This window comes from Pomacea canaliculata, linkage group LG7 (genome assembly GCF_003073045.1).
Source record: "Pomacea canaliculata isolate SZHN2017 linkage group LG7, ASM307304v1, whole genome shotgun sequence".
NCBI lineage: Eukaryota > Metazoa > Mollusca > Gastropoda > Architaenioglossa > Ampullariidae > Pomacea > Pomacea canaliculata.
Window position 1 is genome coordinate 920,695 of NC_037596.1, and position 144,179 is coordinate 1,064,873.

The following is a 144,179-nucleotide window of genomic DNA, read 5'->3' on the forward strand; positions in this document are numbered from 1 at the left end:
CTGGCACTGCTTCAGGTTTCCTTTCTTAGGGAGTGGGATGATGAGAGACTGTGTCCATTCTTCTGGCCATTTCTTTTCTTCCCATATCTTTTGACACAGTGTGGTGAAGGCCTTGGTTGTTGCTTCTCCTCTATGCTTCAGCAGCTCAGCAGGTACGTTGTCCACACCAGGTGACTTTCCTCCCTTCAGACTGTGCACAGCTTCTTTCACCTCCTCAATTAATACTGGCAGGTCTTCAGCCTCTCTTGTCCCAGTCTGGTGGTTGTGGAGAATGCTGGTCTCTGGCTCGATCTTGTAGTTGTACGTCTTGGCAGTATTCAGTCCAACGGCGTAGTACAGCAGCGTTTTCCGTAAGGAGCTGTCCGGAGCTGTCTTCGATGACTGTGGCTGTTTGCTGCTGAGTCTTTGTGAGGGCCTTCAGTGTTTCATATGCCTTCTTGCTGTCTCCGCTTGCCATGCCTTCTTCCACGCTGCGACACTGGTCTTCGATCAAATCTTCTTTTGCCTCCTTCATCCTTTTTCTGATCTTCTGGTTGACAAGTCTTTATTTGTCTGCTGACTTCGGGTCTCGACCTCTCCCTTTCTTCAAGGCTCTCCTTTCGTCACAAAGATCAAGGATGTCGTCTGTCCCCCAGGGTTGTTTGCGCTTCCTCTGCTTCCCCAGCACGTCGTCTGCAGTAGAGAGTAGCACCTCTTTGATATATCCAGCAAGGGTGTCTACGTCGCAGTCTAAAGTAGCCAGGGCTACAAATTTACCTCCCACCTGGGCCTGGAAGACCCTCTCTATTTTCGGGTCTATGAAGCTTCTCCAGGTTGAATCTTATGCGAGGGCTCTTGTTATCACGTTTCAACTTCAGTTTCAACTTGAGACTAGTGAGGACAAGGTGTGGTCGCTGCCTATGTCAGCGCAGGAAAGGACTCGTTTGTGCTTTGTTTGATGCTTGATTTCAAAGGCTGAGGCAGCAAGATGAAGTCAATTTGGTTATGGACCAGGCCTCCTGTCGATTACCACGTTACAGTTCTTGTTTTTTTGTGCGGGTGGAGGGTGTTCGCGATGGTAAGACGGTGACTCTGTGCGATTTCTAGTAGCCGGAGGCCTCTTGCGTTGATGTTGCCTAGGCCAAACTTGCCGACTGTTCCTGCCCATAGTTGGTAAGCGTCAGGGCCGATCTTAGCATTCCAGTCGCCAAGGACAATCAAGATGTCCTTCTTCGGAGTTTTCTTGATGATGTTGTCCAGCTCCTCGTAGAATTCCTCGACCTCTTCATCTTCGTGTTCTGATGTTAGGGCGTACACTTGTATGATGGTGAGTGTTGTGTGGTCGAACAGAGATTCGGATGGAGATAAGTCTGCTAGAGATTGGGTGCAGCTGATGACAGTTCCAGCCACTCTCTTTCCTGACTATGAAAGCTTCACCACCGTTCATGGATTGGTTTCTTCTCCGCTGAACCAGATCTTGTGGCCTTCATCTAAAGTTGACTTCCCCGAAAACCAGTCCATCGGACTTCCGCAAGTCCCACTATGTCCCATTGGTAGCGCTGTAACTCGTGTATGTGTTCTTTCAACTTGCAAGCATTGAAGGAGTGTTGCGGATCATTCCAAGTTCCGTATAAGTGGTTCCTTGTGTAGTCAGCTTGATTGAGTAGACTAGGGTGTAGAACTTGGGTGTAGTCTTGGTTCCAGTAGCACACTGTCGCCCCCACCCTGAGAGGACACCACAGTGGGGGTGCGGTGGTCGTTGGTGATCCGGGCCTCGTCCGATCCGGCATAATGCTTCTTTTCTTTTGTGCGTCCATGAGTCCTTTCAGTGGGCTTTGGCGAACTTGGTGGCGCCCATCTCCTCTCCAAGTATTTGTACTGTCGTGGAGAACACGTCAGCCCCTCACAGCGTTTAACCCGCCAGCAGAAGCGGACAAAATTGAAGCTCAGAAAACACTTCTAAGTTCTAATTAAGCAAATTATTGAACCCATGTCCGACAATAATAACAAGCAGTTTATTAAGTTATCGTCACCATATTGTTTTCGCTTTAAGAAAAAGCGCTACTGTCACAAACGGTGGGAAAGGTTACGAACAATTAAAACACTAAATTCGTTGCGTTTATTTCTCGAAATTGATCACCAGCCTATCAAACTGTATATAAATAAGTGCTTCCCGGCGTCATATATCCATAGGGATGTTGATACACGTCCTCCTTAAAACCGGCCCCGCGCGGATGGTCGGCCCCAGCCCCGCGTGTTCCTAACGCCGCCTCTGGTTCATATATATATATATAGTCACGTGACCACCCCCCTACGTCACCGGCTGCACGCTCGCAACAGCTGGTAACGAACGCACACCTTTTCGCTCGAACGGAGACGTCAAGAAGAATAAGTGGATTCCAATTTGTGTTTTCTATATTTGTCTTTCTTTTCGCACTCAGTCTTGTTGTTTAACCTTCTGTTTCTTTGTATGTTGTCAAGTTGTCATATACCATCCTCCTTAAAAAGTGTGAAAATGCATTGTGTACATTTGTATTATTATTATTATTATTATTATTATTATTATTATTATTATTATTATTATTATTTGCACAGTGGTTGTAAATGAGAAAAAATCTAAAGCTAAAAGAAAAGGAAATAATATTTTGACACCAAGAGCCGATATGTGCATGTCACGGACCGTCCGCGGACACGCGCATTCTTTCCACAAACCAAAATATTCTGACCGCTTGAGGGTGGGCGTACCTTCTTAGAGGCACGAATAATTATTCAATTCAAACACAATTTTAAATGAAACAAAGGCAAAGTATCAACACTTATAGATTCACTCCTTCATTCGCCACACAAGATATATTACCAATATATTATCATTCATCCAACGTACTATTAAAGTTAACAATAAAATTGATTCCCATAAATATTGTCACTGATGAAGTATTCCGCTGTCTCCGGAGCTGTCCTTTCTTGATGAATTACCAATGTTAATATCCACTGTATTATCGTATAAAAAAATGTTCGTTCTTGGTGAAACATTAACTCTTTTATATTAAAGTCTTTGAGACCCTCCCAAGTCCTCTATTCTAATTAGTCCCACTAATCTTCTTTCCTAGAAGTCTATTTATTATTAAAAATAAAAACAAATGGCTTTTACGATACCAACAGTTTACAAGCAGAACGTATCGGTCTTGCACATGCGGTTGCCTCCTAGGTGTTTGGCAGGATGGTGATAGGTTAGCTGAAGGCCGGGAGGAAACCTTTCCTCCACCGGCGCTTACTCTCAGGCTGTTTGGAACTGTCCCTTTCCAGCCGACAGATGGAGGTCGGTGCACCAGTTTTGCACCAAGTTTTCTGTTCTGGGACCGTTGTTTTCTCGCTCACACAAGTGTGTGGTTTCTTGGCCCCACCAAGAAACTGTACTGCGGGATGCCCAAGCCACAGAGCTCCCCACGGTGCGGACACGGACTACAGTGACTCACGACCTGTGAAGTACATCCACCTGTAGTATAAACGCAGTATTACTTCCACTGTAATACTTATTCCGCTGTCCCAGCAGTAGCGAGAAAGTCCAGAGAAAAACCACCAACTTCTGTTCCGCCGTTAGCTCTCTGCTCACCGTTTTCTTTCTCTAACGTTCTTTTCCTCTATCTTTTACTTCACCTTATTTTGACATCACAATTTACGTCATTTGCTCAAGGGCAAACAACTTCCAGCCCACTACGCTAGATCAGATCAACCACGGTTGTCGATCTTCCCGCCTAACCCCCTCTACTAAGGACTTATCCGTTACAGTGCAGTATGTTTGGCATTATCTACTCTAACCACGTCATGTCCTTTACTTAATTGCGATACTCTCTTGTTGCACTACTAAACAATAGAAATGAAATTGAAATTGATCATATTTGACCCACCAGGTGTGCCACCCGGGCCTTGTCCTACAGATATGTACATGTACAACCTAGGGGTACAATGTTACAACACATCGCGATGTATATACTGTATAAATGAATACATAAGGGAGGCAAGCACTGGACCCTTTAGGACTTGTTCCTTACGAATTACTTCCTTTGACAACTGAAAAATAAAAACTCAACCAATCAGCTATTTCGTTATGTTTAAAAGTAGGCAAACATTCTGTGACAAACCGCCATGTTAATGTCGGTGACCGGTTACTCAATTCAACCTGGATTTGAACTCAAACTTCAGACAATAAAAAGAAAAAGATAAATATTTCTATTCTAATGTATATTCTAACATTTCTGTTTCGTTGGTACTTAAATTTTTTTTATATCGTGCAAATAATTTAACTTTGTAAATTTTTAACTATTGACCGTCGTTCCGATTAGTGAATTCCATGTGGCATACAGTTACAATCATTCGTTTGTTTTTACTGCCGGTAAATAAAACTTGTAGTTTTAAAAATGTACACCACGTTAATTTTTGATGCTCTTTAAGATGGAGTATACAGATCAGTGTATGTTGTAAGTTTATAGATATGAACATTAAAAACCTGTTAAAATTTTATTCGCGGGCAATTAGCGCTTTGTCTACTGCAGGGATGCCCAGCCTTCGGCCAGCGGGCCATATGTGGCACGCGACGTGGTGCCATCCGGCCCGCGAAACTTCTGCCCACAATGCAGGAAATCGGCATGTTAGTAATAAAAAAAAAAAGACCTAAAAGAACGAAAAAAGGGAAGAAGAAGTATTTATCCCCACTTAGGGGCGTCTCTCAATCTTTTTTTCGATGGACGAACATTTCGATTCAGTGCTCCGACTTGCTGTCTCTACGAGGCAGCCGGACATTCAGAAGTTGGTTTCGGGTAAACTACTTCAAATATCCCACTAATACTACATAATACTACATCACTGGTCTACTGGTAACAACCACACTTCTCCCTATGTACTGATTGAGCATTAGAAAACGTGGAAAAAGAGGCTTGAAGATTTATTTTAATTGTTTATGCGGTGTGTCATCGAGCTCTGTGTGTGTACGCGTGTATGTTTGTGAATGAAATAGAGATATTTCGAGCATATGCAACATAAGTCTACGTTTGTCTTATTACAACACATAAACAGGTGAACAGAAATGTAGTGACAACATATGTGTGTATATGTTTGTAGATAAGTTGTTTGTCTATAGCAGCAACCAAAAAAACATTTTTGTCAAATCACAAAAGACGAATGATTGTGATTCAACTTTTTTATTTTCACCTTGCATTTTCGATGCCATTTACAACGATAAAGTTCAAAATCTTAGAACACGTTTTCTTTTCGAGAAATTGGACATTACTTTCCACTCTTTTTTTTTGTGGTAGAATTGGTCGCATTAGAATTGCTTGTGGGGTAGAACACCTTGGGTTATAAGGTAGACTTTTGCAGAAGCTTTTACAGTTCACTACTCTTTAGGGTTGGCTAGTGTATATGTTACCAGTATATTTCATACCTTTTCATATCATCTTGTGATTGAATGAAAAAATAAAATAACTATCTGAGAAATATTTTTTTCAAGTAGCTTAAATGAGAATTCTGACTGTAATCGATAATACTTAGAAAATGTTTTTTTTTTCAAAATAACTTTCAAGCAGTATTAAAATTGTAGATCATTGAATATAGTGTCTTTCTATAGAACACATTTTTGTTTCCATTTTCAAGAATGTTCATTTTTATATCTTTTAATGTCTACCAGTTAGCGGATGAGCAAGGTGTTCCATCAGGTTAATAAACTCTGCACACACAATGTAAGTTCCATGAAAACAAAAAAGGAAGAACATCAAATAAAAAGATAAACATTAAAGAAATAAGCAGCTTTAAGTCCTTTGTAAATAACAAAATCTGCAAGTTCGAAAATGCTTTTGCAATGAATCCCTTAAAGTAACAATTTAGTCATCTTTATTAACTTTGATGAAAAAATAGTTGTAAAGTACAATTGCTAAGTTTCTAGAGTGTTTACATTACTTTAAAAAGTTATGGACGTAAACACGCAAACGACAATTACAGATTCATGTGAATATGTCTGCCCAATGAAATTATTATCGTGTATGTTGCATATTTTGATATATTGTACACTATATTATAAATTGTATACAATATTATATATTAAAATTATATTATGTATCATATTATGTATAAATATATTTTACTAATATAGTTTTAGCTAGAGGTTTTGCAATGCAAAAACTGTAAGTAAATAAGTACATATATTTAAATTTTCAGCGAGAATTACACATTACATTTCTAATATAGATACGTGTCTATATTATCTAAATGATGCTTTCATACCTTTATGCTGGATGGTCAGTGCCGGATTCAAAGTGCCGACACCCACGTCGGTTTACCTGATAACAGTCATTGCCAGACGGTATATAAATGTAAATGTAGACTGATATTAATTTTAAAAAATTGTCTTAAAAACGTTATCACATTACTTTCATTCAGCAAAATCAGTGTTAGTCACGTTGGAAATTTGCAAAAGGATAGTTGAATGTTGTAGAAACATCTACATTCTTCTACAAGATGTACAATATACCGGGTTTGAAACACACATAGCAAAAAATTTTGTCGTTTCAACAAAGAGTGTAAACATAATATATTTCTGATATACTCGGATAGGTAACTAGGATATACTTTTTACTGCAGCCTGGAGCATGGGACATCGGGATAGATTTCCTTCTGATATCCAGTTTTCCTTGATAACAAGCAGTCGCACCAAAACCTCTGCATTATTCTTCCCTGAACCCAAATCTGTGAGCAACAGAAAAGAAGAAAAACGTGTATATGTATGAGAGATACGAGCTTAGCGACAAATGTGTAATCATCCTCAGAAATCATAGGCAATAAGACATTTAATGTCTTAAGAAACGTTGAGAATTCTCTTTTCTGTATCACTGAGATTTACATTTGCATAAAGGACAAACATGACAACATTGCATGAAATACGCATTTTGCGAATGAATACTAAGAAATTTTCTCGTAAAGGCTAATACAAAGCATTGAACTTGCTTGTCTTTATCCTAAAGGATGTAGTATTACTAAAGTGATAACCAGGTAAAATAATAGTCGGTGTGCCAGGTGCCATTGGAAATATTGTCTGCCTGCTGCCATTAGGTTTAAGCAAAGTAGTCTTTAACTGCAACTTCCTTGGGGGACTTCCTGCATGTGTAATGCTTTGTTCAGAATATATTTAACTTAACAAATGAACTATAAATGTTAATAAATTTGCAAAATTTATGTTAATCTGAACAGTAAACAACGTTGTCCGTGGTAATCAGTTGTGATATCTACCGTAGATGCTGCGATCTAATTCAAGAAATGTGTTCACTTAAATGAAATAAATCTTAGAGAAATATTGTTGTAATATTGAGCCATGCCGACTACAACTATGACTTCTATCATGGTACAATCGTGTCAAAATATTTTGGCCTAGTATGGAAAAATATAGGACTGACTAAGCTTGGCTACCATTAAAGCTCTAGGGCGCAGTCTTAGACATATATATTTATATGTATATATTATCATCGTGCTGGAAGCTCAGATTAGTCGTGTAGTGTGCCGACATATATATATATGTCAATTACAATTCTTTATTTACGAGGGGTAAAATAAGCAACTGAGCGCTTTTTTTCCATCTAGCCCTCGCCCATTACAGGGAAGGAAATTATATAAATTTAAACTATATAAATAAAGTAATTGAGCATTAAGTATAAAAAATAGTAAGCATAGAGAAGGGTGGATATGTACAAGGCGATGGTTAAAGAGGAGATTTGCACATATTCACAAGGTCACCTGGAGTTGGTAGGAATCTAGAGGCCTCATCTATATATCTTGGAAGTGTTTAGATCAGACCTGGGCAAAGGCCGGCCCGCGGGCCGGATGCGGACCGCCTCCTGTCCCTGACCGGCCCGCCCGCTGGCCTGCCCACCAGTATATATATACTATATATACAGTATTGGGTAAAACTGAGTTAACTATATTAGTCCGGCCCTCTAAAACCATCCCAATTTCTCATGCGGCCCCTTGGGAAAATTAATTGCCCACCCCTGGTTTAGATAGATGGCGTCGAAAGCAGTTCACGGAGTGCAATTGCTTGAGATGGAGAAAGAGGCTGTTCCATAGCGCGCTCCCTGAGAATTGCAGGCTTGATTTGAAGAGGTCCAGTCTAGGAAAGGGGATATTCAGTTTTGGGAAGGTTCTAGAGTTATTGGAGGAAAATAAGACAGAGAGTCTTGGCGATAGTTTGCCCATCAGTATTTTATAGATGAAGATGCATTTGTTAAATTTGAGGCTGTTTTTAAGAGGAAGGACGCCTAGAGAGGTGAAGTCACGTGGGTCTAATTTCGGTTTTAGCAGAACAGCTTTGATTGCTCGCCTCTGAACACTAGCTAGAGGTTTCATGGAGGATCCACTAGCGGAGTCCCAGAGGGTGGAGGCATAGTCAATGACTGACTGGATGTGGGTGGTATAGAAGAGTTTTCTTGTGTGAGTGTCAAGGAAATGTTTGATTCTGGACAGCTGGTAGACTTTCTTGGAGATGTTCTTACTTGTGGTGGAAATGTGTTGGGACCACGATAAGTTGTTGTCAATGGTAACACCCATGAGTTTATGGAACTGTACTTCAGTTATTGACTGAGCGCCGATTTGGATAGTAGGAAATGGGTTGGCTAGGTTTTGTCTTTTCTGTCTGGTCGTTAGAAGCATGACTTCAGTTTTCAGGGGGTTGAGGGACATGTGGTTTGAATCAGTCAAAGCCTGAAGCTCATCAGCGCTCAGTTGCAGGATGGAAGCAAGTGACTCAGTCTGTTGGTGGTGTGCGTGTCATTGTGGTGTCGTCCGCAAACATTTCACAGATTGGGATATGTGGAGAGGAAGATCGTTATGTAGATAGGAGAAAAGCAGGGGTCCCTACTGACCCTTGAGGGACACCGAATTTAACTTTAAGGGGATCAGACAGTTGGTTGTTTACAGCAACTCTCTGAGTTCGATTGCGAGAAAGGAGATAAGGAGTTCGGTGCTACTGGTACTTAGTTTGTAGAGAGTTAGTTTTCTGATAAGCAGATGTGATTTATAACATCAAAGGCTTTGGCAAGGTCAACAAATAATGCGGCAGAGAAAAGATTATCATTAGTATTACTTAGCCATTGTTCCACCATAAGATGTAAGTGCATGTGGCAAGAGTGACGAGGCCTAAAGCCCGGATTGGTTTGTATGGAGGAGTTCATACCTTAGGATGTGCTCTTGTAGGTGCTTGTGGATGTGTTTTTAAGGGTTTTGAGAGAGGTGATAGAATTGAGATTGGACGATAATTTGTAGGGTCACTTGGATCACCCTGATTTGTGAATTGGGATTACTTTGCTTGTTTAAGGTGTGTTGGAAAGTAAGATTTATCAATGCAGAGGTTATACAGATAGGTCAGGCTTTCCGTAATGGCCGGTGCTGAGAGCTTTAGGATTTTGTTGTTGATGCTGTCTGGACCTTTGGTGTTAGTATCTTTAAGTTTGGTAAGTGCTTGATATACATCCAATATAGTCATTGGGGAATGGAGAGAGCCATTTCAATGTGCTTTGAGTTACAGAAGCTTTGTAATTTGTGTAGTTTGTTTTCGTGTGACTTGTCATTTAAGACTACCCTAGTACCAATTCCTGCAAAATGTGCTTTCAGTGTGTTAGGGGCTATTGTAGCTGCAGGACTGGTTTTTCTTGACTTGTTGGTTAGCTGACTGATGGCTTTCCAGATCAGTTTAGTGTTCTGTTTGCATTCTATGAGTTTGCTAAAGTAGTTTTTCATCTTGCTTCATTTCATAGCGGTGACAATATTTCTTTGCTTTTTGAATTCCGCTTCTTGGCCCCTCCTTTTAAGTTTGTCTCTTACATTAATTGCGGCTTGGAGCTTAAGGTCGAACCAAGCAGGTTTGATGTGGTGTTTAACACGTTTGGTTTGCAGCGGTACATGTTTATTGTATATTGCTAGATATTGGTTGTGCCAGTAGGTGATGGCTTCATCTGCGTCTGTGATATCATATATTTTGTTTAGGGGAGCGTTGTACAGATCAGCTAGAAATTTAGTTTCCTCAAAGGTTTTAAAGGAGCGGTAGGTGATTGTTTTGTGTGAGTTTCTGGGAAATTTGGTCCCATTTTTGTGCCACGTCAGGCAAACGGGGAAGTGGTCGCTGCAGCCTGTCGTGGGTACAAAGACTTCAAGTATGTTATGTTGGTTGCTGACATAGATATGGTCAATGAGTGTCTGGGATGTGCTAGTGACCCTTGTTGGGGTGGTAACTAGTTGGGTGAGGTTCGCTAGGCTGATCCTCTCTATCCATTGCTTATTCGGTTTTAGGAGATCGATGTTGGTCCCCTAGCAGCATATGTTCTTTGGATTCAAGGAGCACGGCATCTAGCATGGAGCTGAAGTGGTCCGTCCACTCGGCTCGTTCGTAAGGATTTCTATAAAGGAATCCTATAAGAAGTGGAGCCGTATTTTTCAGCTTTACTTCTAGCCAGATTGACTCTACGTTGTATTTTTCTAGGTGGTGCAGCCACTTTGTGTTGAATGCTGTGCTGATGTAGGTGACTAAACCAGTTTCATGTTTGCGTTCTGGGTGCCGACGTTCCAGTGTGTACCCAGGAATAGCGATGTCGTTAAGGGAGACAAGTTCCGTAACCCGGGCTTCCGACAGGGCAAAGATGTGGAAGGGGGTTCCAAAGTTGTATATGAATGTTTCTACCTCAGGTATTTTGTTGAGGGCAGTGTTAATGTTTATGTGGCCTATACGAAGTCAATCTTTAGTAGGCCACTATTTGTGTGGTCTATGTGGTGAAATTTCCTGAGGAATTAAGAAGTCTAATTATAGAGTACTTGAGTTCCAAGTTTTTAGTAGGGAAAGAATTTGGCAGGCAAAAGTAATCTAGTAAATGTTAGTGAGAAGATAAAATAATCAGCAAGTTGTTTCCAGTTTGTTCACGCAAGGCAACTGCGAGCCATCATTGGCTACCTGCAGACGGTGTGTTACCATGGTGACAGCCATGTAGCGGGAGTGTCTTCCTGGCCTCTGTAACGTTTCCATCCTGGCTTGAGGCTAGCTCTCAGTGGCCAAGATGTGGCCAGTACCTACAAGCGCTGGAACCACATTGGTCCAACATTTTGTGCTGTCTGGGATGTTTGTATCGCAACGGATGGATCACATAATTACCAAATTAAATATTATTTATATCTTGGTGTCTTAGCATCTTCAATAGAAGCCTCTTAGTGGCTAAAGAATACACTACAAAATTAACTTCTTATTATTCCTGTAACTGTTGTGTTTTTTCAGGTTAAAAGAGAACAGTCTTATGACATTTATAAAACATGAACGTGGCACAGTGACCAGATGCTGTGGTGCTATTGACAGCTATATGAGTTGACTATTTGATCCAAGCACAACAATTCAGTTTTTTTCTTAGCATCTATGGCATAGAATGGATTTTAAAGTTATACTTTACCTCTCGGAGATGCCAGTCATGCCAATTGTAATTACCGGCAGACCTAATGGTCAGTGAGCACACATCACCAATGTCGTGAGTTGTAACAAAGAATCTGTCCTCCTGATTTCTCTCAAAGTAGTTGTTGTAGTTGTTGTAAGTATTGCCTAAATTTATTTCTGCGGAAGATCCGCTAGATCCATGGAGAGTAATATAGATGTCGGAGTCTGTACCCGCGCCTTCTTCGTCAGATGTATGAATTATAATCTCCCATCTGGCCCCTAGAGAAATGAAACACACAGACGAATATGTGAAAAGTCCCTCTTTTCATATCGTTCCATTTACTGTTCAAGTGCATAGTTTCACAAGTTCCCCTTCTAACACAGAGGATAACATCGTTTGCTCTAGAAATATAAAACACACCAACAATTTCGTTACATTAATTATTTGTATTTTTCTAATCTTCTGTTTTACTCTTGATAAAGATATTTCTGCTTGTGTACTGTAAGTGTTTTTGTGTATTCTCAATGTACATACGGTGGCATAAGTGCTTCAGATCTCAAAATATATGTTACTTTTCTTTTTATTCTTTTTATTCTATATTTTTATGTCATGCATTTCCAGCAGTTGTTCTCATCATCAACCATTGTGCACGTACGATACAGAAATAAAACACACCAAACAATATGCTAAAAGTCTCTTTAAAAGTCAGACGTTCCCTCCTAACATAGAGGATGACATAGACATTGGAGTGTGTAGCCGCATCAGGTATCTTCAATGTATACACAATAAACTTCCACCAAAAACAAAATCAATTTAAAAATAAGTCTTACATTCATTATCTATCTTTTCTGTTTTCCCTCACCCCCAATTTTGTTCCTGACAGAAATATTTCTGCTTGTGTACTGTAAGTGTTTTGTGTTTTCTTAATGTACATCACAACCACCGCTTACCATGGGCACCAAAACCTCCAAGAAGCAGGAGCACAAAGACGAAACGCCACATTCCGCTGACTCAACAGCCGCAAGCGACTGTATGTGTAGAAATGTTCTAAAGACAGTTTGTGATTATCGCGCGTCGCTTGCTCGTCGTAAGGTCTGACGTCACTGGTACTGACGTAAGATATGGAGGCGGGGAGGGGGGGATTACGTGCAAAGAGCGGGTAATCTACAGTTCTAAGAAGACTATGTGTTGGAAGCCTGAGATCGAACCGGCAGTGGCAGTGACGTCGACGTTGTAACGTTCAGTGAGGTGGATAGGCTGTGTTGTAGTGAACATTCAGTGTCGCGCTGGACCCTTCGTTTGACTGGAGGATGTATCTAAATGTTTGTGTATGATGGGAATTTTTTTTTCAGGTTATTGACACTGTTCCGGTTTGTTTACTTTGTACTTTTCACCTGAAGAATGATTGGCTTCGCTGCTCGCGGCGGGCACGTGGAAGTCTGTGTGACTGCGATCGACTGTGTCTGCGAGAGAGCGAGTCTTGCGACGCCCGACCTCGGTACGCGACAGTGATCACCAATACATATATACTAATCAGAACAAAGATTTTTGGCCATGTGACTTTATAAATATTTAAATTGTGTTTAAGAACAAAAACAACCAAACAAACAATCGGTTATAAAAAGAGTTATGGAGATAGAGAGAGACTGATCTCACTGTTTAAGCGTATGAAACTGAGAACTGTTTTTGATTGCCAGTTTAAATGGACTCTGAACACTGAACACATTGTCAAACGTGGCCAGCAGACAATGTACCTTTTGCGGAAGTTAGTTTTTCAGTCAGCCAAGCAATTTTAGCCTGTTTCTACCAGTCTGTTATTGAGTCTTTTATCCTGTTCGTTTGTTTGCTTGTTTCGTAATCTGTCCATGATAGGAATAGTTTGAATAGCATTGTTCACATCTGTTCCAAGATAATTGGTATCAAACAGAGGGACTTGACTTCCTTCTGTGACCAACAACTAGTTAGGAAAGCTTCCCGCATTCTGTCAATACCTGAACATGTGTTAGCAGGGAATTTGTTTAATTTACTTCAGGTAAACGCTATGCAATGCCACTATGCAAAAACAATAGGCATCTTAAATCTTTTGTGCCATCAGCAGTCCAGCTTCTCCATTGTAGATGAACTGTCAGCGTGTGATGTGTATGTTTGCATGGAAATGTTTTTATTTATTTATTTTTTAATATATACACTATATATATTGGAAACAGAGCACACATCTGATTTAAATTGCCCATTGGTACTAATAAAGTTGGTTGTTATTGTTATTGTTATTGTTATTGTTACAGCTTCAGACGTTCCTCTCCTAACAAAGAGGATAATGTCGTTTGCTCTACAAATATAAAACACACCAAAAATTTCGTTGCATTAATTATTTATCTTTTTCTAGTCTTTTGTATTTTACTAATCTTCTGTTTTATTCTTGACAAAGATATTTCTGTCTGTGTACTGTAAGTGTTTTTGTGTTTTCTTAATGTACATTACAATCACTGTTACCTTGAACACCAAAACTTTGAATGAAGCAGAGCAGAAAGACGAGAGGCCTCATCCTGTTGCTCCCACTCGACGCCAGCGACTCCACTTGTGGAAACTTTCTAAAGACAGTCTGTGATAACAAATATATATACTTTCTTCAAATTATATACTCTTCCCGGATATTTTCACATTATGTTCTGAGTGCAGCAGCATCGAAAATAATTGCAGTAATAAAACAGACGGTGGCATCAGTGCCCAGAGTTCGTATCACATATGATGTGGCTAAAACAGATGGTGCCAACAATACTGCACACATCAGCTTCAGATCTCAAAATATATGTTCCTTTTCTTTTTATTCTATACTTTTATGTCATACATTTCCAGCAGTTGTTCTCATCATCAACTATTGTGCACGAACGATAATATAAACGATGAAGGAATGTGTACTTCTTGAACTTTCTCCTTCTTTTTATATGTCATACTCTTAGTATTTTTACATTTAGGCAAACACTATAAGTACACAAAATTCCCGCTTTTTACCTTCGTATGCATTGTCTTCATTTGCGCAATCAATATCCTGCTGAAATCAAATTATCTTTTATTATTGTTTTGACTTTCAAAACATCTGGGTGTCACGGATACTGTAACACATGTCCATTACTTCTCAACTCTATCTGACCTTTACGCGTTTCACCGCTTCAGAGGCCCTGTCTGTTAACTACAGACTTACAGACACAAACAAGGAATGTTCATTCTCATATAAATTCAATTGGACCCGAGTTTTAGTCATAAAAATAATGATGTTCCACGTCACAAAAGGTTATCAATACAATCACCTTGCATTTCTAAATATGTGAGTGGAAATTTTGTCTCTCCGAATGTGAAGGACAATATTTTTACACTCACTATTTTTGAGGAATGTTTTGATGTCATTCTGATAAGGACAATGTCAGCCATCGATAACTTTTGATTTCTTTTTAAAAAAGACTAAAATATAACCCTGGAAGGAATATAAATATACAATCATATACAAGAAGTACATCATATTATTTTTAAAGGATTTGCCAAAATGTTTCTTGTAACAGACGTTAATCATAACTTGAAAAACATTTACTTTGGCGAGGTGTACACACAGCCCGTTAGATAAGATTAGAAAAGAAGATTGATAGTGTCCACGGCGGCAGCCCGCCACTAGTCTGCGTGCCGCCCCTGCGTCGTTGTTGTTGTTTAGTAGCAAAGTGCTTCCACTTGCGGCGATTTCGCACTATCGGGGGGGGGGTGGTGGGACTGGTGTCTTACGCCGTGCTAGCAACTGAGGCCATATCTCGACATAGCAGCCAGCCCTGTAAACAGATACCACGTGCAGAGAAAGAACAGCGTGCCCGAGACGAGAAATGAACTCTAGGCAGCCAACCGTCACTGTATTGGTGACAGGCGCTAGCCGTTGCGCCACCGGGCCGCCCCTGCACCGAACCCTGCCCCTTTTTATGCCTGTCTTCCAGCCGGCCCCCTCCTCCTCCTTTCTCTTGTCCAGGTATGAGACGTGGGTAAGCTGCTCGTCATGTGACCCCCTGCTCGCATGTCCCAACCCTAGCTGCTCCACACAAGGCTGGCCGCACACTCGCACAGCGGGGTCCCGAGTTCACACGTCGACGAGGTCAAGAGGGAGCAGGGTGGACGGTTGACGGAAAGTAGCTCGGAAGAAGATGAAGCGACAAGAACGAAGAAAAAAATCGTCAAGAAGAATAAGTCGAAAATTTAGGATATGTAGAACATGCAGAACATGTAGAACACGAGGAATACGAGGCACAGGTAGAATACGGAGACGCCTAAGACATGGAGAGACCAGCGCCGGCCTCCAGAACACTGTACCGCACCGTCCACCACGTCCGGCACTGTCCGTTGCTGGATGAAGACTCTTCGGAAACCGTAGAAAAACGCGCCAAGAACCTCTCTCGGTCGAAACGAAAAACGGTAAAGAAGAAGGGGTGGGGAAGAAGAGTCTAAGGGAGGGGGGATTATAGTCCGTTCCCTTAAAAGAAAAGAAGAGACCTGTGAAGGCCCTCGAACTGACGCGCGACGGCAGCACTTCGAGTTAGGGCTCTTGGGCCCGCCAGACGAATACGATTACACAAGGGCCGCGTGAAGTGTCCCTTGAACCCCCTTAACCGCGCGCACACACCCACCGACAGGCCGGCACAGTACGGGAAGCACAGCACGGACTACAACACAATCGCCGACACGCGACACATATGCCATGCTTTACGATCTTGATAAACCATTTAACAAACAGGCAGGATGAAGCATCGGCTTACATGTTAATTCTAGAAAAAAAGCAACGAGACTTATACATGTGCAATTACAACCGCCCGTTCCTCTCCCGGGATTAAAAACATTCACAGGACTTTTACCTACATCGCCCCAAGAGGTCACCTTCGAGCAGTGGAAAGTGCAGGCGCTCGAAGTACAAGATGATGCGCTGATTGAGGAGAAGGTCGGCTTCTGACGAAGTCTGACGGGAGCAGCGCATCTTCACACTAAAGACAAACAGTATGGCGCCGTCGGTATCTTAACCTCTAACCCTGTCGCTTGATTTGTCGCAGCTACACGCGGGGAGGGGCAACAGATGGGGAGGGAAACAGAGGGTGGAGGGATGCGAGATGATCACGTGCCTGCGACGTCGAGCTCGGCTGAAGAGAAAAGCTCGATGTACGCGTCAGCATCACCGACCGGAGGTCATGCCCTGTCTCAACTGTCGTCAGTTGAGGATCACATTACACGTTTCCCTCCTGTTCGTCTGACTTCCCTATTGGGCCCGATCAAATACCCACCGCTCTTGCAGGCTGAGAGTTGAATCAAATCTGTTCTTTCTGAAAGTAGAGGAATTTTAGTGGTCATAGTTAATAGAGACGCACCCTCATTTTGTCAGTAAAAAAAGCAAGTGACAGAATTATTTTGTAAATAAATTTTATGTATATTCTATGCACGTAAAATACAGAATTAGTTTGTAGAAGTAACCAGTAAGCCGATTCTGCATCCTGCCTGTTTTTTAAAGGTTTATCAAGATTGTAAGGCATAACATATATGTCACGTGTTGTAGTTCGTGCTGTGCTCCCCGTACTGTGCTGGCCAGTCGGTGGGTGTGTGCGTGCGGATGAGGGGGATCAAGGGACATTGCACGCGGCCCTTGTGTAGCCCTGACCAGCGGCGCTGTCGTCGAGCGTCAGTTGCTTGGAGGGCCTTCACAGTTCTCTTCTTTTCGAGACCGGACCGACCCTGACGTCACCGTATGCACACTCGCAACCGCTCTCAACAGCTGGTAACGAACGCGACGTACCAATCGAACCTCAGCCCAGCACCGAACCCTACCCCCCTCTTCCTCTCCTCCAGCTGCCACCCCCATCCTTCCTCTTGTCCAGGTACGAGACGTACCGCTGGTCACGTGACCCCCTGCTCGCCGGTCCCAACCCTGTCTGCTCCACACAAGGCTGGCAGCACGCTCGCGCAGCGGGGTCACGTGTTCACACGTCGACGAGGTGACGAGGGTGCAGGTTAGAGGATCGATAGTTTGGGTATCGTCTGCGTGGGCATCTTAGCGACGCCTTGCAAAGTAAATCGACGAAAAGTGAGACTTGACAGGGTGTATAATAACTGCTTAATAAAACCAGACACGAGGAACAGGTAGAAAACAGCGAATGCGGAGAAGATGCAAAACCCTGTAGAAAAAAAAAAAACAAACAAAAAACAATCCATCCAATCAACAAACGGCTCTTTCACAACTGCACAGTATCTAAAGGCCTATTCCCACGCTGCATTGTTCCTGTATAAAAAAAAAAACTTGCAACTAGACAGCTTAGCATCATCGTCCTATTCCCATGTAGCTATGCCAGTCACGTGTCTTGAGAGCTGACGTCATCCGCGCAGTGCATTATGGGTAGTCAACAATATGACATACGACATCGACGACGAGATACTTTTGGAAGCAACTGCGGAGAGAAAGAAGAAGAAAGAAAAAGATACGTGGGTGAGAGAGTGGGGAACGCAAAGGAGTCGCTTAGGAGCATATTCTTGTCTTCTAAACTATTTTCGGAAGATTCACGAAAGTACGTGCAGACGCTTTTTGCGAATGTCATCTTCCACTCTTAAATTAGTTACCTGTTATACCATTGCCCACATCACGAGCGATTTCCATGAAGGTATTCTAGCCTTATATCTGTTCATGTAATCGGGCTGTGCAGTGTCGAACAGACTCGGATAATTCTCGCAAAGAGAATTCATGAGCACACAGCTCTCCTCCGACCACATCGCCATTGTTTACAATGTAAAGGTAAGAAGGGAGCCAACTGTGTTTCAGCATTCTGATTGGCTACAGCCCTACTGTGTAGGTGGCCTAGAGAGAAAATAGAGACGCGCGCTATACATGAAGCGAAACTTCACTATCGAAATACGAAAATAACATGGCATTGCAAAAGATAAATTATACAACTCAAAATATGCTTTGAGCTGGTTTAGATAAATAAACATCCGATGGATTAGTAAACATTATCTTGGGTTTATTTATCAAAACCAGCTCAAAGCATATTGCGAGTTGTATAATTTTGCTTTTGCAATGCCTTTTTATTTTCTATGTCCTGTAATGTTTCGTCCTTTACTTTTATTTAAAGTAAACAACCAGGCGGTAGTGAAGTTTCGCTTCATGCGCATGCGCAGACTATACTCATACGTTTAGATACACCCGGAGGTTTCGATTCACTACATTGTGTGCACAACTCACTGAGGCCTTGCGGGGACTGCTAGTCCCGTAAAGTGTCCAACATTGCAGCGTGGAAATAGGCCTTTATTTGTAACCAAATGTTCTAGTACAAGTATATACATGTGACCAATAAAGCGCCGATCCTAAAACACACAAATCCATTGTAGAAAAACGGGTGCGCGACACATGCACCGCGATCCAGCCAACATAAATGCCATCCTAACAGGATACATGTCTTATACTCAAAGAAAATTAGAACATGGTTTGAATCAAAATATACAGATTCTCCTCATTCACATTTTGATCCCCAACTAAAGGCTCCGACAGACTGGAGTGGTGTAGAACCCAAAGAAAAAGACCTCTACTCACCCAAAACGGCTTGTGACAGGTCACTACCGGCTACCGGGGCCACGGTCTAGCACCAACCCACACGTCCGGCACTGTTCGTTGCTGGGTGGCGATGTAGCAAGATAGGATCTCCTACCCAGAATGGAACTCCCAGCGAGGTATGCGTCTTGTTGTAAGGACAGAACCGAACGCTCAATGGTCTGTGCATACTACAAAATTAAATTTAACAGGTGATAATGTGGAACATCATTATTTTTAATGACTAAAACTTGGGTCTAATTGAATTTATATCAGCGAGAACACTCCTTTTTTGTGTCTGTAAGTCTGTAGTTAACAGACAGGGCCTCTGAAACGGAGAAACGCGTAAAGGTCAGATAGAGTTGAGAAGTAATGGACATGTATTAAACTATCCGTGACACCTATATAAAACATATAAAATGAAGGAGAAAGTTTAAGAAATACACATTCCTTCATCGTTTATATTATCGTAGGTGCACAATGGTTGATGATGAGAACAACTGCTGAAAATACATGACATAAAAGTATAGAATAAAAAGAAAAGGAACATATATTTTAAGATCTGAAGCTGATGTGTGCAGTATTGTTGGCACCATCTGTTTTAGCCACATCATATTGTCATCGCCTCTCGTTGCACTAAGAAATATAATGCAAGTTAATTTTCATGTGATACGAGCTCTGGGCACTGATGCCACCGTCTTTTTAACTACTGCAATTATTTTCAATGCTGCCGCACGCAGAACATAACGTAAAAATGATCCGGGAAGAGGATGTTTTTAAATAACTAATAATATTTTTAATTTTTAATTTTCTTTCTAATTTATACACATACCATCTGCGTTATTTTGTTGTAAAATGCTGTAGAAATATTGATAAAGCCAAATGCCCGAAAATATAATGTGTAGTAAGTATATATATATTCGTTATCACAGACTGTCTTTAGAAAGTTTCCACAAGTGGAGCCGCTGGCGTCGAGTGGAAGCAACATGATGTGGCCTCTCGTCTTTCTGCTCTGCTTCATTCAAGGTTTTGGTGTTCAAGGTAACAGTGATTGTAATGTACATTACGAATACACAAAAACACTTACAGTACACAGCCAGACATATCTTGATCAAGAATAAAACTGAAGATTAGAAAAATACAAAAAACTAGAAAAAGATAAATAATTAATGTAGCGAAATTGTTGATGTGCTTTATATTTCTAGAGCGAACCATGTTATCCTCTATGTTAGGAGAAGAACGTCTGAAGCTGTAACAATAACAATAACAATAACAACCAACTTTATTAGTGCCAATGGGCAATTTAAATGGTATGTGTGCTTTGTTTCCAATATATAATATATATATATATTAAAAAATAAATAAATAAAAAACATTCCCATGCATACCTACACATCACACGTTGACAGTTCATCTACAATGGAGAAGCTGGACTGCTGATGGCACAAAAGATTTAAGATGCCTATTGCTTGTGCATAGTGGCATTGCATAGCGGTTACCTAAAGTTAATTAAACAAATTCCACGCTAACACATGTTCAGGTATTGACAGAATGCGGGAAGCTTTCCTAACTAGTTGTTGATCACAGAAGAAAGTCAAGTTTCTCTGTTTGATACCAATTATCTTGGAACAGATGTGAACAATGCTATTCAAACTATTCCTATCATGGACAGATTACGAAACAAGCAAGCAAACGAAAAGGATAAAAGACTCAATAAAAGAATGGTAGAAAAGGGCTAAAATTGCTTGGTTGACTGAAAAACTAACTTCCGCAAAAGGTACATTGTCTGCTGGCCACGTTTGACAATGTGTTCAGTGTTCAGTCCATTTAAGCTGGCAATAAAAACAGTTCTCAGTTTCATACGCTTAAACAGTGCGGTCAGTCTCTCTTTATCTCCATAACTCTTTTTATAACCTTTTGTTTGTTTGGTTGATTTTGTTCTTAAATACAATTTAAATATTTATAAAGTCACATGGCAACAAATCTTTGTTCTGATTAGTATATATGTATTGGTGATCACTGTCGCGTACCGCGGTCGGGCGTCGCAAGACTCGCTCTCTCGCAGACACAGTCGATCGCAATCACACAGACTTCCACGTGCCGCCGCGAGCAACGAAGCCAATCATTCCTCAGGTGAAAAGTACAAAGTAAACAAACTGGAACAGAGTCAATATCCTGACAAAAAAAAAATCAATTCCCATCATACACAAACATTTAGATACATCCTCCAGTCAAACGAAGGGTCCAGCGCGACACTGAATGTTCACTACAACACAGCCTATCCACCTCACTGAACGTCACAACGTCCACGTCACTGCCACTGCCGGTTGGATCCCAGGCTTCCAACACATAGTCTCCTTAGAACTGAGGATTTCCCGCTCTTTGTACGTAATGACAACCCCCCCCGCCTCCATATCTTACGTCAGTACCAGTGACGTCAGACCTTGCGACGAGTAGCGACGCGCGAATGATCACAAACTGTCTTAGAACATTCTACACATACCAGTCGGCTTGCGGCTGTTGAGTCAGCGGAATGTGGCGTTTTCGTCTTGTGCTCCTGCTTCTTGGAGGTTGTGGTGCCATGGTAGCGGTGGTTGTGATGTACATTAAGAAAACACAAAACACTTACAGTACACAGGCAGAAATATTTCTTCAGGAACAAAATTGGGGGGTGAGGGAAAAACAGAAAATATAGATAATGAATGTAAGACTCATTTTTAATTGATTTTGTTTTTTGTTATAAGTTTATTGTGTATACATTGAAGATACCTGATGCGGCTACACACTCCAATGTCTATGTTATCCTCTATGTTAGGAGGGGAACGTCTGACTTTTAAAGAGACTTTTAGCATATTGTTTGGTGTGTTTTATTTCTCTATCGTACGTGCACAATGGTTGATGATGAGAACAACTGCTGGAAATGCATGACATAAAAATATAGAATAAAAACAATAAAAAGAAAAGGAACATATATTTTGAGATCTGAAGCTGATGCGTGCAGTATTTTGGGCACCATCTGTATTAACCATCTGTATTATCATCGCCTCTCTTTGCACCAACAAATATAATGCAAGTTAATTTTCATGCAATTATTTTCGATTCTGCCGCACGCAGAAAATAATGTGAAAATGATCGGGGAAGAGTATGTTTTTATTTTCTTTCTAATTTATACACAAACCATATGTGCGATTTTGTTCTCAGCTGCAATAGAAATATTGATAGAGTCAAATGGCCGAAAACGCAAATATCTTTATCAAGAATAAAACAGAAGATTAGAAAAATACAAATAATTAATGTAACGAAATTGTTGGTGTGTTTTATATTTCTAGAGCAAACGATGTTATCCTCGATGTTAGGAGAGGAACGTCTGAAGCTGTAACAATAACAATAACAATAACAACCAACTTTATTAGTGCCAATGTGCAATTTAAATGGGATGTGTGCTCTGTTTCCAATATCTATAGTATACATTTAAAAATAAATAAATAAAAAACATTCCCATGCACATCTACACATCACACGCTGACAGTTCATCTACAATGGGGAACTTGTGAAACTATGCACTTGAACAGTAAAAGAGGAACGATATGGAAAGAGAGACTTTTCACATATTCGTCTGTGTGTTTCATTTCTCTAGGGGCCAGATGGGAGATTATAATTCATACATCTGACAAAGAAGGCGCGGGTACAGACTCCGATAACTATATTACTCTCCATGGATCTCGCGGATCTTCCGCAGAAATAAGTTTGGGCAATGCTGACAACAACTACTTTGAGAGAAATCAGATAGACAGATTCTTTGTTACAACTCACGACATTGGTGATGTGTGCTCACTGACCATTAGGTCTGCCGGTAATTACATTTGTCCTTCCTGGCATCTCCGAGAGGTAAAGTATAACTTTAAAATCCATTCTATGCCATAGATGCTAAGAAAAAAACTGAATTGTTGTGCTTGGATCAAATAGTCAACTCATATAGCTGTCAATAGCACCATAGCACTGGTCACTGTGCCACGTTCATGTTTATAAATGTCATAAGACTGTTCTCTTTTAAACCTGAAAAAACACAACAGTTACAGGAATAATAAGAAGTTAATTTTGTAGTGTATTCTTTAGCCACTAAGAGGCTTCTATTGAAGATGCTAAGACACCAAGATATAAATGATATTTAATTTGGTAATTATGTGATCCATCCGTTGCGGTACAAACATCCCGGACAGCACAAAATGTTGGACCAATGTGGTTCCAGCGCTTGTAGGTACTGGCCATCTTGGCCACTGAGAGCTAGCCTCAAGCCAGGATGGAAACGATACAGCGGAAAGTAAGAAACTCCCGCTACATGGCTGTCACCATGGTAACACACCGTCTGCAGGTAGCCAATGATGGCTCGCAGTTGCCTTGCGTGAACAAACTGGAAACAACTTGCTGATTATTTTATCTTCTCACTAACATTTACTAGATTACTTTTGCCTGCCAAATTCTTTCCCTACTAAAAACTTGGAACTCAAGTACTCTATAATTAGACTTCTTAATTCCTCAGGAAATTTCACCACATAGACCACACAAATAGTGGCCTACTAAAGATTGACTTCGTATAAGGCCACCTAAACATTAACACTGCCCTCAACAAAATACCTGAGGTAGAAACATTCATATACAACTTCGGAACCCCCTTCCACATCTTTGCCCTGTCGGAAGCCCGGGTTACGGAACTTGTCTCCCTTAACGACATCGCTATTCCTGGGTACAACACTGGAACGTCGGTACCCAGAACGCAAACATGAAACTGGTTTAGTCACCTACATCAGCACAGCATTCAACACAAAGTGGCTGCACACCTAGAAAATACAACGTAGAGTCAATCTGGCTAGAAGTAAAGCTGAAAAATACGGCTCCACTTCTTATTGGATTCCTTTATAGAAACCCTTACGAACGAGCCGAGTGGACGGACCACTTCAGCTCCTAGTCAGATGCCGTGCTCCTTGAATCCAAAGAGCATATGCTGCTAGGGGACTTCAACATCGATCTCCTAAAACCGAATAAGCAATGGATAGAGAGGATCAGCCTAGCGAACCTCACCCAGTTAGTTACCACCCCAACAAGGGTCACTAGCACATCCCAGACACTCATTGACCATATCTATGTCAGCAACCAACACAACATACTTGAAGTCTTTGTACCCACGACAGGCTGCAGTGATCACTTCCCCGTTTGCCTGACGTGGCACAAAAATGGGACCAAAGTTCCCAGAAACTCACACAAAACAATCACCTACCGCTCCTTTAAAACCTTTGAGGAAACTAAATTTCTAGCTGATCTGTACAACTCTCCCCTAAACAAAATATACGATATCACAGACGCAGATGAAGCCATCACCTACTGGCACAACCAATATCTACAAATATACAATAAACATGTACCGCTGCAAACCAAACGTGTTAAACACCACATCAAACCTGCTTGGTTCGACCTTAAGCTCCAACCGCAATTAATGTAAGAGACAAACTTAAAAGGAGGGGCCAAGAAGCGAATTTAAAAAGCAAAGAAATATTGTCACCGCTATGAAATGAAGCAAGATGAAAAACTACTTTAGCAAACTCATAGAATGCAAACAGAACACCAAACTGATCTGGAAAGCCTCAATCAGCTAACCAACAATGTTCAAGAAAAACCAGTCCCACAACTACAATACCCCTAACACACTGAACGCACATTTTTGCAGGAATTGGTACTAGGTAATCTTAAATGACAAGTCACACGAAAACAAACTACACAAATTACAAAGCTTCTGTAACTCAAAGCACATTGAAATGGCTCTCTCCATTCCCCAATGACTATATTGGATGTATATTAAGCACTAACCAAACTTAAAGATACTAACACCAAAGGTCTAGACAGCATCAACAACAAAATCCTAAAGCTCTCAGCACCGGCCATTACTGAAAGCCTGACTATCTGTATAACCTCTGCATTGATAAATCTTACTTTCCAACACACTTAAACAAGCAAAAGTAATCCCAATTCACAAATCAGGTGATCCAAGCGACCTACAAAATTATCGTCCAATCTCAATTCTATCACCTCTCTCAAAAACCCTTAGAAAAAACACATCCACAAGCACCTACAAGAGCACCTTCTAAGGTATGAACTCCTCCATACAAACCAATCCGGCTTTAGGCCCCGTCACTCTTGCCACACTGCACTTACATCTATGGTGGAACAATGGCTAAGTAATACTAATGATAATCTTTTCTCTGCCGCATTATTTGTTGACCTTGCCAAAGCCTTTGATGTTATAAATCACAATCTGTTTATCAGAAAACTAACTCTCTACAAACTAAGTACCAGTAGCACCGAACTCCTTATCTCCTTTCTTGACAATCGAACTCAGAGAGTTGCTGTAAACAACCAACTGTCTGATCCCCTTAAAGTTAAATTCGGTGTCCCTCAAGGGTCAGTAGGGACCCCTGCTTTTCTCCATATACATAAACGATCTTCCTCTCCACATATCCCAATCCTGTGAAATGTTTGCGGACGACACCACAATACACGCACACCACCAACAGATAGAGCCACTTGCTTCCATCCTGCAACTGAGCGCTGATGATCTTCAGGCTTCGACTGATTCAAACCACATGTCCCTCAACCCCCTGAAAACTGAAGTCATGCTTCTAACGATCAGACAGAAAAGACAAAACCTAGCCACCCCATTTCCTAATATCCAAATCGGCGCTCAGTAAATAACGGAAGTACAGTTCCACAAACTCATGGGTGTTACCATTGACAACAACTTATCGTGGTCCCAACACATCTCAACCACAAGTAAAACACTTCCAAGAAAGTCTACCATCTGTCAAGAATAAAACATTTCCTTGACACTCACACAAGAAAACTCTTCTATATCACCCACATCCAGTCAGTCATTGTCTATGCCTCCACCCTATGGGACTCCGCTGGTGGATCCTCCATGAAACCTCTAGCTAGTGTTCAGAGGCGAGCTATCAAAGCCGTTCTGCTAAAACCGAAATAACACCCACGTGACTTCACCTCTCTAGGCGTCCTTCCTCTTAAAAACAGACTCAAATTTAACAAATGCATCTTCATCTATAAAATACTGATGGGCAAACTATCGCCAAGACTCTCTGTCTTATTTTCCTCCAATAACTCTAGAACCTTCCCAAAACTGAATATCCCCTTTCCTAGACTGGACCTCTTCAAATCAAGTCTGCAATTCTCAGGAAGCGCGCTATGGAACAGCCTCTTTCTCCATCTCAAGCAATTGCACTCCCTGAACTGCTTTCGACGCCATCTATCTAAACACTTCCAAAGATATATAGATGAGGCCTCTAGATTCCTACCAACTCCAGGTGACCTTGTGAATATATGCAAATGTCCTTTTAACCATCGCCTGTACATATCCACCCTTCTCTATGCTTACTATTTTTTTATACTTAATGCTCAATTACTTTATTTATATAGTTTAAATTTATATAATTTCCTTCCCTGTAAAGGGCGAGGGCTAAATGGAAAAAAGCGCTCAGTTGCTTATTTTACCCCTCGTAAATAAAGAATTGTAATTGACATATATATATATGTCGGCACACTACACGACTAATCTGAGCTTCCAGCACGATGATAATATATACATATAAATACATATGTCTAAGACTGCGCCCTAGAGCTTTAATGGCAGCCAAGCTTAGTCAGTCCTATATTTTTCCATACTAGGCCAAAATATTTTGACACGATTGTACCATGATAGAAGAAAAGTTGTAGCCGGCATGGCTCAACATTCCAGCAATATTTCTCTAAGATTTATTTCATTTAAGTGGACACATTTCTTGAATTAGATCGCAGCATTTACCTTAGATATCACAACTGATTACCACGGACAACGTTCTTTACTGTTTAGATTAACATAAATTTTGCAAATTTATTAACATTTATATTTCATTTGTTAAGTTTAATATATTCTGAACAAAGCATTACACATGCGGGAAGTCCCCCAAGGAATTTGCAGTTAAAGACTACTTTGCCTAAAGCTAATGGCAGCAGGCAGACAATATTTCCAATGGCACCGACTGTTATTTTAGCTGGTTATCACTTTAGTAATACTACATCCTTTAGGATAAAGACAAGCAAGTTCAATGCTTTGTATTAGCCTTTACGAGAAAATTTCTTAGTATTCATTCGCAAAATGCGTATTTCATGCAATGTTGTCATGTTTGTCCTTTTTGCAAATTTCAATCTCAATGATACAGAAAAGAGAATTCTCAACGTGTCTAAAGACATTAAATGTCTTATTGCCTATGATTTCTGAGGATGATTACACACTTGTCGCTAAGCTCGTATCTCCCATACATATACACGTTTTTCTTCTTTTCTGTTGCTCACAGATTTTGGTTCAGGGAAGAATAATGCAGAGGTTTTGGTGCGACTGCTTGTTATCAGGGAAAACTGGATATCAGAAGGAAATCTATCCCGATGTCCCATGCTCCAGACTGCAGTAAAAAGTATATCCTAGTTACCTATACGAGTATATCAGAAATATATTATGTTTACACTCTTTGTTGAAACGGCAAAATTTGTTGCTATGTGTGTTTCAAACCCGGTATATTGTACATCTTGTAGAAGAGTGTAGATGTTTCTACAACATTCAACTATCCTTTTGCAAATTTCCAACGTGACTAACACTAATTTTGCTGGATGAAAGCAATGTGATAACGTTTTTAAGATAATTTTTTTTTAATCAATATCAGTCTACATTTACATTTATATACCGTCTGGCAATGACTGTTATCAGGTAAACCGACGTGGGTGTCGGCACTTTGAATCCGGCACTGACCATCCAGCATACAGGTATGAAAGCATCATTTAGATAATATAGACACGTATCTAAATTAGAAATCACCAGGTGTGTAATTCTCGCTGAAAATTTAAATATATGTACTTATTTACTTACAGTTTTTGCATTGCAAAACCTCTAGCTAAAACTATATTAGTAAAATATATTTATACATAATATGATACATAATATAATTTTAATATATAATATAGTATACAATTTATAATATAGTGTACAATATATCAAAATATGCAACATACACGATAATAATTTCATTGGGCAGACATATTCACATGAATCTGTAATTGTCGTTTGCGTGTTTACGTCCATAACATTTTAATTAAAGTAAACACTCTAGAAACTTAGCAATTGTACTTTACAACTATTTTTTCATCAAAGATGACTAAATTGTTACTTTAAGGGATTCATTGCAAATGCATTTTCGAACTTGCAGATTTTGTTATTTACAAAGGACTTAAAGCTTCTTATTTCTTTAATGTTTATCTTTTTATTTGATGTTCTTCCTTTTTTGTTTTTATGGAACTTACATTGTGTGTGCAGAGTTTATTCACCTGATGGAACACCTTGCTCATCCGCTAACTGGTAGACATTTAAAGATATAAAAATGAACATTCTTGAAAATGGAAACAAAAATGTGTTCTATAGAAAGACAGTATATTCAATGATCTACAATTTTAATACTGCTTGAAAGTTATTTTGAAAAAAAAACCATTTTCTAAGTATTATCGATTACAGTCAGAATTCTCATTTAAACTACTTGAAAAAATAGATAGTTATTTTACACTTGTTTATTCTGTCACAAGATGTAATGAAAAGGTAGGAAGTATACTTGTAACATGTACACTAGTCAACCCTAAAGAGTAGTCAACTGTAAACGCTTCTGCAAAAGTATACCTTATAACCCAAGGTCTTTTACCCAACAAGCAATTTTCAAGCCAACAATTCTACAAAAAGAAAAAAAGAAAAAGAGTGGAAAATAATGTCCAATTTCTCGAAAGAATACGTGGTCTAAGATTTTTAACTTTCTCGTTGTAAATGGCATCAAAAATGCAAGGTGAAAATAAAATAGTTGAATCACAATCATTTGTCTTTTGTGATTTGACAAAAATGTTTTTTTTGGTGGCTGCTATAGACAAACAACTTATCTCCAAACACATACACACATATGTTGTCTCTACATTCCTGTTCACCTGTTTATGTGTTGTAATAAGACAAACGTAGACTTATGTTGCATATCCTCGAAATATCTCTATTTCATTCACAAACATACACGCGTACACACACAGAGCTCGATAACACACCGCATAAACAATTAAAATAAACCTTCAAGCCTCTTTTTCCCCGTTTTCTAATGCTCAATCAGTACATAGGGAGAAGTGTGGTTGTTACCAGTAGACCAGTGATGTAGTATTATGTACTAATTAGTGGGATATTTGAAGTAGTTTACCCGAAACCAACTTCTGAATGTCCGGCTGCCTCGTAGAGACAGCAAGTCGGAGCACTGAATCGAAATGTTCGTCCATCGAAAAAAAGATTGAGAGACGCCCCTAAGTGGGGATAAATACTTCTTCTTCCCTTTTTTCGTTCTTTTAGGTCTTTTTTTTTTTTATTACTAACATGCCGATTTCCTGCATTGTGGGCAGAAGTTTCGCGGGCCGGATGGCAACGCGTCGCGGGCCGGATATGGCCCGCTGGCCGAAGGTTGGGCATCCCTGCAGTAGACAAAGCGCTAATTGCCCGCGAATAAAATTTTAACAGGTTTTTAATGTTCATATCTATAAACTTACAACATACACTTATCTGTATACTCCATCTTAAAGAGCATTTTCAAAAATTAAGGTGGTGTAAATTTTTTAAAACTACAAGTTTTATTTACCGGCAGTAAAAACAAACGAATGATTGTAACTGTATGCCACAGGGAATTCACTAATCGGAACGACGGTCAATAGTTAAAAATTTACAAAATAAAATTATTTGCACGATATAAAAAAAATAAAGTACCAACGAAACAGAAATGTTAGAATATACATTAGAATAGAAATATTTATCTTTTTCTTTTTATTGTCTGTAGTTTGAGTTCAAATCCAGGTTGAATTGAGTAACCGGTCACCGACATTAACATGGCGGTTTGTCACAGAATGTTTGCCTACTTTTAAACATAAAGAAATACCTGATTGGTTGAGTTTTTATTTTTCAGTTGTCAAAGGAAGTAATTCGTAAGGAACAAGTGCTAAAGGGTCCAGTGCTTGCCCCCCTTTTGTATTCATTCATATTCGCACAGCGCGATGTGTTGTAAGATTGTACCCCAAGGTTGTTGTACATGTACATATCTGTAGGACAAGGCCTGGGTGGCACACCTGGTGGGTCAAATATGATCAATTTCAATTTCATTTCTATTGTTTAGTAGTGCAACAAGAGAGGATCGCAATTAAGTAAAGGACACGACGTGGTTAGAGTAGATAATGCTAAACATACTGCACATATCGGCTCTTGGTGTCAAAATATTATTTCCTTTTCTTTTAACTTTAGATTTTTTCTCATTTACAACCACTGTGCAAATAATAATAATAATACAAATTTACACAATGCATTTTCACACTTTTTAAGGAGGATGGTATATGACAACTTGACAACATACGAAGAAACAGAAGGTTAAACAACAAGACTGAGTGCGAAAAAAAGACAAACATAGAAAACACAAATTGGAATCCACTTATTCTTCTTCACGTCTCTGTCCGAGCGAAAAGGTGTGCGTTCGTTACCAGCTGTTGCGAGCGTGCAGCCGGTGACGTAGGGGGTGGTCACGTGACTATATATATATATGAACCAGAGGCGGCGTTAGGAACACGCGGGGCCTGGGGCCGACCATCCGCGCGGGACCGGGGTTAAGGAGGACGTGTATCAACATCCCTATGGATATGACGCCGGAAGCACTTATTTATATACAGTTAGATAGGCTGGATCAATTTCGAGAAATAACGCACGAATTTAGTGTTTTAATTGTTCGTAACCTTTCCCACCGTTTGTGACAGTAGCGCTTTTTTCTTAAAGCGAAACAATATGGTGACGATAACTTAATAAACTGCTTGTTATTATTGTCGGACATGGGTTCAATAATTTGCTTAATTAGAACTTAGAAGTGTTTTCTGAGCTTCAATTTTTTTGTCACAACTGGTTTAACACAGCTAGCAATAAGTCATAAAGATAAGGTGATCAGACTTAATAATGGATAGTTTCCTCTCCGGGGTGCATGGAGTGTCCACGTAGATGTAGTGCCTTTGACTTTCCGGCAGCAGTGTCCCTTGGGACAGACGGGAGCACTAGTCCTCACATGGCACTCAACTCCCACAGCTGGCTCCAGGTCTTTAACCTAGCCACACCCCGGTAACCGCTTCTGCTGGCGGGTTAAACGCTCTGAGGGGTTGACGTGTTCTCCACGACAGTACAAATACTTGGAGAGGAGATGGGCGCCACCAAGTTCGCCAAAGCCCACTGAAAGGACTCATGGACGCACAAAAGAAAAGAAGCATTATGCCGGATCGGCCGAGGCCCGGATCACCAACGACCACGCACCCCACTGGTGGTCTCCAGGGTGGGGGCGACAAGTGTGCTACTGGAACCAAGACTACACCCAAGTCTATACCCTAGTCTACAATCAAGCTGACTACACAAGGAACCACTATAGGAACTTAGAATGATCGCAAACTCCATCAGTGCTGCAAAGTTAAAGAACACATACACGAGTTACAGCGCTACCAATGGGACATAGTGGGACTTGCGGAAGTCCGATGGACTGGTTTCGGGGAGTCAACTTTAGATGAAGGCCACAAGATCTGGTTCAGCGGAGAAGAAACCAATCATGAACGTGGTGAAGCTTTCATAGTCAGGAAAGAGGTGGCTGGAACTGTCATCAGCTGCACCCCAATCTCTAGCAGACTTATCTCCATCCGAATCTCTGTTCGACCACACAGCATTACCATCATACAAGTGTACGCCCCAACATCAGAACACGAAGATGAAGAGGTCGAGGAATTCTACGAGGAGCTGGACAACATCATCAAGAAAACTCCGAAGAAGGACATCTTGATTGTCCTCGGCGACTGGAATGCTAAGATCGGCCCTGACGCTTACCAACAATGGGCAGGAACAGTCGGCAAGTTTGGCCTAGGCAACATCAACGCAAGAGGCCTACGGCTACAAGAAATCGCACAGAGTCACCGTCTTACCATCGCCAACACCCTCCACCCGCACAAAAAAACAAGAACTGTAACGTGGTAATCGACAGGAGGCCTGGTCCATAACCAGATTGACTTCATCTTGCTGCCTCAGCTTTTGAAATCAAGCATCAACAAAGCACAAACGAGGTCCTTTCCTGGCGCTGACATAGGCAGCGACCACAACCTTGTCCTCACTAGTCTCAAGTTGAAACTGAAGTTGAAACGTGATAACAAGAGCCCTCGCATAAGATTCAACCTGGAGAAGCTTCATAGACCCGAAAATAGAGAGGGTCTTCCAGGCCCAGGTGGGAGGTAAATTTGTAGCCCTGGCTACTTTAGACTGCGACGTAGACACCCTTGCTGGAAGTATCAAAGAGGTGCTACTCTCTACTGCAGACGAAGTGCTGGGGAAGCAGAGGAAGCGCAAACAACCCTGGGGGACAGACGACATCCTTGATCTTTGCGACGTAAGGAGAGCCTTGAAGAAAGAGAGAGGTCTAGGCCCGAAGTCAGCAGACAAATAAAGACTTGTTAACCAGAAGATCAGAAAAAGGATGAAGGAGGCAAAAGAAGATTTGATCGAAGACCAGTGTCGCAGCGTGGAAAAAGGCATGGCAAGCGGAGACAGCAAGAAGGCATATGAAACACTGAAGGCTCTCACAAAGACTCAGCAGCAAACAGCCACAGTCATCGAAGACAGCTCCGGACAGCTCCTTACGGAAAACGCTGCTGTACTACGCCGTTGGACTGAATTCTGCCAAGACGTACAACTACAAGATCGAGCCAGAGACCAGCATTCTCCACAACCACCAGACTGGGACAAGAGAGGCTGAAGACCTGCCAGTATTAACTGAGGAGGTGAAAGAAGCTGTGCACAGTCTGAAGGGAGGAAAGTCACCTGGTGTGGACAACGTACCTGCTGAGCTGCTGAAGCATAGAGGAGAAGCAACAACCAAGGCCTTCACCACACTGTGTCAAAAGATATGGGAAGAAAAGAAATGGCCAGAACAATGGGCTCAGTCTATCATCATCCCACTCCCTAAGAAAGGAAACCTGAAGCAGTGCCAGAACTACAGAACCATCAGCCTGATAAGCCACCCAAGCAAAGTGATGCTCAGAATCATCCTCAACCGCTTAAAACCTATTGCTGAGGAACTGCTGGCAGGAGAACAGGCTGACTTCAGGGCTGAAAGAAGCACGGTAGAACAGATCTTCAACTGACGTGTTATAATAGAAAAACACCTGGAGCATCAACGTGAACTATACCACAACTTCATCGATTTCAAAAAAGCTTTTGATCGTGTCTGGCACGATGGACTCTGGCAAGTCATGAGATCATTCAACATAGAAGAGGGACTGATCCAGATGATAGCAGCACTCTACAAGAACGCCTCCAGCGCGGTGCTACTCAACAACCAACTAGGCGAGTTCTTCGGGATGACGATCGGGGTCCGTCAAGGATACCTACTCTCTCCCATCCTTCTTAACATCTGCCTTGAGAAGATTATGCAAGAAACCCTCCACGAACACCATACCTCAATCTCCATTGGTGGCAGACCCCTGTGCAACCTCCGCTTTGCAGATGACATTGACCTCATGGCAGGCAGTAACAACGAACTACAGGATTTGACAGATAGACTCTCAAGAAGAGCAGGGGCCTATGGCATGGAAATAAGCTCAGAAAAAAAGCAAAGTGATGATCGATACCACCAGCGACAACAGCAGCATCGTCATGAACGGCCAGAAGCTGGAAGAGGTCAGCAGCTTCAAGTACTTGGGTGCCACCCTGTCTACAGATGGTTGCTGTACAGCACAGATCCATATCAGGATTGGTATGGCAACTTCCGCAATGTCCAGACTGGACAGGATCTGGCGAAGCAACTCAATCAGCTTCAGTACCATGTACAGGCTGTACAAGTCCCTTGTAGTGTCAATCCTACTCTACGGCTGCGAGACTTGGACGCTGCTTGCCAAAGCGGAAACGAAACTCCAGACCTTCGAGAACAAGTGCCTGAGAAAAATGCTCCGCATATCATATCGCGAACACAAGACCAACGCATACGTACGGAGCACCGTAACCTCTCTAGTGGGCCCACATGAACCCCTTCTGGCAATAGTGAAGCGACGCAAGCTCGCCTGGTTCGGCCACGTCACCCGCCACAACACCCTGTCCAAGACGATCCTACAAGGAACCCTCAAAGGGAGCCGTCGTCGTGGTCGTCCGAGGAAAAGCTGGGTCACCAACATCAAAGAATGGACCGAACGCGAGATCCCGGATCTGCTCTCATCTGCCCAAGAAAGGACCGAGTGGAAAATTCTGCCTGTTGCTGCTGCCGGCCGATCCCCCCTCCGCCCGGACCGGCAAGGGATTGACTGACTGAGTTTCCTCTCTGGACGCATTAGTCTTATCTCAACTATTTGGCTGTTTTCTCTTTTGTGTTTCACAGAAAATGCTTAAGTTGTTATCGATGTGGCACTATACACTAAATTAGCTCACAACAATGGAGAGGACTACACTTATTATATTTCATGTACGAACCCAGGATGCTGTTTTACACCAGCTTGTGAAGTCATTAGCATCCATCTATCCATCCACACTCGAACTCAACTCGAATATTTGTTGGGTTTGTTTTGTTTTTTTTTTTTTTGACTGAAGACCATTTCAGCCGTTGTCCCTTTTACAGGGTGAGCATTAAAAAAGCCTTCTTTTCACCTATCCATACGCTTCTCATCTACCACTAATAACAAACATTACTTTTATTGCATTACCTTCTTGTGATAAGACATGAGAGAGCAGTCCAGTAGGTAGGACGGGTCTTCTTGCTCTCGTCTTTTATTCACACATACGGAATTTTCATTAGTCCCTATGAGTTTTCACCAGAATGTGTGTGCTATGGGTCACACAAACACACACAAGCAAACATAACAGATAAGAACATGTAGCTATTTACTTGTTTATACAGTAATATTAGAATTAAAAGTGCAAAGGACGCGTAAAAAAATGTGATGCAGAGAGTTGGAGAAACACGTCTAACCGGAGAGTAGAGGAGAGGGATAAAACTCTTAGGTGTATAGACGTAGAGAATGAACGGACATGATAGAATTGACCGGTATACATAGAACAAAAAAGGGGGGGGGGAGAAGTAGAGAAACAATGAATTGAAGGAAGGAAGAAATGCGTAGTCAGAGAGCATGGTATGGTGATAGGGGAAACTTAATGTGAAAAGTAATATAACCTAATAGAAAATGAAGGGAAGTAAGATTTATAAACAGTGACGCTACAACTCTTGCTTGCTTATGTGTTTATTAGCACAGTTCCTCCTCCTCCTCCTCATCATCATCATAATCATCGTCGTCGTCATCATCATCATCACCATCATCATCATCATCATCATCATCATCATCATCATCATCATCATCATCAATTACGTTGATACCTGCCATTATCGATGAGAGGCAGTAGCGGTGTAGTCTCTGATTGGGCGATCTGTTCAGTCTCTGTCGACCTCGACCTCTCCCACCCTTCACATATCGATGAAGAACCGCCTTTGATTTTGGTGTTTCTGATTGTAGACACGTCAACAGTTTAAAGATTTTAAATGCGAGAAAATTTTTTGTCTTATTTGTTTCCATCTGACAGGTCATGCTATTGGGATTGTCGTACTTTTCAACATGGGTTTACTTTGGCTTTTACTCTTCTTTGATTGTATACATATTTTTTCTTCTGATGTAATTTTGGCATATAAATAGTTAATCATTTACTATTTTTGATAAGCGCGTGTGAGTAATCTGACCAAGTGATTGAACTGGTCCTTAAGCAGACAGCTTTTTCAGTAGCACAGATCAATCAGTTACTAATATTTTCAGGCTTTCAATCTGATTGCTGGTCTCGATCACGTTTGTATCACGTGCATAATCAAGGTCGAGGTCAAAAATTTTGAGACCTTGAATCGTACTAGGAAGCACCTGACCTCTTGGAAAAGGAAATATGACCCCTTACAGCGAAACACGTGGTCCCAAATGAAAAAGGATGCCCAGAACCGGCTCTGATGGCTGGGTGTATTTGCAGCGCTATGCTAAGAAGAAGAAAAAAGGAGAAAGGAGATGAAATAAGACAAAATAAGAAAAAGGAAGAAGAACGAGGAAAAAGGAAGGACGAAGAAAAGAAGATGAAAGAAAGGAAGGATGAGGAGAGAAAAGGAAGAAGGAAAAAAGGTTAAATGAAGGAAGGAAGAAAGAAAGAAGAAGGAAAGAATAGAAGAAAAGAGAAGAAGAAGGGACGAGAGGACAAAGGGAAGGAAAGGAAGAATGGAAGAAAGAAAGGAAGAAAAAGAAGGAAGAAAGAAGATAGAAATGAGAAAAAAGAAGGATGAAGGAAGAATGAAGAATGAAGAAAGAAAGTAGTAAAACTCAGTAGAGAGAGCAAGATATCCCAGGTTGTCAACCTGTTGATATTCATGCAGACCATCAATCAATTGAAGGGATACTCAAGGCTTGTGATAAGGCTGTGGCGACGGTCAAACGTTTCAAAACTATATTTAGTTACAATAACAGAGCACGAGAGCAATACAGGAGAAATAAAGGATTCGTTTCTCACTTAATTACCACTTATTAGCACTATTTCCGTTGCCGATTTTTATAAAAATCGAAAAAAAAATCCAGCGAAATCGACCCTTGTGTCCTTCCGCCGAGTAACCACGATAGCTTCCCGAGATGATCAAGCAGACGAACCTGCGTGTGACGTCAGTCAGAGACGTACAGGAAGTGTCTGTGATCATTGTGACGTCAGTCAGTGACGTACAGGAAGTGTCTGTGATCATTGCGACGTCAGTCAGTGACGTACAGAAAATGTCTGTGATCATTGCGAGGGTTTAAATTCGTTATCGGTGGTGTTTCGTGAGTTAATTTAGGTTTTGAAATGAACTATTCAAAGGACAGTTTTAAAAATTATAGAAAACAGTCTGTCTCACTTGGTTATCAGTCTTGGTCCTATGTCATAAGGTCACGTGACAACGAGATTTCGTCTAAGTAAACGAAAGAATCCTATGTAATTTCTCTTCTTAAACACAACATGCCACAAAGTCTTCAACTTTTTCCATATGAACAGACGCGAAAAAAGACAAGATTAAAGTGGATCCTACTCTTTACGAGATTCAAAGCAGTTTTATTTTGCCTATACAATACCTTTAAGTTTAATTTCCCAGTAGTATGTAAACAATTTACAGAACTTCTTACCTCCTGAATCTCGGCTGCTGACGATGACATATCTGATGCATTATCTATCAGGTAACACCCCTGAAGGTTCATTAAAAGTATTGTCTGTCTTTTTAGGCTAAAGTAAACTGTGTTTTGCTCTCACTATTTTGCTTTTTTTGTGTGTATGCATGATTTGTTTCTGCTACACGTTATTGTGATTTTAATACATATACAGTGGAACCTCGGTTAACGAACTTAATCCGTTCTGGAAAGCTGTTCGTTATCCGAAACAATGTTTTCCATAAGAAATAAAGGAAATAGATTTAATTGGTTTCCAGCCCCTGTTGACTCGCTAATATTTGAAAGTTACAGGCTATATAGGTTTTGTTTAATGAGAACAGTTATAATGCAATATAAATGGAGTTAAATAAACTTAAAAACATTAACGAAAGCATTTAAATAACAGAAAACTTGCCGTTTTGACGGCGTGGGTGGATGGAGGTGTGGGGAGGAAGGGGTGGAATTACTGCTTTTATTCCCCCTCCATGAGCACGTGACATAATAAAATCGGGGGTGACTTCCCTTTTCTGTAGCTTTGAGGTCAAAGGAAAAAACTTGTCCAGTGTCTGTTCCTTCTGCCTTTTTTGTAAAACTCTTCTGTAATACATCACATATCTGACAGACGCATGCCACCTTCATACTTTGAAGTCATTTCCTTTTTCAATTCATTTGTTGGCCGCTTCCTTGTCATTACCTCACTACTATTAATTGCTCTTAATCTTCTTTGGAGCCATGATTGAGGATTATCTTATTAAAGTAATGCACAACAATCACTAAATAAGAAGGATGCGCATAGATAAGGAACGACCGATCGTAGCTGTGTCTCGAGCGCGAATGATGACATGCTGGTCGGTCACGTGTGGTTCACGTGGCTGTTCGTTATCCGAAATTTTGTTCGCTGTCCGAGACAAACTCTTAACGAAAGTTTTGTTCGTTATCCGAAAAATTCGCTATCCGAGGCGTTCGCTAACCGAGGTTCCACTGTATGTATATAAGGCCATACGCGTGAATGAGCAGTATGACGATGCGTGATTCTTGTCTTAGTTTGTAATCTTGTGCGACTCTCTTGTTGTGTCCATGTGGTACTCGGACTTTTCGCCGCCGGACGTTTCGGAGCCGGACGTTTTGCTGACCGGACGTTCCGCCAAACGTATGTTTTGTCGACGGAGGTTTCGGCGCGGGGCCCTCAGCCGACGAACGTTTTGTCGACGAACATTTCGGCATTTCACGCGAGACCTTTAGCCGAAGTCAAGTGTGTGACGCCCCTTAGCTCACACATTTCTCTCGCCATTGTATCAATGTATCAGTGAACTGTCTCTCACTATCCCTCCTCATGTGAACCGTTAGCTCACACATTTCTCTCGCCATTGTATCAATGTGAGTCTCTGCCAGTTCTCACGTTCACCTTCCACCTGGACAATATTTCTGTTTGTCATCTGTCTCACGTTCCCTCGAGATAGTGCTTCATTCATTCATGTGTAGAGGGCCGGTAGTCCAGCGCTTGTTAGGTTTTGGCGGAAGTGCTGATGCACGCGACAAAAGAGCTGATGCTGATGCATGGAGAAAAAAGTGCTGATGCATGCGATCGCGAAGGATCGCAAAAAGTACCCGCCCGATAGGTATATAAGGGCAGAGCTGAGACGCAAAGACAGTAGAGAAAACTGCGAAGTAAAAGCTCGAGACAAGTGACGCAGCCGTGCCTTTCTGATTCGAGTGCTGGACTGTTGTGGTCACTGTTCGACTCCCCTCACCACGCACCACTTGGTTACACATGTGCAACATTCTGAGAAGTAAGTAAGCATCTCTCTCTGTCTCTCTCTCTCTGTCTCTCTCTGAGAAGTAATTAAACGTTTAAAGCTTTCAGCTCGTTGTACAATTCTACCACAAAACCAAAAATTATATAGATATGTGTATGTGGGCGCAGGTTCCCTCAATGTCTACTTTGGTTTTCACATGTCAACTCTACACTCCTGCCTCTGTGTCTGTATATGTCTGTCTGCTGGAGCATATTAGTACGCAAGGAGCAGGCAAGCACCGAGCTTATGATGGAACAGCTTGCCATGGGCGTCAGGCTGCGAAAAAACAAGCAGTACGAAAAAGTCAACACACGACTGCAAGCGCTTGTTGCAATGCACGCACAGGAGGATGTTTTAGATTTTCTCAAAGCTGTTGCGCGTAATCTGTGACAATCAAAGTGAACTGTCTGTGAAGTCTGTGTGTAAAATTTGTTTGAAATAAAGAATTATTGTGTAATCTAGTAGTTACTTTCATTCTTTGAAAAGTAAGTAAGCACTCTCTCTGTTTGTCTCTCTCTGTCTGTCTGTCTCTCTCTGTCTGTCTCTCTCTCTCTCTCTGACATAATGCGTCGAAAAGTCTGTTGGCTAAACGTCCGGCGGCAAAACGTCCGGCCACGGTCCATGTGTAGTTAGTTGTAGCTTCAGGATGTAATCTTGCGTCTGATTGGCTGCCTGGCCGCAAGAGACTGAATGTCGCAAGGACATGGAAGTTTACAAAATTGGAGCATGTACAAGACAAAAATAAAGTGCTATACTGTATCTGGTTTTCCGCTATTTTGAAGTAAAAAAGACAAAGGATTGGCAAGGGAATGGCGAAAGAGAGAGAACAGTATGTGTGAGGACGCATAAAAAAGTTTGTTTAGAGAAAAGAGTAAGATTTTAGACATGTTTGTTATTTATTTTTGACATAATATAGTTTTACAAACTTTTAATTAACACCTAGAATAAAAAATAAAATGTACAAACAGATTATAAAACAATGTCCGCTTATTATGTTGTAATAAACAAAATGATAGTGAGACTTTAGGAGGATAGTGTAAACACAGAAAACAGTAAATCAGCGTTGAATCGTTACGCTAAGGTCACTCGTGTCATTCGCGTTGTTTATTTCCTTGGACTGTATTGCTCTCATGCAAATCTTAAAAGTTGGTATCGAAAAACCCAAGAAAATTTAGAGTGGAAGAGCGTCAACGTTTGCCAAAAGTTTATTTTATATGATTAACTTCAACATTTCGAGGTATTAGTGCAGGGGAGACAATCACCCGTAGGAGAGACCTTTACAGATGTTATCACCATGCCCGAGTCCGCTGAAAAGTAAAACAACAGGGTAGCAGTGTTGTGTATTGGCAGTTTCCTGCATAATGTTAAAAAAGTCAAATTAATTTACATGTTAAAGGAGAACAATGAAAGGTAACAATCCTTGTAAAAGTGAGAGGTTTCTTCCCCTTTTTACAAAATGATTTTTTCTTGTCAGGCTTTCTATTTGTGTGTGTGTGTGTGAGATTATAGATACAAGTCAAGAAAGAACAGTTTTTTTCTCGGAAGAATAAACACTATCCACATTATAGGAATACTAGTCATATGATCTTTATATGGCACAAGAAGAGTTTTACACGTTGTGGTAACTTTGTCTTAAAGTTTTGCAACACCCTTTTTTGATAGTGGTCTTTTTGTATGTAGTATGTAAATTCTAATCATCATGAAAACATGTCAGGAGATTATGTGGAATTATTAGATATGGTGCTGTGGTATTGAAATATGGGTGGCCTGCTCTGTGATGTGAGGTTGAGTTTGAATCTCATTAACAGCTTGACTTTTTGTATTGTAAAATATGAAACATTTTCTTTCATAATAATAGTATTACAAATAAAAAAATAATAAAATCATCTCATTTATCGTCTAGACCAACTGTACTGGCTAGTGGGCGAGAGAAAAATTACAGGCTATCATTATAGACAAAGGTTCACACTAGACAGACGATTAATTCCAAACACTGTCCTGATAAGCATAGGAGCTTCTGCTGAACCTCTGATGCCGATCAACAAGATTCGGGTGGCAAGGCGTGAGTGACTTGGACAGGTATGTCAGGAACATCCTGAAGACAATAATAGCACATTGTGAGGATCGTGTCATTAACGCGAGCTTGAGAGGGCAGATCGTCCTACCCTGCCAACTAGTGTCTATAAGAAGAGTGTACCATGATCTGCCTTTGTTTTCAGAAAACAAAACGAGAGACATTGTTTTGGGCCTTTGAGCTTGTCCAGATTGTGGTTAAAGATTCTTAATACGAGAAATAAAAATGAGATGATCTTTTCAGACCGTCATCCATGAATACCAGTCTTTGACGAGTTTCTGTAAAAACCTGAAATGGATTGTGGAGCTGCTAGCAATATTCTAGGTCTTTTATTTAAAGAGAAAAATTTGCTATTCGTTTTCTGAATAAATGGGTACATAGGAATACTTTGCAACAGATGTCCTTAGGGACTAGTTTATTAAATTTATTTCGGAATGTAGGAAATAGAACATTCAGTAACTGGCTATCTGTTAATATGTAATTTCTATTGGCAATACAAAGCCAATTTTTTCAATTTTGTGTAGTCTGATCAGATTGTCAAACTTCAGGAGATTTCCATCAGGATGACCACCTGCATGCTCTGGACATATAGTGGGATGCCAAATGTCATGTCTGTAACCTCTGGCATACCAGACTGACATTATGTTGCTCACACTTGAACGCCATCGGCTTTTCTGCTTGTCGGTGAGATATTTGGAAGAGATGGTGTGCTGAAACAGGATACTGTTATCAATTTTACATAATATTTCCCATTTCTATTCCTGTACGAAAATCTACTTTGAAACACGTACAAAATACTAATTACAAATCTTTTTACTAAGAAACAAACACACACAGAGTCATAAAGACACACGTTCTAACCTATTTGGACAAATTTTTCTCTAGCAAGACAGAACATTGCCTAACAATGCAGGAAATGTGAATGTAATGTGTGTCAGATATAATTACATTTATTAGATACTGCCATACGCATTCATATCTGCAAACAAGTTAAAATATCATGTAAAAAGGAGTATAAGAGACTATAAGGATCAAGAAAGAATAAAAAAACTTAAATATGTCAGTTTAAAAGTCTCTTTGAAGGTGTAATTTTAAACACTTACCTGTTACTGGTCTTTCTTCTGGCGGATGGTAAAATGACGTTGGTCACATCAATAGAGAAATAATGAAAAACGGAAAGTCGCACTGCTGACGGCAACAAAACGCAAAGCAATTGGCAACTGCTGTGTACATGTGTCATGGCCAAAGTGTTACACACTTACTTATTTGTGTAGACAGATGAAAATGTGTTTGTAATGCTATTATACAACTTATTTGAAAATATTTTTGCACTAGCTTCTGGACAATGAGGGTAAATGTCAACCTTTAACACCGAGGGTGATGTGGTAAGATGAGGTCAGCGGAAGTCTGTCGTCATCATCAACGGTTTGAGTGACGACGGTACAGGTGTACACACCGCTGTGTGTCACGTGGTCTGCCGCTAGGATCCGTAACACCCCAGTCGTGCTGCTCACTCTTCCTGACCACGTGATGGACGCGGGGGGAGGGTTGCTGTCAGCCTCACACCACAGGGTCACGTTGTGTCCAGGGTTTAACTCAGAAAGACTTGACAAGGGCTGTTGTTCCCCGGTGTTGTTAGTCCATGTTATTGTAATCAACGGCTTATCTGTAAATGTCAAAAAAATATTAGTAGCTGCTTACGTCGTAATTAGCAACATGTAATGTGAAATAGTAGGAGGTTCAAATACAGTGCATAACCCAGCAATAGGAGAATAATAAGTTTTTAAAGTTGTTTCCTCGACATAATTTTTTTTTTTACAAAATATTCTTGCTAGGTATCAAGTTAGAACGTTATTCGTTTTTACTTTCTGATACAATATGGGTGTATTTAATAGGATCAATGTGTTGCCATGTTTCGTTGAGTTCCATTAAATTTATATTTAAGTTAATCATTACTGTAGACTCTACATGCAAGGATTGCGCCCTGTCGGTAAGAAGACAACACTTGAGGTGCTATCAGAGGCTACTCACAGTAAACGTTTAACACAAAAAGTCCACTCTGTAGGCGTTCAGCAGGACCAGAGGCACCGTCAGGATTAGAGGCTTCACAAAATACTTCACGCCCATTGTACTCTCTTGTCACATGTTCGTAGAACAAGCGATTTCCTGGAGAAGGACCATCACCTTTGCCTGACCATGTGTATTCAAGTACCGGAATGTACTTTCGTGGTTTTACACACACTAGAACTCCATGTGTTCCCTCCATAAAAGGGTACTTTTCGGTCTCCGAAACTATATAAAGTGTGTAATCTGTGACAACACACAATCCAGAAACATAAAATTTCCATTCTTAAATATTTAATTATTCTTAAATAATTCAAAATTATTTAACAGGTAATGGTGTCACAATACCCTTCACTTCAAAACAAACACACATAGGATATAGGGGGCATACGTACAGGGCATAACATACTGACGGGGGAAACTATACGAGACACTAGATGGTGTGAACATAAGCACTTCCTAGCGGTGTTTTTTTTTCCTTTATACTAAGTACACAAAAATAATTAGGTTGGAATGTTTCATAAGTTTATGGGAGATAGAAACAATGAAATATTATCATGAATATTATCATGAATGAATTAACTATATGGAGGGGTAAAATAAATTGTAAAGTAAGTTTACACATACTAAACGTTAACAAAGGTAACAAAATCTTACCTTTGCTGCAAACCACGCCAACGTCATCAGAATAACAATCCATACTTTTATTCCAGCCACACTCAAACAGACTGTTTTCGTTACCATCACAAAAAAACCCAGCTTCAAGTAAAGGGCTTGTGTTTGCTCCAAACACCCAGCCGTCTACCAGTGCTGCACCATTTCTAGTTGGGAAAGGTTATATTAACACAATTGTCTATGGGTATTGCATAAAATCTTTCAAAAAATACGTAAAATTAATAGAAAGAGCTTATTTTAGCAATAGCTAAATTGAGTTTTTTATTATTATCATCATCATCATTATCATTATTATAACAACAACAATGATAAATCATTAAGTACTTGGAGGATGACGAAAATACAGTTCAGACACGTTTTCTGCAATCCCAACGCATTTAAAAAAAAATATACAAGAAATATAAAGTATTGCAATGTCATTGACCATTTGACGGTGATCCAACTACCATGACAATGTATCTTTACTCCTGTGTGTGTTAAATGTCTGTATCAGTATGCATGCCTGCCCTTATGAGCAAAAGAAAAATTTCTGTCTTGGGTTTCTTCGACAGACAATAAAGTCTCATTTGATTTGATTTGATTTGATTAATATTAAAAGTATATACTACCCTCTATGATATATCCCAGCCTGCAAAACTAGTGGGCCAGTAGTGGGCCCCACTTGTATATGTAGTGGGGCCCTAAAAACCCCGCTACTTTTGCAGGCTGGGATATTTAATATATATACATAATAAAATAATAATAAAATCACCAATGTTAAATAAGTATATGTTACACTCTATGGTATATTTACTATTGTTGGTACCGACTTAATAGGTTGTTTCAAAACGGGAAAAAAGTTATCTCACGAGGTTAAATTGAGTTGTCTGCAGATGACTGCGGCGGTTTTCTCGTTGTTTACACACACTGTACTAAATTGTTTACTTCCAATCTCCACTTCTACACGCCCCATGTTACTGTCTGTACGGCGAGGTCCTGTCAGTCGCAGACCTGTAACAATGAGGTGAAAGGTCATCACGTCCATGTCGTCTGCTGCGTAGTTGTTTTCAGGTCACAAACTCTAACAAGAGTTTAAAATCTTCTCATCGCTTCTCGTAAAGGTTGCATTTCACTATTACGCATATGATCTTGTCAGAAAAGAGTAAACCATAATTTAATTCAGCTTAAGGCAATATTTTACTTTTATGTTTACATGACTTCTCTTAGGATGTAATGAGTTTACGTTTTAGTATGTTAAAAGCATTATTTTCCTCCTAAATTTAAAAAAAAGTCTTCATACATGTGCAATCGGCGGACTTGTATAATAAGCTATTTGCAATAGCGCTTTCTCGGGTTACTAAAAATAGATTGTGTCGTCACGCAGCAGAGCTTCATGTAATTGCTTTGCATACAAATACTGCACGTTGTTCTGTGTATTCTACGCTACGGCGACTGACAAAAAGCGACATTTTTGCTATTAATCTCTGAAACAATGCTGAAAACAGGAGGAACCAAGCACTGCTGTTGGGGTTTATGTAAATCGGACTCCAGATATCCAGAGCGATTACCGGAGGGGACGTTTTTTATTCCATTTCCAAAGCCTGGTAAGACAGTGACAACATGACCCATGCAGTGGGAAAGACAACCGGGCAAGTTAAAGACTGAGAAAGCAAAGCGCCGGCAGTTTTTATGTGGGCGATCTGATTTTCAAAATGTGGAGAAAATAGCCAGGGGCACATATATCTGCTCTCTGCATTTTCTTGGTGGAAAAGGCCCAACATCTGAGAACGACGAACCAATGTTAGCGACGCTTACAGACGAGGAAACACAAAAGCGACAGGGAGGTAACAGGAAGGTAGACTCCAGCGCAACGTGGCGACCAAACAGCACATTATCAACGTGAACGTGGGAGAAAAATGCTTCGCAAAGAAAACTCATTATTTCCAGAATCCACAGAACAAAGTGACAACATAACACTTGAAGACGCAGGCGAAGCCGTGGCTGAGAGTGCATCTGCTGAATGTAAGTCGGCTAGCCCAAACCACAAAGCTACACAAACATCTTATGATCAATATATGCTTGGAGCTAAAATCGAAACTATGATCATGAGAAACGCTGCTGCAGTGAAAAAGGATCGAAGTGAACCTGAAGTTAGCAACAGGATGGACCCAAGCTTTGTTTTTAAAGACAGGAAGAATACAAAGTTTTTAGTTGGATTATTTCCCGAGCAGTTTGACGTTTTGTACACATTTCTTGGTCCAGCAAAATACAACCTTCAATACTATGACTCCAAGGGAAATACCAGAGAAACCAATGGGACAAATGAGAAGAAAACTGGTCCATCTAGGCGTTTTACCCCCAAAAAGGAACTTTTCAATACACTTCTGAGACTGCGAAGAGGACTTTCACTGAAAATGATTGCCTACATGTTTGACACATCTAAATCGTTAGTAAGCAAAATTTTTATCACATGGATTCAGTTTATGTTCCTACACTTCAAGTCTATGAATGTCCCTATGTTCCCAACAAAAGATATAGTAAAACATCATTTTTGGAACAATAAACTGCACAGCAACGCACTCGCTGCAAACGCTAGTGTAGTACATGGGGGGATATATTTGTCTGCTTTGCATTCCCAGAAGCCCTTGCGCGGCTAGATTGTGACGTCATCTGTGGAAAGTGCCATTATCGTTGAAAAAAATTTCTGTGACACATCGTAACAAAAAGTCGTCTTATGAGAAAGTAATTCTGTTTTTTAAAACCAATATTTAAAGGAATTTTTTTTAGTAAGCGCTAATTAATTGTCCTAAATGATCACATCTATATTCACTTTTGATATATACAGCTGGAGCTTTGGAAGACCTGCTTGACGTAGAAAGAAAAATCAAATGGATATATTACATTTGCTTGATACCTTGCCGTTACCCGGACTTTTCGGCGGCGGACGTTTCGCCGACAGTCGTTTTGGAGCCGGACGTTTTGGCGACCGGATCTTTACTCGAGGGAGGTATCGTCGACGAACATTTCGGCGCGGGGCCCTTAGCCGACGGACGTTTTGTCGACGAACATTTCGGCACTTCATTTCGGCATTTCACGCGGACCTTTAGCCGAAGTCAAGTGTGTGACGCACCTTAGCTCACTCATTTCTCTCGCCATTGTATCAATGTGTGTCTCTGCCAGTTTTCACGTTCACCTTCCACCTGGACAATATTTCTGTTTGTCATTTGTCTCACGTTCCCTCGAGATAGTTCTTCATTCATTCATGTTCAAGATTCTGAGAAGTAAGTAAACATCTCTCTCTCTCTCGCTGTTGCGCATAATCTGTGACACAATCAAAGTGAACTGTCTGTGTCGTCTGTGTGTAAAATTTGTTTGAAATAAAGATTTGTTGTGTAATCTAGTAGTTACTTTCATTCTTTGAGAAGTAAGCTCTCTGATATAATGCGTCGAAAAGTCTGTCTGCGAAACATCCGGTTAACGAAACCTCCGTCGACGAAACATACGTTGGCTAAACGTCCGGTCGGCAAAACGTCCACACACGATCTTGCCAATATTTTGAGAAAAAAATGTGTTCTAATGTTCTTTAGAGCGAGTACAAAAATAAGCCTTACAGTAATAAGTTTAAACTAATTGTGACAAACACTGTATAAATATAAAGGTCTGTTCATTATTAACAATACTACAGTTTAACCATCCCTATTAGTTTTTCAATCATATTTTAGCACCCTTAAGGTCAACGAGAAACACAAAGTGCTTCTTACAAACTGCCAGTGGCTTATGCTCCATCAACTCGATCATCTATTTACTATCGTGTAAACAGCGACACCCTTCAAGAATCTTCAGCAAACAATTTGTAACTTATTAACTCTTCTTCAAAGTGGAAAAGAATTACTTCCCCCCCCCCCCTTACCGAAAGCTTCCCCTCACTTCTTCACTTTACCCTGACCTTTTGTGTGCAAATGCACGATTAATTTATGTTTAAAAGTGTGTTGTATTATCTCGGTATTTGCATGTTTAGCACTTAGTCATTCTCATTACCTACAATCTAAATCTTATGTACTTTAGCTCTAGTTACTGTAAATATATGCATACGTTCAGAGAAAAGATACCACAATGAAGACATAAAAACTCTCTGAGAAATTAAAAGTTTTGTTTACTTACTAAAGCTTTTGAAGTCATAAATGATACCGACATCCAGGCAGCTGCTTTTGTTAAGTTGTCCTATATCGCATTGTTGAAGATCTGTTTCCATTCCTTGACACTTTATATACCCAAATTGAAATCGTGAGCCATCGTTTAATAGAGGATACTTCACAGCTGCTTGCCCAGTGCTGTTAACAGACAGATAGTACAGACACAATTATTTACAACATGCAGGTTGAAGGTTTAAGATGCACTACGGTCTTAGGGGTGAGAGGTGTTACAATCTCTACCAATCTCGTGGCCACTATTGGCTTATACCTTCCCTTAAACACTAAGAAATCAGTCTCTCCCCAGCAAAAAAGTACAGTGGTACAAGTGCACTTGACCAGAATCCGTCTTGAAATGTAATGTAGAGTGAAAAATACAACACAACTACAACGCTACAATCATTTACAAATAAATATTAAATTAAAAGTGTATTACTAGTTTTACTTGCTTTGCTGTATAAGCTGTTAAATGGTCTTTTAGTGTTTGGTTATTATTGTTAGCTATATCTAGTCAGCCATGTCATTCTAAAGTCTAATTTAGACACATGCATACCACTCTTACACAACTTGTCATCTGTTCCCTCTTCTGAGAGCTACAACCCTTGAAAAAACAAACAACAGTTAGTCAATCACGCTCATACTTAGATATAGATTCTTTCTTTAAATTCATCTGTTAATAATGTTCACCTCTTTCGTGTTCTCTTAGTTGCTAAGGTTTTAGTTTAAAATAAGTATGTACATATGCTGTTTTTGAAGCGTTTTATATTTTACAGGGTTTGCTAGCCCCACGACCAACCCTCCTCGTTAATCCGGGCATCGGACCGGCAGGTTACCCGAGTGGTTTCCAGGCGGAGTTAGCTATGTACATATAGGCAAGTGAAATTCACGGTATTACAAATTATCACTAGTACAGGTCTACTTTGTTTGAAGATCAATTTAAGCTGTTTGCATTTTTTAAGATATCGACAGATATCAGCGATATAAAACTAAATCAGCCCCCAACACCCATCCCTTAATTAATTTACCACTACTATTCACACCTGCAATCAATGAGCACCGCTATCAGTGTACTATGTAACACTAACAGTGTAGTATGTCACACTAACAGTGTACTGCGTCACGTTTGTACACCATTGACAACATTGCCAGTCGTCAACAACAATTACAGCGACATGTCGGGTTCTTTTGATGTTGACAGTCTGCATTTCTCGTGCTAATGTAACAGTTTTTAAGAACCAGGAGAAATGCAGACTGTCGGCGTCCGAATCATCCTAATTGCTGCTCTCTCTATATCATTGGTGTTGACTGCAGGCAATGTTGCACCAAAGTGACGTAGTAAACTGTTAGCGTGACGTAGTACACTGTTACGGCGCTTGTTGGTCGCAGGATCACATTGAGTACTTTGCCAGAGGATATTTAATTGACAGATTGTTGTTTTTTTCATAATAAGAAGCAGGGCCTTGGAAACAGCAAGTTCCTTGTCTTTCGACAGGTGAAAAGCTGTCCATCCTATATCATGTCTGTAGACTCTGCGTTTCCACAGATTGCATGTTTCCCTTGTTTCTACCAGAGGTCGCTAAAAATCCAACTTGTAACGGCCAGTTTGTACTTCTCTTGTGCATTACTATTTTTTCTTTGTACAGCAGTAGCGAAATAAAGCTTTCACGCAAGACCGTTCTTCAGAGTATAAATAAGCGGTTATTGTGAAATTTGAAATTCAGATTTAATTATTTTACGTTTCATTTTAAGTCTAATGAGGTAATAGAATTGGGCGGTTTAAAACGTTTTTAAGGCTTTAAGAACAACAAAAATAACAACAAAATGTATCACGTGATTTTTAAACTTGTTCCTTTAAGAAGATCAAGCCCCAAAGGTAGGAGTAACATAATAAGCACATTTTTATTATAATTAAAAAACCCAGTATATTACGCAAAGGCAATCAAAAGTTAAAAGAGAAAGACACATCAAATAGAGCATTACTATTAAATTTTTTTAATGATAACAGACACAGGTGTTGTTTAAATAAAAAATCATACAGTGCATGCATGCTTGACATCTTGCTGTTGGATGGTGCGGTGTTAAAACAATGGTTAACTGACCTGTTGAGTCCCAGCATCCTTAAAGCGACTTTTACTTCGCTCTGTTCAAATCCATCCTCACACACTGTCGTCCATTCTCCGTTGACCGATATTTCTAGACGTCCTGCCGTAGACGTGCCGCCATGTAACCGGGCTGTCATCGGTGTGGCTGTCACAATACAGATGTGGTTATTTTGTTAAATCGTGTCTTTGTTTGTTGTCTTTTGTGATTGACTGCATTAGACACATCATGTGGATACAGTATTCCACTCCTAGCTTTGTTTAAATTAAGGGTGTGGAAGATTAAGCTGATCTCAACATCTACTGGTACAGTTAACGACAAGCAATACAAAATACCGTTACAGTCCTCCAGTGAGTTCCCACTCATAGTTGAGGAAACCTTATCCAGGTTAAAGGACATGACAGGTGAGGTAGTGAGCATCATGTGCAACATCCACGACATGCGCCATTGCATATGTTGACGTGGACTGTCCATACGCAAAAGACAAGCTAAAAGCTGCATGTTACATGTCCTCACTTCGCCCGGTCATATTGGGTTATATTATAATATTGGTGTCACCTGATCCGCGTGCACACCACACAGTGGCGTGGTCTTCTACCACAGAGGGACCCCAACACAGGCACAGACCACACTATAAACCATCCCCATAAATTACAGTTCACCAAGGTAAGGATTGGGAGATGGGAGAGGTTAGTCTCTAGATTAAAGACAAACTGTGTATACAGTGAATTGGGTTTTAATCTTCTGTTAGTATGCTCTGCATGTAGGTGTAGGTGTAGGTGTAGGTGTATTGATTGATGTTATGTGTGACGTTTAAATTTAGCATTAACTATAATGTTCCTCTAAAAATTTGCTAAATGATTTCAAGTGAATGTAAATGTGTGCGTGATAAGAGTGATTGTGCTTTTTTATTACTTGTTGGTCCTTCCAACGAAAAAAAAAGCAACTAAACTTCTGTCGTGAACAGCAATAGAGACTAAATATTATTGCACTGTATCCTGTTGACGATATTCTCCTTCATCAAAATTTGTAAATGTAAGATATAAAAACTCCTTGTGTCATTTAAATCTCTTCTGTAGATGAAACTAAAATAGAAACATGACATGAATCTGTTTGGCTTACCTGTTATTGACTGTTTTCTGTTAATAATAATAAACAGAAAAATGATGATGATGATGATGATGATGATGATGATGATATGATGATGATGATGATATTAATAATAATGCGTATTACACAGTTTAGAACGCACTTGCTTTCTACACTAATTTGTACAAACACTAATTTGAAAGTAATAAAGCGATTAACAACACGGTAATAAAATGTTTAATTAAACAAAACAAAAAAAATACTGGAGTAACTGTAAATGTTTAATTATTTCTGGTCTACGTACTAATGTTACACATGACGCCGACATCCTCCCAGTGTCCACAGTCATGTCTGTAGAGCCCCCAGTGTCTACACTGCGCCAGGCTGGTTTCGTTCCCCACACACCTCACGTCACTGAACAGAATAGGACCAGAGCCTGCTCCGTACTTGGCTGACCCCACGACTACTGCTGTTGTGCTGTCCGAGATAAGAAACGAGAACAAGAATATATAGAAATTGAAAACACACATACTTTTAAAATGAAGATTAACGTGTGCAATTAAATACACACACACACACACACACACACTCATGCCCGCAGGTGCAAACGGACACGTTGCGGTAGAGCTGATCGTGATTGGCGGCCGGAATATTAATTATTAAGAAAGTAAAGTGTTCAAAATATACTACTTAGCCTTAAAATACTGCATGGATAAGAAATATAGCACCACAGTTTTATAATGCTGGTTTTCAAAACACTGGATATTGACTAAAAGTGACAGACATAAGTAAACTCTGCCAACAAATAATCTGTATCTGTGTCTTCTATAACTCGGTGGCTAGCTTCAGGTTCCAAGCGAAGGATAGTTGAAAAGTTTAAACTTAAAGGAACTAACACGATGGCTCCAGCAGGAGTGGAGCCTGCAGATTCATTTGACTAAAGATGAACAACTCTGTCTTCGCACGAATTCACAGATTGAAAGCTCAATTTGTGTCGATTCGCTGGGTCTTGCTGCATGGTTGTTCATATTTGGTAAAGTGACTTGCATTGTTATTGAAAAAATGAAAGAAAGAGGGTTAAGGCAAAATCAGAAATTTATTGAGAGTGTATTATGAAGTTTGGTGTAAATTGTTTATTGCGACATCAATTCATAAGCAATTACAGTGATACCTCGGTTCTCGAACGCCTTGACTTTCGACCAAATCGGTATTCGACCAGGAAATTCGAGAAAATTTTGTCTTGGAATCCGAACAAATATTTGGAACTCGAACATCCGAACGTCCGAGATGAGCCGAGTTGAGCCGAATGGCGTTCATTCTTGCCTTGCTTGCGTCATCAGTGTGAGTGCAGAGAGAGAGAGTCACGTGTTTGTGGAGAGAGTCATGAAATGTGTGCAAAATGGGCAGAAATCGCAAATTTTGTTGAACAACATCACCCTGATAAAGTGTAGCAAATAGAAGCAGTTAACATTTTTAATGACGATGTTATGTCGCACTTCCGCAAAATTTTGCAAAGGAGAAAAAAACAGCAAACAATTGACAAATTCTTCCGTAAAGAAATCAGACAAGCAACTGCAGAGCAAGATTCTGATTCTCGCTGTCAGCAAAAGATACAGAGAAAGAAACACCGAAGAGCAGTTACCCTCTGTTTTTATTGAAGACTACTCCCTTCAAAACATAACGCACCCCTTCCTCTCCCTCCACATTCATTCCCTCCTGCATAAAGTTTGGTACAGGTACAGTAAAAGAAACACAATTTACTGTACTGTACAGTACATTTTATTTTATTTTATTTTTTTTTGTTTTAATAAATACACTTTTATTTCTTATTTCTTGTTGAGACTCATATTTTTCTACATATTATATACAAATTAGGCCAGTAAATAGACATTTTCTGGGGCTTGGAACGAATTAATCCAGTTTCCATTATTTCCTATGGGTTTCATTGCTTCGGTTCTCGAACAATTTGGTTCTCGACCGTCCTCCCGGAACGAATTATGTTCGAGAACCGAGGTATCACTGTATTAGCATCTTGTGAAAAAGGGTTAAATGCGTATTTTATACACCTGAAGAAAAGCCTTTATTTAAAAGTAACAAACGAGTTACAGGTTTAACCAGGGAAAGTTTTTTGCAAACTTCCTTTTACCCATTTTTGCGTAGGTTGCATAAGTGAATACTGGGGTCATGCGGCCCTTTCACCAAACTCATTGTAAGTACAATCAACTAATTTCTGGCTCTGACACCGCTCGTGTCTCTTTGCCAACTACATGTAGAGTACATCACCTGTAAAGACCCTGTTATGAAGTCTACTACTTGACGGAAGAAGCTCTCGTTCCTTTGTCATTTCGAAGCACAGGGCTATAGTGATGTGGCAGTGGTGTAGGAACCAAAGGTACATCCTCACCCTCCCACCTAAAATGTTCAGCGTTGTTTTGTCGTTCACTGTCAGCATAGAGCTTACCCTTACCCCTCCACTCTTAAATTCTTGCAGTTTCCTACTTGTACGGTTAGTACTCAACTACTCGCACACCCCTAATCTCTTTGACTAATCCCTTTCAAAGCTACTTCTTGCAAAACTATATTTTTAAAAAACTGCTGCAGATTTATGCTTCAAATTGTGTGCACGTGAGGCCCAGACAAAGGTGAAGGGTAGTACTACAAATCTTAAAATGGACAACTCAGTCCGAGCTTTATAAAGTATCTGTACAGAAAGGAATGTCACCCAAGGGAATCCATGTGGACACGGTACAGACACTTGCTGTGGATTCCCCATCCCTTGCAACTGTGAAGAAGTGGATTGCTGAATTCATGTACAGCAGGGTCTGTCAGGAACGAGGGCTATCTCCCCTGACTGTAAAGTAACCGCGAATGGACCAGGGTTGACTATCTCTTGGACGTTGGCTAGAATGAGTGTGTAGTTGTGAGTATGAGTCAGTATGAGACTGCATCCCATGTTAACGGGGCCGCAGGGTTTTCTCTGTGAACTGTGTGGCAGCAGTCTAAGAGACATCAGTCAGCATGAAAGCCGTGAGCGCTGAGAGAGAGAAAGACAGAATGTGGTAATGGTGTAATTCCATGTCAATACGACATATGTTACATATTAACTCCTTAAAGAATATTTATAGTATTGTATTTCTACTTGTTGATTCCTTTCAAGTCAAGTTTATTATTTTTAGCAAGTTGAGAATTTTCTGTGTTAGAATTCTTCGAATTAACTTAAGACAATGCTGCAGGAATAGCGAGTGGGGACCGTTGAATCTTCCTCGTAAGTTTTAGGCTGACCCGACACATGTTACTAGCTCAGCGAAGAACAGGAGGAACACTGGGTCCTTCCGAGCGTAAAGGAAACCACGCTGACCTTTGACTTGATTGAAACGTGTTTCATTATCGCTATGTGTTCTTCGCAGTGTAGCACCGAGTGTGTTGTTGGCGTTAGTCTCCTGTCTTTTGTGCCAAAGGAACTAATTTTGGAATTAGGTTACAGTGTAGCTGAATGTTATCTACAAAGGGATATAGCCATAGTTTTGAGTATTTTGTGCATCATTCAAATGTACATTTGCATTTCACTCTTTTTTGAATAGTAAATCGAAAGTTCTATTTAATTTTAGTTTAATTATTTCTTCTGACTCCCCATGGAGCACGGGGCCCCAACACCTCTCCTTTAATCATTTGAAATTGAAATATGTAATATCTGTTCATTTAAGAAAATTCCTTTGCTTTCATTTATCACTGTTTAATTAATTCCTATACTTTTTCCTCTTTTTTTCAGTATCATTGATTCATCATTATCACAAATGGTCACCATTTGTTGTACATATAAGATAAATTGTTATTGTATGATGTAAATGTTTCCTAGGTTTATACTCAATGACATTAAATATGTTTTCATGAAAAGGTAATGAAAATCTGTGTATGTCATTATTACCAGGTTTGAACTGGAACTTCAGAGGGTACACGGACTTTTCGCCGACGGACGTTTCGCCGCCGGACGTTTCGGAGCCGGACGTTTCGCCGCCGGACGTTTAGGAGTCGGACCTTTTGCCGACCGGCGTTTCGGCGCGGGGCACTTCATTTCGGCAAGTCACGAGGGACCTTTAGCCGAAGTCAAGTGTGTGACGCCCCTTAGCTTACACATTTCTCTCGCCATTGTATCAATGTATCGGGGGATGAGATGTGTTCACGAGCTGTGCGGACGCTTTTTTTCCACGCTCTTCAATACAAGGTGCTTTTTACCTAGTTATACGGAAGTTCCTCTTCTTTGGAGTGTATTGTGCAGACAGTATTGATCCCTCAATCACAAGCTACATAGAAAAGTAAATTATATGCGGATATTCGGTCCAAACGATTGAATTTTAAAAGATCTACGAAAGAAACCCGGTGACCACAGTGTTCAACGGAGCGTGAACAGCACGGCGGTAGCCTTGTGTATACTTCCACCGGACGCTATGGCCCGCCCCAACGAGAGTGTTGTCTTAACTGATCTCCAGATACTGCTCAACAAACAAGAGGAAAACATTAAACACCACATAGACGAAGTTAGAGATGAACTGAGATCCTTCAAATTGACCATTGATAATCTGTTTACGGAGCTACAGCAAGTTAAACAAAGGCAAGAGTCATTAGAGCAAAACACTGAGAAACTAAAAGATCATGTAGATCAGTCTCTCCAGGTCTTCGACGACAAGCTCGAGGGTTTTTCACGCAGAGACAACCTGAGGTTCTTCGGGATACCAGAAACTGGAGAGGATTCATACGAAACCTGTGCTGCTACGATAATACAACTCCTACAAGAAACAATTCCGGGGAAAGTGTGGCAAACTACTGACATCGTGCGAGCGCACAGAGTCGGTAAGAAAATTGTGCCAGCAGGACATACCCGAAACAGGGAAAACAAACCACGTCCCATAATCGCTAAGTTCACTCGATGGTCTGACAAGTTGGATATACTTACCAAAGCTCGTGAGAAACTGAAAGTAAAAGGTGTATCTGTGGCTGGTGATCTTACAGAAAGACAACAGTCGATCATAAAGTGCTACAGAGATAGCGGGGTGCGTGCGTTCTACAGAGGAGACCGGCTCATTGTCGGAGGAACGTTACACCAAAACATGAACAGACAACAGGATGAGAGGGAGAATCCTCGAACCAACGCGGACAGATCCCCCTCTCAGCACCAGACAACCCTACAGCAACAGACTGATGAATACACACTAATAACAGAGCAGCGGAACAAAGGAGTCCGACAGCACCGGAGCAGTCAGTCATATTTACCTCTACCTCTGCGGAACCGCTATTTACCTCTGCAAGCAGAAGATGAGGAAGAAGATACCAACAGATTACAGGCAGATAAACATGGAAAACAAACTGACACGAACGCTGCCACCTACAGAGGGGCAACAGCGGAAAACCGACATACCAAGAAAATTCAGTGCACACCGACCACAATAATAGAAGCTTTGAGCAACATTAGCAACAACCCACAGATGACTCCGACTGCTATCTTGCCTACCATATGCTCTTCTGAATCCAACATTACCTATATATCGACCGGCGACAATACAAAGGAGAAGGACACACCTCCATACACCAGTGTAATAGAGGTCAACAACAGCCAGACAGCCGATGTCAGCGAGAGTCCACCTGACAGCAATGTGCAAGTATCGCCCCCACACCCCGCATCGGTGTCCCCGGATAGCCGCGACCCAGAAACCACGCACGAGGTACCCGTGCGGACTAGTCGGGTAGAGACAAGGAGTGCGGGGGCCGGATATGCTGAAAAGGTCAAAGGGACACAACAGTCGACGCGAGATGACAGTACATGTACACCCAAACGGCGCAAGAACAAGAACGGAGCAAGTGAAAAGGGGAAGAAACAAGGCTCTCTGGACAGTTATATTAGTGACAAGAACACCTCAGATAGTGCAACAAGATCCCAACCCAAGCGGAAATAGGAAAAAACTGGTCGTCAGGCAAGACGTTTGACTTTTGTTAACTATAATGTAGAGGGCTTACTCAGCAAACTGGGAGACAACTCGTTTGTAGATTATATTACTTCATTTGACTTTATTTGTCTAACAGAGACACATATGGAGAGAAGTATAGATAATCCTAACATCATGCCAGAATACACTAAGATTTATGCCCCTGCAAGAAAATTGTCTAAGCAGGGCCGGTGTTCAGGTGGAGTTGTTCTTATGGTAAAAAACTGTTGGTCACATTATATAAAGGAAGTAAGATTTGAATCAGCCAACATAGTTACATTGAAAATTGATAAAGAATTAATGAACTCTGACAAAGATGTTATCTTGATATCATGCTATGTAGTGCCAGAAAGGCAGCCCTTTTTTACAATTTGTTAGATACAAAAGATGGCATTCATCTACTAGAGGAAAGTGTATTTGCAGTATATAGATAAAGATGAATTTTACTTAATTTTATGTGGAGACCTCAATGCAAGGACAGGGTCCGAACAAGTTATTACAGACGATATTGTAAATTATTTCCCTTTTGACATGGATGAGGCAAACAAAATATGCAAAAGGAACTCTAAAGACCTCACCATTAACAGCTTTGGCAGATCACTGCTAAACTTATGTTTCACTTATGACTTAGTTATAGTGAATGGAACTTGCAAGGATGATATAGAAGGAGAATTTACATTTGTATCTTCACAAGGTAATAGTGTTATAGACTATTTTATTGTTTCAGAGAGCCTTATAGACCATTGTAATCTTCAAGTCAGTAATGCGCTACACTCCTGGCATCTTCCAGTTGAACTAGCATGGGATGGCTCATTTATTAAGGCAGAGGAGGTCCCTTTGTGTAAAAACTACGACAAACGAATTGTATGGTGCGAGGATAAGGCCATTGAGTACAAAGATAAATTAGATTCTGATGAATTCAAAGAGTGTCTCACTCAGGCTAATCAGTTACTTGCTTCAGATATAGATTATGCATTGGACACTTTAGTAAAGGGTCTACACAGAGCTGCTACTAGCATGTTGAGAGAAGTAGGAGGGAAAAGACCTAGATATAATAAATGGTTTGACATTGAATGTCAACAAAGGAGGAAAAGAGTCAGGCAATCTCTTAAACGTTTCCGAAGAGCAAAAACTATGGAACTTAAAACTGTGTATAAAGATGCCTATGTTAGAGAAAGGAAAGAATATATTGTGGTAATCAGGGAAAAAAGAGAAAATGGAATGAAGCCCAGTTAGATAAAATAAAAACCTCTATAAATGACCCCAAACTATTCTGGACAACAATCAAGGGAATAAACAGAAAGACAAATATTTATAACGAGATAGACCAAAAGCAGTGGTATACCCACTTTTACAAAGTCTTTAATACTCCTGACTTCTCTACCGATGAAGATACAGATGAAGTGCCAGATAGATCGACTGAAGAAGAATGTTTACTCAATGACCCAATAACCATTGAAGAAGTGAAAAACGGCATTAAACATTTAAAAAACGGAAAAAGTGCAGGTACAGACAAAATTATTAGTGAAATGTTAAAAAACTCAAACGAAGCTACTCTTGACTTTTTGCTAAAACTATTCAATATTTTATTTGAGAAAGGCACCTTCCCATGCGAATGGTTCAAATCTATCATAGTACCAATACATAAAAAAGGAAATATAAACGAACCAGAAAATTATAGAGGAGTGGCACTAACTAGTGCTATTAGTAAAATTTACACAGATATATTGAATAGGAGATTGTCAAGATGGGCAGAAGCAGAAGAAAAGATTATAGAGGAGCAGGCAGGCTTTAGAAAAGGCTATAGTACAATTGACCATATCTTCACTTTGTTTGCTATAGTGCAGAAGCACTTGCTAAGAAATAAGAAGATGTATGTTGCATTTGTGGACTTTAAGCGAGCTTTCGATTCAGTTAATAGAAATTTGCTCTGGAGTATTCTGAGAAAGAATGGTGTGAATGGTAGAATGTATATGGCTTTGCGGGCAATATATAGATCAGTTTTTGCATGGGTTAGAGATAAGTCTGTAACTACAGACATGTTTGAATGCCCTCAAGGAGTCAAGCAAGGCTGTTTACTCAGTCCTTTAATGTTCTCCTTCTTCATTAATGAACTAGCAATTGAAATAAGCAAGGGAGGTAAACATGGGATCCAGTTAATACCTGAGGCCTTAGAAATTTTTTTACTATTGTTTGCAGATGATGTGGCTCTTGTTTCGAATACAGCTATTGGTTTACAGAATCAACTAAATTTACTGAAACAAGAAGCAGATAGATTGAAGTTGACTGTTAATTTGGATAAAACTAATGTTATAGTTTTTAGGAAGGGTGGTTACCTCTCCTCCAAAGAGAAATGGATGTATGGTAATTTAGAAGTTAAAGTAACAAATAACTATAAATATCTGGGAGTATATTTTTTCTACTAGGATGAGCTTTACTGCAGCATGGAATGAATTATGTATGAAAGGAAAAAAAGGGGTGATAGAAATTCTTAGGGTACATAGAAAGCTGAGCTCAAATAATCCATCCATCTTTTGGAAACTCTTTGACTCCCAGGTAAAACCAGTGTTGACATATGCTGCAGAAATTTGGGGCTTATATATAAATAACCCTATAGAAAAAATACATACATTTGCAATTAAACGTTTTTTAAATGTTCTCCTGCACTCTTCAAATTTGGTTGTATATGGTGAAACTGGTAGATACCCCCTGTACATAGATACTTACATGAAATGCATAAAATTTTGGCTACGCATCCTTAAGTTACCCATAACAAGACTTTGTAAACAAGCTTATGAAATGCTTCACCAGCAGCATGAGTCCGGAAAGCTTAACTGGATATCTAATATAAAGAAAGTACTTTCAGAAAATGGGTTTGGGATAGTGTGGGTCAACCAGGGGGTGGGGATGAAGATATGTTCCTTTCAGAATTCAAAGACCGTATAATATGCTCCTTTAAGCAAAACAGACACGCAACATGGAGAAAGGCACAAATATGAATGGTTCCTATCATTTAAAGATAATTTACAGCCAGAAAAATATTTATCGATTATAAACAATAGGTGGAACAGAAGTGCCCTAGCTAGACTTAGAACAAGAACCTTAGGTCTTAATGCGAATAAAAGATGGTTTGAAGCCCCTTTGGAATTACATCTAGGTTGCCCAGCTTGTGGAAAAACAACTATCATAGAAGATGAAGAGCATTTCATGTTTAGGTGTCCATATTATGAGATCCTTCGGATGAATAACCAACTCTTCAAATCACATACTGTTCAAACAATAGAGGTATACATATCCCTTTCTAACGAAAAGTTACTGAAGTGTTTAGCAAAATTTGTAGCTGAAGCTAATAAGATGCGACTAAAAGAACTCCTTAATAAAGAAATAATAAGTAGAACAGAGATTAGTTAATTAGTAGGTTTGTTGCAATAGAGTTAGAACATGTAAGATTAGTAGTGTGTGTGAGGGTATGCATGCGTAAAGTCTCACTCTCTGATGGCCAAAGAACTAATATAAAGAACTAATATATGGAGATGTATATGTGATTGTTGTAAAATATGATGCATTGTGTTATCACTATGTATATATACCCCATGTCAAAATGACTGCATGAGCCATTGACATTAAAAAATGTGTCGTGTAAAAAAAAAAATGTGTGTCGTGTGTCGTGTATCAATGTATCAGTGAACTCTCTCTCACTATCCCTCCTCGTGTGAACCGTTAGCTCACACATTTCTCTCGCCATTGTATCAATGTTTTTTCTCAAAGCTGTTGCGCATAATCAGTGATAATCAAAGTGAACTGTCTGTGAAGTCTGTGTGTAAAATTTGTTTGAAATAAAGAATTATTGTGTAATCTAGTAGTTACTTGTATGCGTGGTTTAAAATTAAATGTTTAAAATAACATTTTCTGCAAACATTATTGAAACATTTTTCTTAAAACATTTGTTAAACATTTACAAAAATAGGTTTATAAAACTTTTAAAAGACGTTTCCAGAAGCTCTTAATTAAACGTTTTTAAAACAAAATTTTAATGGGCATAATTTACGTTTTACGAACATTTTGTGCAAACATTATAAAAACATAATGCAAAAACTTTTTATAAACATTTATAAAATTTTTCAATGCTATCTGGGAGAGCCCAAGCGTTCTAAGGAACTTTAATCAGGAAAGGACTTCAGTTGAAAGTGAGAGTCGAATAAGCTTATTGCATTCTCATTGTTAAAATGCGCACAATATCAGACTTGAAATAATTTTTTTATTAAAAAAATTGTGAGCATAATACATGTGTATGCTTATTTGCATGAACAATGAAATGTTTAAATAAAAAACCTGATTTAGAGCGTCTAATTGATATTCAGCTGTGGTGGATCCTGAATGAAAGATTACAATTATAGAAGCAATTAAAACTTATAAAGGTCGCAGTAATTCTAGAAATGTTTCTTGGTAACTGTGATTCAAGAGATAAACATTAGTGTTGTACCATAATATGTTCAGATTGCTAGAGACAATATCTAGCTATTATAGGAAAGATTTTTAAAGTACGTGGTCTTCTCTTGTACCTCCTGGTGTACAGTCTAGTCACCTTCTACTCCTATTGTTACTTTTTAAAAAAAACTTTTAAGGCAGGGATTATCTTCAAAAATTTTGTACTTTCGTTTATTCGCTAACTTATAATAGGGATACATTTCTCCTATTAAACAAAAGTGTTTCTCTGGAGAAAAATGAGATAAAAGCTTTTCAAAGGTAATGAGTATCATCCCATACCTGTTAAACCCTAGCATCCTGCAGGCTACCAAGGCCTCCTCCGTTCCAAACCTATAGCCACACACTGTGTTCCAAGTTTCATCGTACAATAGCTCTAGACGTCCTGCGTCTGCTGTGCCACCAACTACACGAGCTGACATCTGCTGAGCTGAATCTGAACGAGTTAATAATACAGTGAATTAATACAATACCCAAAACTATTTCTTATTATACAGAGAACATTTAATTGTGAATGTTGTTGTTTTAAAGCAATGGCAAAGCCTTTAATTCGTTACATTTATTCTGGTATACCCGATAACGGTTAGTAAACTAGACTAGCAAGTAGCTGACTGTTTAGTACTAGTATAGTTTAGTAGCAGTTTAATCTCCTGCCGCTGTGACATAATCATTTCCTATATTTCAAAACTTGGCATAAACATGTACCAGAAATTTTGTTTTGTTGTTTTAATGTCTAAAATAATCAAACACTCATTAGAAACTCTTTCTAAAATTATAAAGTATGACGTTTTTATAAATACTACAGGGTGATTTTCTTGTTAAAAGATTACCTTAAATCAACATATTAAAAACTGCAGGTTACTCGAATAAATTTATCTTTTTTAACGTAAAAAATCAAATACTAACAATTTTACTTTTTAAAAAAAAACAAAGAAACATGTCAAAAGAGCTAAGCTATGTTAATTTACTCCTAAAACATTATTTTCGGTTTAAAGGATTCTTTTCATTAAAAAAAATAATTAAAACTAGACACTCTACACCACATGCAGCGGACCGCTTTTCCATACCGCACAAATTTTGTTTCCAGTCCTTTATTTAAAAAAAACATTAATACAATCAAATTTACATAAGTCTCTATAAAAAAATTAAATAATCAAGTCTTTATATTATTGACATTAACACCTGGGAGTGAATTCTCTTAGATAGGGTAAACAGAAGGCAGTTTGGTGATATTCATACACTATAAGGCCAAGACATTATTAAGCCTGTGAAAACAAATCTGAATGCGTCCTATGCTAAATATATAAATAAAGTGGTAAGCTATTTACATTTTCGTTACTGTTAAAAGTCTCTTTGTGCGAGTTCTGTTAGTTGTCAAAATGCAAAACGAGTCAGTTATGATTACAACAGGTGATTGATGAGTCGCCTGTAACAAAACATTTTTCCACAAAGCGTTTAAACCAGGGGAGATCATTCACCTCATCTTCATGGACAAGTTTTTTCAAACATTCATTATCTCTCTCAGATACATATCACAAAAACGAATAACAATATCCCTATACAATACAAAAAAGGAATATTTTACAACAAAGAAACATAAAAACAAACATATTCCAAAAAAACCCTGCAATGTTAAATTTTACACAAGATAAAACAATGTATCTAATCTTTTCATGTCTCGCACAAATCAAGAAATCATCATAAAAAGCACCTTGGATCCCATATCGAGACATATGTAGTTTTAGGTAATCATAAAGTCATTTATATATATATAGAAAGAGTCAGTATTTAGTCTAGTTCCCAAGTTTTAAATATGGTAACCAGTATTTAGCAAACTTTTTTTACTTTATTTCTAAAGACGCATTACATTTTGCAATTGTTTATCTGTGTTTCAATGTTTGGATAAAGGGTTCTCACTGAGGGATGACTTTTTTAAAGTCTACAAATATATATAAGTATATGCTTTTGCGAGCAGTAAAAATAAATCAAGTACACCATCTGTCTCAAAGTTATTACTGCATCCAAACAGAGCCAAATGTTCACTGATAGTTTTATTGGAGCATTTTGTACATTTGTCTAATAAACAATTTTGTAAGTTTTTCCCAAAATCATCAAAATTTTTCCATTTCAAAATATATGATAGAAATTTCCTCTTTCATCTCTCCAAGGGCCAGGGTTATCATCTTCTATTCCCTTGTGGAATAATCTTACTTTTGTCCTCAGAGTTCTATGCATCACTCTGATTTCAAGCCATTTAATATCTTTTTAATATTAATTGATTAAATTGTTAACAAAATAAATAAAATAATGGAGTAGCCCTAAATGTTTAATTATATATACTGGTCTACATACTGAAGTTGCACATGACGCCGACATCATCCCAATGTCCACAGTTGTGTCTGTAGAGCTCCGAGTATGGACACTGCGCCAGGCTGGTTTCGTGCCCCACACACTGCAGTTCATTGAACAGAATAGGACCAGAGCCTGCTCCGTACTTGGCTGACCCCACGGCTACTGCTGTTGTGCTGTCCGACATCAGAAACGATAACAAGAAAATATAGACATTTAAAACAAACAGACTTTTAAAATGAAGATTAACGTGTGTAATTACACACTTACACACATACTCAAGCCCGCACGTGCAATCAGACACGTTGCTGTAGAGCTGATCGTGATGGGCAGCCGTGATGTTAATTTCAAGAAAGTAAAGTGTTCAATACATACTCGTCATAAAGCGACAGACATGCGAGTAAACTATGCAAACGATTAATATACATCTGTATCTTCTTTCACTCTGCGGGTAGCGTGTGGCAAACCAAAGTTTTCGGGACAACTTTGTGTCCAAAAGAATTTAAATTGATTGAAAGCTCAATTTGTCTCAATTCGGTTGGTCGAGCTGCATGGTTGTTTTAATTTTGTAACCGAGTGGTAAGGGGTTGTGTAGTGACGACAACGGTTCAACACTCGAACCAAAAAGGCAGGAACATTGTCAGCAGGTGTGCGACCCTTTTATTCTCGTACGATGGCGCTAGAGGTCGGGGCTGTCTCTTCTTCGTCGTGTAGCTGTGCGCGCTGTCTCCTCCGCTGACTCTGTTCTCTCCTTTCGTCTCAGCTCTGCCCTTATATACCTCTGGGAAGGGGTAAACTTTGCGATGCTCCGATACGGTCGGGGCAATACGCCGTTTTTCCTAACCAATCACCGCTCATTGCCATCTCTCGCCCTGTCCCAGCAGATCCCGCCAAAACTAGCAACAACGGCGGACTACCGGCCCTCTACAATTTGATTAGCGAATCCCATTGTTCATTGCTAAAAAAGGGGAAACAATATGTTAAGGCAAAGTCAGAAATTTGTTGAGAGTGCATTACGACGTTTTGTGTGAATAGTTTAGTGTGATCTTAAATCTTGAGCTTTAATACACATCTTCTGAATGAGATTTGAATAAATATTATAAGCATCTAAATAAAAGCCTGTTCCCAGAAGAGTATTTTGAAAACTTCAATTACCACCCCTACGTCCCGTTGACCAAACACATTGCAATTGAAAGACCCGGCAATCTCAGTTTGTGGCTCGGACACCGCTTGTGTCCCTTTGCTAACTACCTACATTTAGAGTAAGTCACCTGTAAAGATCCTGTTAAGAAGTCTACTACACGAGGGAGGGATCTCGTTTTCCCTTGTCATTCTATAGCACATGGCTTTAGTGAAGTAACAGTTTTGTAGAACCAAAGCAACAGCCATCCACCCCTAAAATGCTCAGCGTTGTTTTGTCGTTCAGTCTTTATAGAGTTTATCGTCCTCCACTCCACTCCCAAATCTTAGCATCTTCCTACACCACTGTGAAATGTAGTTAATGAGGCGAATGTGTCTGTGTGTGTGTGATTGACTTGCACGTTAGTACTTAACTACTCGCAGACCCTCTATGACTCTCTATGACTAATCCTTTTCGAAACCACTTCTTGTAACAATAAAATTTATCTATCTATTCCTCTTCGTTCATCAGGTTGCACAGAAGGCCTCAACCAGAGTCCGCCACCGATGTCGATCGACTGAAACCCGCTCTAGGTGACCCCACGTCCAGCCCTTTCCTTTCATCTCCCTTTCCACTGTTCTTCTCCAAGTTTCCTTTGGGCGGCCTCGTTTTCTTCGGCCGTCTGGAGTCCATCGTAGGGCGACTCTGGAAAGGTCTGCTGTCTGCTGGCGGAGCACATGTCCAATCCATCGCAAAAGCCTTCGTTGAACAACAATAAAATAACTGCCACAAATTTCTGTTTTAAGTGCACGTGAGGCCCATACATAGGTCAAAGGTAGTGCGACCAAGTCTTGTGTCTTTTGTGCCAAGGGAAGTAATTGTGGATAAAAGTAACATTGTGGTGCCTCATCGTTCGAGTGAGCTTGGATTAAGAAAGTACTACAGTTGAAATTAGGTGTTCAATAAGCTGATTGCATTTTTCATTGTTATAATGAACACAATATCAGACGTTAAATAATTTTATAATTTTTTTGGGATCATTACACATGTGTATGCTTATGTGCATACACACATGTTCTTTACACATCCATTTCGTTTTGCTATGTTATGTCTCAAATATAAAAAAAAGTTTTGAAGATAAAAACACAAGTTTTCTAGTAGAGCAAATGAGACAATAGCTTTTCAAACGTAACGAGTATCATTCCATACCTGTTAAATCCCAGCATCCTGCAGGCTACCAAGGCATCTCTCTGTCCAAATCCATCCTCACACACTGTGCCCCAAGTTCCATCGTACCATATCTCTAGACGTCCTGCGTCTGCTGTGCCACCAACTACACGAGCTGACATCTGCTGAGCTGAAATTGAATGAATTAATAATACACTAAACTAATATAATGCGCTAACTTATGAAGTTCTAAATTATTAAATAGTATTGCAGAGTTAGTTTCTTTTATTGGAACCATGAATTGGAAACCACATATGAAAACTACCGGTAGCTCTAATAAATGTCCCTGCTTTTCTCTTCAGGTTCTTGCTTGAAGTAAATACTTAATAAAGATTTTCTGTAGAACAAAAATAAACACGTCATAAACTCGAGAAAGCTCTGTTAAAGCCACGAGACACCGACATCTCCAATAATAAAAAAAAAAATAATAAAAAAGTAAAAAATTGGAAAAAAATTAAATAACAGATAAAAGATTAAAAGACCAATCATTCTCAAATGCGATATTTAAGATTTGTGCAGCATGCATTGCAAAACGAATTAAAACAATTTTCACCATCTCTTCGTGGAAGATATCCTGGGGATAAAATTAGAGTGATATATGATCTGACTCAACAATAAAGTGTAAATAAACAGCCTCGTTTACTAACATACCTTCACTTTAAATAAACCTTCGATATTAATAGTTGTTGTTTTATGCTTGATGTTCTCCATTACTTTAGCTGTAGCTTTCTTTTCTGTAAAATGGACCACGCCCTTTATTAAAAATTTCAATTGAGTGTGTCAGTGAATAGCACATTATCAGCATGGTTTGGAATAAGAAGAGGATGCAGGAAGGTTGACACCATATCACCTTTTTTTATTCTTTTTTTTCATAGGAATTCGAGCTATAATGATCAGGAAAAAAATCCAGAAACATCAAACAATTTCGGCAATTGGATTACAAATAATCTAACAGACTGTATAAAATAAAACTTGGATAGAAAGCTTGCTGAAATTAGAAGCTTGTACCAACATTGAATTAAGAGACAGTTAACTCCATTAGGGAGGGAAGCAATACTTAAGTCTTGTCAAAATAAGTACACATGTGGCTACTGCTACCTAACCCTTCAGAATATATTGTAAATGACATATAGAAATCCATCTTTAGGTTTGTTTGTAATCGTTAAAATGATAACATTACCAGAAAAATATCCTTTAAAAGTATTTATGCTGGGAGCTTTCGCATACATGATGTTAGAACTTATATAAATTAATTTTGTGGCTGTGAAAAAGATAAACATCCACAGCTAGGAAAAAAATGATGTCTACATGCAAAATAACAGATTATTTAGGCAAACTTGGGCATGAAATTTGCCTCTTTTCTAAATGCTAATGGCTTCTGGCCAGATGTATTAAAAGATAATATTTAGAGAGAGTATAGTGTGTTTAAAACATGAATAAATTTTGTTAGAACCTATCTTTTGCAATAACAGAATTAAGATTGGAAATACGCGAATAATCTATATATAGGAAATAAAACGAGAAAAATATATCTGTAGTTTAACAATTATTGGATGAAGGAAAAATCTGCTTATCATATAAAGCTGTTAAAACTATGATGTTAAAATTAACTTTGTGTCTTTTAATGGTTTTATAAAAAAAGAAGACTTCTACAGTTCCCTGCAGTCTTTGCTTGACCACACATGAAGAAGAGATCTGAATAACATTATGGAAGACCTAAATGAGAAAGTGGGAGATGATAACACCAACAGGGAACTCATCATCGGAAGACATTGCGTTGACACCTTTAATGAACACGGGGAGCTCTTTACAGACATCTGTACTTTCAATAGAAATGTCATATGTGTCACTGCGTTTTGATACACAAATATAAACAAGAGAACTTTGACTAGCCCTTATGGTCAGACTTAAAAACAGATTGACCATATAACAGTTAATCGATAGTGGAGAAAGAGTCTCCAAGATGGTCGAGTAAGAAGAGGTGCAGCTGTTGTTTCAGACCACCAGTTCCTCGCGTCAGTCTTTAAGATTAAGCTGAAGTTCTTCACTGACCAAGCAGGTAGACCACTAAACAAGTTTAATACTCAGTACCTGAGAAAAAAAACCCACAAAAGTCATTTAAAACTGGAAGTAAAGAGTAAGTATGAAGCCTTTTTAGGACTAACAGAAGAATCAGTAGGCGAACACTGGTCAATATACCAGACCATTTTAAACACAACCTGCACATATGTTCTAGGGAAGAGGGAAAGGAAAAACAAGGAATGGATGACTACAGAGACCTAGGCAATGATTGAATCATGAAAGGAACTGAAACAGAAGCTCAACCAGTGTCTAGACCAGAAAGAGAAGGAAGGTTTCAGAGCTGAATATTGGGAAGCCAACCGCCAAGTGAAGAAGTCTTTCAAAGAGGACAAGAGACGCTTCTACTATAAATCGACACAGGAAGCAGAAACAGGAGCTATACACGAAAACATGAAGTGACTATACGAAATAACATGATCTGTGACAGGCATGAGCATTGACCCAAACGAGCTGGTGAAAGGCCAACAACGAAAAACAACAACAAACCATGCAGATTAAAGAACCCGGTGGATGGAACACTTTGGAGAGATCTTGAATCATTCTCCTCCACCAACCTTACCTTACATACCATCAGCAACTAAACAACTTCATTTCAACATGAAACTAACCCTCTAAGACACAGAAACAACAGCAACAGTTTAACAGCCCCTTCTACACAAGATCTGTGAGCAAAACTAGTACCTACATATTGAAAATTAGGCCACTGGGTCAAGTTAACAAAGAACGGAGAGCTCTCTTAGTGCAAAAATTGGCGGAGGATTATGCTGCTATCTCCAGCGAAATCCCATAAATGGTAATACTAGAGAGATTGAGACTGGTCGGGATCTGTATAGGATAGCATGAACACTCACTTTTTATATAATCCAAAGCAAATTAGGTAGGTGTAATTGAATTTAAAAAAAAAATTCAAGCAGGGTTGCACAGGACATATCATGCTAGCACAAGTTACACCTCCAGGAATCACACTTTGATAAGCGCATATAAACTTGAAATGAATCAACATTGTTCTTGTCCAAAAAAAAGTCAGATTGATGCATTTAATAATATTATTATACACAGGCAACTTCGAAATTAAACGCAAAGAGCCATTGCTTTTTACAGCCCGAAACATTTAACACGTGCAGGTTACAATAAAATGATCTTATTGACAAACGACTAATTTTATGTGCGGCACTACTTACCCACACTGGGCACCAGGAGAACAGAGATCCAGTAAACACTGACGGCCCTGTACATCATGTTGCTGGGTGTCGACATGTTAAAGATGATCGTGTGTCTGACTGACAAGACACTGGACAAACATCGCAATGCGACAGCTTTTATTCCACGTCGACGAGGAAGTGACTAACGGTGAGCCTTCGCATTGGCTAACGATCACGTGACTAAGTTTGATTGGATGACTGAGTCTCTTCTTTCCTCTTCTGGCGTATGCGAGGTGCCAAATGTATTAGTGTACGTACGTAAGCCTTGTGTGTTTTGTATTCCAAATATAATTTGTAGTAACATGTATTAATGCTTTTTAAAGCTAGTCCATAAGCAATGTTTCAGATCTACTAAATATATAATTATGTACAGTAGAAAATTATGATGGAGAAACCTTTCTCTTGACAAAACAAAGAACCACAAAATGGTCTATATTCAAATTAAAAAATAAAGAACAGCCGTTTAACTTATAGTTGTTTTGTATATGTCAATTCTGTAATCAGATAATTTAAACATCAATGAAGCGATTAATTAGGACAAATGCTCAAACACAGTAACCGTTTTTATGTGAACAGTGTATTGCCTGTATACCTTAAGAACAAGTAAAAATACGGAAGTATCAAGGTGTAGAGAACTAGCGATACTCCACTATATTGTTCATCTTACTAGTTTACATTACAGTAATCTCACACTTAAACCTTATAAACTCGTTCATTTTAATCCTTTTCCCCCCGTCAGGCACGTGAGACTAAAACAAGTGATCTCCATCTGCTGCTGTTCCCCGGGGGCTGTCGTAAGTGAGAGGCCTCTACCATTGAGATACCTGTAGACTATTTACCTGTAGGTTTCTTTGGGCATCTCTCTAACCCAGCTATGTTCACCACATAATTCTTCTTCTATGGGATTGAGTCTTGAGCCTGTGACTTGACTTCTGTATCTACTCTTAACGCTAATGTGTTCTGTCAGGTTGTTGTTGCACATGACCTGGCAGACGGAGAGAGAGAGAAATGTCTTTAATACCATCTCGTAACAGTTTGAAACTGATATAAAAAAAGTGGCTGAGTACTCAGTGATGTTGTGTAGGACGCCCGTTAGTGTCAAAGCTGTGGGTCTACAGCACGAGACGAGGTCCCTGACTCTACTGATGCTGTCCCACGAGCTCCCTGTTGCACACAGAGACACGGGAACATGCTTCTTCCATTCCATGAACTGTCAAGCCCTTACCAAATCGCGAAAATTTTATTTACGGAAAGCGTTTTAATAATTGTACATCAAGTAGAGGACAATCATCCGTTGATCTACACAAAGCCAGATTAAATTGTTTACACTTTGCTTTATTCTTTTTAACCGGTTTCTTTTCCATTGTATTTTTTAATGTCAATTGACCGGTTTTCTTTGTTACAGGTTATTGCTTTCTTAGACATATAAATGTTCTGAATGACAGACTAGTTCCAAAGAAAAAAACACAACATCCAAGTGTGCAACAATGTACGATGATAGACCTAAGTATTTACAAAGTTGTACATCCTAATCTTTTCTTCACTTCCTACAAATTTCGTTTCAAAGAACTTTGTATGTATATTGTGTGCCTCTCTTTAATGCCATTGTGTCGGTGATTGTCCATGAGCAAAGACTGCAGAAAACCTTCCTTGACGCTGATCTTAGTTAACAACAGTGTTGACCTTCCCTAGTGACACCATCAGTGTCCTGTCACACTGTCCATATTCGAGGTCAGTAGAATAAACTTTTTTTACTATGAAAGTGTTTTGTTTTTATTAAGCACTTATCTACAGGTTTCAAATGATATATAAAATAGTCAGAAGGACATACAATGCTTTAGAGATGTTGTCTGACTTGTTAGACGCAAAAGTGAGAACGGATGTAGATACAATAACAAGATTGTGAGGACTCGGTGCAGCCTCTCAAACCAAGAACTTTTATTTAGGTCTTCCGGCTTTGACAGTCATCCTTTCTTGTACAAGATAAAAGAGTTGATAAAACTTCTCCAACCTATGATCGAAACATTTGTTTTTCAGATTATTTTTTGTATCTGAAGTACACCAAGAATCGTTGCAACTTCAGTGTCAAAAGTGTGTTTTTAGGACAATCCTATTTCGCAAATTTTATTAATATAATGTTTGTGTAATCCTGATACTGATAGAGGACCAAGAGATGTGACAACAGATGTAGTGAAGTTTCTCTAAGATGTAAATTCCTACAGAAATTATGTGTGTGTGTGTGTGTGTGTGTGTGTGTGTGTGTGTGTGTGTGCGCGTGCTATTTCTCAAATTGTGCGGTTTGTTGTCTAAAGCAGAAATGTCAAACACATTGCCCGGAACTGCACAGACATTTCAGCCTCAGTAAAAATTCTCATTAAAACGAGGTGTCGAGCCTCAAGACAAAACGTTGAAAATAGTCGCAAACAATTTTTTTTTTATAAGTGGTCATTGTTGTAGTGTATATTTGTTGGTGTTACATACAATTTTATGTTTCCATTTCGAAATTCCTAAAAAAACTACTTTACTACCTTGCATTCATGAATGTGACTAACTGCTAAACCTTTTTACGTACATTGTGTGTTTTTAACTTGAACAAACAGATATATTTTGCAATAACGTTTTATTTAGTAACTTTTATTATTTGTAGTGTGTGGCGTTTGACAACACAAACGTGACCCATGTGACCCTCAGTTTGCTGTGCTTCTCTAGAAAGTTCTCTGTCTGAATGTCTCAGCCAACAAACACAGATGTTGGTGACCTTCATCAAGATGAGTGCTGGCGATCGGAAAGAAACACTCATCAGTTCTTAACAACTGGAGATGCGAACACAGATGTAGTGCGAACATGGAGTGGAGTGGCTGGCTCCGTGACCTACAGACCTTTATGTACTTTTAGTGCTTTGATATGGAACTGAAATTTTATAGATTGTTTTTCATCCAAATGCTATCTCCAAAACGTTTGTGATGTTTAACAATATACACTATAAGTTCTTTACAGTTGCAATGCTAAATACTTTTAGGCCTTAAGTGCATTTTGTTAAACAGTTATAAACAGATCCTTAACGCTATCCCAGACACAGTTTCAAAGCAACCCTTGTTTTAAATAGATAAGAGGATTAAGGATGACTGCGTTCATAAAATGACTCATGTAAAATGAACAAGAGAAAACTATTTATAAATCAGGGAATGAACTACTTTTTTACATAATCTGAAATGTGCTAATTATTTAATAAGATTTTATATACCATAATGAAAATGTGTTTCTGTCTGGATCAATATTTTACTCAAACACAGTTTGCAAACATCGGGTAGTCACGGCTTCTGAAAGTTCTTATGTTAATTACCAGTTCAGGGTAGAGGACAAAGATTCCCTAGGACAATTTTAAATAGCATTTACTGACTTTTTTACATTTAGTTGGGTGAGCTAAGATAATTTTTGACATTATGTTCTTGTGCAGATCAGACCTTCAAATCAGCACATACGTAAATGTGACCCTCCACGACGAAATGAGTTTTAAGTCGGAAATTATAGATTTGCCAAATTGCATATATTTTTTTTTAATGTACAGTGTAAAAAATGTACAGAGTCTGAACTTTCTTTAGATACAAAAAGTGTTCTTCTTGTCTTAAAATTGAGTGAGCTATAAACTTTTAAAGTGCGGGTGCCGCCATTTTGAGAAAAATGGGTTCAAAGATTAGTGCCGAGATGGCCGACCAGGTTTGTTTACTCCTAAATCTTTTGATCGGCTAATATTTGAATCATTCTTTAATGAACTAAGACATACAGACTCTGGGCTTTCTGACAAAATATAACACAATGGTGTTATGACAGGGAAACAGTATCGAAAAATCGTTTGAATTTCGTCATTTTTCTGCAAGACTCGGTACGGATCGCAGTAGGGTACTCAATTAAAACGTATTTTGAGTCATTTCCGTGACAAATATAGGCTCTCTAATAAAATAATGACATTGTCAGAACTGGGTATCACTAAGACAACATTCAATTTTAAATGATGACAAACGTGTGTTTATTTTATCTGAAATTTGTTTTATTGGTTAACTGTACTGAACAGCTTGTGTCAGCTTTAAACTATTTGTGACTTGAACTCTCTGATGGCAGACATCGCAGGAGCTGTAAATTGAAGAAAAAAAATGTTTGTGACCTTGATCAAGATAAGCGCTGGCTGTCGGAAGACAACACTCATCAGTACTTGACAACAAGAGAAGACCTACAAATGTGACCACAGATGTACTGAAGTTTTTTTTCCTCTGGCATAAATTAGAAGTGCAATTGTCTGTCTGTGTGTGTGTGTGTGTGTCTGTGCGCGCGAGCGTTTGCCTTTAAAAACAATTGTTCAGAGAAAATAAAGTCAGCATCGGTTTTAACTGCTTTATTGAAAAAAGAACTGGGTGCATGACTTGTAAGACTTCTTTTTTGTTTTTTGTTTATTTGGGGGCGTTGGAGCTGGCGACATAAAAGTGTACAGCTGCAGATGTAGCGAAAGGCCTGTAGTAGCATGTAAGCTTTATATTATACACGATACTGACAATACTTCAATGGATCTTTTATCGTGAAAGGGAGATTTCTATATTTTTCTGACGACAATAAAGGTTATCATCATCACCTTCGCTGTCGCCACCGTTTTCACTGTCATCGTCATTTCATTAAACATTTTCGCTACTAATGTCATATGGTCACGATTATCATGACTAAATCATGACACTTAATATTAAAAGATTTATTGATTTTAATGACAATTAGAAGAGTCTAATTACGATATCTGACATTTAACTAATAGATAGTAAACTTGGTCACAATGTGTTATTGTCATTTGAGCAAATGTTAGCAAAATCCAGCAGATGTTTTTTAGTTTCAATCTCAGGTTGTTCCCGAGATGAAGTCCACCCTGACCCAGGTAATGGCAGCTCAGGAAGATTACATCCTGCGCGTGACTCTTGTTGTCTCCACGAGTCTGTAGCCTACAGGCACGAGCCTCATCACGTCCATGTAAGAGACGAACAGTTCATGTTTGCCGACCTCATCAGATTTTCTGTCATCAACGTTTGTCTCTCGCTTTTCTGAAAAGATCCAATTGAAATTCTCGGCAATTTTTACGTCAAAGGTACCCTTACTGCTTTTGTTGTGCACCTTATCTATGACGCTTTCACAACTATATTTTTTGGGAACATTTAAATATCATAAACACACTTACGCACACGAAGAAAGACAAAAACATACACTACTAGACTCATAAACTCACACATAAATCTATAAACAGCAGATCGCTTTTTTATCATACAAACAAATATTTAGAAGCACATAATGCCGAAAACATATAGAAAAATTTAAACATGGGAGTTAAGTCTTTTACAGGAGACCATGTATTGTTGAGGAGCTCCACCATGCCGCTACCCTAGAGGCTTTAGCTAATTGCTTTATTCTTGTCTGACAGATACCTTTGCTTCCATCCCCTAAAGCGAATCCCTTCTGTCCTCTACTTGACAGAGTAAGTTCGGCCTAAAACCGATCTGAAAGTCTCAAAAAACATTCCAAAACTTTAGTACAGGGGTTCTAGCATTCGTGGCCAATGACTGTAATGTCCCCTTAACTCGCAACAGCAGAAGACCGTTTGACGAGGCTTCACTTCAAAGGACGAGCCATGAGCCCAACGACAGGGAGTGAGTCATGCTCCAATCACGTGACCTGTTTAGGTAAACAACAGAAGAAGCACAACACTGAGCTGAACTCCTCTCACAAAGAGGTGAGGCTGATGTTTTAGCAACCAACCTTTAATTAGTTTTAGACTACAAGACAGGGGACGAAGAAAATTAAGAGTACTAGTAAAATATTTTAATACATTCCGTTTCTGTTTGCGTGGTCGGAGGTCTTTCTCAAGGGTTGCCGTCAGTCTTGACAGAACAATCTTGCTGAAGACTTTGCTGGTGAGGGAAAGAAGTGTTATGCCCCTCCAATTATTGCAGTCTCCAAGATCTCCTTTCTTGGGTAACTTGAAGATGAGCCCTGTCTTCCACCCATCAGGGACCTGCCCTGATTCCCAAACTTGCTTGAAGATTTCAGTCAGCTTGGGAGCTGTCACACTTATATCTGCTTTCAACATCTCTGCTGTTATTCCATCTGCCCCTGGTGCTTTTCCGCTCTTCATTGTCTTGATTGCTGCTGTCACTTCTTCCAGGCTTGGTGGGCAGATGTCAAGGTCTATAGCTGCTGGCTGGATGTCTGCAAGCTGAGGGGGATCTGGTCTGTTCAGAACTGACTCAAAATGTTCCCTCCAGCGCTGTAGTTTTCCTGCCTCTCCCTCAACAACATTACCGTTCATGTCCTTCACTGGCACATCACTGTTCTTAAACCCGTTGTTTAGCTGTTTGTTTATCTTGTACAGTGTCTTCAGGTCATTTTTCCTTGCTGCTTTTTCTGCTTTATCTGCCAGTTTCTCTATGTAGTATCTTTTGTCGGTTTTTGCCATCCTCTTTCCCTCTTTGTTTAGTTTTGTATAACTTTGTCTGAGTTGTTCCTTCAGGCGTTGAGATCTAGTGCTGTTGACTTTTTGTTTGGCTGACTTTCTCTCCGCTATCTTCAGGATTTCGCCCTGGGCGATCCTGCTCTGAACACATCTTCATTCTGCGTCAAATTGTGGAGCAGAGCAACGAATGGAACACATCGCTGTACATCAATTTCATCGACCTGGAGAAGGCTTTTGACAGCATCCACCGCGAGTCCTTATGGAAGATCCTGAGGCATTACGGCAGCGGTTCTCAACCTTTTACTTGTGGCGACCCCCCTGACGAACACCGTTACGTCCGCGACCCCCCTTAGCCAGCAAGGTCGGTGGAAGAGCGGGGGGGGGGGAGCCCTAGCTAACGTCGAACGCAGCGTCGAGGAAATCAATGCAATTCAACAACGGAAGAACAAAGTTCGTATCTGCAAGAAGTATAACTGTTAATGAAATTTTACTAAAGCAAATTCTGCGGTGCTAATAAATATTATTTTATTGGACACTCTCTATGATTAATGAGAAGGTTGAGCTGCTTGCTGTTGCATAGAGAAGCGAACCTGTGTGCGATGTTCGTACCCACTGCTATTCCCAGCTCAGCCTCTGCGTCCACACGATTTCTGTATTGAGACTTCAGTGCTGCCAATGCTGAAAATCCTTGCTCACACATATACGAAGTTGAAAATGGCAGAAGAACTTTCATTGCTTTCTCAGAAAGCACCGTTGACGCTAATCCAGAATGTTGGCACTGGTGTTGTTTGGAAGACCATTTTCAGGGATTGGTCACTCGAAAGGTCGATGAGCTGCTCTTCTTCTTCCGTGGACAACCCGCTTGTTCTAGGATCAGCCAGAAATGGATTACGAATCCAATCGTATTTAGTCACATCAATTTCAACGAAGTAATGCTGAAACCTTTCTTGCAGTCCGTTTAGATGGGCAATAATTACTTTCGTCACCTGATCAAGATTCAAGTTGTCAGCCTTGCACTTACACAAGCACGAAAACATATCAAAAATATTTTCTTTGCGTATCTTTTGCGTCCACAACGAAATTTTTCGGACGAAAGCATTCATCTTGTCAGTTGTTTGTAATATGGTGGTGTCTTTCCCTTGCATAGAAGTATTCACAACGTTCAGCTTCTCAAATATGTCCGATAAATATGCCATTAGCAGCAGCCATCGGTCGTTCTTAAGCCTCCACCCCGCACTGTGTTGTCATGGCCTTCTTTCAGGGACCTAGAGTACTAGGACTGAGCAGTGAGCACGTGCGAGGGCGAAAGGGTGTGAATGATGGACGTTTCCTGAATGTGTGCCGTTTAGATGTTTTTTTTAAAAAAAAGACAGAGGTGTGACTGGAGAGGGAGAGGGGAGTCAGCGATGAGAGATTGGGGGAGAGAGAGGGCAAAAGGCGAGAGGAGGGAGATTGGAGTCTTAATTGTTGAGAGGGGGATTGTGTTTTGAGTTTTGGAAGTGAGAAGTCACTGCATGCCGAGACAGTACTTGAATAGGGAAAAGAGATTTGGAGTTTGAGCGCCCTCGCTACTCGGTTACACAATCTAAGCTAATTTCACTAATACCGGTATAAGAAACTTTTAAAAAAGGATCACCTTCGCGACCCCCTTGTAGGCACGTCGCGACCCCCCAGGGGGTCGCGCCCCACAGGTTGAGAACCGCTGCATTACGGAGTCCCTGCAAAACTTGTTCAGGTCATTGCAATGCTGTACAGCGATTTCAAATCCCAGGTTGTCTGTGACACGGAGCTCACAGACCCCTTTAACGTCAGTACCGGGGTGTGGAATTCTTTTTCCCACCTGAAATAAGGGGGTAGGGGGGGGGGGCGGAAATTCAGCCAATCGGAGTGCACGCAAAATATGCCATAAAAGGTCATTGTGACGCAAACCTGTCCACTGCGATAACTGTACGATTACTAAAATCAGATTAACACAGCGGCGTTAAGTCTGGAGATATGAGATATGAGAAACATTTTAGTATACTATACTTATGTAAACGTCATTATAAGTGCGATATCCATTCAACCTCTTACGTTATACAGCTGTTTCACACTGTGTATCACGTGATATTCCTCGAGGCCCAAGTTTTGTTGACGGCGCGAAAAGCAAACTCAAAATGCCGACGGAAATTTTCTCTACATGCTCAAATTTCTGTGAGCAGGACACTTAAACACTGTCAAAGGTAAAGGTATGTGAATTTTATTCTTAAATTTTAAACCACTTCTTAGTAACACATTTCCTAGTTTCTTAAAATCATATCAAACGCCTGACAAAAGTCTATGAAAGCAACTCACTATGAAAGGAAAAAGACAACCATAAAATGCTTTAGTGAGTGAGATGTCTAAAAGAAAACTTAACTGCTTTTAAAACATGTTAATGCATCAGTCCGGTATATTGAATATTTGCTCCATCTGCTAAGAATAGCACAGTGAAGAATCCAGAGGAAAGGCTATTTAATGATATCACTACTACACAAACAAAACAAGAGAACATGTTAACATGGTTATATGATATCTTTGTATAAATATATCTTTGTATAAATATGATTTTGGCATGGTAAAGGAATGTCAAGGCGCTGGAGATGATAAATTTATTACAAATCCTGAAACAGACTGGTAGACTAGCTGTCACCACCAGCAGTAACATGATATTGAAAGCATTTTAAGATATTTTCCATATAATACATTCAATAATATTTTTTTAAACAATTATCTTGTGTGGCTGAAAGGCAGAGATTGGTAAAGTTTAGAATGGGTATACAAGTTAATAAATGTTGATTACAGGATGAACTATGATTGATATTGGTGTTTGTACCGGTGTGTTTACATAACTGTATGGTGTCAAATGGTTTAATGCATACCCATACTTTTACCTGTGCATGTTTGTGCTTATACATAATTTTATTGACTATTTACTTTTTACATATCTGTGTATATATGCATATGCATGATTGTAATGGTTTGATGCATGTCTGTATTTACACCATGTGCATTATACATGATTCTAACGGGTTGATGTATGTCTGTATTTATACCATGTGTATTATACATGCACCAGTAGAAGGCGCTCATGATTAAATTAATGTATTATACATTGTGTATTATCAATTGGTACCCCCCTTGAAATAATGCCTTTCACTAATACAGTGTAGGTTGGCTATTCTGTGTTCATCTCTCGTTTCGGACATGCTGCATGTGGCATCTGCTTTCAGGGCTGGCTGCCTTGCCATGACATAGCCTTAGTCGCTGGCTGCCTTGCCGTGATATATAGCCTTAGTAGCTGGCTTGGCGTAAAACACCAGTAACCCCTTGCCACCGATGAAATAGGGCCAGAAGCCTTAATGATAAAAAAAATATTGTATCATATCATATCTTAGCACCTTTAAGTCTAAATTCAAAACGTGTCTATTCAGAACAGTGACTTCACTAAAACCTTGTCCTGACCATGAGCATGCATAACACGTGTCTGTACTTCCTTTGTGTATGAGCAGGTGTCTGTTGTAGAAGTGAGCATGTATGTTAAGCGTGAATATGGGTGTATGGTTGTTGGTTAATTAGTTGACTTCTGTATATCATTACTTTGAAGTGCTCTGAACAGATTATTCAAAAAGTTCTATATAAATGTTAAATTATCACTGTGGTGATCACATCTGTCAAAAATGTCAAATGATATTTTGCATGAGACGATTGTAGTTTGACTTTTTTTGACAAACTCCACAAGTGGATCCAAATATTTGATGCGTATAAAGGTACATATAGAAGCTTGTAATTTTAATGCTCTTTGTATAATTGCACTGTGTAAAGAGCTATTAGATTTTAGATATGAATATTGAATAAACACATGGAAAAAATGTATATATGTTTGGTTCTTTATTAAATTTTTGTAAACTTTGTTGGTAAAGTTGGATCTTGACAGCAAATTTGTGAGAGAAAATAACAATAAAGATCATGTGGAATAAAATCTGCTGATGAAATGGTAATGAAAGAAAACAAACTACTGAGATGGAGATACAAAATACAAAGCAATACATAAAACAAAACTTAGCTCATGAACTTTGTCATAATAGATGATCTACATTCCATCAGTGTCACTTTTGTAAGAAAATAAAAATGTTGCATCATAATATCTGTAATCAAATTATGCATCATTACAGTGACTAAAATCTAAAAATATATATGCATAACAACAAAGGTGGTTTATTTTATGCATGATAAAGTGGTATGAGAAGATTAATTGTACATAAAATTGTGTTCGGGTGTTGCAGCAAATGTTATACACCCATAGAAACACACTGCAAAAAAAGTCTTAAAAATGTTCATGAGAAAAGTACAATATGGATATTACGCTTATAATTTAAAACTTCAGCTTAAGGTATTTCTTTCCACTTAATAAGTGCTCTTCCTTGGAAATAAGTCTTTCACAGCCAACTTTGTTAATTGTTTTAAGAATTTACCAACCTGCCAAATATATTTTTTTTATTTTAGTTGACTGCAAGGCCCCCATTTTACATTTCAAACCTTTTTTTTACATGCAAGATAATTTACAACACTGCTTTTGTCTAATGACAAGTTCAACGCAAATTCCATCTGGCATCTTCTTGAATGGACCTGCATGATTACCACATACACATTGTAAACTATCTTTAAATGAGGAATCTGAGAAAACCCAAACAGGGAAGGTCGAATTTATATATGTTGTTCTTATTTTAAAAAAGCCTAACAAAACAATGAACATGCTAAAAAATATTAGTTCATTCACTGAATGCTGCACACATAACTGTTCTCAATCGTTGGCATAATTGATCTAGTACACAGACGTTAATATCTCATTTTATCAGTGGAAGCATCCCAAAACGTTCATGCAGGTATTATATAGGGACTTATAAAGTTGGGCTACTGTAATTTGAGGACTGGACTCGCTCAGTTGCCAATCGACAACTGTAATTCACGATCGATTTTAATCACAGATCCACGGTTATGCTGACACCTGGAGTCGATTTATGCTTGAGTACAGTTACTGTTCTCTATATGTCCCGAAAAGGGCGCAAGTCCAGATCGAGTATCTAAGGTAGAGTTTTATTGACAAACAGTGAGATCAAGACCAAACTAACCTTTGTTATTCAAACAAGCCGATCAGAACACTTTCTGTAAACATTAAGCAACAAACAACACCGATGAATATCACGTGATACACAATGTGAAACAGTTAAAGAGAATGAATCTCGCACTTATAGGGAGGTTTGCATAAAAAGTATACTCGAAGAACTTATCATATCGCCAGACTTATATACATTACGCCGCTGTGTTGGTCTGATTTTAGTAATCGTACAGTTATCGCAGTGGACAGGTTTGCGTCACAATGACCTTTTATGGCATATTTTGCGTGCACTCCGATTGGCTGAATTTCCGCCCCCCCCCCCCCCCTTATTTCAGGTGGGAAAAAGAATTCCGCAGGCGGGAACGGTCCCAAAAAAAGCAGAAGGGAAAAGCAGCCTGAAGGAGCAGGACCGGGACACATTACTCTCTTGCGTGTAATACGGGGTATTCAGCGAGGAGACATTTCAGTGAATACTTCTGAGTCGTGCAGTGGAAGTCTGTACGAGGACGGACCTTCCACCGTATTAGCGACACGTGGATAGCAGTTCAAGGGAGCACCCGTGAGTCCGTGACATCCGTGACGACGATTCCTCGACGTGGATTTAACTCTACGATTGTCTATTCGGCGGACTTTCGTACCGACAGTGTGTGCGTGTGGACACTGAGACGTCGGACTGTTGGCATCAGATTACCTGGAGACCGGGATGTCAAGCGTCGGGAGAATTATTAACTTTGTACAGACGGTAGACAGTAGGCGGTAGGTCTATTTCATTGTTTTCTTTCATATTTCAATCACTATTTTTAATCACCCTTTTCTTTCCTTTTTAAAACATTAAATGTGTTGACTGTTGGTCGGCCTTTCTCTGTATGAAGAAAGAGGAAGAGTGCGGCCAGCGTGTTTTTACATGTAGATGTTTATACACGTTCGCATACATTCGTAACGCACCCACCACAAAACATTACAAACGGGTTTAAGCTTTTTTTCCACTCGTCGAATGTCATGTAGCCCACCTTTATACGGCTTACTCACCACCCTGTTGATGCCTGCAACATTAGTTTAATGCTTGAAGGTCCTTATTAACTTAGCGACAGTCGTGGAATGTTTGAAAAATTGTTATAAAAGTTGTCTCTAGAGTCACTGGAAACAAAAGGTTTTGGACCAAGCGATCTGACTTTTTTAATTATCGCTTTGAAGAGTCCACTGTTTTGGTCACCGCTAGTATGACGCTTCTATATTTTATCTCATTTGAAACGATCCTAAGGGTGGAAATTGTTTCAGCTCCATATTCTTTAGATTATAACAAGAAATATAACCTGGAAATAACAGGTATATACAGCTTTCCAATACTTTTTTGCTGTGCATAGTTTTTTTTGTTTTTTTGTAAACACTGTTTTTATACTAAATTATACTGTTTTTTTAAAAAGGATTTTCCTAAACAGCTTTTAGTAAATGTCATGAAAAGCTTTCATCTCATCAGTAACTAAATACCAAGATATTTGCGAAATACATTCGTCATTAATGTAAAGGAAAGAAAATTGCACTAAGTAGCAATCAGTTGATTTATCACATCTCCGTCTATTACATGCACTCCCTGGGTTCTCACAATATGCACTTCTTGGTAAATAGGAAGAATCATTTTTATCGTATAATTTTAAGACTAACTACAATAAGTAAAAGATGCATACAATTGAAATACAAATGCTAAGTGTGTATGCGCATGTTATCTTTAAGTAAAACGTCGACCTTCACATAAATCAGTTGTTTGACAGAACGAAGAGAAAACTGAGTTACTTGTCCATTGATATTTTTAACGCCAGAACTCTATCACGTAAAAGTAAGAATAATTGACGACGACGACGGCAATGATGATGACGACAACGACGACGAGCGGGAAAACATCCCTATAGATAGGACTAAAACAAAACAATAAAAAATACGTCTTTCTCTAAAAGCTAAAAACACTAATGCATGCTTGTCACACTGAGCTCAAAGGTGACATTCATGGCGCCCATTGAGTTGCTGACGTGGACACTGTACAGTCCGGTATCTGTAGGCGTGGCTTGTGTAACATACACAGTGCAGGTAGCCAGGTGAAGGTCCGGTGTCTTCTGCTCGCATTTCCCAGTAAAAAGATCGGATCTGACTGGCTTCTCCTGAGCAGAAGAATTACTGTCCTCTTGGTGATAAATAAAACCGTCGACAGTTGGAGCTGGGGAGGCCATGACTTCAAAGGTTGTCTGTCCTTCTAATCCTTCCGTGACTTTTAGTTCCGTGGTTGTTGCTAAGGTGTCGCTGGCCCATTGTGGCGAACCTTTTTGACAATAGCATGATTCTATAAATATTTTTGTTATATTCCTTTTCATAATGAATCTTTGTTTTACTGCATTTTTACTCAGTCTTTAATGTCTCACTTTTTTGCTTTAACGTTAAATTTGAATTTGTTTTTAATAATTTAAAGCAGGGTGTGCAGAAAAGTTAGTGAAAGTCATATGTTTATATGCACGCATAAAAATGTGGGCGCCACAGAATGTAAATCATTCTCTTTGTTCCTAGTTTAACCTTTCACTAAGTTACAACTTTTATGTAATCTGCTTATATCCAGTTACACAATAACGTGGAATTAATTAGTTAATTGAGTAAATACGATCAAGTCAGTAAGAGAATGTGTCCGTGAGGTGCCAGGTGAGTAAGATGAATGTAATATTTTAATGACATACACTACTTACACAACACATTGAGATGCACTGACGTGGAGTTAGTTTGTCCCAGTGTGTTGCCAGCCCGACAATAGTAGATACCCGAGTCACCACATCCTGCTCTCTCTATTCTGAAGGAGAGAGAAGATGTGCTGAGGCCTTGAAGTATTTGTAAACTATTTCTTGTGACCTTCATCAGTTCAAGGCTCTGTACGTTGCCGGGACTGACTTCACATGTAAAGTCAACACTGTTGTTGACATTCGTAGTGTAGTTGACGGTAGTCTGGTTGTCGACTAGTAAGGAAGGCGTCTCAGGGGGATCTGAGATAAACAGGTGAGTAAGATTGAAACAACAGCTTGTCAGTAACTATTATTTTATTAATGTTTAAAGAATTTAAAAGTTCAAATATCGCTTATCATCCGTGTTTTAATATTCAACCATATTAATGCGTACTCCATACATATTTCCACTCATGTACCTATATCACATATCCATGCATCATCCACCTCTCTGTGTAACTTTATTCATGGCCTTTGTTAATCACAAGACGGACCTCCCTAAGAAATTAGTCAGACTTAATGGCGAGAGCGATCATGATTTGGCAAATGTTTGTAATTAACTTCTATACACGTTTTGAAAACCATGATTATTCTGATAAAGTTAGGGAACTCAGACAGTCGTTTGTCTCCGATAACGTCATTGATTAGTTGTAAAGTTTGTGTGATAGAATTGCTGATGAAATTTAGACATACCCGCTAAGAAAAACCTCAAAATAAACAAAATAACTACACATTAACAAGAACAGACTTTCCTCATATTCATTAAAGAATGGGATTTTTGCAAAGGCTTTCTGTAGGTCTTCAGACTAATTTTTACGCCCAATTTCAAATTCACGAAACTTTTCTTCAAAATCCCCAACGTCACCTACTGTTGTTTACACATTACTGCCAAATGATTTCTTTTATTTCGGCAAACATCTGTCTCAGCCTTAATCCAAAAAAATTCTTGGATCCGGTCAATGATCTCCGTCTGTAGTGAATTTACGTCCTTCGTATCGGTGTGCTTGTCCTCTGTCATATCTGTTTGAGGCTGACCACTTAGCAGTGACACTCGCCGGAGACGGGTTTGTCTCTCTAAAGGTGTCATCATAGGGTTTGGGGTTTCGGTCCCTATGGTAGTGACAATTCCGGGTTATGTGGCCACTTTGCCTTGGAGGTGCCCAGAGCGATGGATGTCTTGGTTCATCCTTCTCAAACAGATGTCTTGGTCATAAGGAATTGTTTGGAACGTATCTGGCGGGTGACGTGTTTCTTCGACCCTCTATGTAACAAGAAGGGTTCCTGTAGTTGTATTTCTTAAACAGGTGTATCTGGGCATCTTTCTCTCTGTGACTGTGTAGATAAAAGTTGGGAGTTGTGGCCCACGTTGGTAAACATGGATGTCTTGGTCCTCTTTGCCTGATATTTATTTGGATGATCCCTCCGGTACCACTGAACCTGCTCTTCCAAAGCGTCAGATGTACTTAAGCACTTCTCATGCAGGTAGACGGATAAGTCATTTGACATGCTTTTATAATATTGTTCTTTTAGTGGCAGATCTCTAAAATGATAATAACCCTTAAATATCTCTGTAGGGAAAATCCATCTGAGCCCTAGAATGGATATTCTTTTCAAAAAGGGCGTCAGGGATACTGTAGCATTAGGACGGAAAGTTGTAAATTAAGCTTTGTATATTTTTTTGTTGTATGCTAGGAATTCAATGGCAGTTTCATTTTTAATATATCATAACTGATTTCTCTCTGGAGACAAGATGCGTAGTACACATTTAACAATTTGCATTGTAAAAGACAGGCTAAATACAAAGGCCACATCTCTTTCGGCCACTTGAGTATTCGTACTTGCTTTTGAAACCTACATAAATATCCGTCTATGTCGTCGCTGTCTTCCAGGAATATGGGCAGTTTGTGATATACCCTTGAGTCCTATAACCTCTGCTTCTTTTTTTAATATGCTGGCTTCTCTCTTTTTCTACTTTTTCGATCTTATTTTTGTCTGCTAATTTTTCCACAAGTCTATCATGACTATCGATACTCTGCGATATATGTCTAGTCAAAGCGTTACCTTCTTACCCTCTTCATTTCACCTTTCTTAAATTTCAACTTTTTTAAAAATGAGGCGACATAAAATACTAGTTGGGAATCCATGTTGCCCACAAAAATAGCAAACAAAAGAAAAACGACTTCACCTAATATTATCTACACTGGGGATAGCAATGAAATCACACTGTCAAAATGTGTCTTTACAGTGAATCTTCACAAAGTGCTGCTGGGTGTTGGACTGAAGGCGATCTGCTCAATCAGCCCATACAATCAAAACCTCGTCTAAGCCACAGACTGGTCCGTGGCAAACAAAATGTGATGTTGGTGATGAACAAAGGAAACACTTCCATGAAGGCATCGCATTCAATGAATATCCTAATAAAAAGCAGTTGGAATATAATGGGCGGCTTTTGTTGGTTCTTGAAGTGAACAGTGAACAAGTCATGTTTCTTCAAGTGAAGGTAAATATTCCAAGGTCATCCCCACCAGCAACACTCGAATAGTAATATAACATTACACCCGAGCTTTTTATAGTCTTAAATGAGGGAAATAGTTCGCAACTTTAAAGTGAGACAAGCAAGATCTATATATATATTAATGTAACCATAGTGTTTCATATATCTATTTAAACAGATCAATTATTTTCTTATATAACTTTTGCAAGTTGTTGCACAGTGTAATGACAACACTGACAAGAATGAAAATAACAATAACAAAAACAACAATAATGTAAATAAGTTATTTTTCTAAAACACTGAGGTACGTACTTGATTTCAAATCTTATCCATTAAAATACAGATATTAAAAGAAAATAGAGCAATTCTTAATAACACCGTAGTTAAATTATTTACAAGATAAATCAAATTCTGGAGTAGCAGTAAATATTCAATTATTACTGGTCTGCTTACAGAAGTTGCACTCTACGCCGACATCATGCCAGTGGGAACAGTCGTGTATGTAGAGCCCCCAGTGTCTACACAGCACCAGGCTGGTTTCGTTCCCCTCACACCGCAGGAAATTGAACATAACAGGACCAGAGCCGGGTCCGTACTTGTTTGACCTCACGGCTACGGCAGTTGTACTGAAACGATCAAAAGAAATAGACATCGAAAAAAACATAATCTTTACACTAAATAGACACTATGGTTTGTAAAACCATATGCATACACGATCCCTCCCACACACACCTATCTTTTCGAGAACAAACATTGGGTGTGGTTTGTTTTTTTTTTTTGTTAGAATTTTTGCGTTAGTTGCTGCTTTCATTTTTTCTCCTCTTGAAAAACATTGCCTGATATTTTAACTTTTCAATTTATTTGCGGTATGAATTTCCCTTTGTCTACTTTTTTACAACCTTTACATACTTGCCCTCTAGCTTGTCAGGGTGAATGTGTTTTTTAGCATCGCAACATATCAGCTTGTCTCGATCTGTTTTCACTGGTCACTCAAGCCACATCTTTGTTATCGTATTCGTTGCGGACATTTTAAAAACTTTTATGGGTGAAAGGGTTTGAATTTTTCAAAGGCTTTACGTCTGTCTTTCTGACTTACCTTGACTACCTGCTTTTTTTGTAAATTTGGATCGTCCTCCTAAGCGACACGAATTGTGACACACATATATAGTATATCTACATCGATATGGAGGAAATAAGTTAAAAAATATATTATGCACTTTAAAAAGTACAGGGTTACACAACGAGTACATACTGCTGTGTCAGAAAGCAAGTCAGGACTTAAAAACATTCATTGACACATACCCGGACATTAAACTCAACATTATTCGGCTTCGCATGTAGACGATTGTTTTGCTGTTCGTGCTGTGCTACCGGTACATTGCTGGCTTGTTGTTGAGTTTCTGCGAGCGGATGGGAGAAAGTAATGAACATTTTACCTCCTCCTCGTGTGACCCTATCCGTCTTACAATCCTAAGAACGCAGAGCCGCGGCGCTTGTCGTCACGCGTCACCTGCTTGCGGGGCCTTTGAAGGTCTCTTAATTTCGGGACCAAACAGTAACCCCTCCCTTCACCTTTCTTCCTCCTTCTCTCTTTTTTCTTTCCGTGTACACAGTTCCTGGCGCGTTTTTCTGTCGTCACTGGACAGTCGTCCTTGTCAGGTACGCGTTTGTATCACAGCAGGACGAACCACAGGAAGTCACTGTCTGCATTATCTACTCACGTCCACACACGTGTTCTTTCGTACTACATACCACAACGATTTGACGTGGGCTTACTCCTCTAGTAGCTCGTATTTATTGCAGCGGGGGTAACTAAATTTACACAGCTCATCATTAATACATGAACGAGACTATGAACCATAAACTTCACATTAATGTAGCAACTGTTCAACCCAATAGTTCAACTCACTGTTTGGAGAATGTCACAGAGACGTTCACTGTCAAACACACTACTACTCTTCCTTGGATATTCGTCCGCACGTAGTCCTCCTCTAATAATCTTCCTCCAATGTCTTACACTTTCAAAGTCCCCGTATCGTATGTGATGATTCGGCCTAAGCACCCGATTGGTGACGAGACCACTTCAATAATCACAATAACCACAATATCCACGCTCAGCTGGTGTATATTAGACATACACCACAGCTGCTGAAGATTATACTCCAACCGTCTTCTTTCTTCGATAGTTTCTAATGACCTCTCCTTCTCCGAGGGGATTCAGTTCCCGCCATCTGCAATCCCGATGTAGGATACTGTCACGAACCTCAGTGCCAGGATTCCTCTTCTCACTAGCAACTTCACTTACATGACGAGCCTTCTCGGCGGCTGCCTTCGGAATCCTCCTTAATCGTTCCTCCACATTAGTTCCTTTGCTCGACAAGGAACCAAATCCACTGATTCCCCTGTCTGTATTCACACCAGTACATCTAGGACCAACCGTCTCGGCGGCTGCGTTGGGGAATCTTTCTGCTCAGTATTTTTCATACCTTAGAGCAGTGATGCCCAACCTTTTTCGGCCTGGGGGCCATATCCATTTCCGACATGCGTGTCACGGGCCTATTCACCGCAAAAATACAAAAAGTAACACTAAATAGAACATATACCATTTTTATTAGAAACAAGTTGTACTTACCATTGATTATGTACTAATTAGTGGGATATTTGAAGTTGTTTTTAGGAAACCAACTTCTTAATGTCCAGCTGCATCGTAGAGACACCAAGTCGAAGAACTGAATCGAAATATTCGTCCGCGAGGCGATTTCGCCCGTTTCATCACAGAAAATGTTTGTTTACACATATAAGTACTTGTAAACATCTTGATCATCCTTAACACATGTTTTTGGAGATTTGGAAAAGTTTCTGCAGGCAACACTGCGTAGAAAGCAATTGTCTGCATCGCTCGAAATTTGTCAAGTAGGGATGTCTGGCTTTGCAAGTCAATCAGTTCCAGTTGCAGGTCTGTCGGGGCACTTGACACATCTGCCGCAAATGGATTTTCGAAGAGACGTATTTCATCCTTCAAATCATGAAAATCCTTAAATCTTTCATTGAAATTATCCTTCAAGAGCCCCAGAAGTTGTATCATTCTTGTTTTGGCGAAAGACATATTTAGCTGCTGATCCTGAGGTAGAGCTGTACACGTTGGGAAGTGGACAAGCTGCACCATTGCCTCCTGCTGAATAAAGAGTTGTAATTTCGCTTGGAATGCTGCTATGTCCGCATACACATGCGAAATCAACTTGTCTTTCCCTTGTAGTTTGGTTTTGAGTTCAGATGTCAGATGTCACGTGATGTCGCATAAAATCACCAAATCCCACAACCACGAGGGGTCGTTCAGCTGAGGAACTTGCTTTGATTTCTCCGTCATAAAAATGTCAATCTCATGTCTCAAATCAAAAAACCGTTTAAGTACCTTTCATCGGTTTAACCAGCAGATTTCACATTGAAAGAGAACGTCTTCATATTCGCATTCTATTTCTGTCAAAAATTCCTTGAAAGTTCTGTGGTTCAACGCCTGTGATCTGATGAAGTTTACAGTGCTGACCACAATCTTCATCACATGGTCCAGATTTAACACCTTGCCACAGAGATTTTGTTGGTGAATAATGCAAGGAAGCCACAGAGGGTCGGTTCCATAGGACTCGACGACTTTTCTAATACCTGGGCACAATCTTCGATAGGCGACTTTGCTGGGATGTCAACACTCAACATGTCGTGAAGAAGGCTCAGCAACGCCTCTTCCGTCTCCAGAAGCTGAAGTCTTTTTCTGTCTCCCACCAAATTCTTCAGCCGTTTTACAAATCGCACATAGAGAGCGTACTGTTCTTCTCGTTGATTTGTGTCTACAACAGTTTATCGGTGAAGGACAAGAGCAGCCTACATCGTGTGGTATCCACCTGCTCCAAAGTCATTGGGTTCACTCAGTTTTCTTCAGACTCTGTGTAATAGGCGGACTCTGTAGGTGTCTGCCATCCTTCGTGATGACAGGCATGCCCTGTCGAAAGAAATTGTCCGCCTCCCGTCGGGCTGCCGATGTTGTGTGCCTACATGCAGGACAAACAGACTGCGGCTGTCTTTTGCTGTTTCAGCCGTGCGACTTTTGAATGGGGCTGTGCGAATGAATGAGACACGAATGTAAAAGCCTCTTGTGTCGAATTTTAATCGAGCTGCAACTGAATTGCCTTGTGGGGTAAATAAAGCATTATCTTATCTTATCTACGCCCGGCACTACGTCAGAGTTCCCAACTGTCCGAACGCCTACCCTTCGGCGTCATCAGCCTGTCAGTGCGTGGACACGTGACCCTGCTGTCCCCGGGTGCGGCCAAACCTTCCTGCGTAGCTGCGAGGATGCGAACCTTTGAGCAGGAGCCCACGGAGGGTCAGATGGGAAGCTGCGGTCAGCGAAAAATTGATAATCTTACAGACTTGCTTCACAGAGCCACCCCGTTGTGTGTGCCGGTGTTGTGTCCACTTTTGTTTTGTTTTGTTCTTTGTCTCTTGCTTGCGCACAGGGTAGCTTTTGTTTTCCTGTTTTAATTGTTGTGCGTGTGAGTGAAAATAGCTTTTAGTAATATTTTGTGGGTGTAATAAATTTTGTACCGTTCATTTTGTTTTTGTCAGTTTTGTGAGGTCTGCGCTCAGCTGCAGTCTAACAGGAACGACCTGAGCCGTCTCTGGCTGAGCGAGTGGTTGTGTGTATGTGTGTTTGTGTGGTTGTGTGTTTGTGTGTTTGTGTGGTTGTGTGTTTGTGCGACAGTTTAAGTGGTTGCGAGGCTACATCCGGCGACGCCGCGGACGGCTACGCGACACTCGATAAGTAAAACTAAAACGTCTGACAGCCAGGTAGCTAGGTTTGTGTGACACCCTTTTCTAACCATCTAACTGCAGGTAACGGACAAATATTAGGAACAAAAAGTATTTTGTCTTGGAATCGTGGAATGGGACACAGCATCTTAAAAATACATTTTTGAGAAACAAAAAATTAATTCTGATATCTACTTACATTGCAAACTGTCGCCGTTGTCATAAAAATTCGCATCACCAACATAAAAATAAATGCAAACACGTATCGTCTGTTGACGGTGTTTTAGTTTACATATAAACAATTAAAAGGAACGAGCTGCGATTGGTTGAAAAAGACCGTATAATCTGTATGAGTATGTATCTTGTGAGCGAAGACAAATTTCTGTCCTGGGTCTCCTGGACAGACAATAAAGTCTGTTTTGATTTTGATTTTGATTTGAAGACTTTTCCAATGAGAGAAATGGTGAAACTTAAATATATTTAAACTTAACACGCTCTAGATCATTAGGCTACGTGGCTACTTTTATGTTTAATAATGATATATTAGATCAAACGTGTAAATGAAACAAAAATCAGTGTGAGTGAAATGTGTTTAATGATTGCGTTAGACTACACCTACCTGTTGAATCCTAACATTCTGCAGGCTACCAAAGCTTCTTCCTGTCCAAAACCGTCATCACACACTGTGTTCCATGTTCCATCGTACAAGATTTCCAGACGTCCCGCCTTAGGTGTGCCGCCGACCACACGAGCTGTTAACTTCTGAGCTAATAATTAAAATACAATTATTTTACATTAATAAGTTAGTTACATCTTTGTCGTAAAAAAGTAGGAGCATGATGTGAAAAAGTGTCAGGTTGCATATTTAACAGATAGTTACATATTTCTTCCTATTTTCTTCACCTGTGCTAGTGTTATTGTCTTTGCCTTATTATGTACAAATGTTTTATTTATTATTAAAGGCGTGAAAATCGTTGCTACATGATAGACGCAATGGCGGCCTTTAGCATGTACACACTGTGCACCAGCAGAGGGCCGCCAGCCAGTGTATATTGAATATACAACAGAAGAACGAAGTTGTTTCCAGTTGTTTCTCTGTCCTGACCGGCAACCAGTCTACAGCCGCCCTGATACACGTTTGGGCTAAAGTCGTTGTATTGCCGTGATCATCATCGTCATCATCAGCCTCCACTTTGTCGTTGTCACCGATAAATCAAACACTTAATATTAATGCAGATGTTGTATTCTTGAGTCTCATCATCTGCTTGAAGCATGCAGCACTGAGTAGCAGGCTTATGAACTTTTCCATTTTCTAAGAAATATTAATACATAGCATAGTGAAAATAGTTGAGGAGAAATTTATATCGAGTAAACAAACTGGATTCTCTTTTTTGTTTCGGCAAACAGACACCACGTGTCACATCCGCAGAGCAGGATCGGTACTATTAGGGAATAAAACGGCACGTACATAATTGTAAAACTCAGGGCTATGACAGAATCTATCTAGTCTACCCATTACCGCTGTTGTTAATGCCAACACCTGCGGTGTAGCCACCGTCCTCGGATTGGGTGGTTACCATGTATTCAAAGCTACTTACAATTCGAGCTGTACCCTGTTTATCTAGATGCCGCTGCCACTGACCAAAACTTTGCTCTTTTCAGTGCTGGTCCTTGTTACAAATCCTTTTGACCTGTCTCAGTCACCTTTGCAAAGTCTGTTACTATGTCATCTCAACTAGACACATTTACCCAATACTGTACATATACTGGTGGGCGGGCCAGCGGGCGGGCCGGTCAGAGACAGGAGGCGGGCCGGCCTTTGCCCAGGTCTGGTGTAGACTGTGTGTACGGTGCGTACAGTGCGCTTCTTGTCGCTAAGAAAATATAGGGACTGTCTGTGGACGAACAGAACTGTGAGTAAAGTACTAAATGACTGCTAATGCGATTATTAACTACACGATAAGATTTGAGATTAAGAGTGGAGGTTAGGATTAAGAATTAAGATTAAGAGTTATTTAAGTATGGTTGATCGGGAAAGGCACCGGGTTGTAAATATTTAATGAATCGATAACTATGTTTCGCCGATAGGATATTGTGCTGAGGCGGGTTATTGTTTATGCACATGTGTCTTATACACATACTCATATCTGCACATATATATTTATCTAACACCTCCTGACACTAACAGCTACTCACTCATATGTGCATATATATATATATGTCATCCCCCTACACACAGTCTCATATCTGCTTGTGTGTATATACATCACTACATACACACACAGACATTTGCTTATATATATATTTTTTCTAATACCCCTGACACACACACACATACTTATATATATATACTTATGCCTATATATATATAGTTACCCCTTCCCGACACAAACGTTCTTGCGATGCAATAGTTCACACACAAACATTTGACAGAACAGCACGACAACTGTAGTTCACACTAACATTGTGCCATCTATACCAGCTCTCTGTGGCTGTGCTTCTCGTAATCGCTATGTCTGTCCTTAGTTGGAAGAGAAGAGATTCTTCAGCTCACATTCCATTGTAGAAAGCAGAAAAAAATTGTTATAAAACAGAGCAGCATTACCCGTATATCCTGTAGGCCATCGTCTCACGTACATTTTGATCATAGAAAGTTAATAGTTTCCTCTTTAAAAGAATAATCCACCCCCACCCACCTCTAAGATCGCTGTGTACATAGAAGTGGGTCATTATGAAATGGTTCACATAGAATTGTTCATATTCATGAAAGAATAAAAAAAAAAAAAAAAAAAAAAAAAGCAAAATTAGCTCCACCTAGATTTTAACATAGTCGATATCATGTCAAACAAATGGTAGCTTGTACCCAATAGATTATAGAGTTTCGCTTGGCAATCACTAGGTTTTCGTGAAAGGCTTGACAGAAAATTGACCATATTAGAGAACGAAAACATCCCAAAGCAAAACACAAGAGAAAAAATAAACCCACATCGAGCATTGAACACACCAACTGTCAATCTTTTAAATTCGTTGGTAACCACTAGCTTACAGAGGCGTGGCTCATGGATCTTACTAATCTAACCTACTTGTAGTTAAACATTGTCTGTGTTGTGTTGGGCTTTCATTTATTTTACCTTTACTTGTCATCAGTTTTAGGCATTGAGCTAGTTTAATTGCATGTCACAATTAACTTTATGCAGCCCTTCATAGTGTTTAAATGCTGTAGAATTAGCACCAGAACAAGTTTCATAGCTGGCAAAGAGTGAAGCCGAGGTTGGATTAGCAAGGAAGTGACGGTCACTGACGTCACACTGCTGAAGTTTTTCCCTTCAGTGAGAGGTTGTCGACAAACAATTCCGCCTCCCGCTGTGTATGACACGGCACCTTGCCTCCCCGGTCTCTCACTGCTTTCTCTAAACCACCCTCTCCTCTCAGCGTCTTAGGAAGATGTCCCGAGGGACGCTACGCTCTTTGGGGTTCACTACATTGTCTCCCAAAGGCCGGAACCAATGGCCAGCGCCCACAACACCCACGTGATGCTACAATGCGTGAAGGCTTTTGGCCCCAAAGAGGCGGACAGGGTTGGGAGGGGAAATGAACAGTGCACCCCCATTGTTACAACAAGCAGCAGACTCAGCATCAAGCAGACGTTCCGTGACGTAGCATGGCGATGACGTCAGGCGTTGCTACAGTCAGTGAATAAAAGTTCTTGACCTTAACTAGCGAACCGTATATAAATAGCGTGGACTATGACGTCACACGTCGTCTGCTGTCAACATTTCTATTACTGGTGTCCCCCAGCGCTGAGAGACACATACAGGCACAGAAGCATGGCTGACACGTGACATCAAGCATGCCTATACCTTCAGGAGTCCGGGTCTGTGGGTCAATTTTCTACCTCCCTCCCTACAAAAATCTACTGCTGAACCGGGTTGACCTTATACTTTGTACCACGATTAACACTTTTCCATCTCATCCATTCTAGAGCGGCCCGTTGGCGCAAGGGTTAGCGCTGTTAGCGTCTGTCACCAATAGGTTGGCTGCCCTGAGTTCATTTCTCGTCTCGGGCAAATCCTACCTACTAAGGAGGGGGGAAATTGTTTTTTTACGCCGTGTCAGCAACTGAGGCTATATTACGGAAGGCAGCAGCCCTGTAAACAGATGCCACGTGCAGAGAAAGAACAGCGTGCCCGAGACGAGAAATGAACTCTGGGCAGCCAACCTTCACTGTATTGGTGACAGGCGCTAACCGTTGCGCCACCGGGCCGCTCTGGTACTTACGGTGGGAAAGTAATGTTTCTTACAGAAGGAAGTTAAGATTTCAGGGTCATTATCAACATTAACAGTCGAACAGCAATATTACTTCATATCCTTACTGTTTACAGTTTTCAATAAAGGAAATAGTTCGCAACTTGAAAGTCAACAAGCTTAGTCTTATTTAATTTCACTAGTGTAATCAGAATATTTCAGTTATATAGAAACGTACCAATTACTTTCTGATATAATTTGTGCAAGTTGTTGAAAAGTGGAATAATGATAATAACTATAATAGCAATAATAATATTTGTCTAAAACACTCTCCAACGTACTTGATTTCTAGCCATATTTTTATTAAAAGCTAATAGAACTGCTCTCATCAAAACCGTAATTAAGTTTTTAAGAATATAAATTAAATCCTGGAGTAGCAGTAAATATTTAATTATTACTGGTCTGCTTACTAATGTTGCACGAGATGCCGATATCCTCCGAGTGTCGACAGTGGTGGTGTCTGTAGAGCCCCGGATATTTACACTGCGCCAGGCTGGTTTCGTTCCCCAAACACTGCAGGCGATCAAACAGAACAGGACCAGAGCCTTCTCCATACTTGGCTGACCCCACGGCGGCTGCTGTTGTACTGAAACCAACAACAAAAGACATAGACACTGAAAAATAAACATAAGCTTTACACTAAATAGAGACTCAGCCTTGTAAAAACATATGCATACACTCTCGCGTGCGCACACACATCCTTTGCATCGAAGGAATCTTACTTTCATTACATGTGGCCGTTGCTGGCGGTGTTGTTGTTGTCGCTGCTTTTGACTTTAGTCCTCTTGTGAAATATTGCCTGATAGTTTTCTTTCTTAATTATTTTGCTGTCTGCACTTTCCTCCGTCTACTTATCTGGAACCTCTTCCTACCTGCTCTCTAGCTTGGCAGGTTGGAAGTGGTTTAAGCACCACACCTGTGGCACCCTTCATATCATCCTCTTGTCTGGATCTGTTTTCACTGGTCAGCCAAGCCACATCTTTGTTGCTTATATTTTCAATACTTCTGAGGGTGAGACTGTTTCAATTTTTTCTCAGAGTTTGCGTCTCAGTCTCTGAATTTTCAGATATTTCAATCATCCAAGTGATTAACACGAATTTCGATAATTATATATATATATATATAGATATGAAGGCAATAAGTAAAAATAATATTTGGTTTTAATTCAGGACAGCGTGAGAAAATGAGTTCTTACTCCTCTGAAAAAAAGTAAGTGAGGAACTTATTAACATGTAGTGAAACATATCCGTACATTAACTAGGAGTCTTCCCAGTCGTTCTCCAGCAACGGACGGTGTCACTCCGGGGCCCTGTCAGTCGTCATTTATATTCCTGCTGATATACTGACTGTCTCATCACGTGCCCTGAGATCATTTTTGGGTTCCACATTTTTCTAGTTCGTAGTGGCCCTGACTGGTGAGTGGAAGTGACGGTGAGGGCGAGTAACTGTGTTTTGTGTTAGTGATTATGTTGGTCAGTTTTAGAGTGTAAGACGTTAGGTCCAGGTCGCGGAGCTTTTTAGTTTGGAGTTTAGGATTGATGGTTTTGAGAAAAAAGACATGGTCAGAAACATTTGCTAAGAGCAAAACTTGGGGAAGTTTAGTGGGAGCCACCTGATAATGAAGAACTGTCTTAACTGCTCTCACTATAGGCTCGTAGTATTCTTCTTCTCTCTCTGTTTCTCAGTCTTCATTTCCAGTTTCCCTCTACTTCTTCATCTACGCCCGCTACTACGTCAAAGCTCCCAACTGTCCACCCGTCCCCCTTGCGGCCTCATCAGCCTGTCAGCGCGTGGACACGTGACCCTGCTGTGCCCGGATGCTGCCAAACCTTCCTGCGTAGCTGCCAGGAGGCGTCCACGTGACCAACGGGATGCTCGGGTTTCGCACCCCCGGGGAGCTGTGCCTGGACAAGAGGAAGGGGATCTTCGCTGGAGCACCAAGTAGTGCCAGAGGGCAAGCTGTACTGAGCGAAAAACTTGATAAACTTACAGACTAGCTTCACAGACCAACCCGCAGTGCGTGCGGTGTCACCTTTTGTTTTCATTTTCTTCGTGTCTCGCCCGTGCCAAGGGCAGTTTTGTTTTCTTGCTTTAAATGTGGGTGTTCATGTGAGAGTAAGATATTTTATTAGTATTATTTTTGTGAGTGAAAGAAATTTCTTTGCTTGAACTTCTCTAATTTTCTCAAGTGTTGTGAGGTCTGCAATCAGCTGTGGTTTGACTGGACCGTCGTGCGGCGTCTGTGGCCGAGCGAGTGGTTGCGAGAATGCATCCTGCGAAGCCGGGGACCGTTACGCGACACTTGGTAAGTGAAAAATGAAACCTCTGACAAGCAGTTATTTAGGTTTGTGTAATACTTTTTATAAATATCTAACTCATGTTCATGACAAATACCAGGAATATTACAAAGCAACCCTGTGCATCACATTTTTTTCTGTCCTTTGTAAAATCGCCAAGATTAAAGTACACAGGAAATAATCCAGGTGTTGCAGCGAATGAAAGAGTTTTTCTCTTGTTGTCGTAATCGTTCAACCACTCCCAATTCTTTAAATAACAAAACACTTTACCCATACAACAGTGTCCATTTGTTATAAGACTGTAAAAAGAAATACCCAACTAAAATCCATTTCAAGTGTCCCAAAGCGTGATCTTGTAAAGCTGGATCGCTCAGAAAATCAGCAGCATTAAGTGTTTAATAAGAATGTCAATAAACAGGTGGCAGAAAGAAATTTTGTCTAAAGGTGCTATGGCACATAATATCTTGAAAATCAATTTAAGGCAGAAAAAAAAAGATTTTAATTTTTACTTCTATTGCAAACTTGCGACATTGTCATCAAATTTTGCATAACTAGAAAAAAGTTTACTTCATCCACTAATGGTCAGTAGATGGTGTTTGTTTTACTTATAAACAATCCACGAATCTCACTGGTAGAAAGACATTTTTCCATCAGAGGCAATAGTAAACGTTAAATACCTTTGAACTAAACACACTTTAGATTACTAGGGTAGACTGGTTTTCTTTTCCTGTTTAATGATGATTTATTGGATGAATTGTGTAAAAAAAAAAAAAAAAAAAAAAAAAAAAAAAAAATTTGAGTGAAACCTGTTTAATGATTGTGTTAGACTACACCTACCTGTTGAATCCTAACATTCTGCAGGCTACCAAAGCTTCTTTCTGTCCAAAACCATGACGACACACTGTGTTCCAAGTTCCATCGTAAAAGATTTCCAGACGTCCCGCCTCCGCTGTGCCACCGACCACACGAGCTCTGAACTGTTGAGCTAACATTGAAAATACAAATATGTTTATAATAAGTTAGTTACATCTTTGTCGTAAATACAAAGGAACACGAAGTCAAAAAGAGTCATGTTGCATGATTAACAGATGGCTACATATTTCTTCCTCTTTTCTTGTGCTGTGCTAGTAACATTGTGCTCACCTTATGTATGTATGCACAAATGTTTTATTATTAATCTAGCCATGTAAAACATGACTACTTGATCCATTCAATGGCGGCCTTTAGCATGTACACACTGTAAAGCTACAGAGGGCCGCCACTCATTATATATTGAATATAAAACAGAAGAACGAAGGGCCGCCAGTTTTTTTTTTTTCTGTCCTGACCCGCAACGACCCTACAGCCTTCCCTGATAGATGTTTACATTTACGTTTTATTGCCATGATCATCGTCGTCATCATCATTGTTGTCGCAGATAAGTGAAACACTCATTATTAATGTAGATGTTAAATTCACGAGTCTCATTGTCTGCTTTAGACATACGGCACTGAGCAGCAGGCTAATTAACTTTTTATTGCACGCAATAAACAATTACCAATCAACAGCATATTAAACAATTGTGGAGGTATAAATATCGCGTAAACAATGGGCTTAAAAAATACGGGTGAAAAGGAAGAATAACAATTATTATTGTTAGACACAAGCAACCTTCCTTCTACAGCAAAGTGTGGATTAAAATAGTCCAAAAAAAAAAATTAACGGGAAAGTTAATGAGAATGAAAATCATTTACAGGTAAGAAGCCAAGACAACAATGTTGGCGTACCGACTCAAAATAATAGCCACAGAAGCTTTTTGTTTTAAAACCCTGGAATTTTTTTCCATTTCGGTAAACAGACACCATGTGTTGCATTCGTAGAACAGGATTGGTACTACCTTGGAATTATACAGTTTGTACAATGTACATGATAGTTAACTTTATGGCAATGCCAGATCTAGTGTAGCCATCACCGCTGTTGAAGTGAACACAGGTGTGTAGCTGCCGTCCTCGGAGAAGGAGGCTTACAAGTATTTAAAGCTACTTACCATTCAAGCTGTACGACATTTATATAGATGCTTTTTTCAGTGCTGATATCTATTAGATATTCGTTCGACCTGTCACAGTCACATTTGTAAGGTCTTGCAATTCTTTGTCAGTAACTAATAAAAGATATATATATCACTTGCAGATCAGCCCTCAACCAATAGTAGTGTAAATATGATGGTCAAGACGAGCTTTTAGCACCTGTGATAAGCGGTGTTACTGACATACGCCAGCAAATGTAAACTTCTACTCTTCTGGTAGCACCTCCTCTTGGAGGTACTGATGCTGTTCTGTATAACATTAATCAAAGGTGAATATTTATTAAGGCTTATGGTTCTTTTTATCTGGAATTGTTTGTTGACTTCTGCGATAATTTGATCGGGACATTCCTTGCCTTCCACAAATTGTTACAAAACTTTTTCTGCTCTAGGTAGGCCCCTCTTTCGCAGGTAGACGGATAAGTCATTTTAGCATGTTCTGATAATATTGTTCTTTTAATATCAGATCTCTGAGGTGTTCATAATCCTTTTGTATCTGTGTACGGGAAACCTATATTTCCCCTATGTTGGACATTCTTTTTTAAAAAAGGCATTCATGGATTCTGTAGCTTGAGGCCGCACAGTTCTAAATTATGCTTTGTACGCAGACATTTTAATAGTGGTTTCTTCTTTATCATCTCAAAACTGATTTCTTCTTTGATACCAAATGCGTAGTACACATTTAATGCTTTCTTTGAGAATAAGAGGCTAAGTACAGAGGCCACATCTCTTTCGGTCAGTTGAGTATTCGGGCTTGTGCTTCAAACCTACATAAATATGCTTCTATGTCGTGTCTTCCTGGAATATAGGTAGTAAAGGGATATACACTTCAAGTCGTATCATCACAGTTCCTTTTTTATTATTTGCCCACTTTTCTCATTTTTTCTAATCTCTCTATTTTTCTTTTTTTTTCCAAATCCTTCCACAAGTCTATCATGACGATCTGTACACTGCAACATACGTCTAGTCAATCCCCATACGTTTGAAACTCATTTCGCATTTGTTACGTGAGGCGACATCAAATACTAGGTTGGAATCCATGCTGCCCACAAAAATAGCAAACAAAACAAAAAAGATTTCGCCTAAGATTATCTACACAGATACACTGGGGATAGCAATGTAATCACACTGTCAAAATGTGTCTTTACAGTGAATCTTTACAAAGTGCTGCGGGGTGTTGGACTGAAGTCGATCAGGGAATGGTTAAGCGAGTCGTCCTCATCCAGAAGGGCTCCAGCTCATTCAACTAATACAATCAAAATCTCGTCTAGGCGAGGTCAATCCTCAAAGGGTCAGTACCACGCCGCATCAAGTGGATGGACACTACCCTGGTGTACTATGTCATCTCAACTAAAGACATTTACATGTGATGAGTCAGGCACGTCTTCTTCCTTCACTATCCCCAGCCTGAGTCAATTTTCTACCTCATTCCCCCCCCCCCACCCCTGAAAACCTTCTTGTAAATCGGGTTCATGATATATATATATATCGTGTGACGGTAAACATTTTCCCATTTAATGTTTTCATCCATTCTCCCAGATATCCAACATACACTTGCAGTCCGTAAGCCGCAAAGCACCGAAGCACAGACTCGTTTGTACTAAACATAAGTGATGTCGGTGATGAACAAGGGAAAAGCTTCCATCAAGACATCTCAGTCATCAAATATCAAAACAAAGGGAATAACAGTTTGAATATCAAGGGCGGCTTTTGCTCTTACAGAGGGAATGTTTCTTACAGGAGAAAGATTTAAGCGACATTACCACCAGCAACACTAGAAGAGTAATATTACTTAATGCCCTTACTGTTTATTGTTTTCAACGAAATAGCAAGTTATAAATAAGATAATCTTGCTGTTTCAAATATCACCAGTATAATCAGCATGCTCCAATAATATAAAACACATCAATTACTTTTTAATATAATTTTTGTAAGTTGTTGAAAAGTGTGACATTAAGAGTAGAGACACCGGACATCGACAATAGTATCTCATTTGTCTTAAAAAGTAAGGAACGCATTCATTCTAGTCTTATCCATTAAAGAGCAGTAATTAAAAACTAAATAAAATTATAGTTTTCCGACAACATGATGAATTTTTTTAATAAGTTAGATTAAATGGTCGATTAGATGTAAATGTTTAATTATCATTGGTCTCCATACTAAGGCTGCACGAGACGCCGACATCCTCCCTGTGTGTACAGTAGTGTTTGTACAACCCCAAGTGTCTACACTGCGCCAGGCTGGTTTCGTTCCCCACACACCGCAGGTAACCGAACAGAATAGGACCAGAGCCTGCTCCGTACTTGGGTGACCACACGGCTGCTGCTGTTGTGCTGTCAAACATCACATACGAACAGGAAAAGATATAGACATTTACAATGACATACTCTGTACACTGAATAGAGACTCAGGTTTGTGAGAGCATATGCATTCAGTAAAACACACCCGGACACTAACCTCAACTTTCCTCTTTAAGTGAATACAAAACGTCTGACATGTGGTTTTGTGTAATACTTATTTTTACCATCTAGCTTCGGTTCACGACAAATACCAGGAACATTACAAAGCCATCCTGTGGAACACATTTTTTTTTTCTTTTCCATAATCGCTGAGATTAAATGTACACAAGAAACAATCCAGGTGGCGCAGCGAATAGAAGTGTTCTTGTCTTATTTTCATAATTGGTGAACCCCCATTAATTCTTTAGTAAACCACAAAAAAAAACGTTAACCATACCACGGTGGAACCATTTGTAATAAGAATACAGATGAACCTCAACTAAAAGCCATTTAAAGTGTCCAAAAGCTTGATCTTGGAATGTTGTATCGCCCAGAAAATCAGTAACATCAAGCATTTCCTAAGAAATTCAATAAAAGTAATTTCTCTTGTAAACGTAAAATGTAAAACAATATAATGAAAAAACAATTTTGAGGCAAAGAAAGTTGATTCTGACTTTTACTTACATTGCAAAGTGTCGCCATTGTCAAGAAAATTTGAATAACTAAAATAAATATAACTTCACCCAGTCATGGTCAGTACACGGTGTTAGTTTTACTTGTAGACGAGGTACGAGCTGCCACTGGTTACAAAAGACTTTTTCCATCACAGGCATCATAGGAACTTTAATAGTTTTGAACTTAACACACTCTGGAGTATGAGACTACGCAATATTTGTTTATGATTAGGCCATTATATTGAATGTGTGTAAGAAACGAAAATAATTGTGAGTTAAATGTGTTTAATGATTGTGTTAGACGACACATACTTGTTGAAACCTAACATTCTGCAGGCTACCAAAGCTTCTTCCTCTCTAAAACCTTTACGACACACTGTGTTCCAAGTTCCATGGTGAAAGATTTCCAGACGTCCCGCCTCCGCTGTGCCACCGACCACACGAGCTGTTAACTCTTGAGCTAAAATAGAAAATACAAATATTTTCCAACAATAAGTTAATTAATCACTTTATAAGTGAAACTTAGGGCTATGTCAGGTCCTATCTAGTTTAGCTATCGCCGCTGTTGCTGATGGAGACACAGGGTGTAGCTGCCTCTGTCACCGACGCCGCGTTTCACCACAGCAACATACACACACTGGGGAAGATGGTAAAAACCATCTAAGATAAAAGATACTTAAGATATAATGCAATAGTGTCTATTCTTTATTATACATGTATATCACTCCCTCAGTTTGAGACTCTTGAATATACAAAAGTTGATAATTTTAAAGATTTAATGGCAAAGATGCTGATTACGAACAAGTAGGAGCTCGAAATGAAACGAAAATTCACTTTCTTTATTCACTTCTAGATTGTTTTGTCCCCTAACAAAGGTTATGTCAGTAATGAACAAGGGAAATGCTTCTATCAATATATTAGTCATTGAATATAATTCCAAACAGAAGAGCAGTCCAAATACCATGGTCGACTTTTGTTAGTTCTTATAGAGAGATAATAATGTTTCTTACAGGAGAACATCACGTCCAGAGGGTCATTACTACCAACAACAGTCGAATAGTAATGTTATGGCATGTCCAAACTGTTAATAGTCTAAAATAAAGGAAGTAGTTAGTAATATAAAAGTGAAACCAGCAAGCTATTATTTATCAAGAAAGAAATCAGAATGTTTCAATTATATCGAAACATACCAATGAATTTCTAATGTAAAGTTTGCAAGTTCTTGCACTGTACTACTACTACTACTAATAATAATAATAACAACAGGAATGGCAATAGGAATAAGAATAAGTATAAGTGATTTGCCTGATGCACCCTGGAACGTACTTGATTTTTATTCTTATTTATCAAAGAACAGTTATTCAATGCTAATAGAGAAATTTTTTGGAACACCGTACTGCAATTTTTAACAAGATAACTTAAATGCTGAAGTAGCTGTAAATATTACTGGTCTACTTACTTATGTTGCACGCTACGCCGACATCCTGCCAGTGTTCACAGATGTGTATGTAGAACCCCAAATGTTTACATTGCGCCAGGCTGGTTTCGTGCCCCACACACCGCAGGTCACTGAACATAATATGACCAGAGCCTTCTCCGTACTTGGCTGACCCCACGGCTGCTACTGTTGTGCTGTCAAACATCAGAAACGAAGAGCAGAAGATATAAACATTTAAAAAAATTTCTTTACATTGAATACGGGCTTAAGTTTGTAAACACATGTATACAAACTAATGCGCGGACACACACGGAGCACTTGCCACAGAGCAACCCTCAGTTTATATCATGTGGATGTTGCTGGAGCTGTTGTTGTAGTTGCTACTTTCAACATTTCTCTTCTTGTTAGATATTCCCTGATGGTTTTCTTTCTCAGTTCTATCGCGGTCTGCACTTCTCTTTCGTCTACTTCTCTACAAACTCTCCCTACTTGCTCTCTAGCTTGGGAGGTTTAAAGTGGTTTAAGCACCGCACTTGTAGCCCCTTCATATCATCAGCTTTTTTGAATCTGTTTCCAATGATCATTCAATACACATCTTTGCTATCTTATTCATTGCTGACATTTTAAAAACTTTTTGTGCTTAAGCCTTCTACTTTTTTAAAGTGTTTGCGTCGATGTCTCACTCACTTGCAAGTGTTGACTACCTGAATTTTTGTAAATCTTTATCTCTAATGTTAGCGACACGAATTGTGCGATAGGCAGATATGTAGGCAATATATTAAAATAATATTTATTACATTATAACATAAAGTGTTAAAAAAATAAGTGCATACTACTTTGTCAGAAAACAATGGGAGGACTCAAAGACTGTTAAACATACCCGAACATTACCCAACTGTACTGGGTAAATAAATACAAAACCTTTAACTTGCAGATTTATGTGATGCACTTTACTGACCATCTAAATGCTGTTCACGAGTTCTTGTCTGATTTCATGATTGTTGAACCACACCCGATTTTTGAGTAAACCATAACACATTTTCTGTGTATAACAGTGTGTCTGTCTGTCATAGGAATGCAGAGGAACCCCAACTAGAAGCCATTTAAAGTGTCCCAAAGCGTGATCTTGTAAAGTTTGATCCCCCAGAGAATCAGTAACATCAAGCGTATCAAAAGAATTTTAATAAACACACGTGGCAGAAAGTATGTATGTCTTGGAATGTGGGATAGCATACGATGTTTTAATAACACATTTTTGAGGCACAAAAAGTTATTGTGACATTGAAAAGTATCGCGATTGTAATAATAATGTAATAATAATGTGCAGAAGAAAAGAAATATATATATATAGTTTCATCTACTCCTGGTGAAAGGGACTGTGTCAGTCGATTGTTTTACTTATAAACGAGGCACGAACTGCCACTGGTTGAAAAAGACTGTTCCCATTAGAGGCAATAGGGAACCTTAAATATTTTTAAACTTCACACGATCTAGATTATCAAATTAAGCTTTTTTGTTTTATGTTTAATGTTATGCAATTGGATTAAAAGTGTAAAAGAAGCAAAAAGCACTGTGTTTTAAAATGTGTTTATTTCGTTAGACTACACATACCTGTTGAATCCTAACATCCTGCAGGCTACCAAAGCTTCTTTCTGTCCAAAACGTTCTTGACACACTGTGTTCCAAGTTCCACGGTAGAAGATTTCCAGACGTCCCGCCTCCGCTGTGCCACCGACCACACGAGCTTTTAACTCTTGAGGTAAAAGTTAAAATACAAGCATGTTACATTTATAAAAAAAAATTATATCTTTGGTGTAAAAAAAATTGGAAAACACTGTGAAAAATTGTTATGTTGCATGATGATCTGATGGTGACATATAACTTTCTCTTTTCTTAGGCCGGGCTAGTAACATTGTCCTCGTCTTATTTATGTATAATTTTTTTGTATTATTATTATTAAAGGCGTAAAAAAACATGTCTACTTGATAGATGTTTGCACTTAAGCCTTACGACCAGAAATATCATTGTCAACATTGTCCTTGTCATTAATAAATCACAAGCTTATTATTGAGTGAGATTTTGTATTTATTACTGTTAAAACCGCTGGTTACCTATCTGACGCTAGTCGCACTAAGTAGCAGGCTCTGGAACTGTAGACAAATATCAACTCTTTGCTGAGTGAGAAAAATCGAGGAGGAACGAAAGTGGGGTAAATAAAAATAAACAAATACCACATTATAGAATAAATAGTAGAAAATGAAGACATAAGAAATCTCCATGTTAAAGAAAAAAAGATAACCTTAATTTAAATATCTACATCGAAGAAGGGATGAAAAAAATCTCAATAGAAACAATCGGTAACGAGCTAAACCAAACAATTATTTAATTCTTATTCGTAGGAGAGAAAGTTTATGAAAATACAAATTGTTTACAGGTTATGAAGGTAAAGACTTCGTGTCATTCCATCTTCCATGTCCCATGACGCTTGATCCAGTTTCTCTGGTTGTCTTTATCCCTTTCTTGATGGTAGTGTTTATTTATTTATTTTTTAATTTTTAGCTGATTCTTGTTTGTTTTGTTCTCTCTATGTATGGTACTGCTTTTGTGACAGATATTTTCGATGTCATTCGTGATCCATGGCTATTTCTGAGCTTTTGTAGTCTTAAAACGTCTAAGCTTTCAACGCAAGTGTCCACATCCCATTCCACCAGGTAAAACACGGCAAATGTTGCTCTCACTGTCGCCTTGAAGACATTGTAACATTTGGGTCTCGCAGGTTGTCAAAAACCAAAGCAAATTTAGGGGGTTGTTTAAGGCTTTAAGCTTTAACTTTAGGTTCATTTAAATAAAGTCATAGTCCCTATATATGGGTTGGTCCTTCTGTTGCCTTTGTTGATGCTGGCTTTGAAGCGAAATACGATCCAATTGATCCGTCTCTTGAGTGACCGTCCTTAGTAGGGGTGTAAGATGTTGGCTAAGGTGAATCTTTTAACAAATTGTAAGACATTGATGTCTTTGTCACTTTCTTTTTTTTAAGCGAAGGGTCATATTTGTTTAAAGTTCTTGGTTATTGCTTGCAGGTGTCTTGGTTAACCATTGTGTTCTATAATAACGTGTATATAGGTTGCTAGAACTGTCTGACAACCTGATCTAGCTGTTTGTAAAATTGAATCATTTTGCTGTTTCCTTGTGTAACCAAGTGGTGGGTTTTTTTTAACGACGACAACCATCCATCATTCAATATAAAAGCAGGTCTTGTCAACAAGTGCAACCCCTTTAATGTGCGGCTAGAACAATGGCCACGGCTGCGCCACACGTCGATCTCCTTCCTCGATCCGCTGTCGTCTGCGCTCTTCCTTTTTCCTAACGTCCTCCGTTTGTCGTCACCTTTTTGTCGTCACCCTTATTTTGACGTCATAATTTACGACGTCATACCTCCAGCCCGTCACATCTGCGTGCAAGACGTAAACCATACTTAAAATATGGTTACATATTGGGATTGTTTGAGACAGGTATGGATATAATCCTGCTAGATACGGGTGTACTGTTGATGACGGCGCCGGCCACCCTGCTGTGCATGAGGATGTCTACCCGGTCCTCAGGTGGAGCTCTTCCTCCCCACTGTACTACATGTTGTGGCGTTGATCAGTTTGATATTTTATCTGATCTGAGCAAATCCTACAATGTCATATCAGTATGTGAATGTTTAAGTAATCGTCAATAATCAGCCTCATAAGATGGTGCGCCAAGTCAGGTCAGGTCAGGTCAGTCCCATGCCCGGTCCGGGCGTAGGGGGGACCGTCCGGCAGCAGCAACAGACAGAATTTTCCACCCGGTCCTGTCTTGAGCAGATGAGAGCAGGTCTGGCATCTCGCGTTCGGTCCATTCTTTAATGTTGGTGACCCAGCTTTTCCTCGGACGACCACGACGACGGCTCCCTTCGAGGGTTCCTTGTAGGATCGTCTTGGACAGGGTGTTGTGGCGGTGACGTGACCGAACCAGGCGAGCTTGCGCCGCTTCACTGTTGCCAGAAGGGGCTCATGTGGGCCCACGAGGGAGGTTACGGCGCTCCGTACGTATGCGTTGGTCTTGTGTTCGCGGTACGAGATGCGGAGCAGCTTTCTCAAGCACTTGTTCTCAAAGGCCTGGAGCTTCTTTTCCGTTGCGGCAAGCAGCGTCCAAGTCTCGCAGCCGTAGAGTAGGATTGACACTACGAGGGACTTGTACAGCCTGTGCTTGGTACTGAAGCTGATTGAGTTGCTTCGCCAGATCCTATCCAGCCTGGACATTGCGGATGTTGCCATACCAATCCTGATACGGATCTCTGCTGTACAGCAAGCATCTCTAGTCAGGGTGGCACCCAAATACTTGAAGCTGTTGACCTCCTCCAGTTTCTGGCCGTTCATGACGATGTTGCTGCTGCTGTCGGTGGTGGAAATAATCATTACTTTGCTTTTTTCTGAGCTTATTTCCATGCCATAGGCCCCCGCTCGCCTGGAGAGTCTGTCCGTCAAATCCTGAAGTTCGTTGTTACTGCCTGCCATGAGGTCAATGTCATCTGCAAAGCGGAGGTTGCACAGGGGTCTGCCACCAATGGAGATTGAGGTAAGGTGGTTGTGGAGGGTGTCTTGCGCCAAGTATCAAACAAAAATTGACAGACTCTAAGAATGGTCGCATTGCTTTTATTTGAGAGAACCGATTGCATGTGCATTAGCGCGCAGCTCAATGTAACTTGTAACTTTACATGTCATTGACAAACAGTGGCCTAGACAAGGAGACTGTAAAGTTTGCGCCACACGACAATTTAAAACGCGCAACAATTGTATTCTTCCGAACGCTCAGCCTGTATCACCACAACAGTCACTGAAGCGTGTCTATCTAATCCTCTTCGTGCATCAGGTTGCACATAAGGCCTCAACCAGAGTCCGCCACCGATGTCGATCGGCTGAAACCCGCTCTAGGTGACCCCATGTCCAGCCCTTTCCCTTCATCTCCCTTTCCACTGTTCTTCTCCAAGTTTCCTTTGGGTGGCCTCGTTTTCTTCGGCCGTCTGGAGTCCATCGTAGGGCGACTCTGGAAAGGTCTGCTGTCTGCTGGCGGAGCACATGTCCAATCCATCGCCAACGCCTTCGTTGAACCTGCGTGGTGATGGACTCGGTTTCAGGTCTTCGGTGGAGTTTTTCCTTGGTGATGGTATTTGGCCAAAAGATGTTAATTAAGTATGCGCCTGAGGCATCTGTTTTGGAAGACGTCAAGCTTGTTACTGATGGTTTTGGTCATCTTCCATGATTGTGATCCGTAAAGGAGGGTACTGATCACATTTGACTTTAAGATTCTCAGCTTGATCTTCTGGCTGATGTTTTTTTGCCTTCCATGTTCTCCTGAGTGAGGCGAAGGCCTGGCTGGCTTTCAGAAGTCATACTTGAATCTTTACCTCCATATCCCTGGTGTTTCACATTTTGGACCCAAGATAGGTGAAACTGTCAACGTCTTAAATCTCTACTCCATTTAGTTTGATGCTGTCTTGGACTCTGTCGTTCACTCTCATACTGTTAGTTTTTTTTGTGCTGACCTTCAAGCCAAGGTTTCCAGCTGATTCTGAGAAGGCCTTTGTTTTTTCCTGCATGTCTTGTTGGCGGTGTGACAGCCGGGCAATGTCATCAGCAAAGTCCAAGTCTTCCAGCGTTGTTGTTGCTGTCATAGTCATGGTCCATCTGATCCCTCTCTTCTCGCTGTCGATGGAAGCCTTCATGATCCTGTCCATGGCCAGGACGAAGAGGAACGGCGACAGAATGCAGCCCTGCTTCACCCCAGTACTGACATTGAAGGGGTCTGTGAGCTCTGTGTCCCAGACAACCTGGGATTTGAAATCGCTGTACAGCATTGCAATGACCTGAACAAGTTTTGCAGGGACTCCGTAATGCCTCAGGATCTTCCATAAGGACTCTCGGTGAATACTGTCAAAAGCCTTCTGCAGGTCGGTAAAATTGATGTACAGCGGTATGTTTTATTCGTTGCTCTGCTCTAGAATTTGTCTCAGAATGAAGGTGTGTTCGGAGCAGTATCGCCCAGGACGAAATCCTGCTTGCTGTGGTCGGAGGGGTACACGGACGTTTTGCCGACGGACGTTTCGCCGCCGGACGTTTCGGAGCCGGACGTTTCGCCGCTGGACGTTTCGGCGCGGGGCACTTCATTTCGGCATTTCACGCGGGACCTTTAGCCGATGTCAAGTGTGTGACGCCCCTTAGCTCACACATTTCTCTCGCCATTGTATCAATGTATCAGTGAACTCTCTCTCACTATCCCTCGTCATGTGAACCGTTAACTCACACATTTCTCTCGCCATTGTATCAATGTTTTTTCTCAAAGCTGTTGCGCATAATCTGTGACAATCAAAGTGAACTGTCTCTGAAGTCTGTGTGTAAAATTTGTTTGAAATAAAGAATTATTGTGTAATCTAGTAGTTAATTTCATTCTTTGAGAAGTATGTAAGCTTAAGGTGACCAGACGTCCCGCTTTTGACCTCGTGTCCCGCCTGCTGATCGGGCGGGACGCCCAATGTCCCGCTTTCTGGCTTTCTGGCAAGTCCATCAAATGTCCCGCTTGTCTTTAAAAATCGGAATACCATACGCTGATTTGGTGTTCTTTGACTGTGACGACACCATCATCGGCACGTGTCCCGCTTTCGTCCGGGAAACATCTGGTGACCTTACTATGCTCTCTCTCTCTCTCTCTCTGACATAATGCGGCGAAACGTCCGGCGGCGAAACGTCCGCACACGGGTCGGAGGTCTTCATCAAAAGTTGCCGTCAGTCTCGACAAAACAATCTTGCTGAAGACTGTGCGGGTGAAGGAAAGAAGTGTTATGCCCCTCTAATTATTGCAGTCTCCAAGATCTCCTTTCTTGGGTAATTTGAAGATGAACAGAAGCGTGTAAAGAGTTTTGCATCCGTGACAAGTAATAACGTAAAATAATAACTACTTAATGACTACTTAACCAGACTTGGCACCAACAGCAGGTACATGAGGTAAGTAGTGACCACCCTGTACCTCATGATGCTCGTTGACTCTGGTGATGAAGACTTACAATGATGGTGTGTCTGTGACTGACAAGACACTGGACGTCGACCGCAGCGCCGCAACTTTACATACAGCGACCAGGATGCAAAACACAGCGATGAAACAAGTTTAATTGCCATAAAGTGTGAGAAAGATTGTTAGAATATGTGTGATAAACTAACAGATATAGGTTTGTCGATGTGACAGTGTGCTCACCAACTACCTGTGCTTTCTAAGTTTATGGGATACCAGTGTTACTGGAAGTAATTACTCAAGAACTCAATGCCCAGCAAAAGATGAATATGTGTCAAGAAAGGTCAATGACAAACAAATTTTCTCTTGGAAATCCGAGCAATCTATACATACCATCTCTTTACATGAAGATGTGTCTGATAAAGAATTTTGAGAAGACTTTTAAAAACGTTCACAACATCTGTTTCATAATGTTTTAAATAAGGCAATGCTATGAAAAAGAAAGGGCTTTTATGGGTCCATAATCAACACTTTCCCAAAGATACCTTTTTAAAATGAAGGTAACTATTTTCGGAAAGTATCGCTTTTTTGAGCTCTTGTTAATAAGATTGTTGGATTAAAAAAAATATTTGATATTTAGAAGGATTCAATGGAAAAGATGCTGATTACGATAACTAGGAGCTCAAATTTTAATGAAAATTCACTTTCTTCGTTTCTTCGTTTCTTCGTTTCATCCAGCAAATGGGAGTAATGAACACATGGGAGTAGCAAATGGGAGTAATGAACAAATGAAACGCTCCTATCAAGAGATTGGTCATTTCAAATAATGACGAAGGGAAGAGCAGCTCAAATACTATGGTCGACTTTTGTTGGTTCTTACAGTGGGATAATAATGTTTCTTACAGGAGAACATCAATATCCTAGAGTCATTACCACCAACAACAGTCGAATAATTGTGTTATGGCATGTCAAAATTAATAAGTCTAAAAAAGGAAGAAGAAGAAAAAAGAAGAGGAAGAAGTAGAAGAAAGAAAGAAGGAAAGAAAGAAAGAAATAAAAGAAAGAAAGAAAAAGAAAAGAAAGAAAGAAAAAAGAAAGAAAGAAAGAAAGAAGAAGAAGAAGCAGAAGCAGAAGCGCAAGAAGAAAAACAAGAACAAGAAGAATAATAAGAAGAAGGTAATAGTGCAGTTCTTACCAACAGCGTACTGAAATTTTAAACAAGATAAATTAAAGGCTGAAGTAACTATAGATACTAATGGTCTGCTTACTAAGGTTGCACTTGACGCCGACATCCATCCTGTGTCGACAGTCGTGTTTGTAGCGCCCCGAGTGTCCACACTGCGCCAGGCTGGTTTCGTGCCCCACACACCGCAGATGACTGAACAGAACAGGACCAGAGCCTGCTCCGTGCTTGTCTGACCTCACGGCTACTGCTGTTGTGCTGTCAGACATCAGAAACGAAGTGCAAAAGATATCAACATTAAAAAAAACTTACTCTTTACACTGAATACAGCCTAAAGTTTGTACAAATATATACACAAGCTCCAGCGCGATATCACTAGGAGCACTTGCTACAGATGAAACCCTCAGTTAACATCATGTGACCGTTTTGTTTTGATGTTGGTGTGTTTACTGCAGACGAACCACAACTAAAAGCCATTTAAAGTGTCTCAAAAAGTGATCTTGTAAAGAAAATCAGTAACATCAAGTGTTATATGAGAACTTCAATCAACACAGGTGGCAGAAAGTATGTATGTCTTGGAAATGTGGGATAGGATGTAATCTTTAAATAACACATATTTGAGGCACACACACACACACACAAAATACTGACTTCTATTTACATTCCAAAGGATGGACATTGTCGAGGAAATGAAAAGAACCAAAATAGTATACATATACATATATATATATAGTTTCATCTACTCGTTTTGAAAGGGACTGTGTCAGTCGATTGTTTTACTTATAAACGAGGCACGAAATGCCACTGGTTGAAAAAGACTGTTCCCAAAGTTAACCTTTAATATTTTTAAACTTCACACGATCTAGATTATCAGACTAAGCTTTTTTACTTTGTTCAATGTTTAATGTTAAGCAATTGGATTAAACGTGAAAAAAATAACAACAATCACTGTTATTTAAAGTGTTTAGTTCGTTACACCACACCTACCTGTTGAATCCTAACATCCTGCAGGCTACCAAAGCTTCTTTCTGTCCAAAACCTCTACGACACACTGTGCCCCAAGTTCCATTGTAAAAGATTTCCAGACGTCCCGCCTTTGCTGTGCCACCGACCACACGAGCTGTAAACTGTTGAGCTAAAATAGAAAATACAAATATGTTACATTAATAAATGAATTAGATCTTTGTCGTAAAAATATAGGAAAAGACTGTGAAAAAGTGTCATACTGCATGATCATCAGATGGTGACATGTTTCGTTCTATTTTCCTAAGCTGGGCTAGTAACATTGTCCTCGCCTTATTTATGTTCAATATTTTTTGGTATTATTACTAAAGGCGTAAAAACATGTCTACCTGAGGACGTTTGCACTAAAGTCTTTTTTATGGTCATGATTACCATCGTCAACATTATCGTTATCACTGATATATCAAAAACTTCTAAATCTAACAATACTCGCAAAGAGACTCTGTGAGGATACATGGCCTCCCGGATAACGGCAGGGAGGAAAAAAGTTAGGAATGTGAGCAAAAATTCCTCAAAGTTGTCAATATTACTCTTGGTCTGCCAGACATCAACACTCACAATATCTCAGCGCTGCATAGAGTGGGGAGACTCCAGCAAGGCAAACCGAGACCGGTGATAGTTAAATTTATCTCCAGTAAAGACAAGGAACGAGTCATCAAAGCGCGCTGCCGATTAAAGGAATCAGGAATCGTAATATCAGAGGACCTTACACATTTAAACATCCAAAGACTTAATCGTCTCAAACAACAAGAAGGAGTGGTTGACGCATGGTCGGCAGCAGGAGGTAGGCTGTTTGCAAAACTTCGAGATTCCAGTGTAGTAGAAATAAAAAGTGAAGACACGAGTCCCATACACAGCTGGAAGCTAATTGAGTTACACAACGAACAAAGAAGTCAACACCAAAGGAGGAGCGAGGGCAACCCGCAACGCTTTCCTCAGGATACCCTTCAGAGGCAGCATGTTCACCGGCCGCAAATTCATCAGCAGCCGACCCATAAAGAAAAAGCTCATCGGGGACTGTCAACACCTCCCTCTCAGCTCTCAAGATCCAGCCATTCTACCCCAACTACACCTACATCAGCCGCGGAAGCAGTTTCGCCCCAACCATGTCAACAATCCGTGAATGAAGTGACTGAGGTGTGCAGGGGATGAGCAATTAGTGTGTATATAAAGGATATTACTTGTGCAAAAAAAAAAAAAAACAATTCTATTTCTCAACGCCAGCTTTACTGGTAGGTGCATCAACATAAATGTGCACACCCTTATTTGAGATACGCCTTCAGAGTTCCTCTGATTTCCTTTCCTTGTTTCCAATGATATATGGTTAAAATGTCGCTATTCTTTGGAAATATTCTACTGGGGAAGGTATGCACACACCCAGACACATATAACGATTAATTGTTAAAATTTGTCCAACCAATGTTGTAGACATGATTTGTAAAATGCATGTACTCAAACCTGAGGCTATTTGTATTAGATTTTTATAATATTTAGAAATGTCCACCACCAGTGCCACCAAACATGATCACCGCCTATGGCAATTAACGGGGACCATGATAAGATATGCCAACCCAATAATAAGGAACTGTTTCTTTATTGTGCTTGTTTCTTTATTTGTTCATATTTTTGATATGCTTTTTGTGCTTTTTGTCTGACTTCTTGTCAAGCTGGTTTTTTGTCATGCGTGGGCTAGCCCCACATATGTCTTTATGGGTATTCTTTTTTATTATAAGTTTACTCACTAATATTCATATTTCAACCTTGTTGCATTATATGCTGTCACTTTTGCTACACATTACGAACATAAAGAGGAAAAATTGATGCATATTCGCATCATATACTTCTTCCTCCAGGGGGGTAGCAATTCTATTGAATAATAACTTTGAATTCTCAATTTTAAAAGTTTATAAGGATAATGGAGGAAATTATGTGATGGCAGTGATAAAAACATTAGAGAAAGAGTTTTTAATTGCTAGTGTTTATGGGCCAAATAAAGACGACCCAAAATTCTACTCTCAGTTAGAAGAATATGTTAAACAGATAGGAGAAGAAAATATTGTTATTGGGGAGATTGGAACATTGTTTGAACTTTCAACTTGACTGTCATAATTACAAACAATAATAACAATATTAAAGGGCAAGAACAAGTTTGATAAGATGATGACAAACATGGATCTAGTAGACATATGCGTGAACTAAACCCAGAAGCACTAAGATATACTTGGGCGTAGGAAAAGACCATTCCAACAAAGTAGATTAGATTTTTTCCTTATGTCAGATATGCTCTCAAATCTGGTCATGGATGGAAATATTACTCCGGGCTACCGTAGGGACCATTCACTGATTACTTTGTCATTAGCTACAGAACAAGAGGAAAGGAGATTTAATCTATGGAAGCTAAACTCTTCACATCTGAAGGACAAAGACTATCTAACCAAGATAAACACTGTCATTAAAGAAGTGACAGAAGAGTACTCCGTGTTCCCATATGACAGGGAGAATTTAGCAAATATTCACCCAATGGAAATACAGTTTGTAGTGTCTGATCAAACATTTCTAGATACTATGCTAATGAAAATTAGAATGAAAACAATTACCTACTCTAGCAAGAAAAAGAAAAGAAATATTGATAAAGAAAAAATATTAGAAAAAGCAATTTAACAGTTAGAAATTAAAGATAATTTAAAAGAAGAAGTACTTGAACTTGAAAAGAATAAAAGTGAACTCATTAGTTTAAAAGAAAAAAGAATGGAGGGTGTACTGATTCACTCCAGGGCAAAGTGGATAGCAGAATGAGAGAAAGTAAGTATTTCTGTTCACTGGAAAAACGTAATTATGTAAGTAAGCAAATTCGGAAATTACAGAAGCAAAATGGAGAAAGTATTAGAAAAACTGAAGAAATAAGAGCAGAAGTGCAAGGATTCTTTTCCAACCTGTACTCAGAGAGAGCTGTCCAGGATTTTAGTTTTACTAATATTCAAGAAGATATTCCAAAACTTACATAACTTGAGCGCAATCTGTTGGATGGAAACATCACTTTAGAAGAAGCTAGCCAGGCTGTTAAAAATATGGGTAATGGGAAAAGCCCAGGGAGTGATGGATTCATTGTGGATTATTTAAAGGTCTTTTGGAAACAACTTGGCCCTTTTATTTTTAGATTTCTAAATGAAGGCTTTAGTAAGGGTGAATTATCCTCTACACAAAAAGAAGGTCTAATCATATGTATTCCCAAAGTAGATAAACCTAGAGACCAAATTAAAATCTGGAGACCAATCACTTTACTGAATGTGGTATATAAGATTAGCTCAACATGCATTGCAAACAGAATGAAAAAAGTTCTATCATCTCTAATTCATGAAGACCAATCTGGTTTTGTCCGAGGGAGATACTTAGGGGATAATGTTAGGAAAAGTTCAAAATTCTTGGTACAGTGGAACCTCGGTTAGCGAACGCCTCGGATAGCGAATTTTTCGGATAACGAACAAAAATTTCGTCAAAAATTTGTCTCGGATAGCGAACAAAATTTCGGATAACGAACAGCCACGTGAACCACACGTGACCGACCAGCATGTCATCATTCGCGCTCGAGACACAGTTACGTTCAGTCGTTCCTTACCTGTGCGCATCCTTCTTATTTAGTGATTTTTGTGCTTTATTTTAATAAGATAATCCTAATAATGGCTCCGAAGAAGATAAGAGCAATTATAGTAGTGAGGTAATGACAGGAAGCGGCCAACAAATGAATTGAAAAGAAATGATTTCAAAGTATGAAGGTGGCATGCGTCTGTCGGATATGTGATCGTATTTATCGAAGAGTTTTACAAAAGGCAGAAGGAACAGACCTGGAAAGTTTTTCCTTTAACCTCGAGCTACAGAAAAGGAGTCACCCCCCTCATTTTACGCCGTCAAACGGCAAGTTTTTGATGTTAGAATGCTTTCGTTAATGTTTTAGTTTATTTAACTCCATTTATATTGCATTATAATGTTCTCATTAAAACATAATACCTATATAGCCTGTAACTTTCAAATATTAGCGAGTCAACAGGGGCTGGAACCAATTAAATCTATTTCCTTTATTTCTTATGGAAAAATTGTTTCGGATAACGAACATTTCGGATAAACAAGCTTTCCAGAACGGATTAAGTTCGTTAACCGAGGTTGCACTGTATTTGGTTTACTAATAATCTAAAAGCATGTATAAAATTAATTATGATAGTAAGCTACCGAAATTAGAACGTTGTACAAGATTTGGCTGAAAGACAGTTAACCAATTAGGAAGAGTAGCAATTACTCAAGTCCTTAATCTTGTCAAAGTTAACACACTTGTGGCTATTGCTGCCAAACCCTCCAGATCATATTTGTAACAACATCAGAATCTAATATTTCAGTTGTGTGAGGTAGAAAAAAGAAAAAAATTAGCAGAAAAGTGTCTATTAAAAAGTATATAATGGGGGGTTTGACATACCTGATGTTAGAACTTATATGAATGCCTTAAAACTATCATGGTTGCGGAACATAAAGAAAACCAGTCATAGTTGGAAAATGATTATTATGTCCTCACATAAAATGCTAAATTACCTAGACAAACTTGGCTCAGCAGTTTGCTCTTTTGTTACCGTAAATAGCTTCTGGATGGATGTTTTAAGAGCGTATGAGATATTTGGAGAAAGTGTTGTGTGGGTAAGATATTGAAGAGATTATATCAGAGCCTATTTTTTGTAACAATAAAATTAAGATTGGGAATAAACCATTCTGTATAGAAGTTGGGTAGACAAAGGGATATATTTAATTAAACATTTGCTGGATGAAAGAGGAAATTTTCTATCATGTCAAGATGTTAAAAGGATATATGATGTACACATTAATTTTGTCTCTCTAAATGGTTGCATAGATGCAATAAAGGAATATATGCATCAAGACAGAGAGAATGCAACTGAACCATCACCGCTTGCCTATGACACAAATAAAACTCTTAGTGTAATTCAATCTGTACAGAAAGGTGCAAGACTGTATTATGATAAAATGGTAACTAATACACATGTGCCTAACTGTTGCTGAAAATAGGAAACAAGACTAAATAGAAATGTTGATTGGCATATTATATTCAGGAAAGTAGCCACATAATAATAATAAACATGTAGAAGTTTTAAAGCGCACATTTCCACACCTAAGGAGTGTGTTCTTAGGGCTTAGGAACAAAAACTAAACATGGACCAAGGGAAATGAACACAAATAACATATAAACTAGAAAAATTACGCAACAGCACTAATGTTAATAAAAACTGGTACAGAAACACAGAGGAATCAAATAACAAGAACAAGAGCTGAAAGTAACATGACATCACAAAATTAGGCGTGTGAAAAAGGACTAGCATTATGGGAAATGTTGTTAGGAGTAATGTTTACGGAATAGCGGGTAGGTGGCGGATATGGAAAGGAAGACAGTTCTATTGTTTTGTTCAACAATAACTTAAAATTCTTTTGGCCATATTTCGTTGATTTGGTCACAGAAAGAGTAAGGAGACGATCATCAGACTATTAGTGAAGGTCAGAGAAATAATGAGGACAGGTGCTAGCAAAGACATTAAATGGCCAGAGAACAGTGATGCAAAGAATGGACGCTGCCGCAAGAGGAAGTATGAGCTACGCCTGTGGCAGATAAACCCAATGATAATTGTCATCGACCTTTCGTCTCTTCTAACGAGAAATCTGGCAACCTAATTGACATTATTTGTTATAAAATGGTTTCTAATCTTGCCAGTGAGACCTTTCACTACACACCAGTAGAGAGTTTCATATCCTTGACAAGTTATTAAAGTAGTATGATGTCTACTTACCCAGGCTTGGCACCAACAGCAGGTACATGAGGTAAGTAGTGACCACCCTGTACCTCATGATGCTCGTTGACTCTGGTGATGAAGACTTACAATGATGGTGTGTCTGTGACTGACAAGACACTGGACGTCGACCGCAGCGCAGCAACTTTACACACAGCGACCAGGATGTGAAGGTCCGCCAGCAGAGATTGGCTGACATGTCGCGTGCCCTTACGCAGGAAAATAGAGTATTCCACTGGGAATAAGCTTAACAACTAAATATGATTGCGTCATATATAAGATAAATATTTCTTCTAAATTTTGTGAGAAAAAGACAAACAAGACATACATTTAAGAAAGAGTTATAGGCAATAAGAAGACCTTTTGAAACGCTTTTGTTTGTGTCCTAGGTGTTATTGACTTCATACATAAGACTGCATGTTTGGCCCAGAGATATGTAGTATGGTGTATGCCCTGGTCATTTGAAATTTTCGGAGCCGATTGGTGATCTCAAGCAATAAAGCCTTCATGAAACCTCAACCTTTCTCTGTGTCTCCCTCTCTGTCTGTTGTTACCTCTGTGTAATGGTAAAAGCTATATTTCTCATTACCGTTTGGAGATCATAAGAAGTGAAAAATTCTACAATGAAAATGTTTTAACAGTACTTTCATGTATGTAGTATAATATATCGATGCTATGAGGCGTAAACTACTGTATGTTTGTCCGTGCACGTGTATGTGTGTGTGCGTGTGTTCGTAAGTTTTTGAATGTTACAAAACACATGTTTATACATCGGTACATCAAATCCACACACCAGCGGCATGAGGTTGTCAAGGGACAAATGAAGTAAAGAATATTCAGCTATCACGCCATCTAGTGACAGTCACTTTGAAGTCTGCTTTGTGAAGTCTCTGTTTGTTTGCGAGAAGTCAAGTGTTGTAGAGGAGTTTGTAAATTTCTGTTTGTTAATGTGCGTCAAGGGGAAGGGTTAGGGTTAGTGTGAGAGAGAGTGAGATGTCAAAGGTTATCACATATACAATAAAGGCGCTGTAATACGATTTTAAAACAAACTGCATGTAGTGGCCTAAGTATTTAAAGATGATACTCCTTACCTGTGATTTGGATAACAAGATGTCGTTTTCACTTTCTCTGTTCTTTCCATTTTTATTCTATCCTGTCCGTTCATTCTCTTTATCTATTAGACCGCATGGCTGTATGGAGAGATGTGTGCGTGGATTGGTGGGTACTAATTACTTCATCAGCCGGTGTAAACCAAATCCGAAATTAGATTATAGTCGGCTATAAATAATATCCTCTACAATGCTGTAAGCTAATAGAATGTACAGTAAGTAGTAAAACATTAACAACTTAAGCATTCTCTGTGAAACATAAAGTGAAGTAACAGCCAAATAAGAAAACCATGCACGCGACCGCAAGCGCACATACACACACACATATAATTTATATATGTCCACATTTTGTCTACATATACTCGTGTCTGTGTTAAGTGTTGTAACAGCAGTCTCGATGGTGTTATTAATTTCCGGTACAAAGTTCACTAATGACACAGCCAGCGCTCGCTCTAACCAGGAGAGGCTTCAGTCACTAAGAACAAACGACTGTAGCCAGCGGGATATACGGGGTCTACTGAGGTCTTCATGTAAACAGATTGACTCGTCTACCTTTTTTTTTATATGTAAACTCATACATGTAGCCGTAAAACACTTATGCTACACTATCACTCTACTACTACACATTTACAGACAAGCCTCATGATAATTTTCAATGATCAATTGAGATAAGACCGATGTGTCCGCAGAAGGAAACTTGCATGCTTGTTATTACAATGACAATGACCACCTTTATTAAAATATTAATTTTTATTTAAAATATTTAAACACAAATATTTCGAAATAATAATTTTTGAAACTATCCTTTGGAAAGTTCACTTTAAAACCTGTGTGAGGAAATAATAAGCACGCAACTGTAATTTTATTTTTTAAATACCCTACGTAGTCAATTGGTCAATAATAATTCCCAGCGTAAAGAGTTCGAGTGCAATATGTTTATTTAAAGTGCTTGAAGGTAAAGCATACGTTCACTTTCTGTTCCCGTGCACACAATGTGACTTACTTACATAGTCCTATACCTGCTTTGTTCTTCGACTGCTGCAACATTTTCCTCGTCCTCCGAGGATGGGCAGTCACGTGTCGTCTGCTTGATGCTGAGTCTGTTGCTTGTTGTAGCAATGGGGGTTCGCTGTTCATTTCCTCTCCAAACCCTGTCCGCAGTGTTGGCGCCAAAAGTCTCCAGTTGGTATAGTCTGTGATCGACTTGTGATTATGTATTATGTATTATGTATTTCCCACTCCAGCGACACACACGTGGTGTCTCCGACGACTGCAAGCGCATGTACAGCCGCCGAACGAACACCACCTCTAACCACGGTTCTTCGACTCTGCATGTTACTGAGCCAATACCCCACACTCACCTGTAATCACCTGCCCATTTGATGTAATAAAAAAAATTCTCTTTTTCCGGCACCCCTCCGTTGACTCAGACAATTAGACTCAGGGCATGAGAAACTTAGTTAACTTACCTGAAATTTTCGATTTAAAAACAAACACAAGAAAATGCATGCTGCAGACAAAAATAATATGATTGAGATATCTAAATATGCTAAAATCACTATTTACTGCCCTAATCCACTTGACATTATTATTTTAAAATTTATCTTACAATTTTGTATCAAAGTGTCTTAAAAGAAAGGTTTTTACACAGCGCCATGTTTTCGTAATCATGTCGATTTTTCATTTTATTGATCATATTTGTTGTCTAAAAAATAAAAGATAACAGCCAATGTACAGTGAGCTATGTATAGACTAACTAAATAACAACATAATAAGGCACAAGAGTACAAGGTAAAGCAATGGATGAAGGTATGAAGGGATGTAGATACTAAAAACAGATGGAGTCGTTAGGTGATGGTTACCATATCAGACAGCATTGTCAGAGAGTTAAGAACAGCAAGTCAGGGATATGACTTTGTAAACAAATATGTTTACAGACAGCGTTTGAGTGTAGCCTTGGAGTCCGAGTGGCGAATGCGATGTGGAAGAGAGTTTCACTGCTTAGCAGCACAGAGGGAGGACGTCCGTTGTCCGTATGTGACTGTCTTCGTGGGAGGGACGATAGACTGCGGGAGTCTGATAGCGAGCCAAGGTTCGGGGCAAGAGTTTAGAAAGACAAGACTTCAGTAAAGTAGTTGGGGGAGGAGCCTTCAAAGAATCCATGGTATAGAGTTGAGAGGTAGTGCTTTTTCTAGCTTTAAATGGTAGTGAATGAAGAGAGCGAAGAAATGGTGTAACATGTTTATATTTGCTAATTCAGAAAGCAAAACGAGCAGCTAAGTTCTTGACTTTTTGAAGCTTATCCATGAGGTACCATGCTGAATGTCCTCTATAAGAATATGAAACGGTGAAACATGCATTACAGTGAGTAGACGGGGGTATCTGTGTCAACACTACGCTGATGATCAAAGACGAAAACAAATTAAGAACTTTTCTGGTGGGTTAAGACGCAAGAGAGCCAGAACAGCTTAAGATCCAGAATTAGACAAAGTAACGTTTGATGCATTTTGTGAGACTATAAACAATTGTATCTGTAATTATGGTCCAGTCATCCAAGCACAAACAGAAAATTTTTACAAGGAAATTCATTGTCCCGATGCAGACCTTGAGTTCACAGCTTCAAGTGGCTGGTTGAAGAGGTGGAAACAGAGACATGACATTTTACAAGTAAAGGTCAATGGCGAGATTGAGTCAGCAGACACACTGTCGACCGGGTGGTGGGAAGCCCGCCCCACCCCCTCCTTAGTTTAGTCCATGTTGTTCCCACGTCCCTCGCTTCGCTCTCTACTGTTTTTTTTTTTTTTTTTGAGTCTGCTTTGGTCTCCCAACCCTCCTCTTCAACTGAGGGTTCCAGTCAAGTGCCTGCCTGACAATGGTGTCCGCTGGTCTGTTCAGGGTGTGTTCTATCTAGCCCTATTTGCACTTTCTACATGTCTTGGCTGGTGGCTTCTTTTCCACAGGCCGCTGTTGGAGATGTTTTCAGGCCATCTTATTCAAAGCGTAGGCAAAGATCTAGAATCTGTTAATGGTGGTTATGACTGTCTAGGTTTCAGAAATAAATATTAGGACAGCTTGAAGATGCAGGTCTCTTTCTCTTTGGTAAATACCAGTAGGCAAAAGATATACATTGTTTAACAATTAATTTTTTACATCACGTATGCAAGTTTTTACAAGTGTATATATATATACAACAAAGAAGGCCCCAGGATAGTTGTTGCGACGAACGTCTGATGACTAGGTTAGCTGTTAGGTTAATTTTGATGATGACACTCGCTAACCGTTGGACCATTGAAAGGCAGAGAAAAACTGGCGAACACTGCATGAGATATTGTATATCACGCTGGGGCTGCAAATAATATAAATATACTGTTTAATGTTATACACAATATATATATATAACAGACTATAAAAGCATAGAAATATGTTTATTCGTCAAATTCAACAAATCTCAAAATACGTTATGAATTATTGGTGACAGTGATACAGAGATACTATAGAAAGACTTACACGTGTCACGTGACTCCATGGCTGAGTCATGTGAACTTTGTGTCCCTCTGCAGTGAATGATCACTCGAACCGCTTGTGTCAAGGCTGCACTTGCCCTCATCCTACACACTTGTTGGATACAATGAGTGGTCAGGAAACTACAACCGGACAAACATCTTCACAGAAATCCGGTTCAAAGATTTCTATGAAAATGCATGATCAGTCTTCTGTCACTAATGTTGGTGTGCTCCTCGCTTCCTACTGCAAATGCAATGATGAGCGTCGACACCACCCATCAAGCATTTGTGTAGCTAAATATATGTCACTTATTATCATCACTACCACTAACATCCTCATCGTCATCATCCACGTCAACATCTTCTTTGTCGTCTTCATCATCGTCATCGTCATTGTCACGCGTAGCAACGAATCCAACCGCTCTCCAGTGTAGAACAAACGACACGCATACGTGAGAACGCTACACATACACGTTTAATAAAAAATATAAATAATAGTGTCAAATAACAGTGACGTATCAACCCCCTCCTTCCCTCTAGAACCCAGCCTAGGGCTGAGCCAGCATGTGACACGCGAAAAATTGTTGACCCGTACATCGCCGGGGCCCTCTGTCACCTGCAGTGGTATCACTGAGATGTCTCCCATCCTGCGCACTTCCTCCTCTCGGCCTCCTTGTTCTTCGTCAATGATCACGGTGACTGAGCCCTCCATCTGTTTCTCCACATAGCGTTTCGACAGATTTGCATGGAGGATCTTCTTTTTACTGCCCATATGAATTTCATAATTTCATGCTCCGACCTTCTCCATACTAACTCTGGCTTGTTGGCCTTTGTCGGCAGCAGCAGCAACACCTTGTCACCTGGCTGGAACTGGCGATCATGTGCTTTGGTGTTGAAATAGTCGGCATGACGCAGCGCCACCTTTCCCAGGTTCTTATCATCATCATCATCATCATCATCATCATCATCATCATCATTATCTAAACACGTTGATACCTGCCATCATCAATGAGAGGCAGAAGCGGATGGTCGAGTGTAATTCTTATGAGGTTTCTCATTGGACGATCTGTCCAGTTGACCTCGATGTCGCCAGTGTGAAGACTTAAATGCAAGAAAATTTCTTGTCTCATTTGGTACCACGTGACAGGTTATGTTAATAGTAATGTCGAGCGCTGGCTTAAACATTGGTCTGCTCTGGCTTTTACACTTCTTTTATTGTACACATATTTGTTTCTTCTGATGTGATTTTTGCATATAAAAAGTAAACCATTTACTATAGGTGATAGGCGCGTGTAACCTGACCAAGCGATTGAACTTGTCATTAAGCAGAGACCTTTTTTCAGTAGAACAGATGAACTGGTTACTAATATTTTCAGGCTTTTAATCTGGTGACTGGTTGAAGAGGTGGAAACAGCGACACGGCATTCAACAAGTAAAGGTCAAAGGCGAGATTAAGTCAGCAGACACAGTGTGGACCGGGCTGTGGGCAGCCCACCTTCCTCCTTAGCTGAGCCCATGTGGTTCCTACATCATTTTCCTCGCTCTCTACTGTTGTTTTCCAAGTCTGCTTTTGTCTCCCAGCTATCCTCTTCGCTAGAGGGTTCCTTGTCTGATGGCTGCAAGTGCCATCACCCTACAGACTTGTGGGATGCAGCAAGACTGTCTACATGACGAGTGGTCAGGAAACGACAACCGGGCAAACATCTGCACAGACAAAAGCATGGGGTCACGTGACTGCCTCAACTCTGCCCTCTAACCACTTGTCCTCATCAATGTCGTGTGACGTGTTTGGCACCCGGAGGTTAGGTTACAGTTCGCAGGACCACACACTAACTGCAGTTCAAGTGTGTCTGTATGTCTAAGTGTCGCCTACACAGACTGTGTGAAGACTCGGCTACAAAGTTCATAATAACCCGTGTACAGGCCGGTCCTTGTCTTTTTTCGTCAGCTTCTCTACTCTGATGTTCTTGCCGATAACCGCTGTCATCATTTTTAAACTGTCTCAGAAAAGCTCCAGTGTGTTGTTAATTTAACAGTTAAAATCAAATGTTGAAAGTTGTGAGACTGTGTGTGATATACTACACTGTGGGGAGGGTCTGTGTGACATGATGCAGTGTGAGGAGGGTCTGTGTGACATAAAACAGAGGGGGGAGGGTCTGTGTGACATAATGCACTGTGGGGACGGTCTGTGTGACATAAAACAGAGGGGGGAGGGTCTGTGTGACATAATGCACTGTGGGGACGGTCTGTGTGACATAAAACAGAGGGGGGAGGGTCTGTGTGACATAATGCACTGTGGGGAGGGTCTTTGTTACATGATGCAGTGTGAGGAGGGTCTGTGTGACATAATGCAGTGTGGGGAGGGTCTGTGTGACATGATGCAGTGTATTTAGGCCACTGAAGGTAGTTATGTGTCACATGATACAATGGCGATATTGTCGCAAGTTTTGTGAGCCGGAAGTATTTTGACCTGCAGGCGAGTGACACAACGAGGTCTTAACACAACCCTAGAGAGCTGGTGTGGTGACGACACTACAGTCGGATAAACAACTTCAGACATTAGCATAAGGTCATGTGACTTATGTTATCTGTTTAGTATCTGTAGTCTCTAAACAGCTGTCGAAGTACAGTGTGGTGTCATCACTTAAGTCACAATATATGGTAAACTGATGTCGTTTGCTGTACAAGTCAGTTCTCGTATCTCCCAATGTGTGTTTGTGTGTGTGTGTGTGTGTGTGTGTGTGTGTGTGTGTGTGTGTGTGTGTGTGTTTTACACTAAATCCTAATTTGCCATAATACACACTTGTCATGTCTTTCGCTCAAATTAGCGATTGGGTTAGGACGCCCTCACACTGTATGTAATACGACGCTTGACAACATACGAACAAACAGAAGCTAAAACAACAAGACTGACTACGAAAAGAAAGACAAACATAGAAAACACAAATTGGAATCAGGTAACAAGAAGTACGAGTTGCGAGAGGAAGACGAATAGGAAAGTAGCAGTGACCGGATAAAGTAAGGGAGGAGGTGTTACAAAGACTGTAGACTGTTGTGTTGGCTGTGGATGGACATCGTGTTCGTGGTCTGGAGAGAAAAGTCGTCGTCTGTCTGTATCAAGTCTCGAGCTATCTGTCCTTGATCCGGGTTTCTCTAGCTATCTTTATCTCTTTCTGTATATCGCGGGTGATTTTCCTGTCTTCTGCCGCTACCTTCAAGCTAAAGGCCCATCAGGGTCACAAAGGTCAAGACTTCCTTTTGATCCATTGTGTTTCTTTGCCATGATGCACTTGCGAATTTCATCAGCCCAGGCCAAGTGTATATCTCTGATATGACTAGAGAGACTGTCCACATCACATTCAATTAGACAGAAAATGTCTCTACACCTTGAGCTCGAAAGAACTAAGCAAGATTTTGTTCTTTATCTTTCTACCGGTCAAAGTGAGTTGGGCGAGCGAAGTTTTCACCTTAGGTTTGTTAAGATGATGTTGTAGTCACTATTGCGAGAGAGAACACGTGACTTTGATACTGCAAAATTCAACAGCCATAGAGTTTGAGTTTTTTTACCTAGATTGGGGTCCACACTGTGCCAGCCAATCGTTGATGTGCGTCTAGGCCGACTTTGGCGAGAAAGTACCCGATCATTGCGAGGACGTCCTTTCTAGGTACCACTCTCATTGCCTTCTCCAGCTGCTCGTACGATAGTTCTATGAATAGAAGTGCGAGCGTACATCTGAAAGATGGTCATATTGTGGGACCAGCAGTGATGTGGATGGAGATGAACCTGTTTGAGATGAGGGAACCAACTGTAAACTGACTTTGCCACCTTTTTGCGGACAAGAAAACCTCCGCCATGTTGGTGTTTGGACACCTCGCCGCTGAACCACAATCCGTGGCCCTGGTCCGTCCACCAATGTTATTGCAGCTGCGAGTTTTACGACAGTTCAGTCTAGTGATGTAGTCATCAAAGAGAAATAAGAAGGGGAGGGAACTTTCGTGTCAAGCAAGGAAATCAGAAAAGTAAAGCATTTAACAGCAAGCAAAGACAGTGGTTTCCCTTGACACACCCATCAAATCTAAACGTGTGTGTAGACCAATCAGCATTCAAGCTGATTTAATTATAATAAGAAACTTTTTAATAAGTGGTGACGGGGTTTTCTTGTTTGTTTGTTTTATTTCAGAGAATAGGGTAATGCTACCATTCTGTGGAATTTCGTCTGCTTAGTTTTACTTGAAGATCTTTCGGTCACTGAATCATAAACTTTCTTCATTTGACTTTGATAGCAGCAATATTCTGTAAGCAACGAAAGCATTTAATTCAGAACTTTTCAGTGAGTTATTGGTCTTCTCTTTCTTCATCGCTCCTAATTTGCATCGCTCCTAATTGTCTGTTTTTTATGTCTTACAATATATGAAGATTTTTAGAGTAAATGACAATATTTTGTTTCCCAAATTTCCACCTGCTTCCATTTCATGTTATTATTCTCTATTGGAAAGGGAGCGGTATCTTGATTATTGTTGACACCCAGCGAATATTTTGTGACAAGATATGAAGTAATGTCACTCATGATAACGACACAAGGCTTTTACATATTTTGTCTCGTTCTGTTGTTTTTCAATCTCATGTCTAACTTTCTATTCCACCAAAGAAAGTACAACAGGTACAGAGACTGAAGAACACAGACAACAGCACTGGCACACACACACTCACACGCACACACAGAAACATAAAAGGTAATCGAAACACAAACAACAAATTCGAATCTTGCATTTTGATGTTTACTATAATACTAAAAATACTAAAATATAATACTAAAAGTCTAATTTATTTCATTTTATCAGTTTTCAGGGAAATGAAGGCAGCAGACAAGTTGATGTTTAGTCCTGTCACACCGTTGAGTCCAAAGCACCTCTTCCATCTCCTGCTGACCAAAAGAAAACTGGCGAGAAAAGAGTCTGGCAAGAACACTGAATATTGCTAATACCTTAGAGATGACGACACACGAGACAAAATAATAAAAAATACAGTCTTTATGTTAGCCTTGCGAAAGGAAAGTAGAAAAGTAGAAGATTGCAAGAAATAGTGGATGCAAAGAAGAATGTTGTTGTAATTAAGGACCATTCTATTTGATTAACATAATTTTGTTCCATTTGATCACGATGAATATGTATTATGATGTCATAGACTGGACAGTAGTACACATTGCACTCTATTTAACCAATAGCACTTTTTACTTTGAGAATTTCTTTCCTTCTGTTTTATTTTTAAAAAAGCCATAGTTTACAGATGAAAAACCTAAAAAAATTAAAAGTCTAATGCTAGATTTAGAAAAAAAAAAGTTACTTGTTATTCCAAATACTCATCCTGTTAGCTGATAACAGCACTGCTACATGTTTGTTTTTTATCAGTTACACTCTCTTAACTGCCTCTGACATATACACATTGTCTTCCCTTGACCAACAACATTTCTTTTATAAATACAGCAAAACAGACTATTTTTCATACAAGGAGTGAATTATGTCTGGTCAGATTTATCAAAAGTTACTGATCCAAATATTTGTCCCCATGCTCTTTGTTCGATGGACAGGAAGGCAAAGAAATGTTGCCTAGCAACGACTGGACCAAAAAAGTTGGAATGACGTCAGCGACCTTTGACCCGTTTCCAACTGCATCTTTAAAGAGCACTAAGTTTGATAAAACAGTAAGAAAATTACAAGATACAGAGTATACGAACTCAAATGGGCTTAGGAAGTACGAAACATAAATCCGAAACACATGCAAAAGTAAATTAAAAGAAATTGGTAGAATTAAAAGGATTAAAATGTTGATCTCTATCTCTCATTTTCTCTCTCTCTCTCTCTCTCACACACACACAAATAAACAACACTATCAAATAGACGCAAACTAAATGCTGTTTAAATAATTCTTTTTTCTAGTACAACAGATTTATGTCTGATCATTGCAATTAATATAAGGAATTATGAATACTTATTAGTGACTACGATACGCATTCAAATCGAGAGAGGTCAACATATGTAAAAAAAAAATACAAAAAAAACCCCACACACAACACTCGATGGCAAAGCGGTCACAAAAGATCTTGGACAAAAATATCCGTTATACCAGATGTCTTGCAAGCTATGTTTAAATCGCTTACCTGTTACTCGCCCTTTTGTTGGTGTGTCGCAGCAGGTGTACAATAACATCGGGCACGTGACTCGAGAAATAATAACAAGCAGCAACTGGTACTGCTGGTAGTAGCGCGCAAATCACGTGACACGTGTTGTGTCAAAGTGTCATGGTTGGTGTTACATCCTCGTGCCTTTAAAAGGTGTCATGAATGTGGATTAAGGAAAAAAACTTTAAAGTACGACTAATAACAATGCAACTAAATATTTGCGTTTATTGTTAGAAAAACAATGAAAGTAAATATCAACCTTGAACACTAAGAGTGAGCCTGTAAGATGAGGTCAGCGGAAGTCTGTCGTCATCACCAACTTTGCGAGTGACGACGGTACAGGTGTACACACCGCTGTGTGTCACGTGGTCTGCCGCTAGGATCCGTAAGTCCCCTGTCGTGCTGTTCACTCTTCCTGACCACGTGATGGACGCGGGGCGAGGGTTGCTGTCAGCTTGACACCACAGGGTCACGTTGTGTCCAGGGTTTAACTCAGAAAGACTTGACAAGGGCTGTTGTTCCCCGGTGTTGTTAGTCCATGTTATTGTAATCAACGGCTTATCTGTAAATTGCAAAATATTTTAAGTCGTTTTTCACGCATTGTCTGGATTGTGTATCGTTAAAAGACCAAGTATGAGTTTTTCACACGATTTTTACTGTTTGTTCTTGTGTTTTATGGAGTTAAGTGAAGATCATAAAAATACTAAAATTTATCTTAATTATTTTTTAAAGTAATGCTTTTTTATTGAAGTATTTAGAGTTTTATAACAAGACTGAATTATTTTAGTTACTTAAAATACTTTTAATTGCTTGCATGATGTCATTCCTTTTAAAAGTTAATTACAAGTAGACACTGCTATAGTAATAATTACTCACAGTAAACCTTCAGCACATGAGCGTCACTGAACATCGTATCATCAAAACTTAAATCCTTCCCACGACAGCTGGTGCAGCATCGCACTTCACGTCCATTGTACTCTTTAGTCAGATTGTCAAACATCAGAAATTCGCCATTAGGACGACCACCAGCTGTGTCTTCCCATGTGTACTCAGATACCCGTTGATAAGTTCGTGGCGTTACGCACCTCAGAGCTTTGTTTGCTCCTTCTATAAACGGGTACCTTTCGTCCCGAGAAACTAGTAAAAGACGTTTGTCTGCAAAAAAGGGCCACAAGGAACTAAACAAGCAGGAATAAAGCAATGTTTTCTATTGATATATATTATCAACATTTTATTAAGCGAATGAATGTATCAAAGAAAAGATTGTTAATGAAAAATTAAAAACACTTTTATTCAAAATCTTACAGGTATTACACCGCTCTATCTTTCACACCGACACATGCACGCACGCACGCACGCACGCTAAAATACAGGACTTATAGGGCATGACATATGGACAGAAGAGTACAACAATAATTCTTTGTTATATGAATCAAACTTGTTACACAATGAGTTTTGCAGTCCCTGCTTGCATCGAAGCTCAAGTCAGCAACTTTCTGCTATAAAGACAAGTGCACTATACAGTACTTTACACACAGCTAAAGATAGCAGAAACTGGTGTTAAAATAAGTAGTTTTTAAAAGTATGTTTTATGTTCTAACTAAGCACAAAAAATGTGTAGGTTGGAAGGTCTCATATACTTATGAGACAAGGAATTAATAAAATATTATCATAATGTTCTTTACCATAAAGAAGAGAAACAAAAATGCCAAAGATGTTTACACAAAACAGAAATCAGAAAATCTTACAAAAACTTCTGCTGCAAGAGATGCCAACATCATTGGAATAACATTCCTTCGCAGTGTTATTTCGCCCACAGTTATCCAGGCTGTTCTCTGTTCCATCACAAACAAATGTAGCTTGAAGTAAAGGGTTACTGTCTAGTCCAAACAACCAGCCGTCTATCAGTGCAGCACTATCTCTGATTGAAAAATGTCAAACAGTGTTTCATTAATTTTTCTAGTGGTCTTCTTTTGTAAGGAACATAATTATAAATAAATCGGATATTTCATTGATAAGTATTGGATATCTTTTACATTTCACATCGCAATTACACAAGTTAATGTCTGCTGTACAGAGATAATACCATGAAGTAGCTGTTATCCGTTTCATACTCAACTCTCTGCAGTGTTATAACTGCCTCCCTTCATTGTAAAGTTTTTTTGAAAGAAAAAACTAAAGCAGCAGTTTAATCTTTGTGTCCAAAATTTTCTTCCTTTTGTTTTATTTTTGACAAAAGAAAGATCAACTATCTCACGGGCTTAAATTCAGTTGTCTGCAGATGACTGCGGCAGTTTTCTCGTTGTTTATACACACTGTACTAAATTGTTTACTTCCAATCTCCACTTCTACACGCCCAGTGTCACTGACTGTACGGCGAGGTCCTGTCAGTCGCAGACCTGTAACAATGAGGTGAAAGGGCATGTTGACTGCTGCGTAGTTGTTTACAGGTCACAAACTCAAACAACAAGCGTTTAAATATTTTCAGGTCTTTATTCCCATCACTTCTCGTAAAGGACAATAATAACAAAAAGTCGTGTTATGAGAATGTAATTCTGTTGTTAAAAACTGATATTTAAAGGCATTTTTTTCTAGTAAGCGCTGATTAAATGTCCTAAACGATGACATTTATATTCACTTTTTATATTTGCAGCTGGAGCTTTGGCAGACCTACTTGACGTAGAAAACAATCAAAGAAATGTTTTACATTTGCTTGATCCCAGGGCAATCTTTTAAGAAAATATATGTTTTAAAGTTCTTAAGAGTGTGTACAAAAATCACCCTTACATTAATAGGTTTAAACCTGTTGTGACAAACACTGTATAAATATAAAGTTCTGTTCATTATTAACAATACTAGTGTTGTAACCATCTCTTATAATTTATTTGTAACTTGAAGTTAATCATTTCAGTCATATTTTAGCACTCTCAAGGTTAACGAGAACCACAAAGTGTTCCTTACAAACTGCCAAAGGCTCATGCTTCATGAACTTAATTAACTTCATGAACTTCATTACATCAGCTTCAAAGTGAAAAAAGAATTATTTTACCTTTTTCCCTCTAAAAGATTCCCCACTCTTATCCCCTTTCCCCTTTACCATTTGTTTAAAAGTCTGTTACATTATCTGGGTTTTCGCATGTTTAGGACTTAGTCATCCGCATTCATTACAACGTAAATCTTATGTATTTTAGCTCTATTTACTGTAAATATATGCATTACTTAAAAGAAATGATACCCTAATGAAGTCATTAAATTCCTTGAAAAAAAAACATTTTTTTTACTTACTCAAGTTTTCGAAGTCAGAAATGATACCGACATTCAGGCAGTTGCTTTTGTTAAGTTGTCCAATATCGCATTGTTGAAGATTTGTTTCCATTCCTTGACACTTTATATACCCAAATTGAAATCGTGAGCCATCGTTTAATAGAAGATACTTCACAGCTGCTTGTGTAGTGCTGTTAGCAGACAGACAGTACACATACATGTATTTACAACCTTGACACGAGCAGGTTGAAGTGTTAAGATGCACTACGATCCTAGCGGTGAGAGGTCTCATAACCTCTATTACACAAGGGGTCAGCATTTGTTTATATTTACACTTAACCACTAAGAAATCAGTCTCTCCACAGTAAAATATACAGTGGTACATGAACATTTGACTACAATCCGTCTTGGATGCAATGTCGAATAAAAACTACAACACAGCTACAGCGGCACAACAAATTAGAAATAAATATCAAATTCAAAGTGTATTACCAGTTTTACTTTCCTTGCTGTATCAACTTTTTTAATGGTCTTTTAGTGTTTGATTATTGTTGTCAGTTATAGGTAGTGAGCAATGTCATTCTAAGCTCATTCAGACACATGCATACCACTCATACACACTTTCGTTGTCATTTGTTCCTTTGCCCTTAGCAAGAACCCGTAAGTAAATAAACAACAATAATGAATCACTCTAATACTTAGATATAAAGTCTATCTTTATGTTATTAATATTCACCTCTTTCATGTAGCACTAACAAGTTCTCTTAGGTGCTAAAGTTTCCGACTACAATAAGCATGTACAAATAGGTAAGTGAAATTCAGGGTATTGTGAAAATATCACCAGTACAAGTCTACTTTGTTGGAAGATCAATTTAAACGGTTTGAGTTTTTTTTAGATATCGGTAGATATCGGCGACAGCGTCCAGGTCATCCCTTAATTAATTATCCTCTACTTTCCGCGACGCTAACAGTGTACATGTAACACTAACAGTGCACTACGTCTCACTAACAGTGTACTACGTCACACTAATGGTGTTCTACTTAACACTAACAGTTTATTACGTATCGTTAGTACACCATTCACATCATTGTCAGCCGTCTACACCAATCACAGCGACTGGTCGGGTTTTTTGGCTGTTGAAAGTCTGCATTTCTCTGCTAAAGTAACAGTTTTTTTAGTTGTTCAGAACCAGGAAAAACAGAGACTGTCAGCGAACGAATAATCCTGTTTCTCTCTCTCTATTATTGATGTTGACTGCAGGCAATGTTGTGAATGGTGTACCAAAGTGACGTATTATACTGCTAGCGTGACGTAGTCACTGTTACGGCGCTTGTTGATCGCAGGTGCAAATTGAGTAGTTTGCTAGAGAACGACTAGTAGACGGGCCGGTTTTGGAAACTGAAATTACAGGTTAGGTTTATTTCGCCTATATCTACCGATAACTGCAAAAAAAACGAAAACCACTCAGGTTGGTCTTTAAAATAGACAAAGAAAGTGACGCTCTCCTCTTTGTTTCGTGTTTGAGTATCATGGGTAATTGTGGTGCCCTATGCAGATATTTATGGTAGTCAAGTGGTTGAAAACCCCCATAGAAATTTAATACAATGATTGGTCGAGGACCAAAATATTCAAGCACGGACAACTTTAAATGCCGAGATCACACTGTACGCCATTAAGTCATTTAGTGTAAAGACCTTAGCACCACATCAAGACCGCTGAAATACAGCCGTTGTCTTCCACTCTGTTTTCCTTTTAAGTTATACTATAGGATGTTTAACTGGGAACAAGCCTAGAACACATTATTATAACTGTGAAGTTATTTCGACTGTAGAAACGTATGTGTAGTCAATAACACCAAGAACCGTAAAGAAAGCACTAACAAAGAATAATAGACGAATAAACAAAGCACTATGTTTTAAATCCATAGCCAGTACATTGCCAGAAGCATATGGTTAAAAAGAGAATGCTACACACAATAATATAGAGTTTCGATGTTGTTTTGTCATGTACCCAACCAAAAATCTTGAAAGAAGTCGTCGATCCAATGTTTTTTTTTTCAAAATTAAAAGGAGGGCCTTGGAAACAAAATAAACCTCCTGAGATCAGATATATTGTATTTGTAGTAGACGTTGTGCATATGTTTGAGTGCACACACACACAGAAAGTACCTAGCCTTTTCACAGTCAAAAACATTCAATATAACATCATGTCTGTAGATTGTGTTTACACAGGTTGAAAGCTTCCCTTCTTTCTACCAGAGGTCGCTAAAATCTAGCTTGCAACGGCCAGTAGCTACTTTTCTTATGCACTGATTTTTTTTTTCTTCTTTGTACAAAAGTAGTGAAAAATAGCTTTCACGCATCGCCTCAAATCCGTTTTTCAGAGTGTAACTAAGCGGTTATTGTGAAATTCAAAACTCAGTCTCTATGATTTTCTCACAGTTTGCTTTCTTAACTTAAAATCTGTCGTCCACTTCTATAGAAATACCAAATGCATAATTTATTGTAGACGTATCTGACGAGTTTGATATAACCATTTTATTTTTTTTTTAAGTCTAATGAGATGATAAAACCTACATTGGGCGGATTGAAAACGTTTTTTAAGGGTTAAAGAACAACAATTGTTAAATAGCAAAATGTATCACTTGATTTTTATGCCTGTTCCTTTAAGAAAATCATGTCACTTACGTAAAAGTAACATAATAAGTACATTAAAAAAAAACAGCAACGTACGCAAAAGCAATCAAAAGTTAAAACAGAAAGACACATTAAATACAGTAGTACTATTTTTCAAATTTATGAAGGCTAAGAGACACACGTGATATTTACCAGTTTTCTAAATACAAGAATAATACAATGCATGCTTGACATTTTGCTTTTGGATGGTGTGGTGGTAAAACTATGGGTCACTGACCTGTTGAATCCCAGCATCCTGCAGGCCACCTCTATTTCGCTCTGTCCAAATCCACCCTCACACACTGTAGTCCATTCTCCGTTGACCGATATTTCTAGACGTCCTGCCTTAGACGTGCCGCCATATAACCGGGCTGTCATCGGTGTGGCTGTCGCAAAAAAGACGGTTATCGGGTTAAGTCGTATCTTTGTTGGTTGTCTTTTGCGACTGACTGCAATACACACATCATGTGTTCAAATGTTTTTTTTTACTCCTAGTTTGTTTGAATTAACGGTATGGAAGTGTTTATTATGTGGGTGTACTGCAACTGTGAATCGCGTAAGGGCTTAGTAAGAGTACAGGGTAGTTAGTTGTGTAAAGCCAGTAACGACAAGGAAGACCACTCTAGCAGTAAGGACTGCGTAGGCCATGGATCTCAGGCCTGATTACTTTTTTCAACCTTGCTACCGCCTAAAGTTCTAAGGTTTAACCGTGCCCACCAAATATTTTGTGTCACCGTTAACCCTTTGCCCTCTGACATTCTCATTCATTTTCCAATACATGTACATGGATTCTACATTGCAGTCCATGGGAGCTACCCGCCGGACACGAAAAGACCAGAGGAAGTCAACAACGAGCACCGGTACCAGAGAGACACCAGTGAGACCAGCCATACTACAAGGCAGTTAAGAAGAGTGGAATGCAGCATCAGACTCAAAGAGGGAGCAGGATAAAGATGATCCGGGGACCTCTACAAAACAGGAGTGGGAACGGTCCGGATTGTGCTAACTGTGTAACAAGCAAAGACACCTTGCGAAGCACTGTAACAAAGTAAGTGGGAGGTCAAGGGAAGAATCGCACCATGCAAGATGTCTTGTGATCCGGCCGATCTCAACCACCACAGGCGGTTGTGCCAACGTCGATGCGGCTGAAGATAATGTAACGGACACACGAGCATTTGAGTAACCCTAATCATCTCCCAGAGATGACATAGACCCATACTCGTTTGACTATATCACACTATTGGACCAGTGTAGCATAAGATGCCACATGGTATATCAAGGCATGCAAATTATGCTAAACAAGGCCAACAGCTGCAGTCGGCGATCGTAAGCGACTAACCCAAGAAAGCCAAGACCGACAGAGCTAAGAAGTAAAACGGGAAACAGAGACATTAAAAGACACGACACTAAAAAAATCGGAGACGAACCAGTAAGGAAAACTGAACCTACTTCCGGTGAAAGGGATCATCATGGATCGATGGGAAAGCTGATGTTCTGATGCTTCTCCAAGCGCTTAAATTAAAGAGCATGCAGACTACATTTCTCTAATAAAAGAAGGATAATTTGAGAAAAATCGTCTAGAGTAGATACCACCATAAATGCATAAATGGAAAATCACAGAATAAAACTGCGATAGACGGAGGAGGAAGCGAGAGCGAAGGAATCATCTACGGAGTCAGAGGCAGACCATACAAAGGCAGGAAAAGCCAAAGGTCAGGAGAGTCGGCCAAGCACTTTCCTAGCTGAGAAGCAGCATGAGCTCCAGTATCACCTAGTGAAGGCGATGACAAGTCAATGGGAGAAGGTGGAGCGCACCACGCCGCCAACATTGTGGTCCACACTGGAGACCAGTGCGCTTGAGAAATTCAAGGCGCAGATGACAGCACTCACTGAGTGACTTATGCTGTGGATACGGTTCCTATAGCTGTATCGCCCACGAATACATCATAGTAATGAACGTCCAGCCTAAGGCGGGGGGGGGGATGTGAGAGGAAAGTCTGTAGATTGAAGACAACCTGTGTATACAGTGAAGTATGATTCAATCTTCTATCAGTATCCCCTGCATGTAGGCGTAAGTGTATTAATTGATGTTATGTGTAACGTTTAAATTAAGCATTAATTATAATGTTTCTCTAACAACTTGCTGAGTAATTAAAAGTAATTGAAAATGTGTGAGTGATAAGGTGACTGTGTAAAGTTTATTAATTGTTGGTCTTCTAACGAAGAAAAAAACTATATTTCTGTCGTGAACAGCAATAGAGACTATATATTATTATATTGTATACTGTTAACGACATTCTCCTTTACCAAAGTTTTTAAAGGTAAGATATAACAACATTTTGTGTCATATTTAAATTCTCTTCTTTAGATGAAACTAAAACAGAAATGTGAATTGAATCTGTTTTGCTTCGTGTGCGGACGTTCAGCCGATAGACGTTTCGGAGTCGGAAGTTTTGCCGACCGGAGGCTGCTTACCTTTCATTGACTGGTGTTTTTCTCTTTTCATAATAATAATAACAACAACAACGCCTATTACACACCTTACAACTCACCATTTGGTGTCTAAACTAATTCGTAAAAACAATAATTTGAAAGCAATAAAACGATTATTAACAACACCGTGATTTAATTTTTAAGAAAACAAAAAATACTGGAGTAATTGTAAATGTTTAATTATTAGTTGTCTACATACTGATGTTGCACATGACGCCGACATCCTGCCAGTGTTCACAGTCTTGTCTGTAGAGCCCCCAGTGTTCACACTGCGCCAGGCTGGTTTCGTTCCCCACACACTGCAGGTTACTGAACATAACAGGACCAGAGCCTGCTCCGTACTTGGCTGACCCCACGGATACTGCTGTTGTACTGTCCGACATCAGAAACAAGAACAAGACAATAAACATTAAAATTATGCAGACTTTTAAACCTTAATGAAAATTAACGTGTGTAAATAATATGCACGCACACACACACACACATACACTCATGCCCGCACATGCAGACAGACAATTTACGAATTAGCTGATCGAAATGGATATATAAAATATAGGACTAAGGTCTTATAATGCTTGTTTTCAGAGCACAGGATACTGATCAAAAGTGACAGACATGCCATTCAGCTATGCCAACATATAATATCCATCTGTGTCTTCTATAAAACTTTGGATAGCTTGTGGAAAACCAAAATTTTCAGGTTCCAAAGGAAGTAAAGTTCCAAAGTTTAAACTTTAAGGAACTGACAAAATGGCACCAGCAGAGACAACCATGTGTCCAAAACAATTTACATATTATAACCTTAATTCGTCTCGATTGGGTGGGTCGTGATGCATGGTTGTTCTTATTTGGTGAAGCTATTTGCCTTGGTATTTGCAAAAAGAAATGGGTTAAGGCAAAATTAGAAATTTGTTGAGAGTGCATTATGAAGTTTTGTGCAAATGATTTAGTGCGACCTTAATTGTTAAGCAATAATTAACATTTTCTGAATGAAGGCTGCATACATACTTTAACCACCAAACAAAAAACGGTAGTTAAAAGTAACACACGAGTTACAGATTTTTTTTCCAGGAGAGCACTTCGCAAACTTCCTTTAACCCCTTTTTGCGTGGGTTGCATGAGTCCATGCGTCCAGTTCACCAAACTCATTGTAATTGCAAGGCCTGCCACACTTCTTCCAGGCTCTGACACCACTCATGTCCATTTCCAAACTTCATTTTGCGTACATCACATGTAAAGACCTTGTTAAGAAATCTACTACACTACGGAGGAATCTCTCCTTTGTAATTTAAACCCAATTGCTATAGTAATGTAACAGTCGTGTAGGAACCCAAAGGAACAGCCACCAATAATAAATTTTGTAATAAAAATTTATTGATCATAATAAATGTGTCCACTTTTTTGCATGCACTGAGTTAGTTACGCAGCCATTTAGTTTTGTTATGCTGTGTAACAAATATAAAAAGGTATGAAATTTAAAAACGGAATAAAGATAAAAATATAATATTAATCGTTTAACCCCGGAATTTTGTCCTTTAAATTAAAAACAAACTTGATTGAGTGCGTCTAATTGGCATTAATCTGCGGTGGAATCCTAAATGAAAGATTACACTTATAAAAGCAATGGCCCTAAAGTTAAAACTAGAACCTTCACTAATGCAGGTCGCTGTAGGTTTAGAAAGTTTTCTTAACAGCTGTCATGAAAGAGATAAACAATAGTGTGTTGCCATAACATGTTAAGATTGTTAAATAGATGATATCGAGCTAGTCCTGGAGACTTCTTTACGTGTACTTCTCTTCTGCCACCTGGTCTACAGTCTAGTCACGTTCTACTGTCACCGTTACTTTTCAAAGAAACAAAAAACAACTTACTGCTTCTTGAGCAAGGATTTTTGTATCGAAGGCATGAATTATCTTTAAAAACATTGTACTCTCATTTAGTCGCAAATTAATCAAAAGGATACTTCTCTTATTAAAAAAAAAACATGTTCTTTGGAGAAAAATGAGATAATAGCTTTTAAATCGTAATCAGTAAGACTACATACCTGTTAAATCCTAGCATCCTGCAGGCTACCAAGGCCTCTCTCTGTCCAAATCCATCCTCACACACTGTGCCCCAAGTTCCATCGTACAATATCTCTAGACGTCCTGCGTCTGCTGTGCCACCAACTACACGAGCTGACATCTGCTGAGCTGAAATTAAACGAATTAATAATACACTGAATTATTACATGTGTTAAGCTATTTTTTATTATTTAGTCAAGATTGGACTGTAAGTGTTTTCTGTTTTAACTCAATGGCAAAGTCTTTAAGTCACCGCGTTTATACGGGTTTGAGTATCCTCGAGAACGGGTAATAGTCAACTACATTAGGAAGTAGCTGACTACTTAGTTCTAGTATAATTTCTACCCTACTAGCTTATTGTTTATTACTAGTATAGTTCCGACCAGCTAGCTGACTATTTAGTACTAGTTTAGTTCCTACCCTTTACCTGACTGTTAAGTGACAGTTTTAATCTCCTGCCGCCATAACGTAATCATTTCCTATCTTTTAAAACTGGAGAAAAAAAAATTACAGAAATTCTCTTTATTTGGTTTTTAATGATTAAATTAATAATACGCTCATTAAAAACACTTTCTAAAACTATAAAGTAAGAATTAAGTTCTTAAAAATACTGCAGATTCATTTTTTATTTCAAAGATTAGATGAAGACAACACAAAAACTGTAGGCTATTCGAATAAATTTATCTTTTTTATCGTGAGTTTCTTGCAAAAATCAAATACTTACGATTAGCAGTACAAAATATATAAAAACATATAAAAATAATGCTTAGCTATTTTGATAGACACAGCTATTTTTGTTTTATGCTAATAGGATTAAATTCATTTAAAACCAAATAATTAAAACTAGAACTGCTTCACTACTTTGAACCGCATTTTCATACCGCGAAAAAATGTGTCCTAGTCCATTTTTTAATAGCATTAATACAATCAGTTGTGACCCTCTACGACGAAATGTGTCTTAAGTGGCGAGGAGCAGTTTGGTGCTAGAGGCCCTCAAAGGTAATAGGGGTCAGTGGTGTGCAGTTTGACTTTTCGTTTGAAATGGATTTCTTGGGTATTAAACTATCAAGAAAATACACGGCTATGTTAAAATAAAAGTTAGATATTGACTTTAAATGCGTTTTAATCGAGGTACTCTACTGCGATCAGTACTGATTTCAGACAAAATTCAAACGCTGTTTGTAACAGATAAGTACTTAGTAAAGGGGGTAAAGCGGGAAGGTCGACAACCGTGGTTGATCTGATCTAGGGTAGTGTGCTGGATTTTGTTTGCCCTTGAGCAAATGACGTAAGTTGTGATGTCAAAATAACGTGACGGCAAAAAGGTGACGAAAAGAATAGAGAAAAGAACGGTAGGTACAACGGAAAAACGACCAGCGGGCGGCTGATCATAACTTCTTTCGTTAACTCCTGTTGATAGGGTTTAATTTGGGAAAATATGACATTAACGTTATCAAACCTCGTTCAGCGGTTTGTCCTTCAAAATCAAATCAAAATCAAAATCAAATAACACTTTATTGTCTGTCGAGGAGACCCAGGACAGAAATTTGTCTTCGCTCACAAGAGCAGGCATACATACTCCTACAGACATTTAACACACAGTGAGGAGTAAAGATACAAGTAGTTAGGATCTCCGTTAAAAAATTCCAATACTTATAATTTCTGTGTATATATCAAATAAATAAATAAATTCGCGAGAAGGAAACAGAAACCGACGATGTTTTCTTTGACGATTACGAGACAGAGACCCACTTAAATGTGTCGTTAAACGCCACAAAGCATTAAGGGCATCAGCAGTCAAAAACAATTTTCTCGACATCGTGAATGTTCTTGCGCCGGAATTTAGTTACGGAAAGAACTTGGCCGCCTATAATGTCCCACTACAACTTTACATACGCGTCACCTGTCATGACCCATTGCAAGAACGACAACTTCTCCACGCCGCGTTTTGTTCGACTCTCAATTAGAGGTACATCACAGACTAACAGCACGCCTACTGTCAACAGGTCTAGAGACTCAACAACCTCCAGTTGTGCCTTTTCTACAAGCGCTACTCTCAAGACAAGGTGAAAGACGCTATTTCGGCTCCCAGCACTAAACTATCTTTCCAAATCTCTGTGATCCGACGTCTACTTTTCTCTCTTTGATAAATAAAACCAAAACAAACAAAGATATCCATGCGTTGCTTCGTAACATCCCAGGGGGTCTTTACAATTATTTTTCACTGCAATCACGAACAATTAAAAACTTTTATTCGGATGACCATCACCAAACCTATATAAAACATAAAAGGTTTCGATGCTAACGCCTTGTATCTCTGGTAATTATGTCAAAATGTAGCGACGGAACACCCGGTCATCCGTAAGAAAGAAAATAATTTCAAAAGGGGGGGGGGCAGGGGCAGGGGCAGGGGAGAGACGTATACGGTCAAAAGAGTCGGGAGTGGTTAGAGGGGTCACAGTTTCTAGAAACATTCAGAATAGGGATCAATTTAATTCAAAAGAAAAACAATTAGAAAAAAAGACAATTTCGCGTCGATGGGTGGCAGACCGTCTATCAGTTTCACGGCTTTTTTTTTCACGGACACGAAAACTGCTCCTCACTCGCGGTCGCGTCGTCAACCCATTTAACAAAAGCCACTCGTCGAGCTTCGGGTAAAATCTTGCGTGATAACCGCGTATTTACAAAACGTCGTCGGTGTTCAAATAAACAAAAATGTGGGAGTGTAATTTGAAAAGACAAGACTTCTGACAATAAAGGGATCATTTGGCAACAAAAGCAATAGTAACATGTTATACTAATTTATAACTCTGTACATCATAATGTATTTTGCTGATAAAGATACACACAGATCTTTTGTCTGAGAAGACAAGATCGTAGACCGCAGTGTGCAGTTTCTTGTGTTGGTCAGTCAGTCATTCAGTCTTCCATTGGCCAGCAACTGTCGGAAGGGGGAGTCCATGGATAGAGTCGGCAGCTGACAGACTCAACCAGAGTCCGCCACCGATGTCGATCGGCTGAAACCCGCTCTAGGTGACCCCTCGTCCAGCCCTTTCCTTTCATCTCCCTTTCCACTGTTCTTCCCCAAGTTTCCTTTGGGCGGCCTCGTTTTCTTCGGCCGTCTGGAGTCCATCATAGGGCGACTGTGGAGAGGTCTGCTGTCTGCTGGCGGAGCACATGTCCAATCCATCGCCAACGCCTTCGTTGAACCTGCGTGGTGATGGACTCGGTTTTAGTTCTTCGGTCGAGTTCTTCGTTGGTGATGGTATTTGGCCAAAAGATGTTAAGTAGGTGCCTGAGGCATCTGTTTTGGAAGACGTC

At 39.5% G+C, this 144,179-nt stretch overlaps 5 protein-coding genes and 1 long non-coding RNA gene across 7 annotated transcripts in view; 1 reads left to right on the top strand and 5 right to left on the bottom strand.

Annotated features, from left to right (window-relative positions):
• Positions 1-5,161: 5,161 nt before the first annotated feature.
• LOC112569501 lies at positions 5,162-12,539 on the bottom strand. Its single transcript, XR_003100440.1, has 5 exons — positions 12,380-12,539; positions 11,448-11,707; positions 6,601-6,717; positions 6,256-6,311; positions 5,162-5,701 (listed from the first exon to the last, which is right to left on the bottom strand). It is a non-coding gene; the product is annotated as an uncharacterized LOC112569501 (long non-coding RNA).
• Positions 12,540-19,958: 7,419 nt separating this feature from the next.
• LOC112569496 lies at positions 19,959-28,966 on the top strand. The gene is made up of 5 exons (XM_025247306.1): positions 19,959-20,061; positions 22,658-22,873; positions 27,417-27,533; positions 27,824-27,879; positions 28,427-28,966. Exons 1-4 carry the CDS (start codon positions 20,007-20,009, stop codon positions 27,850-27,852), a joined length of 417 nt encoding a protein of 138 aa, XP_025103091.1. The 5' UTR covers positions 19,959-20,006; the 3' UTR covers positions 27,853-27,879; positions 28,427-28,966.
• Positions 28,967-40,366: 11,400 nt separating this feature from the next.
• LOC112568404 (neurotrypsin-like) lies at positions 40,367-51,856 on the bottom strand. The gene is made up of 7 exons (XM_025245705.1): positions 51,631-51,856; positions 50,237-50,384; positions 48,109-48,278; positions 44,817-44,958; positions 43,951-44,114; positions 43,261-43,539; positions 40,367-42,895 (listed from the first exon to the last, which is right to left on the bottom strand). The coding sequence occupies exons 1-7, from the start codon at positions 51,854-51,856 to the stop codon at positions 42,588-42,590; spliced, it is 1,437 nt and encodes a 478-aa protein (XP_025101490.1). The 3' UTR covers positions 40,367-42,587.
• A 9,826-nt stretch (positions 51,857-61,682) lies between these two features.
• LOC112569490 (deleted in malignant brain tumors 1 protein-like) lies at positions 61,683-69,825 on the bottom strand. The gene is made up of 4 exons (XM_025247298.1): positions 69,749-69,825; positions 66,468-66,615; positions 64,142-64,314; positions 61,683-62,225 (listed from the first exon to the last, which is right to left on the bottom strand). The coding sequence occupies exons 1-4, from the start codon at positions 69,822-69,824 to the stop codon at positions 61,912-61,914; spliced, it is 711 nt and encodes a 236-aa protein (XP_025103083.1). The 5' UTR covers position 69,825; the 3' UTR covers positions 61,683-61,911.
• Positions 69,826-82,191: 12,366 nt separating this feature from the next.
• LOC112569478 (deleted in malignant brain tumors 1 protein-like) lies at positions 82,192-119,721 on the bottom strand. Of its 2 annotated transcripts, XM_025247280.1 has the most exons (13): positions 119,571-119,721; positions 113,698-113,845; positions 112,796-112,968; positions 106,107-106,248; positions 104,517-104,689; positions 103,370-103,517; positions 102,265-102,437; positions 98,880-99,027; positions 96,156-96,331; positions 92,060-92,207; positions 87,091-87,263; positions 84,114-84,404; positions 82,192-83,698 (listed from the first exon to the last, which is right to left on the bottom strand). In XM_025247280.1, exons 1-13 carry the CDS (start codon positions 119,626-119,628, stop codon positions 83,349-83,351), a joined length of 2,301 nt encoding a protein of 766 aa, XP_025103065.1. In that variant the 5' UTR covers positions 119,629-119,721; the 3' UTR covers positions 82,192-83,348. The 2 variants fall into 2 exon arrangements, with proteins under 2 accessions (XP_025103065.1, XP_025103066.1); XM_025247281.1 differs by lacking the exons at positions 106,107-106,248; positions 112,796-112,968.
• Positions 119,722-129,010: 9,289 nt separating this feature from the next.
• Positions 129,011-144,179, bottom strand: part of LOC112569481 (deleted in malignant brain tumors 1 protein-like) — a 24,984-nt gene continuing 9,815 nt past the window's right edge. Inside the window, exons 6-14 of the mRNA XM_025247284.1 lie at positions 140,840-140,987; positions 138,994-139,166; positions 136,540-136,687; positions 133,647-133,816; positions 132,619-132,760; positions 132,110-132,282; positions 131,238-131,516; positions 130,621-130,923; positions 129,011-130,505 (exon numbers count right to left, since the gene is read on the bottom strand). Coding sequence (XP_025103069.1) covers positions 130,492-130,505; positions 130,621-130,923; positions 131,238-131,516; positions 132,110-132,282; positions 132,619-132,760; positions 133,647-133,816; positions 136,540-136,687; positions 138,994-139,166; positions 140,840-140,987 — 1,550 coding nt within the window. The 3' untranslated portion in view covers positions 129,011-130,491. The remainder of the gene's footprint in view (positions 130,506-130,620; positions 130,924-131,237; positions 131,517-132,109; positions 132,283-132,618; positions 132,761-133,646; positions 133,817-136,539; positions 136,688-138,993; positions 139,167-140,839; positions 140,988-144,179) is intronic.

Excerpts from the sequence above, each read along its gene's own strand:
- LOC112569496 (XM_025247306.1), top strand. The coding sequence starts at position 20,007 with ATGATGTGGCCTCTCGTCTTTCTGCTCTGCTTCATTCAAGGTTTTGGT. Across the intron at positions 20,062-22,657 it reads TCAAGGTTTTGGTGTTCAAG|GGGCCAGATGGGAGATTATA; the intron begins GTAACAGTGATT and ends TCATTTCTCTAG. Across the intron at positions 27,534-27,823 it reads GCTCCAGACTGCAGTAAAAA|GTAAACCGACGTGGGTGTCG; the intron begins GTATATCCTAGT and ends GACTGTTATCAG.
- LOC112568404 (XM_025245705.1), bottom strand. The coding sequence starts at position 51,856 with ATGTGTGTTTTCAATTTCTATATATTCTTGTTCTCGTTTCTTATCTCG. Across the intron at positions 48,279-50,236 it reads AGGATGCTGGGACTCAACAG|CACTGGGCAAGCAGCTGTGA; the intron begins GTCAGTTAACCA and ends GTCTGTTAACAG. Across the intron at positions 43,540-43,950 it reads TGGCGTGGTTTGCAGCAAAG|ATTACACACTTTATATAGTT; the intron begins GTAAGATTTTGT and ends GTGTTGTCACAG.
- LOC112569490 (XM_025247298.1), bottom strand. The coding sequence starts at position 69,824 with ATGTCGACACCCAGCAACATGATGTACAGGGCCGTCAGTGTTTACTGG. Across the intron at positions 66,616-69,748 it reads TCTCCTGGTGCCCAGTGTGG|CTCAGCAGATGTCAGCTCGT; the intron begins GTAAGTAGTGCC and ends ATTCAATTTCAG. Across the intron at positions 64,315-66,467 it reads AGGATGCTGGGATTTAACAG|CACAACAGCAGTAGCCGTGG; the intron begins GTATGGAATGAT and ends GATGTCGGACAG.
- LOC112569478 (XM_025247280.1), bottom strand. The coding sequence starts at position 119,628 with ATGAGGTACAGGGTGGTCACTACTTACCTCATGTACCTGCTGTTGGTG. Across the intron at positions 112,969-113,697 it reads AGGATGTTAGGATTCAACAG|CACAACAGCAGTAGCCGTGA; the intron begins GTAGGTGTGGTG and ends GATGTCTGACAG. Across the intron at positions 96,332-98,879 it reads AGAATGTTAGGATTCAACAG|TACAACAGCAGCCGCCGTGG; the intron begins GTAGGTGTAGTC and ends TGTTGGTTTCAG.